Here is a 144,179-nt window from a genome sequence, read left to right as displayed (position 1 = left end):
GTGTGAATTCATTGACCAGATGGATATAAGAAGATTCTTTAGCAGAGGTGACAGCTCCGCCCTAGTCAAAACTAGTATCCGTCTTTCCTTAACAAGCAGGAAAATGATTTCTCTCTATTTGAGAAAAGTTCATATTTGTGTTGTCAAATTTCACAAGGACCCTTAAATTCTGTCTCTTCTGTTATCTTATACTGAATGAATGCAGCCCCAAATGAGCCCAAAAAAAATTAGCGCGCGCGCCACGCGCGCAACCATTCAGCTTCCTTAGGGGCTAAGCCCCCCCTTTCTTTCAATCCTAGAAACGCCCCTGTATAATACAAATCATCTTTAACTTAAACATATCCAGTGTTTGATATGAACAAACACAGAAAGAGGTTTGGTCCACAGAGAAACATGAATCTATAACGCTCCACCGGGCTCTCTCTGTATTTTCTGTCATTGATTATTGAACCAAATCAAAGTTTGGTTTGTTTCTTCTCCGCTTGGACCAAATGTTTCCACCAAATAAAAACCGCTTTGCTCTATCGAACTCCAATAAATAAATAAAGTGCTCCACATACTGCTGGATTCAGATCAGTTCATTCACCTGACTCCCTCTGATTATCTTAAAGATGTGGGTAATCAGTACATTTACAATTGATTGTCTTAATTAGATGGAAATCTCAACAAAACATTTTCAACCATTAGGAAATGTAGTTATTAACAAAAAACAGGCACAATGGGAGGAGATGTGGAGAGTGTGCAGGCTGACAGGGAGGTGGCGCTACAGCAGTTTGAACAGTAACTTTGAACCATGGACTGTAAAATAAAGATGAATGACGTCTCAACTTCCTCCTGTCGATCAAAAATGAAGCCAAAATATCTCTGATCTCAACTACTAACATGGAGGAGGCGAGATTTCTGAATTATACTGCAGCCAGCCAGCAGGGGGCGATCAAGATTATATGGCTTCACTTTTGAGGAGCATCCATGTCGTCCATCTTTAACTACAGATGATGGTAAAATGATACGTAAACAGCTTTAAGTGCATTTTGTACATTTAATTGTTGTAAAAATTGAGTCCTGCAGCGTCAAAACTTTTCTCGGCTAAAATCAAAACTATAAATATAGATGACAAATAAAGTGGTCACGTGTCGACTGCTGCAGATGAAGCTGCAGTTCGACCTCCATGCCAGCAGAGGCACCAGAACATTGTACCCTGTGTGTGTGTGTGTGTGTGTGTGTGTGTGTGTGTTCAGGACCACTGGCAGGAGCAGTCGGTGGGCTCCTGGTTGTGTAGCTGACCCAGGTTGCGTTGCCGCTGCAGTCCCGTCTCCCGGCAGCACTTGCTGAAGCGAGCGTACGTGTTGATGTTGTAGTTGTAGATGCTGGCGGACGGACACTTCCTGTCACATGACACGATGTTCACCTGCAGGACACAGAGCGTCAGTGCAGAAGGTCACACGGCTGGAAGGCGCCCAGATGTGTGGACACATTTCTTTAAATTAAAAGTGTGATTTTCAAGTCTTTGTCCGATTAAATGGAAGATTCTCCACATCCACTAAATATACCTGTCTCCTTGTACTGTGTACCCTGTATGTGTTAATATAAACCATTAGGGATGAGCGAGTACAGCATTATCTGTATCTGTATCTGTTAACCATATGAATTATCCGTATCCGTACTCGGAGTGGGCGGGGCCTAACCCGGAAGTGGGTGTGATTTAACCCGGAAGTGGGCTGGTTCAACATAACTTTATTTTTTAACTTTGAAATTTTTTTATGATTTTTTTATCTTTATTTTTTTATAATTTATTTCCACACCAGGTGTGTGTGTGTGTGTGTGTGTGTGTGAGTGTGTGTGTGAGTGAGATGCGAGGGACGTTCACTGTCTCCCGGAGAAATGAACACTCTGTGTTTTTAGTATATAAAGACGTGAATTATATTCGTTCACAAGTCATACAGACTGGTTTTGTTATTTTCACTTTACATTAACACTTAAAGTTAGTGCAGTGTAATTGTTTGCCGTGATAATTAAATGCCAGTGTGATAATAAATGACAATTTCAAACCATACAAACTGTCATGTTGTACTGTATTTAATAGAGGTTTACTTTACTGTAAAGTAAGTGTAAATGTAAAGTGAAAATAACAAAACCAGTCATTATGACTTGTGAACGAATATAATTCCCGTGTTTCTATACTAAAAACACAGAGTGTTCATTTCTCCGGGAGACAGTGAACGTCCCTCGCATCTCACTCACACACACACACACACACACACACACACACACACACACACACACACACACACACACACACACACACACACACACACACACACACACACACACACACACACACACCCACACACAGTCCCGATGCGCAGTGAACCTGAGTGACTGAGAGACAGAGAGCTGTTCTGTGAGTGAGTGAGCAGAGCCGTGTGTGACGGGAGGAGCGCTGTGACGCTGTGAGAGGATTTTCATTCAGTCCGAGCACAGATAATGACTCCGACTACTCGTATAATAATCGTACTCGGCAAAAGTGCTTTATCCGTACCGGATACTCGTTTCAGCCGAGTATCCGGCTCATCTCTATAAACCATATTGATATTATATATCATTTTATACAATAATATTGACTTTTGCACACTCTGGCTACATATTCTTACACTCATAGTATATTATATTAACTATTGAATAGTAAAATACTTATATTTATACCTCTACTATATATCATATCATATCATATCATACTCTCTGTATATTTTTGTATATACACATATTTATACATGTGTACATGTTATTATTATTATATTTACTATTATTATTATATATACTGTTGCTGCCATTATTACTCTATACTGATATTATATTGGTATAATGACTATCATATATAAATATATATTATGTTATATTATATATATTATTGAGTTTGATAATCACTCGCCTGCAGCTGAGATTCTCTTCATTCCTGGAGTTTGTCTTTATCCTCATTTCCCAAAGAAAACGTCTCAGGAGGAATTGGAGAAGCGGAGGAGGAGGTAGAAAGAGAAGGTTCTGAATCCAGGGCGATAGAGTCTTCTAACCCTATATTAGTATTCAGGCTGCGCTGCAGAAACATCAACCAGACTTAATGAAGTTACTGCTGCTCACAAAGCTTCCAACAGACACACGTCCCCACTTTAATCCCTCTGTCCTCACTCCGTCCTCTTGTAATTGTCCTCGTTCACGTGGCCTCTCGTCTCCTTGGCCCCTCCCTCCTCACTTACCTCGTCTCCTTGGCCCCTCCCTCTTCACTTACCTCGTCTCCTTGGCCCCTCCCTCCTCACTTACCTCGTCTCCTTGGCCCCTCCCTCTTCACTTACCTCGTCTCCTCGGCCCCTCCCTCTTCACTTACCTCGTCTCCTTGGCCCCTCCCTCTTCACTTACCTCGTCTCCTCGGCCCCTCCCTCCTCACTTACCTCGTCTCCTTCTACGTCTTCAACACGTCTCCAAGTCCTCTTTACATCAACACAATACAGCTTTAATGACAGTTTGTCGTGAGTTGTGTTGGGAAATGAGCTCACGTGCTTTTGTCGACTCCAGTTGCAGATGTGTCACATTGACAGAAGTTACCATGGTAACTGGTTTCATTGTTTGACACAGTTAAACTTGTGATTTACATTAATTCAAGGTTTAAAATACAACAGTTATGATCGAATGTCACAACCGTAGGAGGATCAGAGGACGGATGGTTTGAAGTCACAAGAACTTGTGGACGAGGAGAATCTTCGCTCTGGGATCAGTTGCTCTTCCTGTGAGTGAGTCACTCTTCACTTTATCTTCTGAAACAGCAGCTGCTTGATTTAAATACACAAGCGTCTCATTTAAAAGTCATAATGTGACTCATGATGGTTCATTCAGGGGCCACTGAGCTCCCCAGAGAAACCCCCCCCGCTGCCCCCCCGCCCACTCATCTACGACCCGGCGCCTCAGGCCGGGAATCTCTGTTGTGGGTCATCTCAGGACGTCTTATTGCTGAGTCATCGTTATGCTCATGGAACCAGATTTTAATTCACTAGATCCAGATTTTTATTTGCATCGGCACCAAATCACGTAAATATCACTGCTCTCAAGATCCATGAATTATTCTCTGAGAAAACCAGGGAAATGTTGGAAAACTTTTAATTAGAAAAAAGTTGTAATAATACAAATATAGTCTCATAATTTAAAGTTTCATTTCGATTAAAACTGAACTTAAATTATGACTTAACTGTCATAATATTATCTATTGTCTCTCTCTGTCTCTCTCTCTCTCTATCTCCCTCCGTCTCTTTCTCTCTCTCTCCCTCTCTCTCTCTCTCTCTCTATCTCCCTCCGTCTCTCTCTCGCTCTCCCCCGTCTCTCTCTCTCTCTCCCTCCGTCGCTCTCTCTCTATATCTCCCTCTGTCTCTATCTCTCTCTCTCTCTATCTCCCTCTGTCTCTATCTCTCTCCCTCCCCTCCCTCCGTCTCTCTCTCTACCTCCCTTCGTCTCTCTCTCTCTCTCTCTCTCTCTCCCTCCGTCTCTCTCTCTCCCTCCGTCTCTCTCTCCCTCTCTCTCTCGCTCCCTTCGTCTCTCTCTCTCTCTCTCTCTCTCTCTCTCTCTCTCTCTCTCTCTCTCCCTCTCTCCCTCCCTCCGTCTCATCCTTCAGCTTCATCCCTCCATCTCTCTGTCCTGCAGTAATTGAAAATGTTCTTCCCATCACTCGCCGCGGTGGAGAGCGATTGGAAGTCGTTTGTTGTCGCACGGAGCAAAACGTGTATTTGTTCCTTGAGGGTTTGTGTAATAAACTCAGAGAGAACAGCAGCAGGAGAGAGAGAGAGAGAGAGAGAGAGAGAGAGAGAGAGAGAGAGAGAGAGAGAGAACTCCTGGACGCAGCTCGTCTTTCTTTGTGTTTTTTCAGACGAGAGGGAGAAAATGACAAAGCTGTAAAATGGAAAATGTTCAGTGTTTGGATGAAAGCTCGTTCAGGACTCGCACCAGTGATTGTTTCCATTGTGTTGTTTTTTCAGATCTTTCAGGATCAACAACAACAAGTCAAACTTCAGTTGGTTGAACTTTGACCCGATAGTTGTGTTTTTCTCACGTGCAACAGAAGAAAACGTCTCTCTGCTTCTTCGCATCGACTGTTCGTAATCACGTGAAGAAGTCGCTTCACGGTCGATGTGAACGCAGCATTAGTTTCTCCCTGAGGGGGCGGAGCCTGGAGCTGACGAGGGAGTTTCCTTCAACACAAACCTGATCATAATGATAACAATAAATAAATCAGGATTGATGTGATTGGGATGAAGTGCCTTGCTCCAGGGCGAGTCAGCAGCATATGCTTTATGTGAAGAGAGGGAGGACGCTTCTCTCTCTCCTCTGATGCCGGTTCTCTCAGGCGGGGGGGGGGGGGATCCAGGGGAGACAATGAATGACTCGTGTCTTCAACCCGTCTGATGAAATGAGTTTTCAACAGCTGAGCAGTGACTGTAAACAAAGATGGACGACGCCTCTCTTTAGTCCCATCTGCTAACATGGAGGAGGGGTGGGTTACAACCTATCCTGCAGCCAGCCACCAGGGGGAGGGATTTGGCTTCACTTTTTGGAGCCACCATGTCATCCATCTTTATTTTCATTGTCATTGGTTGGACCTGTTTCGTTTCCTGCAGCACGTGAAGCTTCAGTCTCCATCATGATTTAACTGACACACACACACACACACACACACACACACACACACGTACACACACATACACACACACACACACACACACACACAGACACACACTATCTCTCTCGTGTAAATACTGTGATTTCTGAGATTTACAGAAGAAAATCCGTTTACAAACAGTGCAGTGTGTGTTTCAGCAGATGTCTGTTTAGGGACAAAAGGAAACTTGAAGAAAATCATTCTGTCGTGTTTTTAATCGTTTTTAATAAAACACATGAACGCAGCTGAGGTTTGTCTGAGCTGAGCTGGAGGCCGTGTGGTTCCTCCTCTCAGTTTCTGTCTTCATGGCTGTTGTGTGCAGACCTGGGATCAGCTGAGACTCAGTCTTTCCTCCTCCGTCCTTCTCACATCACTTCCTCTGCTCCAGCCATCGAAAACCAGAAGAGGAAGTGAAGAGGCTCTGATGATGAACTCAATGAAGTGGAACTCGAGAGGAGCTGGTCTCTGTGTCTTTGTCCCAGGTCTGTGACCCCCTGCTGGGGTCGGACAACAGTGAGTTGCCTTTGAAGTTAGACTCAGTGATCTGAGGACACCACTCCCAACACAGAGCGACACTTAACAGAGATCATAAGAAATCTAACTTCAGATTTGAGTTTTTAGTCTTTGGCCGGCAGAGGAATCCTGAAGAGACACAGAACCTTTAAATTCAGTTTCCTCCAGAAGTCGGTAACTTTTGTTAAATTTACTGTTTCTGGTTCTGTCTCTGCTGTGTCTCGGGACGTCTCTGTTCTCCCGTCAGGAAACCACAGACTTCTTTTAAAGGTCGACACTCATCCCTCCGTCCACAGTCTCCACATCTCAAGTGACTGGATCCAGGGTTTGATTTGATCTGCAGCAAATCAAACTCAGAGCTGCAGAACACGAACATGTTCAGGTAGAGTTTTATCGCATAAATAAATAAAAAGTCACACCTGAAAACTCATCTTCCATGGTTTATTTTTAAGTGACATTAAAAGTCATATTAGTTTCCAGAGAAGAATCAGTGCAGATCTCTGAAGGTCGTCGCTGTGGGTTTGGAGTCGAGCTTCACGTGACTCAGTCTTCCTTTAACTTGCCTGTTGTTGCCTTTCATTTCTAATGTTCTCTTTTATTAAGAACAATATATACACACACACATATATATATATATATATCTGTAGGTGAATTAAACATATCAGAAGTAGCCTGGGCAGAGTGAAGAAGTTCCACTAAGACCACGTGTAGGGAGGTTTTATCAGAAATAGCTTTAAGAAAGATTCAGTTTGTGTTTCTTATAAAGAAAAAGACCTTTTGTGTAAATACAGTTTGATTTTTTGGGTTTTTTGACTAAATGGGTTGATTATAAAATCAAAATGAAAAAGCTTTGCTCCTCACCACTACCTGATGCACCTGTGGACTTTATTTTAGTTTTATAGACTCATCATGTTTCCAGTCAAACGTCAGCTCATGTAAATATAAAGAAAAGTTGAAAGGTTTTGTATTTATTTCTTATTTCAGATCCTCATCATCTGCACATGAGGCATTTTATGACGATGCTTATACTGAATAGGCAAGTTTGAGTTACTGGTTATTCTGTGATTCAGTTTTATTCATGTAAACAGAAGTGTTTGTTTAATGTTCGGTTCAGTTTGACTGTCCCATCCCAATTATACCAATAACACAACGTTCTGTTAACAATGAAACGTCAATAAAAGTCAAACCTTCATGGACTGTGACTGGTTTCTCATTGAGCTCAGGGATATTATCCAGATCTCATCTGTTTGAATTCAGTTTATTTTGTCTCATACATTAATTAATTATTTATTTATCTTTGCTGTTTTCTGAAAAATGCTGTAAACCTTTTATATTCAATTTATTTTTGACATTTCTGTTCCTTATCATTGCTCGTTGTTCTCATCGTGGGATGAAGCACAAAACTGAAACTGTCTCTGATCGGACTCAAACACCTGATCATCGTTTTTATGATTATCATAACTCTGAGCATTTCATGGTTTCTCCATCGACCTGATTCCAGACGAACGAACAGCTTTGGGGCGTCTGTGAGATTCTGTTCAGGATCAATCCGCCACATGTACAGGACACATCTGCCTGCTGGTGATTTGCTGGAATGTCCCTTTAGAGATGAATATGCATCGTGTGAAACCAGCGTCCAGTGACTCACACCTGCAGCTTCTCATTTCATTCAGTTTGATGTCACTTTCACAGGAAGATTTCCTTTTTCCAGACTGCGGCTAAATACATAATTTGTTCTTTATGTCTGTTTGATGAATTGTTCTGTTGACAACTGGTGTCAGTGCAGAGCGACAAATGTTGTGTGTTGGACCTGCAGCTACACAAGGACACACATGCATACGGGTGGACGAACGTGCACATGTGTGTCTGAAATGATTTGTCCTGAACATCATCAGTGTTCATTGAATCAGTATTTTAAGTAAATAACAAAAGGGCTTTGTTTAGTTTCATTTAATATCCTCGGGGAAATTATCATCAGGTTTTCTTCACTTTCCAAAATTCTGTTTTTGACATAAAGATGCAGGTAAAAAGAAATGTGGATGAATCAGGAACTGGAAACACAAACACACGGACGTGGTTTTATCTGTTCAGAGCTGTTTATAGAATATGTGATTTAATACTCTCTTCTTTGGTCCCAGTAGTTTTACTGAAGAGACACTCGTTCATGAGGCAGAGCTCACATCTGTTACACCTTTGTTTTCAGATAAAGAAACAATAAAAAAGTGGATTCATCTGTTTCATCAGGTGTTCGGACCTGGAGCCGTTAACTCGTCATTAACGCTGCAGGACTTTATTTAAAGAATAACATGACACAGCTTGTACAAGGGCCTTGTTCTTCAGAGGTGGAGCTGCAGCACCAGAACCAGGTCAGTACCAGTTAGTGCAGGAGATCATGAAACACATGTCGTCCACCTTCCTGTTTCCCATCATGCACTGGGGCAGCTCTCCTGTGGAAGAATGCAGCGTTATCGAAACACAGCGTTCATCAGACAGTTCAATACTGAAGTAAAAGTACCAGTAATGTAGAAATACTCCATTACAAGTAAAGGTCCAGTTTACAGCCTATAAGCCAATCACAAAGCTCCACCTCATCTAAGGTGGACAGCGGTAGGAACACGCCCCCTTTTCCAACAGGCCGTCCAGCGAGGACAAAGTGTAAGAAACATTTTAATCTGTGGAACCGAGTTTCTGATCTGAGTTTAATTCAAAGTGAAGATGAGATGTGTCATCGGTTTATAATGAATCTGATTGATTTAGTTCAAATAGTACAAAACATCAGCAGTGAGAGTTAAAGCTTCACTTTAATTATTGATTTTTAAATTATCTTGTGATTTTATGTTGAAACTTTCCATTGGAACCGGACTAATTAATTAAATGTTGTTTTGGAGTTTTAATATGAGGACTGGGAGAGAAAATATTAGAAATAACCAAACTGGGATTAGAAACCAGAAACAAAGCTGTGCTACATTAACATTTCTGAGATGTTTCTGAGATCCTCCGACGTTTCTCACTTGTGTGCGATCGTACGTTTGGGTCCGACTCGTTAACAACAACAGGAAATCGTCGGGTCCATTCCTGTGACGTCTTCATCTCCTACGTGTACGGCTCCTCTTCTTCATCCTGAGATATTTATTATAAATTATATTTATTTCATGTTAGAAACCTCGTCCACACGTCCACTCGCTCACTGGGAAGCTTCCACACATTGTCCTGCTGCTTCCTCACATGGACTCTGACATCTTACACACATGTTACCAGGAGGAGAAGATCCAGAACATCAAGAGACACTGACTCAGACATTTGTTCTCACACACAGAACATGTGAGGAACATGTGAGGAACATGTCAGGAACATGTCAGGAACACGTGAGGAACATGTCAGGATTTCAGTGCATTTCTGAAAGCATCTTTATCTATTATATTTTTACTGTCCTGTCGTTCTGTATGTTTTTTATGTTAAGTCTTGAGGTGAAACGTAGAAGTGGAATAAAAACTAATTCCCCCATAAATGTGCTGGTGAGTAATGGAGAGAACTGAGTAAAAGTACTTAGTTACTCTCTGATGTGAGGACCAACCTTCAGAGGCGTCGACGGACTCGTGATGTTTTCCATCCTCGTCTTCTCTCTCCTCGGTCTCCTCCTCGCCGCTCTGCTCTCCGCCCATCACAGGAAGTCACAGCTGGTGCTGAACACACAGGGACACACACATTGTGTAGTAGTTTAGTTTATGAACCGAAACACAAAGTGAAGCCCAAACTAAACCCACAGCGTTCAGAGAACTCTCCGTCTCTGTTGTGCTGTTGTAACTCTCTCAGAATCTGAAATACTCCATTGATCCAGACGGTTTCACTTTGGGTTCACATTGAAATGAGCGGCAGGAACTCTGAGGTTCACGACCAAGAGCCACAACAAGACGCCATGACGCCAGCATCACCACGGCGACTATGAGCCTCAAAGCTCCACAGGGGGAAAGTCAGAGGAGAAATAAGTCTCATTGACTTGAATCTTAAAAAGACGCAGGAAGCTTTCAGGAGCTGAGATGAGCTGGAGAACGGAGCGAGGGAGCAAAGACAGATCCTGATGGAGAGGAAGAGAGATGGAGATAGAGAGGAAGGGGGGGGGGAGGGAGATCACAGCCTCCCCTGTTATCGGCTCGGACGTCTCTCATCCTGTCCACAATGATCCGTCCAGGCGCCAATCCAATCAAACGCAGCACAATCAGTTTAGCGGACGCCGCTGATGGGATCATCTCGCTCGGCTTCACACTTCACACGATCGCTGGGCGAGCCGCGGAAGCTTTCAGCGCCGGCTGCAATGCATGCTGGGAAATTGCACATGACGGGGACGGATTTCAGACGTCGTCCTACAGGAGACAAATGTAAAGAACAAGATGAAGACGCCCGACGGCCCAGCAGGGCTGCAGCTGAACACTGATCCTAACTGAGGATTCATCTATTGATTATTTATCATCTTGAATTGATTATAAATTATATTCTTGATCTGGAAATCCTGATCCTGATGGCGTCAGCTGATCGAGGACGATGATCACAACAAGATAAACATCATGTCTCCTCACATCTTCTACCATCACTTGTGTCTGCTCCTCCATTAACCTGAGTTTACTAACAACGTCCAAATGGTTGCTCTTCCTCCTCGGACGAGATGTTGACGAAGACGAGTATTTTGGTGATAAAGTTTAAACACTAAATGAGATGACATCATTTAAAGGTGACGATCACGAGTTATTAAAGTGATGAACAGAGCAGCGGCAAAATGACAAAAACGCTCATGAGCACTTTAAATAAATCTGCCATCTTTGATAGTTTTTCTAGAGAACGTGTTTTCTTGTGGATCTGAGCTTCACCTCCTTCATTCATGAACTTCAGAGCCTCTCGATCAGAACTCAGTCGCCTCACTTCCTCTCCACAGCTGCTGGAGAGAGAGAGAGAGAGCTAAATATAGCTGCTTCTGTCAGCTCCTGTTCTGCTGTGACTCCGCCTCCTTATCTCCGTCACTGCTCGCGCTCGTTTCGCCCGGAGACAAAGTGAATCTGTTTCCTCAGCCCCCCCCAATCGCTCCTCACCTCAGCTGTTTCCAGACAGGAACTCCGGACGATGTCCAGAACATCGGGCCTGGACATTATCTGGACTTTGTGTTTCTCATCTGGGACATTGATCGTCAGTGTAAAGAGGCGGAGCCAAAACCTGCGTTTCCGTTATAATCATTGTTATGAAAGGTTCAGCGTGAAGGAGTCGTTCACATGTTCAGGTATCGAACATGTGAACGTAAAAAGTCCACTTGTCTACGAAACCTTAAGATGTCATGCAAGATAATTAGTGACATCTAGTGGTGGAGTCACGAATTACAAACCAAAAATCCACGCGGACGTGAATCTCCAGACCTCAGCGCTGGTCTGAAATCAGCTCTGTTTGTTCTCTGACACTTTCAGGGTCGGTAGTTTGATTCCTGGAGCAACTCTGCTCACGACGGGCTACATGAATTCATGGAAGGAGAATTTTCTATTAAACGTGTTTTGTTTCCTTCTCCTTCAGCGACTGAGACTCATCGACATGAATGGAGTTCACCCACGAGGAGATAATTCAGATAAATCATTTCACACCAGCAGATTAATTACAGCCCAGTTACTGAAGCCAGAGTGGCTCCTCCTCCTCCTCCCCCTTCCTCCTCCTCCTCCTCCTCCTCCTCCTCCTCCTCCTCTTCCTCCTCCTCTTCTTCCTCCTCCTGCGTCTGCCACATCCTTTCATCTGATCAACTAATGACCGATTATCACAGAAATTACCTCATTTGCTGGATTCAGCTTCTTAAATCTGAGAGGAAACAGAACAAAGCATCTGAAGGTTTAGATAAATTATAACGTGAATCTATTCATGTTGTTTTTATCACTATTAGTTTGACCTGATGCAGAGAGAATAAATAATTCACTAATCGAGAAAATAATCCATAATGTAACAATGTAACAAATTCATTATTGTTCATAAATATTACTTTATTCAGCAACACCTATTTTTTCTTGCAATTTAAAAACTGTAATATTTCTTTGCTCTCGTAATAAAACTTCTGTCGTTTCGTAATATGACTTTATTTTTGCAATATTGTGATTAGAATTTTGTTATGACTTTATAATCCTATTACCTCAGCCCCCCCCCTAACACGTTTCTTATACTCATACATCATAAGAGAGTCGGATGAGAAGAAAGTAATATTATGACTGTATTGTTGTTTTAATATTGATTCATTTAATGTGATATCAACTTATTCTCTTAACCTCAGACTCTCTTGGTGAAACGCTCTAGATGTTTCCAGATGTTTTCAGGTCAAACTGCACAAACACAACATGCAACATGTGTGTTAATGTGTGTAAATGTGTGTAAATGTGTGTAAATGTGTGTGTGTGTGTGTGTGTGTGTAGACCTAAACATTTTCATTCAGAGTGTTGGACATGTTTACAGCAGAGAGAGCTCCGCCCACACACACGCACACACACGCACTTTCTCACAGGAACAGAGACACAAACACAAACAATCTCTCTCTCAGACGAACACACGCACAAACACACACACACACACACACACGCTCACACACACAAGCTCACACACACACTCTCTGTCTCTCACCTGATCGAGTCTCCTCTCAACTGTTTTGTTTCCAGGCAGAATGTGAGGGAGAGAGGACCCGTGCACAGATCGTCCACCAGCCACAGGATGTCTCACTCTGACTCTTTCACCAGACACATCGATGAACGTAGAGTTCAACACAACTGGGAGCAGGAGTCATATTCATCTCCTGAATAGATTTGAATTACCAACCATAACATTTTAACCATCTGAGGTAGAAGTCTGATATCACCTGCCTTCAAAGGAAAAGTTGTTTTATTCATGTCACTACCCACAATCCTCGGGTTTAGCAGCGGCCTCCCTGATTGGTGGAGCTTGCTGCTTAAGAAAACGCATTCAAATAGAAAAAACATGTTAAAATTAAGAAAACAACTTCTTAAATTTGATGACACTGCAAAAAGTCACAGCCTCTGCAAACAGAAACGCTCTGTAATAAAGAGAGAACGACACAGGAAATGATTCCAGAGAATTATGAATTATGAACCTGCTGTAGATCAATGTTCTGTGAACATCAGCAGCAGCAATAACACAAGACAGCATTGATATACACTATATACAAACACACATGACACAAACCAAAATGGTTGCAAAACCCAATTAACGACAAGGCTCAATTTACATTAACTGTGTTATGGTTTCAAATCTGTAATATCAGTAATTAGCTGATTCACTGTGAGTGAAACAATTCAACAAAGTGAGTAAAGAATAAAAGGGGGTTCAGAAACACTCAATCTGTATTTCTATCATCATTTCATATTTCTGACTTTATTAAAAAAAAATTTCAATGTAAATGTGCTCTCCATGTTGTGTTCATTAACAGAGATCCTGAGCTGCTCTGAACAGAAGCAGACGAACAGTAAATTCACATTCAAATGAGTTCTTATTTAACCATTAGAGTTTAACTGTTGGTAAATGTGTCTGGAATTATTAGCCCGAGCACTGACAGGTGAGACCCTATTGAAATTGTAAGGATTATTATTATTATTATTATTCAGGCAAATTAATTGGCTTTTTGAGGGCTTTAACATGCTCAAATTCTTACCAAAATTTGGAGAAAGTTAGAAAGTGCTGAAAACTTACGTATTCTGGAGGAATTTTCAATGGGCGTCGCAAAATGGCTCAACGATGCCCCCGAGACTCCTGGAACGTGTTCACATTGACCAATCTTCACAAAAATCGATACACATGTGTATCATAACCAGATAAACAAAAAAGTCTGGAGATGCAATTGGAAAAACGCCACAGGAAACCTGCTATTTTGCATATAGTGGCCATTTTGGCCATAGACCACATTTGTACTTTGAGGTACTTGTCCCAGGGCTTTCATCAGACCGACTTCAAATTGAAATACAAAAATACAAAGTTATTCACAGATCGATTTTTCGTCACAGGGTGTGACCGTGGTGTGGCGTCAAAGTTTGATTACACGCCATTAAAACACGATGTTCTGTAACGCGGACATACATGTACCATGAATCCTTTGATGCTGAGCCGTAAACTCCACTCCTGCAGTGTCAGTCTTCATAATTCAAAGGAATCTTTATGTCTTGCAAAGGTCACGTCTCTTTCTCTCTCAGAATTGGGACATTTTCTCAAATCGTGTCAATGGCGAAGGTTGATCCTTCGCCAAAGGAGACGATGTTGTCATAACTCCACTGTGCATTGTCCTATCACCACCAAACTTCTGTCTCATGATCAAAGTCCAAGCCTGAACAGCTCTATGTGTCAATATTTCCTCAGTCATAATTTATATTTTTCAGACAAAACGCATGCAACGCTTTAAAATGCATGTGCTTGGGCCCGCCCAGTGCTGCTTTGCAGCCCTAGTTTTTTTTTTGTTGTGTTATATACATTTTTTCCTCAAATTACCACGAGTAGTCAAAGTAAAAAGGTATAAATAGCCCCACACGCAGCTCGGACGGATGTTTTGAACTGAAAAGACGAGTTGGATTGACTGATCATTTTAATAAAATGTTTACTCTTGCACATATGTACATGTTAACTGTTGCCCCCTTTAAAAGAAAAATGAATTGTCAATAACGTGTGAATTTATTTATAAATTAATTTATAAGCAAATGACTAATTGTTTTTGATGTCCTGCGAAATGTAAAATGCTGAATACATTTTAATCTGTGTTTTTCTAAGAATGTCACACGTCATGTCTGGTTTTGTTTTTTTTGCCCCGAGGGAATTTCTACATATGCTGCATATACAGTGAGCCTGATTTAAGTTTTTTAGTTCTAGTTTAGTTTAATTCATATATATTTGCCTGCTTCTTCATTAAATTTCATTTCTATATTTCATATACCGAGTATCTCCAAAGCTCTTAGTTCTCATGAAGTTTCTCCCATTCAAACCGTCCTTCCCTTATAATTTAAACCATTTCTCATTTCCTCTCACCTCATTCTTCCTCTCTGAATAAATCAGAAACGTGTTTTCTGATTCAGACGTCTGAGTTCAGTCGTCTCCATCATTCAACTGCAAATTAACTATTTTCATGATATAATAAGAACGTGCCTGAATCCTTTAGAATCCTCGGCTACTGCGGCTAGTTTTAAATGTCACGTTAAATTTACTTTCACCTTGCTGATGTTTGGTATCTTTTTATTTCAGTTAATACATTTTTCAACATATTGGACCAAAAAAACACACAAGACAAATCAGGTAAAGACTCCAGAGGTTTTAAATGATTTCAATACAGAGTTAGAAAAGTGTTGATCTGCAGTCATGTCGTCGTGAACAGAAATAATCTGCTGAGTGTGTTTGTGCTCAGAATATGTGAGTGAATAAAAGAGTGGAGGAGGTGGAGGAGCGTGAGTTTGTGTTAAAGCGTGTTCGTTTATCCTTTAAGAGAAGAAGAGCCGAACTCAGTCTGCTCAATTAAGTATTTATTTAGAAATCAATGAACAGGTTACAGCAAAGCAATGGGCTTCCAGTACACTACTTGTATCAGAGCGCCACGAACATCCGGCGTCTGTCCATTTTATAGCAGAAGATCTTCGTTCCTCCTCCTCAGAAGTGTGCAGGCGTAATCCATCCTCCTGGCATTTGGATTACGGAAGTAGAACAGGGAGACACTCCCAATGACGTTCCTACTACTCTGATAGTTGCTCGGAAACCTGTTTACTTCATTAAAGGCCTTGACTCAGCAGATGCCATGACGGCCAAAACTGTTGTCCAGCGAAGCAAAGAATATTATGTTTCAGCTATATCAAAACAAACCTGACCAGAAGAGACAGGTCCTGGAACTCTGTCTGATGTTGAATGCAGCTAAGGAAAATATGCTTTAAAATCAAAAAAGTTAATTTGAGACAAGTAAAAGATTCATTATTGGCACTAAACAGCAACGGTTATTAAAAACATTTGTATGAAGCATAATATCTAGCTAAAACTACTTTTGTCCCAACCTATCTTTATTTGGTTAAGAGTACAAATATAATTTGAAATGCTTCTATCTTCATTTGTTTAGAATTCTATGTGTCTGCAGACACTGAGTCAAAGGACAGATCCAGTGATGATGCTGTGTCACATCCACAGGGACACACAGGGAGGACGGTGGACTGGACACTGTGTGACAGCTGATCTCAGAGCAGCTCACCTCCTCTGATTCCTCTGGAGCTCTGTCTCCACTCTGCCTCCCAGCAACAAGGCCCAGTCAGAGCCGCTCTACACACAAGCTGCTGCTGCTTCAGCCTCTGGATCCTCAGGACACAGCTCAGCCTCCGTCCACACACACTGTCCTCTTCACACTCTGCTTCAAAAAGACCACCACCTGTTGAGAGAAGAAGACATCAGTGTCACAGAGACTCACTTCATCAGCTGTGAGTCAGTGATGCAGCTCATCCAGTAGAAAGAGCAGCAGGGACTTCAGTCCTGTTCAGAGGTGGAGCAGCTTCTTCTCTGCTTCATGTTCACGTGTTGGAATGAACACGCTAAGAGCTCAGTGTGTGTCCTCTGCATGTCAAAGTGCAGAGTGGACACCTGAGAGGTGGATTTACTGCTGTTACAGGTGAAGACATGTTTCACTGTGTGTTGATGAACATCTGCTTCTGACAAACTGGGACCAGATGAGACAGATGGACCTCAGCAGAGGTTCTGCTCTGTATAAAGAGCTCCTGGTTACCATGGTGATGAGGAGAGGCTTCAGTCCCACTGATCTCAGAGCTGTGACAAAGATCCACCTGATCAGTTCTTCACCGATGAAGTGAGAGGACAAACTGTCTCAGATCAGATGAAGACGACACGTCTCTGTCCCTCGTGTGAGGCTGTCAGCTGTGGTCCAGCTTCACTTCCTGTTCACATGAAAACAACAACAACTGTCGTCTTCACGTCAACTCAATCACATGATCCCAAGCAGCTTGTGGCTCGTCTGATTGGCCGACTGCTGTCTCTCTGTGTCTCTGTCCAATCCTGACGTCTGTCCTCATTGTCCTCTCACAGCTTCACTGAGGAAACACTGAGGCCTGAACTACGAAGACACTTCAACATGTCCAGGAGATCTTTCTGAGATCAGCTCAACTGAACCTGACAGACACAGTCAGGCTAAGTGGTCACATGACGCTGGTTATCAACTCGTTAAGTTAACTCATGTTTTCCTCATCAAGATCTGCGCATGCACATAAAGGGGGCGGGGTCAACTGTGTGTGACCAATCACAGACATGGACAGTTTGACTGACAGCAGAGCCTCATATTTCACAACCAGGATCAAACTGTTCTATAATAAAAATCAGAGGAGAACAAACACATGATCCAGAATAAAAGAAACTCAGTCACAGCTGCTAAATGCAGGAAGAACATCTGGTAAAACATCTGGATCGTGTCAATGTGTGAGTTACAGCGCCCCCTGGTGGCATCTGGTGAAAATATATTACGTGACCACGACATAATAACGTGTGTGAACGAGATAAATAACTCGAGGCCACGAGATCTGAATCTGTTGTTTACTAACAAGACGAGTGGAAGAGAAGAAGACACACACTGTCTCACTGTCTCTGAGGACACACACTGTCTCTGAGGACACACACTGTCTCACTGTCTCTGAGGACACACATTGTCTCACTGTCTCTGAGGACACACACTGTCTCACTGACTCTGAGGAGACACACTGTCTCAGAGGACACACACTGTTTCACTGTCTCTGAGGACACACACTGTTTCACTGTCTCTGAGGACACACACTCTCTCACTGACTCTGAGGACACACACATGGACCTGTCTCCAGGAAGCTGACTGAGTCATCTGGTGTTTTGGGGACAGGATGAGTCTGGAGACATTGAGATGTTCTGGGTGAGTTAGAGATCAACTGAACCAACCAGACGTTGATTTAAACTTCCCTTATCCGTCCCTTTAAGGAGAGTGTGCACCACACAACAGTGTAGAGTCACTGTGGTCAGTGGGCGGAGCTTCTATACGGGTTGATCTCCAACTTAACCTGGATCAGGTTAGCCGTTCATCAGAAGTTACCATGGTGATTTACCTCGTTAAGAAGTGGACGAGCTTCGTAGGACTGAAAAAACTAAACCTGATTTTCACCTGATAACCACAAATCCTGCTTGGTAGCACAGACCCTGGATCTGTGATACTGACTGTGTTTAGTAAAATACTGATGAAAGCAGCGTGGACTGACTCCACCCATCTACTGACCTCAGAGTCTCCAGTCGACAGGTTGGACTCTGCTGTAGATCAAGCAGCTCCTTCACTGCTGAGGCCTGCAGGTTGTTGAAGCTCAGATCCAGTTCTCTCAGATGAGAGGGGTTTGACCTCAGAGCTGAAGCCAGAGAAGAACAGCTGATCTCTGACAGACTGCACCACTTCAACCTGGAAAAAGAAATATGAATATTATAATGTGTCCTCCTGTTGTTGTGGATCGTCATCATGTCAACACAGACTCTCAACATGCTGCTGACCTCAGTCCAGTCTGTGACCTGAAGATAAATATCAGATCAGACATGTTGGACCATTGTTTCATTCATCAGCTTCTTCTCTGTGTGTTGGTCACTGAGCAGGTTTGTGTAATTAAACACTGTTTAAAGTAGGGACGGCTCCTGATGTCACTTCCTGTTTGTTTCTATACTTATCAACTGTCCAACGTGTTTCAATAAGAATGAGTCTTATTTTGAAAACCTGAGGAGGACGAGTGCTCGGCCTCAGTCCACATGTTATTTACTGACACTTTCTCAGTGATCAGGAGCAGGTGAGTGCAGGTGAATGGAGTTGATGAGGTGGACGTGACTGACAGGCTGGGTGAGGGACAGATGACTGAGGGACAGTGAGCAGAACTGAGACAAGTTAAATAAATAATGACCCAATAAGAAAGAAAGTCTGAAAAGTGAAGAAGGATTTAAGGACCTCAGAGTCTCCAGGCGACAGTTTGGACTCTCCAGTCCAGAACACAGCAGCTTCACTCCTGAGTCCTGCAGCACGTTGTTCCTCAGATCCAGTTCTCTCAGATGTGAGGGGTCTGACTTCAGAGCTGAGGCCACGACTTCACAGTGAGTCTCTGAGAGTCGACAGCTACTGAGTCTGTAATTAAAGAAAATATCAAATCTGTGAGAATTTAATCAGAAAACACAACATTCATACAAAACGTGGTCATGTGACCCTCACCCTGGTAAATCCCCTCTTTGTTAAAAACTCCTCAAGAGAATCCTTTCAGATATGGTTCAAGCTTCATTCAGACTAACAGAGGAACTCATTCGATTTCAGTGTTCAAAGGTCAAAGGTCACAGTGACCTCATATTATTGTGAAGTCACCATGTCAGGAACCTGGAGGGATGGACACTGCACTGGTTGGTGGTGGAGGACAAACGCAGGGTGGGAACTCTAGTTTGACTAGAAAGAAGAATAAACCATATTCCCAGTTCTGCTTCTTCAGTTTAAAGGAACAGTCAGTGATTCTCATCCTAAACATATAACAGTCAACTGAGTAAATGGATCTGTAGTCACTCATAAACAGTACTTACCACATTTAGTATCAGTAAATATGAAATCTCGTCACATTTCAATCCTCCGTTCTCAGACTTTTAACTAATGTTACTTTACTATCGTCACATGAGGTTTGTTTGGAGTATCAGGCTAAAAGTACATGATTTAACATATATTCAGGTATTTTTAGTTTATAGCTTTAGTATAATACAAACCCTAAAATTATCATCTTAGTTTTTCTAACCCCTACATTGAGGCAATGGTTACTGCATTAGAAACTGACCAAAAACTTCACTAGACTCTGTTTTATTTGCAGAAACTTAAATTTTTGAAATACAGGTTTTCATCCCATCAACCTCAAGTTATTATTTTGTCTCTCATTTCATGTTAACAAAAATGTAACAAACTGACATATGACGGAAAATGTATGGTTTCATTCTGTAGAGTACTGTTATTTATTTGAGTTCACAGGACTACTTTCATACGAAACAAGAAACCTCAGAAAGGTTGAAGTTATTTGAAAAAATTATGTAAAAAAATCCTCTCAGGTCATGTCTTATGGTTTGTGGAGGAAGCTGGAGAACCCAGAGAAAACCCTGTAGACACCAGGAGAACCTCCTCCTCACAGAAAGGCTGCACTAACAGTGTTGACCACTGCAACACCATGCTGCCCAAAACAATGAGGATCATTTAACACTGAGTGTATTTGAAGAACGACTCATCTCCACTGATTGAACATGTTATTGATCATGTCTGGACTCACCGAGCCTTCCTGCAGTTCCTCACAGCTGGGATCAGGCTCTGTCGACCCTGGTCTGATGTGTTGAACTCCTTCAGGTCAAACTCATCCAGAACCTCCTCTGACATCTGCAGCATGTAGGCCAGAGCAGAGCAGTGGATCAAAGAGAGATTCTTCTTCAATCTGTTCTTTGACGTCAGGAACTGTTTCATCTGCTGATGAACTGAGTGGTCGTTCATCTCAGTCAGACAGTGGAAGATGTTGATGATTCTGTCTGGATAACTGTTATAATGATTCATCTTCTTCAGGTTTTTGATGATCTTTGGATTGTTCTCTTTCCGACCCAGCAGGCCTCCTATGACTCTCTTGATGATATTTGGATTGTTCCCTGTCCGACCCAGCAGGCCTCCTAAGACTCTCTGGTTGGACTCCAGACTGAGGCCATGAAGGAAGCGAACAAACAGGTCCAGATGACCATTTGTACTGGTGAGGGATTTCTCCATGGTTCTCTGCAGGAGATCATCCAGGGAGAAGGTACTGTCTGTGCTCCCATATGTTCCCAAGAAGTTGTTGAGTTCTTCTGTGTTCCTCTCGGTGTAACAGTGGAACATGTAGACTGCAGCCAGAAACTCCTGAACGCTCAGATGAACAAAGCAGTAGACTGATTTCTGGAAGATCACACACTCTCTTCTGAAGATCTCAGTACAAACTCCTGAGTACACCGAGGCCTCTGTGACATTAAGACCACACAGCTCCAGGTCTTCTTGGTAGAACATGATGTTTCCTTCCTCCAGATGTTTAAGTGCCAGACTCCCCAGTTTCAGGAGAACGTCCCTGTCAGTCTCCGTCAGCTGCTGTGGACTCGTCTCATGTCCCTCACCATACTTGTTGTTCTTCCTCTTTGTCTGAACCAGCAGGAAGTGTGAGTACAGGTCAGTCAGGGTCTTGGGCAGCTCTCCTCTCTGGTCTGTGGTCAACATGTGCTCCAGAACTGTAGCACTGATCCAGCAGAAGACTGGGATTTGACACATGATGTGGAGGCTCCTGGACGTCTTGATGTGTGAGATGATTCTGCTGCACAGCTCTTCATCACTGAATCTCCTCCTGAAGTACTCCTCCTTCTGGGCGTCAGTGAAGCCTCGTACTTCTGTGACCCTATCAACACATGCAGGAGGGATCTGATTGGCCGCCGCAGGCCTGGAGGTTATCCAGACGAGAGCCGAGGGAAGCAGATTCCCCCGGATGAGGTTTGTCAGCAGCACGTTTACTGATGACCTCTGTGTGACCTCAGACACAAGCTCCCTGTGGTTGAAGTCCAGAGAAGGTCTGCTTTCATCCAGGCCGTCAAAGATGAACAAAGGTTTACAGACAGCGAGCGTCTCTGCCGTGAGCTTCTGTAACGCTGGATGGAAAACACGGAGCAGCGTGAGGAGACTGTGCTGCTGGTCCTTCACCAGGTTCAGCTCCCTGAACGAAAGCACAGTCAGCAGACCCACATCCTGGTTCTCTAAACCCTCTGCCCAGTCCAGAGTGAACTTCTGCACCGAGAAGGTTTTTCCAACGCCAGCGACGCCGTTGGTCAGGACGACTCTGATGCTGCTCTGCTGGTCAGTGGAGGCTTTAAAGATGTCGTGGCACCTGATGGGAGTGTCGTGGAGGATCTTCTTCTTGGAAGCTGTCTCAAGCTGCCTCACCTCATGTTGAGTATTAACCTCTTCACTCTGTCCCTCTGTGATGTAGAGCTCAGTGTAGATCCTGTTGAGGAGGGCTCTACTTCCTGTTTCATCACTTCCTTCAGTCACATGTTCACATCTCCTCCTCAGACTGAGCTGATGTTCATCTAAAACCTCCTGCAGACCACGATCTGCTGAAAGACAAGAAACAATGTCAGAGACAGAGAATCTGAGAATCTGCTGATTGTTTTCATCAGATACAGAAAAACTACAGAAAATAAAAAAGCTTTTTAACTTTGTGCTTTTCTAACGATGTTAAATGTTGATGCTGTATGAAGGAACAAAATAAAACCACATGTGCTGTTGTCAGAAGTGAAGACATCAGCAGACACATGTACAGTGCTGCTCTGACCGGCTGTCTGAGCTCCAGCTCCTGTTCTGGATCTTTGTCCACACTGGGGACAGGAGGAGTCTCCTGAAGAACCAGACTGGTCCCAGTATGAGGTGATGCACTGTCTGCAGAACCAGTGTCCACAGCTGGTGGAGACTGGATCCTTCAGGACGTCCTGACACGAAGCACAGCAGGACGACTGCTCCTCCTCAGAAACATGACTCCTCTTCCTCTCCCTGTGAAGACATGTCCTGATAACTCACATGTCACAGTCACAGGTTGTCATTACTTCTGTCAAGAGGTTTTGTTTTCACCCAGTATGTTTGTGTGTTGGTTGGTTCTTTAGTGGGATTATAAAAAACGACAGATTACCAGTAAACTTGGTGGAATGTTATGGTCTGTATTACCAGATCGGGGGGGGGGGATCCTCTTTCACAGACATGTTCAGAGGACTGATGTTTACCAGTGTGGGGAATTTGGTGCAGATCCGAATCAAAATGAGTCTCTAGTGGATTTCAAAGTGGTTTCATAAGGAGCGTGTTGGTTCTTGGTGGAGGTCTGAGCTCTTTGAGTGATTCTGAGAGATTAGTCACCAACTTCAATGAAGCTGTGTCCTAATGCAGGGGCCACACTAGAGGAAACTAGATCCTCTTCAGAGCAGGTCACAGTAGAAACAGTCTCTTACTCTGTGTGTGAGGGTCCAGGTTCATTACTGAAGTTTGGAGGTTCACTCTTGGACCAGTCACTCTTCAGAGACAGACAGCTGGACCCTGGAGACTCTGCTCTCAGTCTGTGGTCCTGACCTCTGCAAACACAAACAAAAACAAATGTTTTTATTCAGAACACATCATTCACTGGTTCATTCTCTGAGGATTCAGTTTGGAGCTTCACATGTTTGTAGCAGGTCTCTTACTCTGTGTGTGAGGGTCCAGGTTCATTACTGAAGTCTAGAGGAAGTCCTTTGGACATGTCACTCTTCAGAGACACACAGCTGAACCCTGGAGACTCTGCTCTGTCCTCTTCCTCCTCATAACCACTCATCTTTAGTCTGAGAGGAAAAACACTGTGAGCTCAAAGGAATCAGGACAAACAAGTCCGTCAAGAAACACACCCGAAAATACCAAGCAAGACACACACACACACACACACACACACACACACACACACACACACACACACACACACACACACACACACACACACACACACACACACTCAGGTGACTGTAACGTATAATTGTGAAAACACGTTCTGTTATTAAACACTTGATGAACAGATGAAGATAAAAAGTGAAACTGTGAGTTAACTCTGTTAATTAGTCCTTTGAAGGCTCTTTGATCCAGACCTGCTGTTCACATCTGTCTCTGGGATCCGATCACATGACGTCTGTCACCAGGTGTGAACTGACAAACTTAGAGTCATGTGATCAGCAGACGGATGTTAACAGCAGGTGTGAGAGTGAGACAGTAAAACTTTCAGAAAGTTGTGTTCACACTCACCTGCTCACTTTCCTTCCTTCTGCTCGTCCAGGTGAAAATGGAGTCTGACCGCTCCCTGTTCTCAGGCTCCTCCTCCTCCCTGTTCTCAGGCTCCTCCTCCTCCCTGTGGAACCAGTTCACTCTCGAATCCTCCCTGTTCTCAGGCTCCTCCTCCTCCCTGTGGAACCAGTTCACTCTCGAAACCAGTTCATGAAGATCAACATGTCATGTCAGCAAAGAGCCAGAGTACCTGGCTGCAGACAACATGGTTTTACCATCAAGTCTAAACTGGATTAACTGGAATTCCACATGGTGTGAGTGTAAATTCTATTTCCATGTGATTGTGAAAACACGTTCTGTTATTAAACACTTCATGAACAGTTGTCAATTTTAATCAGAGAGTCACTTCACGCTGACGTACTACGGAAGGTGAATTGCATCACTTCCTGTTTCCCTGCCTCTGGTGGTGGTCGCTCTCTCTGAACCAGTTTCTCTTCTAACACACATATTTCTCGGCTCAATGGTCAAGAGTCTGTAGTTTAACATCCACACACACCAACCTCACTACTCTACACTCTTGAAAACAACCAGTTCAAAGTCAAGTTCATACACATGAAGATGAACTGGTTCATGTTCACTGATCTTTTGTTATTGGGATGGTATTTAGTTAATAATTGATGGAGTCGGATCATTGATCCAGATCTTGATTTTAACACTGAGTCCTGACTGTGAGCGTCTCCTGCTACTGATCCAGGATCAAGACCTGATGTCTGTTCAGCGGATGTTTGGCCGCCAGGGGGCAGCAGAACAACCTGACGATGAGTATATTAATAAATATCCAGTGTTTGATATGAACAAACACAGAAAGAAGTTTGGTCCACAGAGAAACATGAATCTATAACGCTCCACCGGGCTCTCCCTGTATTTTATGTCATCGATAATTGAACCAAATCAAAGTTTGTTTTGTTTCCTCTTCGCTTGGACCAAATGTTTCCACCAAATAAAAACAGCTTTGCTCTATCGAACTCCAATGAATAAATAAAGTGCTCCACATACTGCTGGATTCAGATCGGTTCATTCATTATCTTAAAGATGTGTGTAATCAATACATTTACAATTTCTTATGTCTTAATAAGAGGGAAATCTCAACAAAACATTTTCAACCATTAGGAAATTATGATGTGGAGAGTGTGCAGGCTGACAGGGAGGTGGCGCTACAGCAGTTTGAACAGTAACTTTGAACCATGGACTGTAAAATAAAGATGAATGACGTCTCAACTTCCTCCTGTCGATCAAAAATGAAGCCAAAATATCTCTGATCCCAACTACTAACATGGAGGAGGCGAGATTTCTGAATTATACTGCAACCAGCCAGCAAGGGGCGATCAAGATGATATGGCTTCACTTTTGAGGAGCAGCCATGTCGTCCATTTTTACCTACAGATGATGGTAAAATGATACGTAAACAGCTTTAAGTGCATTTTGTACATTTAATTGTTGTAAAAATTGAGTCCTGCAGCGTCAAAACTTTTCTCGGCTAAAATCAAAACTATAAATATAGATGACAAATAAAGTCGTCACGTGTCGCCTGTTGCAGATGAAGCTGCAGTTCGACCCCCATGCCAGCAGAGGCAGCAGAACAACGTACTCTCTGTGTGTGTGTTTGTGTGTTCCGGACCACTGGCAGGAGCAGTCGGTGGGCTCCTGGTTGTGTAGCTGACCCAGGTTGCGTTGCCGCTGCAGTAGAGCTGCACCGAGCGCCGCTGCAGATATGTGTTAATATAAACCATATTGATATTATATATCATTTTATACAATAATATTGTCTTTTGCACACTGTCTACATATTCTTACACTCATAGTATATTATATTATCTATTGTATAGTCAAATACTTATATTTATACCTCTACTATATATCATATCATATTATATCATACTCTTTGTATATTCTTGTAAATACACATATTTATACATGGTATTGGCATGGCATGGTTTATCCGCCAATTATTTTCTTTTTTCCTGTTCTGCAGCATTATTTTCTTTTTTCCTGTTCTGCAGCAGTCAGCAACAGACTTTCACAAAATAAAAGCCTGACTTTCACAATAAAACAATAAATAATCAAACCTGAGTGAATGCGAGATAAAATAATTAATCGAGTTAACTCGAGTTAACTCCATTGAAACGAGTTAACTTGCCCAGCCCTAATATTTATATATCATATTTTATTGTATTCAAATATACCGGCTGCTATGACGACTTAATTTGAATAAAGTAATCTATCTATCTATCTATCTATCTATCTATCTATCTATCTATCTATCTATCTATCTATCTATCTATCTATCTATCTATCTATCTATCTATCTATCTATCTATCTATCTATCTATCTATCTATCTATCTATCTATCTATCTATCTATCTATCTATCTATCTATCCATCCATCCATCCACCCACCCACCCACCCACCCACCCACCCACCCACCCACCCACCCATCCATCCATCCATCCATCCATCCATCCATCCATCCATCCATCCATCCATCCATCTATCTATCTATCTATCTATCTATCTATCTATCTATCTATCTATCCTTTAAATGATGACGTCCTCAACTGGTCTGTGCTCAACATGCAGTCTGTATATTTCCTAGTTTCTTTATATTCTCTTTTAATTTCTGTTTAAATGCTTCTTTCTGGTATTGTCTAATGTTGCTTTGACAATTCGTTATGATGCCTCTTTGTATGTCATGAAAAGTACTTTGAATTGCCTCGTTGAAATATGATATACAAATAAACTGTGGGTAATTTTAGCTTTGAATTGAAATTGTTTGTATTATTCTTTATTAGTATTATTACTATTATACTTATTATTATTATTATTGATATTATTGATGAAACTTGGCCACTGAATGCAAAGCAGCGAAAAATAAGTCAGAGTGATACATCTGGCTTTAAGCACTACACCCACTCTTTGTCTCCTCCTCTACCCCCCCCCCCCCCCCCCCCCACCAGCGGCAGTGACGTCACACAGGTGGCGAGCTAATGGAGGCGACAACAAACAAGACGTCAAGCCGAGCGGGCGACGTGATTGGCTGAGAGAGCGGAGCTGCACGAGGACAGAGGAGGAAGGAGACAGCTCCTGTTGCTATGCAGGTTTATTACGAGGAGGAGATTCACACACACACTGAGCACACACACACACACATTCATATACACACACACACATTCATTCACACACACACACACACACACACATTCATCCACACACACACTGAGCACAAACACACACACACATTCATTCACACACACACACACACACACATTCACACACATACACACACACACACACTGAGCACAAACACACACACACATTCATTCACACACACACACTCACACACATTCATAGACACACACACACACACACTGAGCACACAAACACACGCACATTCACAAACTCACACACACACTGAGCACAAACACACACACATTCATTCACACACGTACACACACATTCACACACTCACAAACGCACAAACACACACTGAGCACAAACACACACACATTCACACACACACACACACACACTGAGCACAGCAGGGATATCATCAGATCATCAGCTGTTGTTTATATTTTTATTGGGATTCTCTTCTTTTATTTTAACTTCTTGTTTTTATTTTGTCTCTTATTTTCTTCACTTGTCAGAAAACGTTATTATGAGTGAGAAGAGAAGTAAAGAGTTATTTTGATTCAGCACTTTGAAATAAAAACTAGAATATCACTAGATCGTATTCCTCCCACTGTCTTCCTTTAAAAATAATCTAATGTTTTTGGTTCATTCAACTGTTTATGTTTCTATTCTCACGTTATTTAATCATGACAGCTGTAGTTACTACTTTTTCCCACTTTAATTAATAAAGTATTATTTTATTTAGCTGCTTGTGACAGATGTGCAGATCTTTTAATAAAGTTGATGAATGACAGCGAGGACCAGTGTGATCATAGTTTTCTAATGAAGTGTTTTTTACTGGAGAAGATTTCAGTGAATTTAGTGATGATAAAATTATGAAATTTAATTTTTATAAACAATAAATTAAATGACACATAATGCAACGTGTGTAAGAACAATTACAGGTCAGTGATTCACTGATCTAAATTATATTCGTTTTTTTATAGTTAAAGATTAAAAAATAAGCAGAGTTCTAATGAGATATTTTAATAGTATTATATTAAATATAACTTATATAATTGATATTTTAAAAATGTTTTAATAAAAAAAAATCCAAACTCGAATTGTTATAAAAACAGATGATACCGATATAAACGTTTATAGATTAAAACATAATCTGAGTTTTAATGAGATATTTTAATGTGATAAGAATCTGAATCAGAATTATTTTAATTCCCAAGTATATTTACACATACAGGAAATTGCCTTGGTGTTAATCTAGGATATTTTTACTTTAAATACATTAAATACTTCTTTATTTAAATTAAAGATGTATCATATATAGATGAAAACAGATGTGGAGTTTAAAGGGAATGTTTGTAATTAATTTTAAGCTTCAGTAAAATCCCAACGTAAAGTGTTGTCGTTAAATTGTCGCTGTTTTCTGACGCACGTCCCTACGTCATCGCGTCATCCGGAAGCGGAAGTGCACACGTGCGGTAGCAGGGAGACACCACGCTCGAGATCCACTGAACCTTCTCCGGTGAGTTCTACTGTTTCCTTTGAAGCTCCGGAGCCTTTGATCGGTTCCAGGTCGGACAAGTCCTGGTGGAGCGGAACCGGAAGCGGGTCCTCGTGTCTCCGGGTCCCGGTGTCCCCGGGTCCTCGTGTCCCGTTGTCCCGGTGTCCCGGTGTCTCCAGCTCGGGTCTCACGCTGGTTTCCAAACGCTTTGATCTTGTCTGACGCGCTTTGATCTTTGTGTCTCCAGCCTCGCAGCGAAGCCTCGTGTTCATCATGGCCGTCAGAGCCTCGTTCGAGAAGAACAATGAGATCGGCTGCTTCGCCAAACTCACCAACACCTACTGCCTGGTGGCGATAGGAGGCTCCGAGAACTTCTACAGGTGAGAGGGTCTCTGGAGCAGATCACACACATCAGTCAGTCAATCATCTGATCAGTCATCAATCAATCAATCAATCAATCATCTGATCAGTCAGAGGAGGTCAGGAGGTCAGGAGCTCAGGTCTGCGTTTCAAAACCAAAACAGTCCAACACACTTTCAGCTGCATCACTTTTAAAGTTCTACAGCATCACTGTTGGTAAATGTCTCCTAATATATATACATAATATATATATTTGATAATATAACACACTAGACGAGATGACACATGTTCCAGGAACCTCCTCATGTATATGAAATACTTTGACATAGTGTCTGGTTTTGTGCACTTCTTATAAATTGTGACACAAGAGAAATGTCTGAGAACTATATCAAACCTGCATTAAGGTTATGATTACCATGACAACACAGAATATATGATCTTAATGGGATCATATATTCCCCCCGCCGGCAGTTTGCTGTGGAACCATTTGAGAACCACTGCTCCAAACAAGCCTGGTCCTAGAATGTATGATCCCATATAGTTTATACAATACAGTTAATATTGCATTACTTAATCATAAACTCATAATAAATGTGTTAGTAGTCTCTGTCTGTGTATTTACTCTGAGCACTTTACCTTTTAATATATAGAGTATTCACGATATCTACACTGATGAGCCACAACATGAAACCTATGATTGGTTGTGATGTCACATGATGACAGTAAATATATAAATCATAGAAACTGGGACTTCCTGGCATCCAGGCGTGAAACTGAGCAGGAAACAGTGTAGTTTGTGTTTTATGGGAAAATTAATCTCAAATATATTGAAATATAAAAGTTCCAGCTCAGCTGTTTATCTTAAAGAAGTCAGTGAACCTGGTAAACTCCACCTGTGGACGGATAAATCAAAAGTAGCTCAATTCCGTAGTGAGGATAGAGAAACAGAGAGAACGACACAGGAGATGATTCCAGAGAATTATGAACCTGCTGTGGTTCAATGAGGTTCAGCAGCAGCAGTAACACAAGACAGCATTGATATACACTACATACGAACACACATGACACAAACCAAAATGGTTGCAAAACCCTATTAACAACAAGGTTCAATTTACATTAACTGTGTTATGATTTCAAATCTGTAATATCAGTAATTAGCTGCTTCACTGTGAGTGAAACAATTCAACAAAGTGAAGAAAGAATAAAAGGGGGTTCAGAAACACTCAATCTGTATTTCTATCATCATTTCATATTTCTGACTTTTATTAAAAATATCTACACTGATGAGCCACAACACAAAACCTGTGATTGGTTGTGATGTCATGTGATGACGACAGTAAATACATAAATCATAGAAGCAGGGACTTCCTGGGACTAACTGAGCAGGAAACAGTGTAGTTTGTGTTTAATATATAAATATCTCTCAAATATACTGAAATAAAAAAGTTTATCTTGAAGAAGTCAGTGAACCAGATAAACTCCACCTGTGGACGGATAAATCAAAAGTAGCTCAATTCCGTAGTGAGATATCAGACCTGGCAACCCGGAGCCTCTGATGTCATCACTGGGTTCACTCCGCTGAGTCGGCCTCAGTCACATGATTCACCAGGAACAGCACCAGCTGGTGAGGAGTTGCCGTGGCGACGGCGGCTGCGTTCACTTGCAGCTCGGTGAAGAGACGCCAGTTTGACAGTGACGTGGTTTGTGTGTCTGCAGTGTGTTCGAAGGAGAGCTGTCAGAAACCATCCCGGTGGTTCACGCCTCCATCGCAGGTTGTCGCATCATCGGGAGAATGTGTGTGGGTGAGTAATGCTCTGCAGCACACACACACACACACACACAGACACACACACACACACTACCTGTCTTTACTTTTGTTGTTTTGTTGTATCTTTTTTCTTGACCTTGTCTTTTACAACCTCGTCCACATTGTGAAACACTTGTTCGTTGTTTCACTTTTTGTCGTCTTTGTGGTTCCTTTGATCAGGGAACCGTCACGGCCTCCTGGTGCCGAGCAACACCACGGACCAGGAGCTGCAGCACATCAGGAACAGTTTGCCGGACACGGTGAAGATCCAGCGAGTGGAGGAGCGGCTCTCCGCCCTCGGGAACGTCATCGCCTGCAACGACTACGTGGCGCTGGTCCACCCCGACCTCGACCGGGTGAGACACGTGAAACACACACAACATCCTTCTTATTCTTTCGTTTAAGTCTTTATTTCCTGTGTTTTTCAAAGAGCCTCGAGGATAAACTAGGTAAATAAGATGAAGTTGTGAATGTTTGTCCACTAACCACCTGGGTTGCGTCTCCTTGTCCCGCTCAGGAGACGGAGGAGATCCTGGCCGACACCCTGAAGGTGGAGGTGTTCCGTCAGACGGTGGCTGAGCAGGTCCTGGTCGGCTCCTACTGTGCGTTCAGTAACCAGGGAGGCCTGGTGCACCCCAAGACCACGATAGAAGATCAGGACGAGCTGTCCTCTCTGCTCCAAGTCCCCCTGGTGGTGAGTACCTGCTAACCGCTAACTGGCTAGCGACCACATACACACGCTTCCTGCCCCCGTGGTTAACAGCTGACTTCCTGTCCAGGCCGGCACGGTGAACCGGGGCAGCGAGGTGATCGCCGCGGGGATGGTGGTGAACGACTGGTGTGCGTTCTGCGGCCTGGACACCACCAGCACCGAGCTGTCGGTCATCGAGAGCGTGTTCCGACTCAGCGACTCGGCCCAACCCTCGGCCATCGCCACCAGCATGAGGGACTCGCTCATCGACAGGTGAGGCTCACGCTCGCTACACTCGTCTGCTTCTCACTTCCAACACATTCAGAGGTTTCTATTTCTGTCAACATCAAACCTAACAAGTCACATGTTTAATGTGACTTTTATTGTTGACACAGAAATTATTGTAACATTTGAATCCTACAAAAACCTGTGAGACGGACTCAGACATGACAAACACACAAACACTCACACACACTCTCACACCCACTTACTCTTTCACACACACTCTCTCACTCACACACACACTCTCTTACACTGACACACACTCTCTCTCACACACACACACACCCTCTTATTCTCTCACACCAACTCCAACACTCTCTCTCTCTCTTACTCATTCACTCAGTTACTCTCTAACACACACACTCTCTCACAAACACACACACTCTCACTCTCTCTTACTCTCTAACACACAAACACACACACACTCTCTTACTCTGACACACACTCTCGCACACATTCTCACACCGGCTTACTCTCTCACACACACACTCCAACACTCCCAAACTCTCACACTCTCTTACTCTGACAAACACACACTCTCAAACTCTCACTCCCTCTCTCTCACACACACACTCTCTTACTCTTTCACACACACACTCCAACACTATCACTCTCAAACTCTCACCCACACACAATCTCTCTTACTCATTCACTCTCTTACTCTCTAACACACACTCTCTCACACACACTCTCACTAACACACACACACTCTCTTACTCTCTCACACACACTCTCACACACACACTCTCTTACTCTCTAACACACACTCTCTCACACACACTCTCACTAACACACACACACTCTCTTACTCTCTCACACACACACTCCAACACTCTCACTCTCTCATTGACTCACTTACTCTCTAACACACTTACTCTCTAACACACTCTCGCTCTCTCTCTCGCTCTCGCTCTCGCTCTCGCTCTCGCTCTCTCTCTCTCGCTCTCTCTCTCTCTCTCTCTCTCTCTCTCTCTCTCACACACACACACTGTTGTGTTGTCACTGGTTTAAATTGGACGACCCGTCCTGACCTCTGTGTGGAAGCAGCTCTGAAGTCTCCTGTAATAAAACCTTCAGCTTCATGTTTCCACAGAAGAAGAAGCAGAGTTGTTGTATTTTTGTTGATCAGAAATGATCTGAGTTACTGTAACTAAGAGAAGTTAAACCGACCTCCTGTTCTCTCTCCCATCAGCATGGCCTAAGCCATCTGTCGCCGTTTCCTGCCGTGAGGAGCTGGGCTGCGATTGGCCGGGTCCGGGAAGCTCCGCCTGCTGGACTCGTTCAGACGTCACCTGCAGCTCTATGACATCATCTTCAATCTTCACTGAGGCCGCCGCCGTTTAAATATTAATCATCCGATTAGAATAAGTTCCGAGGGAAGTCGGCCGTACTGGCTCCTCTCCGCTGGTCGTTTCCTTCAGCGGCGCCGAGAGGAATCAGAGATTCAGCCTCTATTTTTAACCAGGTTGGAATTACTCCAGAAGTGAAGGTTCAAATAAAATCTAGTAAATTGTCTGTGATGAAATGTGTCAGAGCAGAGTGAGTTTCAGGCTTCAGCTGGTGCAGCGATGGCGCCCCCTGCTGGCTCGTGCCTGCTGTCACCTGAAGCTTTTGTTTTTCGTTTCCTCGCTCTCGACACATTCGCCTTAAAACTGTCGTCGGTGTTTTTTGTCGCTTCTCTCGATGAAACTGTAAGAATAGAAACTAAAGACGTTATTAACCGAGTGAATTATAAGCTTCCTCACAAAATGTATCATCTATCTTTGTCAATAAATAAAGTCACGCTCTTTTAATCTGTTGCTTTTTCTTCGGGGGGGTCAGAATGAGTTAAAACTGAAACTGAAACATTAGACTTTTAGATTTTTCTAAACATATTTGAAGATGTAAAATTGGACAATAGAAGGTTTTATTCAATACTTATATTTCATGGACTAAAACAATTACTGGGGGGGATGACCTGCACATAAATCCATCCCCATCTTCGTTGAGAGAGATGAGAACAGAAGTTTACTTTGACTTAAATGTTGACATTTAACTCTGCTGTTCACTTTGTGTTTTAAAGCTTTTATCTGGTTTATTTTTAGATAAAGATTTTAGATTTTTAAATATCAATTTCCTTGCTTTAATGCTTAAGCAGCATTAAGAGTCGACCTGCGTCCTGGAAACAATCTGAAAATTCATTAAAAGGTAAAAATATTCTCAATAGTCCTGGGCAATCTTTACTGTATTTTATATATATTGTGTCTTTTTATTACAGCTAATCACTGAAAGACAAACATCACACACTGAACGTGACGCATTAATAACCTCATGACTCCTGATGTTCAGAGGAAAGTTCAACACAGCTTCACCTGCACAAAACACCAGGAAAACACGTTAAAGGCAACTTTTTTTATTATTTACTGGCAAATGCTTTGAATAAGGTTGCATCACTGAGTCTATATACACCCCCCCATGTCAGAAAGCCTAAAGGAAACACGGATATATTGATTATATGATCGTTTATACGCACACAGTTTTTTTGTTTGTTTTAAACATACACATTTATTTTCAGTTTTTGGTTCGGGGAAAACATCGAAAAAAGGAGTCCTAAATAAAACAGTACATTTATATTTATAGCATAAAATCAATATACATTATAAAAACTGAACATGCAGTGTGTTTGTAGTGCATCGCAACCTGTGTTTGTCTAACTGAACGAAGGCGACAGACGAACAGATACAGATCTCTACAGAGAAGATACAAAAAAGAAGAATCACTCTCGTACAGCAAATCTGAAAAACAGAAGAACTCTACGACAACTCTTATATTCGGATTAATTTATGTGCAAAAGAAGCTCATTCGTTTTCCTACATTAAATACATTGTATTATGTCTAATGCTCAACTCTATGCTACCATGACACACGCAGCAATCTTACAAGCTCTGTAACACGAGGCCCAGAGGAGCCCCCCCCCCGCCCACCCCAGCAGTGGAGAAACGATGTTGACCCGGCGCCTCGGGTCACCTCAGCCTCACCGGGGTCGGGTTACGTTCTGGCGTTCGGCTCGGGCCGCCGCAGCTTTTCTCGTTATACCACACGGCGTCATGTTATTGATGCTGAAGCAGAAACACGGCGTCAGAACGAAAACGTCACATCCCAGTTCATCCCAGTTCATCTCAGTTCATCTCCCAACTCTCTCACTTGTGTATTTTCACTCGATGTTTCTACTTCTCGAGACAAACCGAGCGTTTCACTGAACGACTGATGAGAGAAGCGTTTCCCTCAAGCTTTCATTTTAAACTCTGGTTATTGATTCTCCATGTTGTGTTCGACTCGGCTTTTCTTCTGGAAGCTAAGAGATCGTGAGTGTCTCCGTCATGTTTTCCTGTGCAGAAGGTCACATACTGCCTCTACACTGCCCCTAGTGTCCATGTGTGTACTGCGTGTTGCAGATGTGTAGTGTTAGCGTCTCAGGACACGTGAGGCAGCCGTGTCCTCGGGCGTATTTGTGCTTGCAGAGCGAAAAGCTTTACAGTGAAGTGAGGCGCTGCTGTCATGTGTTGTTCAAACCCACAGGGGGCGTTATGGGACAAATATTGCACGTGTAAAAATGACTGTGGATATGAACGACGTCGCCAGGATTAAAGTAACGTGTCAGCGTGTCAGCTACTCGGTAGCTAGGAGCGAGTGGATCTGCAGGCTGACGGGAAATCTACGATTCAAACAAACTCGGACATCGTTATGAAAACACAAACTAAACTAACGCTAATATTTCAAACTAAAGACGCTAATTAAAAAAATCTAAGATGTGAGTTAAAGAAGTGAGAAACGAACGAATGGGATTTCAGAACATTAGTGACGTCACTCGGCCGAGCGTTAGATCGGATCCTGAGCGAGTTCTGTTCCTCAGAGTCTCCGACCGGTAGACTCCACTGCTCACGAAGAACTTTAACAATCAATCAATCAATCAATCAATCAATCAATCAATCAATCAATGGAGCTTTAGTGGAACTTTGGTTGTCCCACCCTTTCAAAATAAGAGACCTCAGAGGGAAAATTAAAGACTGGTTTATGACTCTGGCGACGACCTCTGGCTTTTTATAAGTCGTGATGCGTTTACTGACCAAACGATAAAAGGTGCCTCTCCCCCCCCTTTCCTCCCGCCCCCCCCCCTCCCTCCCCTCCGCCTCCCCCTCCCTAGCAGCCGAAGGTCTCCTGCGAGGCGTACACCATGTAGAGGAAGCCGTCCTCGTCCCGCTCCTGCTCGTAGATCTCGGAGATGGGCGTGGACACGGACACCATGCTGTGCTGGTTGACCAGCAGGAAGAAGGCCTGCGTCGGGTTCAGCTGCAGACGACGCCTGGTGGGGGTGCGGGGGGGGGGGGGTGACATAACAGACAGGAACAGTTACAGTGGAATTCATTTTTCAAGTTAGAGCTTTTACTTCATTCACTCTTGAGTCTCATCATGTTATTTATCTTCTGTCTTTTACTGCTTTTTGTCTATTTTTCTACTTCTATTCTCGTGAATCAACTTCTGTTTTGAAATGTGCAAAATAAATAAAGTGACTTTCAGAAAAAGGACACGTCTGGGAGCCAATCAGATCCAAACGACAGCGGCCAATGAGGGAGCGGAGACACAGAGGATCTGACCAATGGAGGAGCAGGAGACAAGTGAAGTGAAGAGTCCAGAGAGACAACGTGTGGAGACGGTTTCTGGACCAAACTGAAGCTGGAGAAGTGGATTCGGTTACAGGACGAGTCTGAGATGGTTCTTTGGATGAAGAGAGAAACTGACGCCACGTTTCTCCTCCACAGCAGGTGAGTGTTGGAGTCTCCACCCACAGGAACTCTGTGAAACATCACCTACCAGACATGTGTCTCCTCTCCAGATGGTTCCAGGAGACTCACAGGAGTTCAGGGCAGGTCTGAGAGAAGCTCCAGCCAGTGACTCAGTTTTTTAAGAACAATGTAAAACAGATGAGTGAGTTCTCTGCTGTGGCTTCACGTTTCACCTCTTCTCTTCTCTTCAGTTCCTCCTCTTTCACCTCCTCAGTCTCCTCCTCCTCACTCTTCACCTCCAGCCTTGTTCAGTCGCTTCTCGTCTGCTCCGATCTGAGTTTGGATCTAAAACCCGTCTCATCTCTGGATTCATTTTGACGGGATCTATTCACATCCCCAAGACAAGCGCCTTCACATTTCTGCCTCGTCAGCACTTTGTCTGATCACCGGCTCCTGAAGCCGACACGTGAATCCAGTGATTCTGCTGCAGGCCACGGGAAACCTTTATTAACTGCTTTGTTCTGAGAGTGAACGTTCGCTCTCAATCTGTCGTCTGTGAGCTTCGAGGGAAACAACTCGTCAGCTGCAGCCTCAGCAAAACACACACACACACACGCACACAGACGCACACACACACACGTATGGTATGGTATGTAAAGCTCCTCCAACACACATGCATTCAAACAGGCAGCTCCAAATATAAACCACATACCAAACATATACCAAAGTGAATTTAACCTACGCTGTGTGTGTGTGTGTGTGTGTGTGTGTGTGTGTGTGTGTGTGTGTGTGTGTGTGTGTGTGTGTGTGTGTGTGTGTGTGTGTGTCTGTGTGTGTGTGTGTGTGTGTGTGTGTTTACCTGATGATCTTGACCAGCTCGCTCATGTTGACGTGGTCGGGCACCAGGAACTTGGTCTTGTCCAGAACAGGTAACTGCTTCTCTCCCTTGTACCTCTCGATGATGACCTGCGGCGAGGACACAACAGGGACTCAGTACACACACTACGTGCAGTTGTGTGTTCAACTAACACAATTTTCGAAGGGATAACAAGTGAACACATCTCGGCCGATAGACTGTAAATCAAGATGGACGACGCATCTCCACCTTGTCCCACTGTCCACAGATGAAGGTAAAATATCTCAGCTACGTCATTCAGAGCCAGTCTGTATTTATATCGTTAAATAACTAATCAATCAAATATTCACACATCATAATCTGTCTCATCGCGCTTCACAGGGTGCGACAAACTTTTATTAAATTGTTTTGTTTGGTCTGTGTCCCGTCTGCGAACGTGGAGGAGGCGGGTCCCATTTGGGAGCATATTGCAATTTGTCACTGTTCACTGTTTTGGATTTTGCATTTCACTTTTTATATCTTTTATATATTTTTATATAGATATGTTTATGTCTAAATAAATGTTACGTTGTATAAATATTAGAAAAAGTGAGTAAATGAGAAGTAAATAGTGAGTAAATATATATTGTTTTTTATTTTATGTGTTTTATGTGTGGTGTATTTATTGTGTTTTAATGTTTCCATGTTCATTGTATGCACCAATAACCAGAGCAAATTCCAGGTAGGTGTAAACCTACTTGGCAATAAATAAATACCTTCTGATTCTGATTCTGATTGTGTTGTTGATCTTTATTTACAGTCTGTGGCTCATTCCTTCGTGAAACTGCTCATTTTTACTTTTGCTCCTCGGTAAATAATGTAGTCTTATCTCAACAAACACATTTAACACAAAACTGTGTGTTTCCAGTCTTTACACGGAGCTGTGTGTGTGTGTGTGTGTGTGTGTGTGTGTGTGTGTGTGTGTGTGTGTGTGTGTGTGTGTGTGTGATCAGCAGCTTACAGGGATCTTGTTGGGGTGCTGCTCACGGATCTGCTGCACCTCTTTGCACCGGTCAGCTGGGGACAGGAAATCAAAAGAGCACATTTTTAAATAACCAGCGACTTTCCACCAACATTCTGTGTTTCACCCGAGATCCGAGTGATGCATGAACTCAGAGAAACACATCAACATGAGGTTTCTCTGTGAGGAGACACCGCTCAGCTCTATAATGTGTGTAACGTCCACGTCTCTCTGAGCTGTTCCTGCCTCCATCACCTTCTGATGATGTGTGTGAATGTGATAAATCACTAACATGTGCGATAAACACGCAGATTAACAAGCGTTTTGATGAGACTTTCCAGTTTGTGTTCTCCGTTTGTTTCCCTTCTTTCTTTTCACATGAACATCTTGATCTTTGTGGTCTGAATTTACCTTTTTCACATCTTTGTATATAATTTGTGTATTTGTTCATGTCTCCTTGAATTCCAGCTGCAGTAATCCTGTGTTTCCTGCACCTGCTTGAGCTGGATGGTTTCACCAGTGAGCTCTGCAGCACACGCTTCCCTGTGTGAGCTGCTACACACACAACTGTGTGAGCTGCTACACACACAGCTGTGTGAGCTGCTACACACACAGCTGTGTGTTCACCAGGAGCTCAGAGCTCACAGTGAATGGTTCTTTGTTGAGGTCCGAGGATGTTTTCTCTCCTCACAGTGGGAATTATACTTAATTATTACTAGAATATTAGGATACCACCACACTACTGAGTTTCTGTTTGAAATCACATTCATTCTGCTACTTTACAGATGGAGTTAGATTCTGTATTTTAACAACGGTGCAACTGTTTACACGAGCAGGAGACGAGATATTAATCATTCACTTGTTTGTGTACACATGCATCCCCAGTGTACGTGAGGCACCAGGGAACTAGTCTAGTTTGTTATTTAGTAAATAACTAGTAAATAAATTCACACAACATAAATATAGAAATGTGAAAATGTGTGAGATGTGGTAAAACCAGAAACGGCTTATTGGAAACACCCAAATCTAAGAGAAGAAATAAAATACTAACCTACAATGACTTAAATCCAGGTTATATATTAGTATACATAGTAAATAAATCAACTTTATTATTATTATTAAAAGAAGGATTTAGAATCTTATAAATCCAGAAAAAAACAGATAAATACTGAGTGTCTGCATTAACTATGGAGGAAACCACAGCTACCAGTTAGAAAGTGGTTGAACCACAGGTCAGGGCCGGTTATGATTTCATATTATCTCTGTCATGTGACAGCAAACAGGTGAACAAGGCTGGTGACTCACAGCTGATCACAGCTCGCTTCATACCAAGGTTATAACCAGATGGTTGAAAAGTCCCATGTGTCTGTCTCATGTGTCCCTGCACAGTCCCATATGTCTCTGTATAGTCCAATGTGTGTCTGCATAGTCATATGTCTCTGTTTGGTCCCATATGTATTTGTATAGTCCCATATGTCTCTGTATAGTCCCATATGTCTTTGTTTGGTCTCATGTGTCCCTGCACAGTCCCATATGTCTCTATATAGTCTCATATGTATTTGTATAGTCCCATATGTCTTTGTTTGGTCTCATGTGTCCCTGCACAGTCCCATATGTCTCTATATAGTCTCATGTGTCTCTGTATAGTCCCATATGTCTTTGTTTGGTCTCATGTGTCCCTGCACAGTCCCATATGTCTCTATGTAGTCTCTGTATAGTCCCATATGTCTCTGCATGGTCTCAAATGTCTCCGTTTGGTCCCATATGTATTTGTATAGTCCCATATGTCTCTGTTTGGTCCCATATGTATTTGTTTAGTCCCATATGTCTCTGTTTGGTCCCATATGTCTCTGCATGGTCCCATATGTCTCTGCATGGTCCCATATGTCTCTGTATAGTCCCATATGTCTCTGTATAGTCCCATATGTCTCTGTATAGTCCCATATGTCTCTGTTTGGTCCCATATGTCTCTGCATGGTCTCAAATGTCTCTGTATAGTCCCATATGTCTCTGCATGATCCCATATGTATTTGTATAGTCCCATGTGTCTCTGTATAGTCCCATTATGCAATGAGCAGTCTAGGCTCCTCCCCCTGACCAGAATAAGGGGCCCTGGCTTGGTGTCATGTTACCACAGACATCACTGACCACGTGTTGAGGGATCATGTGTCAGCACATGTTGTTTTCCTCTGAGGAACTCGAACCTGTGAACTGCTTCGTGGCCAACCCGGCTCCTGAGGCTGTTGTGTCAAAGCAGGCCATGCTAACTGAGCTAGCATCCAGCCTGATGACGCTACCGTGTCAGAATCTACTGGTTAACAACACTGTCCAGGACGTGAAGGACATTCATCTACACTTTATTTAATGTTATTAATGTTAGTTATTGCTCCAGAGCTGCGTCACTTTCTGTCCAAATACATGATAATTCTTTAAATGTCTCCTCCAGAGGCTGGTGAGTGAGGATCTGATTCACTACACTCGGTCCCAGTCGTTGACAGACCGACAACCAGGTGACAGACATGTACACAACATGTACACAACATGTAAACAACATGTAACTGGAGCTAAGCTAGGTGGCTAACAGGCCGACTAGCTGCTCGGCTCCCCGCTCCGCGGCCGCTTCCGGGCGGATCACCCCGCCGCGCGGCCCCGGTGGATCTTACCGAAGGTCCGCCTCTGCTTGAAGGGCCTGTCGGACGGCATCTCTCGGCCGGGGGTCTCGGTGGGGGTCGCTGGATGCTCCGGAGCCGCTGCTGAGGAACTCGCTGAGCAGTGTTCGATTCCCAGATGACTCTGAAGACAAATCTGCTCCCGACAAACAAAGCGAGCCCACCCAGCGGTGACGTCATGCGCTGCAGTTAAAGGGGACGTTCATCGAGTTTGACGGATTTCGCAGTTCTGCAGTTATAAACTCTCATTACCAGTTTACACTCTTATAAACTCTCATTACCAGTTTACACTCTTATAAACTCTCATTACCAGTTTACACTCTTATAAACTCTCATTACCAGTTTACACTCTTATAAACGGTTAATGACAGTTTACACTCTTATAAAACGATTATTAACAGTTTGCACTCTTAAAAACGGTTAATAACAGTTTACGCTCACCCACAGACACAACAGACACGCAATGCACAAGAAAAGACACAATGATCAAATACAGACACAGTTAATGGACAAAGAAATGACCCAAACCAACCAAAAAAACACACATTGCCATAACAGACACTCAACATAGACACAACTAAAAAAAGAGGCAAAATTGACCCAAAAAAGACACACAATGACCAAGAAAAGCACACAATTCAAAAAAAGACCAGATAACGGACCAACAGGAACAGGAATCAACCAACATGACCGACATGACGTACATCGTCCAAAATATAGAGAAAACTGAACAAAATGACAAACTGTTCAAGACTGTTTTTTAGGGCCCGAGCACTGACATCAAAGGTCAGGTGAGACCCTATTGAAATTGTAAGGATTGTTATTATTATTATTATTATTCAGGCAAATGAATTGGCTTTTTGACGGGCTTTACCATGCTCAAATTCTTCCCAAAATTTGCAGAAAGTTAGAAACTGGTGAAAATGTACACATTCTGGAGGAATTTTCAATGGGCCTCGCAAAATGGCTCTACAGTGCCCCCCCCGAGACCCCCGGAACGTGTTCACATTGACCGATCTTCACAAAAATCGATAAACAGGTGTATCATGTCCAGACAAGCAAAAAAGTACTAAGTGCAATTGGAAAAACGCAACAGGAAGCCTGCTGTTTTGCATTTAGTGGCCATTTTGGCCATATTTCCCATTTTTACTTTGAGGTACTTCTACCAGAGCGTTCATCAGGTCAACTTCAAATTGAGATGAGTGTCATCACAAGAAGATGCAAGATGGGGATACAAAGTTATTCAAAGATCGATTTTTCGTCACACGTTGTGACCGTTGCGTGGCGTCAAAGTTTGATTACACGCCATTAAAGCACAAGGTTCTGTATCGCGGACCAGGAATCCTTTGATGCTGAACCGTGAACAACAACTCCACTCCTGCAGTGACAGTGTCAGTGGTCATAGATCAAAGGAATCTTTATGTCTTGTATTAAATATGTTTCTGACAGCCACAATTACTGAATGCCCAAAGTCACACTGTATAATTGTGTCACACCTAAGGTATAATAATCACGACAAAATATACAATCATTTGATGATGTCATACTTTTTACTGCACTCACATTCAAATTAATGAGAAAACTTGAGCTGATTTGAATTTATAAAACCATCTTTTAATTTTCTGACAATGTGTCCATTTGTTTGCACTTTGCTTCTGTTTCTTTAAAAAGACTTCAGCACGTCACAGACTCAACAAACACCTCGACTCAGACAGGAAGTGAACCTCAGAGAAGTTCGTGGAGCTGTGACTGACTGACTGTCTGTTTCCAGCTTCACCTGGAGACTCAATGGCTTCCAGATTAGAAGAAGATCTCTGCTGTCCCGTCTGCCATGATGTCTTCACAGATCCTGTTGTCCTGTTATGTAGCCACAGCTTCTGTAAAGACTGTGTGGAGAGCTGGTGGAAAGAAAAAGAAGTAAAAAAGTGTCCACTTTGTAAGAGAAGATCTTCAAAGGAACAACCACCTGTTAGCCTGGTGTTGAAGAACCTGTGTGAGACCTTCTTACAGGAGAGAGGTCAGAGCTCTTCACCTGCTCTCTGCAGTCTGCACTCAGAGAAACTCAGACTCTTCTGTCTGGACCATCAGCAGCCAGTGTGTGTCATCTGCAGAGATTCAGAAAAACACACCAACCACAGATTCAGACCCATCGATGAAGCTGCACAACAACACAAGAAGCTGCTTCAGGAAACTCTGGAGCTCTTGAAGAAGAAGTTACAGTGTTTTGAACGTGTTAAAGTAGAGTTTGAACAAACAGCAGAACACATTAAGGTCCAGGCCGGACTCACAGAGACAAAGATCAAGGAGCAGTTTAAAAAGCTTCATCAGTTTCTGGAGGAGGAAGAGGAGGCCAGGATGGCTTCACTGAGGGAGGAAGAGGAGCAGAAGAGTCAGAGGATGAAGAAAAAGATTGAGTCTCTGAGCAGAGACATAACGGCTCTTTCAGACACAATCAGAACCACAGAGGACGAGCTGAGAGCTGAAGACGTCTCGTTCCTGCTCAACTACAAGGCTGCAGTGGAACGAGTCCAGCAGCGCCCCCTGCTGGATGATCCACAGCTGGCCTCAGGAGCTCTGATAGACGAGGCCAAACATCTGGGCAACCTGAGCTTCAACATCTGGAACAAGATGAAGGACTTGGTTTCCTACAGTCCTGTGGTTCTGGACCCAAACTCTGCTCATCCAGAACTCATCCTGTCTGAAGATCTGACCAGTTTGAGAGGAGGAGAGAAACAGAAGCTTCCTGACAATCCAGAGAGGTTTGATGATTACTGCGAAGTCCTGGGATGTGAAGGTTTTAACTCAGGGACTCACAGCTGGGACGTCCTGGTTGGAGACAATACTTTGTGGTCACTGGGTGTAAAAGCAGAGCCTGTCCAGAGGAAGGGAAAGGATCTGTCTGCATTTTGGATCATATGGTTCCATGAAGGTAAATACTACACAGAGTCACCTTCAGGATCATCTGTTCTCTCTGTGCAGAAGATCCAGAGGATCAGAGTGAAACTGGACTGGAACAGAGGAGAACTGTCGTTCTCTGATCCTGATACTAACAAACACATTCACACCTTCAAACACACTTTCACTCAGAAGATGTTTCCATTCTTTTGCACTATAGGTCACCCAGTGAAGCTGTTACCAGTGAAAGTCTCTGTGACGCTTGATCAGAGCCGTTAGAGATAAAAATTGTATTCATCATGTTTATTTCTTCAAGAGAAATCTGCTGAATTTAAATATTAAACTCGTTATTTCTAAAGCTTTGTTTATTTCTCCTTTTACTTCTCACTCATTTTTATTTCTCCAGTCGACTTTTCCACGTGTGTAAAAAAAATATTTCATTATTTTCTGATCTTTGTATTTGGTTTGTTTTTTATTTCCATGGAAAATATTTTCTATCATTTAGATTTTGTGTGGATCCATGAAGTCGAGGAAACTGATGAAGATCCACATAAAAACACATTTATCAATCACAGCTGATCATTGTTTACATTCAACAAACTTTATTAAAACTCACACATGAGACATGATTCGTGTTTAATCACATAAAGTCTGTTCAGGGGCGTCGTTAGGCTGAAGCCCCCCTAAAATGTTCTTCAGCCCCCCCCAAATAATTATTGGGATTTTTTTTTTTTTTTTTTTTAAGTAAACTATTGTTTTACACATGGACAAGTTATTTATAACTCTAACATGCTACATATGTGAGTGCGTTTCTGGTTTGTATGTTTTCTCCCCCTTCAAATTACAATCCAACAGCCTCTCATCATACTTAACAATAAAAGACCGGGCACTAGGACCTTGGGGAGTCTGCATCGCTGCTGCGCTGGCTTTCTCACTCTGCCAAGTAACGTCTCTCATCAAGACAGCAGGATTACAGCCAAGGAGTTTAGCTCATAGTAAATGATGCACGGAGGGAAATTGTAAGTACAGGTAGTTACAGAATGTGGCTATCTGTAGTTGTTAACGATTGTTACCTGCTTAAATTTAGGTTTACTTGTTTCACTTATTTCTCTTGTACTTTAACTTCCTCTCGGTCTGTCTACATGACAATAAACCAGATTCTGAAGAGCTCCACAGAAAACAAGACACTGAATCATTTTCTCCATTTTTTAATTTGTAAGAAACAACCAACAGGAAATGGACAAGACGAGAGCGGTCGTGTTTGTCTCAGCGCCGACGTTCTGCCCTTCAGCTTCTTTAAACAACACAACAATAAATTACGTCCAGAGATTTTCATGAAGGTTTAACTGAAACAAAAGATCTTGTACTCTAAAGAGCTGCTGTGGTCTCTCTCTTGTTTATGAACGTGCAATTGAGGTATTTTAGCAGACGTTTATTTTCCCCATGTGCTAAAACACATACATGATCATCACATGTCATAATAAGCATGATGCATAGAGAGGACATTGTAGTGGAATGCTAAAACATGGGGAAATGATCCTGTCGTAAAGGAGACTCAGTTTTAATCCTCCCTCATCTCTTGTCTTTAAGTTTCTTTGTTCCTGCAAGTGAATAATAAAAACTTCTAATAAACAGGTTCTGTTTGTTTTAACGAGACAAAATAAAGATTGTCTGTTTGATATGAACGACAGGCGGAGAGAAATGAGTCGGGCGGCAGCTCCTCCCGGTTCAGTCTGAGGGATTCTGGATGACGATCAAGAAATAATCCTTATCTGTGAAAGGAGGCAGAACAAACAAGATCACAGGTCAGAACAAAAAGCTCAGAAAACGTTTCAAACAGGTGACAACACAGGGGCAGGTCATAGAGAACCGGTCCTGCACTAAACCTGTCTCCTGCACTGTGTACTGTACAACACTCCGCTCCATATACACTTACTTCACATCGTATGTGATATGTGTTCATATGAACCATATTGATATTATATATCATTTTATACAATAATATTGTCTTTTGCACACTCTGTCTACATATTCTTACACTCATAGTATATTATATTATCTATTGTATAGTCAAATATTTATATTTATACCTCTACTATATATCATATATTATATCATACTCTCTGTATATTCTTTGTATACATAAGTCTATATACACATATTTATACATGTGTACATGTTATAATTATTATCATTATATTACTATTACTATTATATTTACTGTTACTGCCATTATTACTATATACTGCTATATATACTCTACTATTTTTATATACTGTCTAACAATAACATTACCATCATATCATCAGTACTATTACCATCATCTTGCCACTGCACCTTATCTACCCATCTTATTTTATTTTATCTTGTGCTTCTGTTTTTGTATTTTTTGTATTCTTTCTACCTCAATATTTTTATTTTATTCTATTCTATTGTATTGTATTTTATTGTATTCAAATATACCGGCTGCTATGACGACTTAATTTCCCTTCGGGGATGAATAAAGTAATCTATCTATCTATCTATCTATCTATCTATCTATCTATCTATCTATCTATCTATCTATCTATCTATCTATCTATCTATCTCTCTAATTCTCTAATTCTCTATCTATCTATCTATCCTGGCACCAGTTCCTCATTGGTCTGTATATAACACTTGCACAGCATGAATACAAGAGTGGATGAGTGGATGGATGGATGAGTGGATGAGTGGATGGATGGATGGATGGATGGATGGATGGATGGATGAGTGGATGGATGGATGGATGGATGGATGAGTGGATGGATGGATGGATGGATGGATGGATGGATACCTGGAGCGATCATGATCTCGTTCTTCTTTGAGCGGATCCGGAGGAAGGTGAGGTCGTTCTGGGGGTCGATGTCCCTGACCGTGCTCCGGGCCTTCATCACCAGCTGGTGGATGAGTCCGGCGTACTGCACCGTGCTGGAGTTGTCCAGCGTCGTCTTCACAGGGATTCCTGACGTGACACAGAGGAATCATTCATTCAAAGGGTTCACATGGAACCAGACAATCCTGGAAATTAGCGTTTTCATCTGGTTGATAGATGAATCAACAGTTTGTTGTGGTCCTTGTTCATTTAAATCAAAATCACATTAAGGTGAAGAGCTTTGTAAATATATTGAATGAGCACATTAGACGACTGCCTCTGTTGTTTTTTTACATGCTTTGTCTCATATGTTGTGTTGTTACTTATTGTTATATATTTTCTGTGTGTATTGCTTGTATGTGTTGACTATAACAAGTCTTTGTATTTTGTGTTTAAGTTGCCACAGATGAAAATTGAGCTAAATCTGTCTCATTTGCAGTCACTTTGCTTTTGATCGATGAGCATTGTCCCCGTTGTCCTCTGAGGAGAATCAGCTGATCAACACACAAACGTGTACGTGACTGTGTGTCGATCAGCTGATCAATGTTGTGTGTCTCTGCGTGTACGTGACTGTGTTGTGCGTCGGAGTTTTACCCTCCGAGTTGACGATGATGATTCCCTGGACTCCTTTCTGACCCTGGATCCTCTTCAGAGTCTCTTCAACTTCAGCCTGAGACAGAGACACAGTGAGAGTTCATCCTGCTGCTGAGACCCAGTGTGTGTCCGCAACACAACACACACACAATACAACACATCACACACAATATAACAAACACGACACAATGGAACAGATCACAATACAATACAACACAACACACACACAATACAACACAACACAACACAACACACACAATATAACAAACACGACACAATGGAACAGATCACAATACAATACAACACAACACAACAAATCACATCACAAAACGACAAAACACAATACAACATACACAACACACATAGTATACAACACAGCAGACACAATAGAAGACAACACGACACAATACAACAATTCACAATATAATACAACACACACAGTACAACACAAGTGCAGCTGCTGTCAGAGCCGAACGGACACACACATCAACACACTGTGTGTTATTAACCATGACAACGCCCGGCTAACCGGTCGTGCTAGCTCCGGTTAGCATCTCCTGGAACTCGCTGATGTTAAACAGTTGAGATGGAACGAGAACGTGTTTGTATGAAAATAGTGAATCTGAGTTCGTTTCTCACCATTTTTAAAAAGGTTGTGAGGAAGACACCGCGTCACAAACTGGTCCCGCTACGCTACACAACTGCTAACAGCTAACAGCTAACTGCTAACTGTCCTGTGTTGTTGATGGGAGAAGACGAGTGACGTCACGTCCGGTTCAGCCGCCTCAACGCTGCGTTCAGGGTTCAGAGAAAAACAGAAGAGTGAGTGGTGCAATCCAAGTGCAACTTCATTAAGACATTACTTAAGCGTTCTTCTTTTAACCCTTTGCTACACAACATGGGTCAAAAGTGACCCGGCACAGCTTTGATTTCCTATAACTTTGCATTAACTTGTGTTTGATCATCACAAATCCTTACTTTAATTTTCCTTTGTTACCTTTTGAATAAAAAACATCAATGACCCGTATTCATTTCTGTATTATTTCATACTTTCCTATATTTTTTAAATAAATTTATAATTTAATATTCTAAGTATTCATTAAATGTCTAGTTTTTGATTGACACAAATCATTATTTTCCTTTTTCTTACTTTATGAACACTTTTAAATACTTGTTCCACAGGATCAAGCTGGAGTTGTGGGTGTGTCTCTTCCACATGAAGAAGGCTCCTTTGATGACACATGCTAGATACAAGATGCTATGACATCACAGGAGAGCTGGATTCAAAGACTCGTCCACAACTCCCGTTTGATCCTGTGGAGTCTAAGACCTAGCATCAGAGATTTCAGACTCAGAATCAAGACCAAAACCAGAAGAGTGACCTATTAAGTATATACTGTTCTATTTCGAGTTTTTATTTTGTTGATCTAGCTAACTAACAGCTCGTTAGAATTGTAGATATTTATCTTCCTACTATTTATGGATGTAAAATAAAATGCATCAGATGTCCAAAAGCAGCTGTGTGGAATGTGTGTCTGTACATTGAATCACACAGACGCGACAACCTTGTGTTTTGATGGCGTGGAATCAAACGCCACCTAGTTTGAATCTCCACGTTGTTGAGATGACGTCATTAAAGTTGATACGATCGAACGTGTAATGTCAAAAATTGGCGACTTCCTGCTGCGTTATTCCATAACGCTCTGCTATTACGACTGTTGTACTGTTCCTAGAAAATGGAAAAAATGGAAAAAAAGATATAAAAAAGATATATATATAAATATCTATTTACATGTATAGTAATTAATTTCCCACTTTCTTCCACAAGGTGGCAGTATTGTACTGCTCAGCTTGAGCTAATGTTGTGATCTGACCAGAATATGATGATGATGTTTATTATGATTATTATTATAACCATAATTACCATTATTTATATATTATATAACACTATCTATCTGTCTATCTGTCTGTCTATCTATCTATTTTCCTATTAATTTTACATTCATATAGATAGATAAATAGATAGATAGATAGATAGATAGATAGACAGACAGACAGACAGACAGACAGACAGACAGATAGATAGATAGATAGATAGATAGATAGATAGATAGATAGATAGATAGATAGATAGATAGATAGATAGATAGATAGATAGATAGATAGATAGATAGATAGATAGATAGATAGATAGATAGATAGAAAGATAGAAAGATAGATAGATAGATAGATACATAGATAGATACATAGATAGATAGATAGATAGATAGATAGATAGATAGATAGATAGATAGATAGATAGATAGATAGATAGATAGATAGATAGATAGATAGATAGATAGATAGATAGATAGATAGATAGATAGATAGATAGATAGATAGATAGATAGATAGATAGATAGATAGATAGATAGATAGATAGATAGATAGATAGATAGATTCCTGTGTTACAGCAGCAAGATATCACATGACACGATATCTAAAAATATTTAAGAACAAAACACATTAACTAATACAATTAAATGAATGTGTTGAAGTTGATGTTAAAAAGCTGGAGTGTAAAATTAAAATAATAAAGTTAAATAAAGTACGCAGCGGGGAACTAGTCGTGAGGTTTTTATTTTGGAAACCCCCACCGGAAGTGTCCGGTTGAGTGTAGTGACGTCCCGCAGCGTCCCGAGCTCAGACCGTGAGGAGCAGCGCAGGAGGAAGAGGAGGAAGAGGAGGAATGGACGAAGATCCCGGTGAGTCTCATTAAAACCCTGTTTGTGTCACCGGGCAGCCGGAAGTGCGAGGAACCAAGTTCACACGGGGTCCGGGGACTGATCCACCGGTGGCACAGGATCGCGGTTCTCACCGATGTATCGTCGGTAAAGTTCGTAAAGTAAAGTTAGAGGAGTTCGCCCCCCCCCCCCCCTCGCTTGGGCTCATCAGTGTCAGTGGAGGAAGTTGTTTTTTTTCACTTCCTCCGTGTTTCGACTCATCGTTTGGATCCAAAGCTGCTGAAACTTATTATCTGGAAACTTGTACTCACATGTGGTTCCACTGTTCTCTGCATAGAGTCAAATCACAACATGCTTATTTATCTCAAGGAACTTTGCATAGCAGGGCAGGGGCCTTAAAGGGACAGTTCACCGGTGGAGGGGGGTGGGGGGGGGGTCTCAGGATTGCAGTGTAAACCTGTTGAGCCCAACAGTTTGGTTCCAGAAAGAAAAATCCCTTTTATTTTCAGAGAACACATTTTGATGATCAGCCCAATATTTTAACCATCCGAGGAAGGGTCTTTGATCTTTTTGTTGTTGTTGTTGCTTTGAATCAAAGTGTTTTGGTCTCGATTCCTCTCGTAGCTCATCGACCTGGTTCCTCGTTCTATTATTCTCAAGGTCTCACTTGTAAAGTAAATATATTTGCTCTCAATGGGACGAACTCGGTTAAATAAGGGCTAACGCGTGAACAACTTGTTTATAAAAAATGCAGAGAAGATGTGCATATTTTACATTTTCTTAATTTTATATATTCGTGTTTTCTTTTTCTTTATATTTATAGTTTCAACATAAATACTAAAGTTTATGTCGAAACTGTAAAATATCAAGCTTCACTCACATTCATTTGTCAGAATGGTTTAATAACGATAACTATTTAATTTTTGATCTTGTATTTATCAGTATTGGAAACGTTTTATTCTTTATTGTGGAAGTGCTGCTCAGAGAGAGAAGTGCTCTCAGGAGTCTTCTGGATTCATTGTCCAGTCAAAGCTTCACAATCAGACCAGCTTTGTTCTCACACTCCCTCCATCTATATTTACTCCCCTCTCTTAATGAGCCTCCCTCTCTCCCTCTCTCTCTCTCCCTCTCTTCCCCACTCCCTCCATCTCAGCCCAGATCTTTTTGGGGAAATACCTTCTCTGATATTTTTATCCCTGGCCCAGAGGTATTGTCTGCAGCTGTATTTATATCCTCCCGGCGTCAGGAGAGAACACGGCTCGTGAACAACACCCGAAGGAGTCGGCCGTTTGTTGGTTTGTTAACAAAGTGTTTGTGTTGAGTCGTGACGCACGTCCAATGGCGGCTCGGTGCCTCGGAAGTGTCTCGATCGAGGAACTATTGTGTGTATTTGTGTCGTATTACGGTGCTGCTAGAAAACATGATGCTCTTCTGAGTTGAGTGAGAACAAGTTCTTTGCAGTTTGGAAAGTCGGAGCTCGGCTCAGTTTAATGTTGGTTACACACAACCGCACAATAACATGATAACAAATACACTGAACTCCACTCACACTATCACCCGTCTGTCACGTGATGGTCAGTTGTAACTCGGTGGACGGTTGGAACATGAACTTTAGAATCTCTCTTTCTTTCACATTTGGTATTTCATTGAGTAATTAATGGATCTGGTTTAAGACATGAACTCGGGAGGATTTCCCTGCAGTTGGGTCCAGACTTTCTCCGGAGTCTGGTCGTTCAGACGAGTGGTGCCACAGGATGTCACGACCTCAGTCTGCTGCGGAGATCACATGGTCACCACGGGCGTCGGCCCTCATCTCCAAAAGCTCCGGGATCTCCTCGTCTTTCCCAGTGGACGTCTTCACCGGAGAAGCTCTGAAGGAATTCTGCAGTCTCTCGCTCATTAGTGTTCTCAGCCCTTCTGGAGAGTTCATGTCTGAAAGCAGCTCTAGAGGAGTGTTGTGTGGGAGTGTGTGATTGTGTGCAGCTGGATGGAATCTCTCACTGTTGGGCCTCGGTGGAGATATGAGCTCATGAGTCACAGTGCAGTTGTGTGGCTGATGTTGTGGATGGATTTTGCGTCAGGAACCTGCTTTGCTGTTAATCCTCCTCGAGCGTGCTCTTTGTACAGAAGTCACATGACTCCATTCACACGACAGCCTTCAACACACAGATTGAGCAGCGCAGGGTGTGGGCAGAAAGGAAATTAGCGGTGCAGTTACTCGTGTTTGTTCTAAACTGAGTAAACGAGCTGGAGGCGTGTTCCTTCGAGCTTTGAGCAGATCTCTGGAGACTAGAAAGTCAAGTTGTCCACTCGTCTGAGACGGAGCGGACAGCAAACTCCTCTTCTTCCCTCTGGACTTTATTGTCCCAAGGTGTCGAACTAATCCACATAGAAAGAGCTCGTCTATTATTGCTATTTATTATGTATTTTAAGTCCTGATTAGTGAAGCCTGGACATGTATTATTTCACTCTTATTGTAGTATTAGTGATGTTTTATTCCACCTACAGGAACAAATAAATTAACCGGAGTAAATAACTGTGAATTAGAAAATGTGGTAAACCCTCCTGGACGTTCTGATCGACAAGGTGTTAAATGTCAAATCAGTATAATTTCTGACTCCAGGAAGGATTCGGTGACAAGTGTCGTGATAAGATAAGAAGCTAAAGTTGGTATCAAAGTCAACTGGTCGAGGGAAATTCAACCTGAGCAGAAGAATAAGACACAATGTGTGGACATGTTTTATTTTCTTAGCCTGTTTCCATTGCATTGTGTTGCATTGTTCTGTCACTAAGACTCAGTTTTTGTAAGATGGCGTAAAAGTGAAGTGAAGAAGAGAACGAGAGAGAAACCGTCTTTCATCCATCGTCTCGTTGTGTTTGATATTAATGAGACTCTTGTTCTTCACCTCATCTTCTCAGGTGCGTTTGATCCGAACATCCCAGAAGAGGGACCTTCAGCGCCCCCTCCTGGCTGGCTGGATGACATACATGGATACCAAGGCCATAAAGGAGGCCGTGAGTCTCTTCTGTTCTGTTTTTTAAAAATTAATATTTCCGAACCTTCACGCCTGTTGTTTTTTGTGTAAACGTTTCCAGCGGATGACCCGTTGTACCCCCCTCCCCCGGCCTACAGCCCCCAGCCTGAACTCAACAGGAACACCCTGGTGCCCAACGTCAGGTAGCTCCACCTCAGAGTCTCACTCGGTCGAGAAAACTCTTTGCTGACGACTCTGTGCTTTATCTCTCATTCTCTCATTCGGTTGACAGACAGAAAGGTGAAAGCATGAGGGGGTAACAGATGTTGTGTGTTTGCTCTCAGGGTCCCGACAATATCCGAGGATGAGGCTCGACGCGCCCTCCTCCAGTTCGTGGAATCCAAATGGACGTACAGCTCCAAACCCGCCAGGAACCTGACGTTCAAGGAGCTGAAACCCATCGTCGTCTACCGGGTACGAGCATCGTCACCTAGCAACTAACCTGTTATGTTCACTGTCTTGTTTTCTGATGGTCTCCTTCCTGCTGCAGTATCGACTGGAGACCTACACTGAGACCAGAACCAGCGCCTGGCACTTTGAACCCTACAACGGTAAAACTTTACTCTGAGTCAAACATTTCACAGAAAGTTATCTTCACGTGTTTCTGTTGTCGGGTGTCTGTCTTACTGATTTGAACACGTGGGAACAGCTCGAGGGAATAGCTTCAAATTTTCAAGCACAAATGTAGAGACAAACTACCGTCAGGTGATAATTCTAGTTTTCATGGGAATCTCTTGAAAAGGAATCAGACAGTAGCTGCACAGATGAATCAGAACTGATCTCAGTTCAACGCACCAAACTTCATTATGTTTTCTTCCAACAGGACAAATGGTGGATGGTCCTCAGTACGGCATGTGTCCTCAGCCGTGGGACGTCCCGGTGACTCTGCCTCAGAGATACACCGACATGGTGGAGAAGGTCCGCGTGCCGCACACCTCCTTCATTAAGGTACAGCTCCTTTTTAAAAATATTCCTGAAAGTTTCTCTTCTGTTGTTACTGCCTGTTCTTTTGAGTTTGAATCTAGCTCTGGCCTTATTGTTATGATATTACACGTACAGTAAGATGTGGCTGTGTGTTTCAGCTCTGTCACAAATGTAACGGCATTGGACGAACTCGCTGTGGCTGCTGCTTTGGTCAAGGAATGGTGAGATGTTTTTTCTTTATACATTTATACATTGAGACATATTTACAGAGGAAGAATAAGAAGCTATCATAAAGTGAATATTTCACATGTTGGCTTTAAAAAGATTTGAATGAATTATTATAGTCGCTGTCTGTTATTTTTCAGTTGATTCTCGATGGGCGGGTCGATTCAGCTCTGAACCTCATTATCAGTGTCCTCAGAAATGTGTACAAAGTTGTGCAGTGAAATGTGTGTGTTGTGTTTACAGTCATAAATCCCAGTGAGATGATATCGTATCTGCAGCAGATCAACCACACTGAGTTAAAACAACATTTTTCTCACAGGGGAACAAGACGCTCAGTGTGTCCGACTGTAGCTTCAGGCAACAATAACATTCTGGGCTCCGAGAAAAAAAACGGCATAGCTTGGTAATAATGTTGAAATTGAAGGACACATAACTCAGAGCCACATGTTGTTTTGCAGAAGCGTTGCTCTTTCTGCCACGGGAACGGCCGGTCCAGGAACAAGCGCTGCACCTCCTGCCACGGCCGAGGGCGCAAGAGGTTCGAGTCCCACTGGTTTCTTTCCTCACTCTGTCTGAGTTTCTCCTCCGTGTTGTCGTCCAGTTGTTCAAACTGTTAAAAGCTCAAAATAAGCTCAGGTGAATTTGAACGTGTCCCGGGAACAGGTGAGAGAGGAGAGGATTTGACTGTGAAGGAGAGACTGACCCTGAAGCTCTGGTCTGTTCCACTGTGCCGTCAGATATCAGATCTGTGTCCTTCCTCTCCGCCCTGCAGGTGCAGCTCCTGTCTGGGTCAAGGCTTCAAGACCTGCTCCATCTGTCACGGCAGCCAGAACCTGCTGCATTTCATCCTGCTCACGATCACATGGTCCGTCACGCACACTCACTCTCCATCTCGCTTCTCCTGTGCAACACGCTGGGGCTGACTTGTTTGTGTTTCTCTGTGCGTGAAGGAAACACAACGTAGACAACTTCATTCCCGATCGTCAGCCGGACTTTCCTGACAAGAAGTTTGAGAAGGTGACCGGAGATCCTTTCTTCATCGACGAGAATGTTCTGGTAAAAACTTTCATTGAATACATTACATTGGTGTCATGAGAAGCATCATCGGGTCAAGATGCAGATGAAGATGTCAGGAGGGTTAGGGTTGATAAGGGTTTGTGTGGATGTGATGGAACCTGCCTCTCCTGCTGCTCCAGCCTCACCCGAGCGCTCTGGAGAAAGTCTGGACCCAGTTGTGAGGATCTTCTCAGGGTTGATGTGTGAAAATGGCCTGAATGCTCTTTTCCTCGCTCTAAACACAAACACACTCAGATTCACTCACTGGTAAAGTCAGTAACGTTCCCATCGGCTACTCTTTGTGAACAGTTTGGAAATATTCACTGTTTTTAGATCATCTCCCATCTCCATCCTTCTCTGTGATGACTGACTTCTGACGTGTGGAGAGCAGACACAAAGACCTGATTTCCAACGTGGCTCTTCTTGTGTTCCTCTCTGTGGCTCAGGTTTATCCCATCCAGGGTTTCCCCGATCAGGAGATCTGCAACATTTCTTCTAAACTGATCAACGAACACCTGAACCGCTTCAGCTCCACCAGCCGCATCCTGCAGCAGGTACAAAACCACACAGAAGGTTCCCTGCTGATTGTTCAGCTTGCTTTTCGCTCCCTGATTAGAAACTGAACGTGTGAGTGATTGTTAACGTTAAAGCTGTATTTGATGTTTCTCTGTAGCGTCAGACCATCGAGCTGGTGCCGCTGACTCACGCCCTCTACTCGTACAAAGGAAAAGACCAGAGCTTCTACGTCTACGGGACAGAGAACAAAGTGTTTACCTCCAAATATCCCTCTGCCTGTTCTATCTCATAAGTGGACACACGTTCAGACAGATGTTGAACACATGTTGAACACATGTTGAGCAGGTGATTCAGGTGCAGTAACAACCTTTAAATTCACTGAAAACACCTTCATTTTTATACATAGATTCATATACTTATATATTTTAGAACATATCTTTTTCATTTATGTACTTAACTGAATTTATCCACTTTACACTACACACAGTTACTTTGACTTTTAGTTATTTTATCAAATACAGTCATAGATTTTAACCATTTCTCACAACTTCAGTTTCAGGTTACAAATGAGTTCGTCCATTTTTTAGGTTCAATATAATCCAGTAAATCCAGTGTGTACTAACGTCTGCTACCTCGTCACTGTCAGTCGGACTGAACGTGTTCTCTTTACTTTAGAATTCACTGTTAGATGAAACCGGTTTTATTTCAAATCGTCCAGTTCAGGTCAACAGATCATATTAGCATATTTAGAGATCCAGTCGCCAAGAGGATAATGGTCATTTCAAACCTTTTGAAAACGTGATGTTGACCAACAAAGATCTTTATGGGTTTAATACGTTAAACATGTCGAGATCTCCGAGCTAGTTTGTCATATAACAAACAAAACCCGAGATCCGCCCCTTAATCTGCTCTCAGGCTCCGCCCCTCCTCCATGTTTGGTGGAAATCAGTTTGGTAATTTTGACAAACAACAAACAAACAAACATGGTGGGAACTTCCCTCTGTAGCCGAGGTTATTATGTGTCTCGATATCATCTGATCATCTTGAGGTGATTTATGTTCTTGAGACAATTCTCACAAACCCTGAACTGTAAACTACTCCGTGTTTGTTATGTGTATTTTTACTTTCTGTGGGATGAACCACTACTTCATGTTGTGTTTTAATACGATATTCAGTTTAATTTCTTCAACCTAAAGACAAAAAACTTGTTGTTGTATTTCATAACGAATCAGTTTACAGTCAGTTCCTCTGCACTGATTCATGTTTGTTGTTCTTTTCACATCATCGGTCTCATGTTCATGAACCTTTTTGGGTTTTAAACACAGAATCATCGTCAACAGGTCATGGATAAAGTTTCAATCAGAAACGTCTTTCTCTATTACAGTTCTCTCATCAGTTGATCAACACATAAATGAGAATTTTCATACAAACAATGTAACACAATTGTGTCTATAAATCAAATAACAACAATAGAAACAACAAGCCAGATGTCATCCTGTCCACACAGTGCAAATGTATTTTTACTCAAAAAGAAGAGACATCAAAGAAGGATAAAATGAAAATAATAAAACAATAAAATAATAAAGTTGAAGTTAAAATGCTAAAGAATAAAAAATTAGGGCATTAAAGAACAATTCAGAGAAATTAAGTTAAATGTAAAAGTAAATACATAAAATAATCATGAAAATTATATTAAATGAATGTCCTGACTATAAATGTAGGTTCTGACATTTTATAGACCAAACAATTCTTCAAGAAAATGATTGTAGGATTATTTCGTATTTAAAACATCTGTTAGTGTAAAAAGATTTTGCTCTGAATGTTGTGAAAACCAAAGATGAGATTTAACTCCAGAAGAGTTGAAATATAAACTGATGAGATCTTTATGATCGAGTTATGTTTTCACATTTCATGGTTATTTTTCATTTACTCAGCCAGAATCACACCAACTGAAATGAGCCAGTTTGAAATGAAATCACAGATAAGTACTGAACATAAATCTCAAACGTTAAATGAAGGAAACAGGGATGTTCGGATACTTCTCTTCCTGATACTAATTCCAATACCTGGAATACTTTGTGCATATGACTGATCTGATACCAGTTCGTTAAAAATAACGTACAGAACTTATTTTACCAGCTTCTCTGATTTCAAGTAATCAATAGTCAAACCAAAGACAGTTTGTTCAGCCTCTGACACTGAGACGACTCTTTATATTTTATATATATATATATATATATATATTATATAATACCTTTCTGTTAGTTTTGTTATACTATGTTATATTTTGTATTCTTTTCAGCTCAGGATACTTTTATACAATACATTTTCTGTGTCCATAAAAAATCTTTTGGAATAACTCACTGATTCCTGTGATGATGTCATCTTGCAGGCTCTTGTTTTTACTTTTTATAGAAAAAAAAGAAAGTGGCCTCATACACCTCAACAACTCTGTGACATGTAATCCTCATCTGTCAATGTCTAATAAACTCCTTAAATTTACAGCTAAAGTGACAGTTTGTTTTTGTTTTATAAAACTATTATTAATAAATATTCAACTAAAGTTGATAAAGATATTTCATGTTTTCATCCTGTTTTTTCGGACTCCGTCTACATTAAGAAATTAATCAATATTTGACAAACATTAAAGAATCATAACGATCATCATTTTGACTCTTTGGATTCATTACTTTGTGTCAGGATCGTTTTATTCGTCTCTGTTATTCTTCTGTAAACTGTGATATTTATATTTTGTACTGACACGACAAAGTGTTCAGGTTTGTCGTCATTTATCAGATTGAATCCAGGAAGATGAAAGATTAACCAGGATGAAATAACAGCTACCGAGTCACCAAACCTCAAACCTGCAGCTTTAACTTCCTGATTTTAATACGTGTTTTTTCTCAGCCTGTTCTTATATCATCCAATAACGAAGACAGTTAATACTAAGGCTTTTATAATGCTGCTCAGAGATGGAATCATTACAGATCAAATGGAATAACATCACAAATCCAAGCATATTGTTCAGGTAAATGGAAACTGAAGGAAATGAGTAGAATCAGCTCAACAGCCTCAGAACTGCAGCTGTTAACACATTGATTCCACTAGAGGGAGCTGTTTCATACACTGAAGAACATGACTTATCTTCAGGTCATTTTCTTTGCCTATGATGACTTCAAGTGGGGCTAGTGGTGATGGAGAATCATACTCAATTAGCAGTCCTATTTTGCAATCTTGAAGTGGTGGCAACATGTCTGCTAGAGGTCGGAGGTGTGGCCACGTTTGAGCCGTTTCTCTTGTTGGGATATACGACTTATCCACCAGAAAATAAAACTACGGGTGTAGGCTTGCATTACATGGATGTGCTTATCAGAATTAAGACCTCAAACTCGTAGAGCACAGATACTCGTACTTGCCAGGATGGTGTCGACAGCTGGTTGAGAGTCCACATCCAGGCCCTGAAGCAGGTCTCCTAAAATGAATGTTGCATCACTCTGTGTGTCAACTAGTGCATAAGTAAGAACTTGTCTTTGTGGCTCTTCTACTGATGACACCAGGACTGGGACTATGCTTGAGGTAGCGAGGGCATGTTGGGTTGATGCACAGGACGTGACCTTGAGAACCTCTTCACTGGGACCATCATCTGCTCGGGCGGAGACATTTCCTGTCACATCCCCTGGTCCTCTCTTTGTCCCTGTGGCTCCGCCTTCGGTCTCTGTCCCTGTCTCGGTCTCCACGTTCTTCCATGTCCTCACCCGGTTCTCCTTCATGTTCCTCTAGCACCCGCTCCTCACCATCAGGGGCAGCGTCTCCCTGGTTGACCTCCTCCTCCCCATCCAGCCCCTTGCCTCTTTGCCTGTCCCTCTTACGATCTCGGCTCCTGCTCCTTCTCTTCCATACTCGACTCTTCTCCCTGCTTCGGCTGTCTCCTACCATTGCCCCCCCATGCTCCCTCTCTCGCTCTCGACGCCGATGACCACTGCCAGGAACCTCTACTCCCATAGTCGGTCTTTCTCTCTCTCTTTCCCGCTCCCGGCTTCGTTCCCGCCGATCTCCACGGTCCTGATCACCCCCAAGGGCGCGATCGTCATTACGTGATGCATCATCTCGGCCAGAGTGCTTCATGTTGACGTCCGCTCCACCTCTCCTGGTGGCTCCCAAACCACCACCTAGTCTGCGAGGTTGCCATCCTTTGACAGTGCGTCCTCGCTCCACGTCCACTAGCACCCTTCTTCCATCAATCTTCTTCCCATCTGCATGTTTGTAGGCGGAGTGCATGTCTCGTTCATGCTCAGACTCAATGAATGCATAGCCGCGAGGTTTCCCTGTCCTCTTGTTGTGGACCATGTAAATCCGTTTGATGGGGCCATACACCTCAAACTCACGTCGAAGCTTGGACTCTGTGGTGTCATAGTTCACTCGTGCAACAAACAGAGTCTTGAAGGCATCTCCTTGTGCATTAGGGTCATTGTGTGGGTCCCAAAGCTTGAGTTCTGTCTCAGCCACTACTTGCCTTCTCTCAAGTTTCTCTCGCCTCTTTCTCTCCAGCCGCTGGTCACGGGTCTCTGCCCTGGTTGGTGGAGGAACATCTCTCGGGTCCTCGAAGTGCCTGATGAATGGAGCAATGCCACGGTAAGGCTGGTTGTGATGTTTCTCGTGAGGCAACTTCTCCAGTTGAGGCAGAAAGGAAATGGGATCCCGAGGCGCAAACAGAGCCAGCAGGTTTGGCGGAAGAAACTGAGTCATCTTTCACCGTCTCTCTCCTCCGATGCTGGACAAATGTCACACCATGGACCTTAGTAAACAAGTATGAACGACTGCTGTTGTCCTGGAGTAAAATGGCGGCTACAAACAAAAGAGGATGCGCTGTAAGTATGCTTAGAAAATTAAACTAGGCAATTTAAACAGTGTTTACGCTCCTCATAGACAACAATAAATAATGTTAGTTGCAACACGACACACAATTACCATTGGTCGTTAGAATCATCATCATCATTATTTAGTGATCAGTTTTGACTTCAAGACAGCAGGAAAGTCCATAACATTTTTGAATTTACATATGTAAACGCTTCATTAAATTTGCTTATTCAAGTCTGTCATGCGCATCAAAGGTGCACGCATCCGCCTTTGATGTATTATCCTCATCAATGGCGGATGCGTGCGCCTTTGATGTGTGCGCCTTGGATGTGTTATCCGGTCTTGCCTGACGTCGGATTTGTAAGTTGTTTCTTCGGATGACGACACGGGTCAGGAAGACGTTTCAGTGTAGCATCGAGTTTTACTGTAACAGCCCCCATTCGTTAAAAAGAACGTACAGAACTTATTTTACCAGCTTGCAGCTACTAACCCTGTCGTTCTCTGATTTCAAATAATCAAACCGACAGTTTGTTCAGCCTCTGACACTGAGACGACTCTTTATATTATATAAATATATATATTATAATACATTTCTGTTTGTTATACTATTTGTTATATTTTGTATTCTTTTCAGCTCAGGATACTTTTATACAATAAATTCTCTGAGTCCATAAAAAATCTTTTGGAATAACTCAATGATTCCTGTGATGATGTCATTTTACAGCCTCTTGTTTTCACTTTTTATAGAAAAAAACAGAAAGTGGACTCATACACCTCAACAACTCTGTGACATGTAATCCTCATCTGTCAATGTCTAATAAACTCTTTAAATTTACGGCTAAAGTGACAGTTTGTTTTTGTTTTATATATAACTATGATTAATAAATATTCAACTAAAGTTGATAATAAAGATATTTCATGTTTTCATCCTGTTTTGTCAGACTCCGTCTACATTAAGAAATTAATCAATATTTGACAAACATTAAAGAATCAAAACAATCATCATTTTGACTCTTTGGATTCATTACTTTGTGTCAGGATCGTTTTATTCGTCTCTGTTATTCTTCTGTAAACTGTGATATTTCTTTTGGTTGAATATTTGCTCGTTTATCATGGACCAAGTTTTGTACTGACACGACAAAGTGTTTAGGTTTGTCGTCATTTATCAGATTGAATCCAGGAAGATGAAAGATTAACCAGGATGAAATAACAGCTACCGAGTCACCAAACCTCAAACCTGCAGCTTTAACTTCCTGATTTTAATACGTGGTTTTTCTCAGCCTGTTCTTATATCATCCAATAACGAAGGCAGTTAATACTAAGGCTTTTATTATGCTGCTCAGAGATGGAATCATTACAGATCAAATGGAATAACATCACAAATCCAGCTTCTAAACGTGGCCTCCAACAATCTAGTGTCTGGTCGTGTTTAATGGATTTGGTGAAACAGCTTGGTGAAGCATATTGTTCAGGTAAATGGAAACTGAAGGAAATGAGTAGAATCAGCTCCACAGCCTCAGAACTGCAGCTGTTAACACACTGATTCCACTAGAGGGAGCTGTTTCATACACTGAAGAACATGACTTATCTTCAGGTGCTGCAGGAAATGTAGGAATTTATTAGAATTCACCCTCATGAACCTAAACACTGTTAAAAAGGTCAAGAAGCAAATCAACACAATGTCATTTAAAATAATAGAGCAAAGTGATATAACCCAAAATGTTAATACAACAGATTAAATGATACAATATCATTTCAAGGTGATGTCAAAAGAAAAGGAAACATTAGTAACAAAGTAAAAGTAATTTGTCAAGAGTAAGTTTCTATATAATTATTATAATGATTATTATTTGATAAAAATAACCTTTAATTAGTAAACATTCGATGCATCATGTGTTTTTTAAACGTGATGAACATTGATCTTTTCTCGTTTATCTGTGTGTAAATATCTGTTTATGTTTATTCCTCCAATTTTTGTGTCTTCAACCAGATATTGGTTGAATTTCTATAAACCCTAGAGACCAAACAATTGGGAAGATTTTGTCTGAGGTAAATAACTGCTCATCATAAGAAGAATGATTCGGTTGGTGAGAAATAAAGTCTGAGATATTATCAGGTCCTCGGAAGTGTTTTTTTCCGAGCAGTTCCTGAACGCAGCAGGGGCGGTGTGTCGGGGTGGGGGCGTGGCTCTTCGCGCCCACATGTTCACAGTGTTTATAAAGAGAGGATCCTGCAGGTGACGCAGCCGACACTCATCCGCGCCCCCGACGCGTCCAGGTGGAGTAAAGCGGATCCGCGGACACGCGCCTCATCCCGAGTCTCTACAGGTTCGGATTCTTCACTTTATTCCAAACATCATCTGTTCTATCACATCTTCACTGAACCTGCTGTTAGATCCACGGAGCTGAAATCTGAAGATGATCACGTGTGTCACAGGATTTGTTCTGATGGTTTAAAGAGAAACTTGATTTGAAGAGTTGGGACTTTTCCAGGAGAATCATGGAAACTCACCAGAGGTGCTCCTCAAAGTTCTGTGGTCAATTAGGAAGTTTCATGAGGGACCTGGGGATGTTTGATGGTCGTTGAGGATGTTCTGGGTTCCAGGGTCTGAACAGAATCCGAGTCCTGCTGTTCCTGTCAGACCTTCCAGGGGCAGTGAGATGGTTTTGAGAGTATTGATGTCATTATCAATGTTCTGTGGAATCTTAGAGGTTTGGTTGTGTTTGACTCTTGAGGAGGATCCGGTCCTCACAGAGGAGGTTTTGTGAGTTCTTGTAGAAATTCTTGTTTCAGGATTTGTGGTCATTGTGAAGTTTCCGGGTGTTTTAAGGGGCGTAGGAAGAGGTTTGAGTCCTCGGGGGTCTTCAAGGTTTCAGGTGGAGGTTCGGGGGCTCGGAGGTTTACAAGCAGTTGTATTGATGGTTATTGAGGAGTTTCCAGAGGAGTTTCCAGAGAGGGGTTAAAGGTGATTCCGTAAAATATCTTTCAATTATTTTTAAATGTCATTTATTCCACAAACAGAATTCAGTCTATAAACATTTCCCCTGTTGGTTAAAGACGGAATATAAACATAAACATCGTCTGATTCGTGTGTTTGTGAAACTGTTTTTATGTCAAAAAAAATACAGTCGTCCCAAAGGACAAAGCGTCCACGTCTCTGTCTCTGTTCACGTCCATGTCTCTGTCCATGTCTCTGTCCATGTCTCTGTTCATGTCTCTGTCTCTGTTTATGTCTCTGTCTCTGTCTCTGTTCATGTTCATGTCTCTGTCCATGTCTCTGTTTATGTCTCTGTTCATGTCTCTGTCTCTGTCCATGTCTCTGTCCATGTCTCTGTTTATGTCTCTGTTCATGTCTCTGTCTCTGTCCATGTCTCTGTTTATGTCTCTGTCCATGTCTCTGTTTATGTCTCTGTTCATGTCTCTGTCTCTGTCCATGTCTCTGTCCATGTCTCTGTTTATGTCTCTGTCCATGTCTCTGTTCATGTTCATGTCTCTGTCCATGTCTCTGTCCATGTCTCTGTTCATGTCTCTGTCTCTGTTTATGTCTCTGTCTCTGTCTCTGTCTCTGTCTCTGTCTCTGTCTCTGTCTCTGTTCATGTTCATGTCTCTGTCCATGTCTCTGTCCATGTCTCTGTCCATGTCTCTGTTCATGTCTCTGTCTCTGTTCATGTTCATGTCTCTGTTCATGTCTCTGTTCATGTCTCTGTTCATGTCTCTGTTCATGTCTCTGTCCACGTCTCTGTCCATGTCTCTGTCCACGTCTCTGTTCATGTCTCTGTCCATGTCTCTGTTCATGTCTCTGTCCATGTCTCTGTCCATGTCTCTGTTCATGTCTCTGTCCACGTCTCTGTCCACGTCTCTGTCCACGTCTCTGTTCATGTCTCTGTTCATGTCTCTGTCCACGTCTCTGTCCATGTCTCTGTTCATGTCTCTGTCCACGTCTCTGTCCATGTCTCTGTTCATGTCTCTGTCCATGTCTCTGTCCACGTCTCTGTCCATGTCTCTGTTCATGTCTCTGTTCATGTCTCTGTCCATGTCTCTGATCATGTCTCTGTCCATGTCTCTGTTCATGTCTCTGTCCACGTCTCTGTTCATGTCTCTGTCCACGTCTCTGTTCTGTGAGTTAACCTCCCCTGATTGTCTCTGCCTTTCCTGTTATAGAGTTCAACCCCCCCGCTGCTGTGGGACTGCTGTTTCCTGCCCTGTGTGGTAGTGTGTGTGTGTTTGTGTGTGTGTTTGTGTGTTGTTTTCCTGGCTGTATTGTGTCATTGTGTCTCCTGTCAAACAGAAGTGGTGATAACACAGTGACGCTGGTACAGCGCCCCCTGCAGGATGTGTGTGTGTTTACCAAGTTTACTGAACGGCTGTTTGTACTTTAATCATTTTTAATGTTTTTACTCTGAAATGTTTCCGTGCTCTAATGTTTAGATCCACATGTCTGTCCTCAGACTGTCCATCGCTGCAGCTCCTCTCTTCAGCCTCTGTCTCAAACACTTGGTTTTGGCTCCTGTCTCTGTAAGACCCCTCCTCCTCAGGACAAAGTCTGCTCTGATTGGTCGTCTCTGCTTTCACTTCACCTCGGGCACGTTGATCTCTGAACATTCAGCTTCCATGTCCAGATGAAACCTCGCGTTTCCTCTCAACGTGTCAACGAGCTACGAGGTTAGTTTCCTCTCGTTTGGTGGGTGTGTCCGAGGTGTCGTCCAATCAGCAGTGACGTGTCTGTAAACTCCGCCTTATTAAAGAGACAGTGACACAGCGGGTCGTAAAGTTCTCTACAGACGCAGCAGCTGCTGTGAGAAGCTGCTGTAAAAACATCGAGAGCATTTTGTTAAACACGTATTTAAACTCGCGTCGACTTTCTCCGAGATTTCTTCAACAAGAACGAACCTTCTCCGCTGGCGTAGCTACAACGATTGTGTTCAAGGTTTATTTTAAATAAATGTTCTTTCCGAGCTCATCAGTGTCGGCCGACTGAGACGGAACCAGAGGCAGCAGGAGAGGGAATAAAGTGAAAGTGACAGGAAGGAGGTTTTGTGTTACACTGGCAGACGGATTCACTGGGAGGGGGGCGTGGTCACATGGCTCCGGGACTAGAATCCACAAAGAGTCCAGAAGAAAGTCTGATCTGATGGGCGGCGGCCAAAGAGACGAGAGGTTGAAAGCTGGTCGGGCTGCAGCCGTTTCTGTGACTCGTCCGTCTGGAACTTTACATTCAGAGTCGGAGTTAAAGACAGTTTACTGGAGTTCTGTTCTAAGTTATCATCTCAATAATCGACCTACTTATTCCTCAATGTCTGTCTGTCTGTGTGTCTCTCTTGAGTCCAGCAGCAGCTCCCTGTGCTGAGTCACTTGCACAGTGTCAGACAGAGAAGCTGGAACCAGCATCAGAGCGAACGGCTCAGATCCTCACGCTTCGTGTCTCCAGACGCCTGAAGCATCGTGTCTCTGAAACCAGAGAACGTAAAGCAGACGCTCAGACAGATGTACGACCTGTGTGAGAGTCCAGGCCTTACACATCCGCGGAAAATGAGAAGCACATTGTAAATGATGCTCGAGGGAAGATCCCAGTACGAGAAAAAACATGTTGCACAATATGATCTGAAGTCTGAAGCTGAGACAGCGTCTGTCCGACCACAGCTCACGTTACAAACCAACACGTCAGATTTACAGGTTCAGAGCTGAGGCTGAACTTCTCTCTCCTGAAGCTCCGACTGAATCCACTTCATCACACGTCACACGAGCAGGAGATGGACAACATGGGAAAACCCTTTCTCTCTAATGCTGATGCTTTAATACATATCAGGTACTCGAGGGACACAAGGACACAACAGAGCAGCAGTCAAAAGGCTCAGAGGACGTGAGAAGTGCAAAGTACTTCATGGAAAGTATCGTGTACCACAGGATGAGGACAAGGAGTAGAAAGAGCTGTACATGTACTTTAATAGAAGCTCAAACACAAATGTTGTTTTTTCTTTGAATGAAATGAGACAAAGAACTAAAGAGGAGATTCTGGTGTGTGTGAGGTTTGGTTCAGTCCGACTGAAGGAAAGGAGTGAGCTCCTCTCATGTTATTGGTGGATTGACTGTAGATCTTATTGTTTTAATAACCGATGATTCATTTTATAAGCAGAAAAACATGAGGAGTCAGTTCAGGTTGTTGTTGGTCACGATGGTGATGTGATGTGGTATCAAAGTTGTGCGGACTAAACAATCAACTTTAAACCGTTAATATTCAGTTAGGAAGTAACTGACATTTATAGATATTTAAAATTCAATCTTTGTTTCGGCAGCAGAGGGTAAATGTGAAGTGAAAAGTAATATCTGTAATTTCATACTTATTTGTGGTTGTGGTTTGTTGGTCGGACATGTGAATCGTCTCTATGGATTCTGGGAAGTTATGATGAGGATTTCTGACTGTTTTCATATATACATAATAACTATATTTCATTGAGTTGTGTGTTAAAGATGGTTGAGTGTGTGTTTGTTCACGTGTGCTGTGATCGTCCCAGGCAGACATTTAACTGTTGGTGGAAACTTATTCTCTTAAAGACGCAATAAATTTGTGTTTTAATACACTGTGGAGTAAATGAACTGTAGTAAACTGTGTGTATGAATATTAATAAGATAACTAATCCTGCGCAAACAAAACTATGACTTATGTTGAGATCCGAGTTGGGAACCTGATGAACCATCAGACCATGTGATCCCGGCCAGGAGAAATTCAATATTTCTATTTTAATTATGAAATGAAAAAACCTCACGAGTGATGTTGCCCTGGGCGTCTCGATCGCCCCCTGGTGGCTGTCTGTGATACAGGTCATAAACTAGCCTCCATGGGACAAACTAAAGAGTAAATGTTTGTCGAAGATGGTTTCTGTCTTTTCAGTTCTTAACTCACTAATGTTTGGTCGAGTTCATGTTTCTGATTAGTTTGGTTGGAATTGGTTATGATATATAAACGGGCTGAGACGTCATGATTGACAGCTGAGACTGACTCCTGATTGGTCGAGAGCGTGTGTGGGCGGGACTTCAGTTCAGACAGTGTTCCTATCTGAGATGTTTTTGCTTCATCTAACGACAGTGGGAGGAAGTGCAGATGCTCTAGTCTACACGGCTCATGATTTATACATTTTTTGCGATTCAAAAGAGCTTGAATATAATCATTGAGAAACAAAAGTAATAGTTTATTAATGTAGCTCAAACACATTCTGAATTTGCCCTGAGGGTCTGATTTGATGTTTTATTCCCATAGATATCTGCACAGAGAGCTGTTATATATGTAATATTTATGTGTGTGTGTAATGTATTTGTGTCATTTGCAAACTTGATTGATGTTAAAACAATATGAAGTCCGGTGTTACGCCCAAATCCAGATGTGCACAAACCACCCGGACGCCTCGTGAAGGAAATCAGACTTCTCCTTCTCTTTCAAAGAAACTCAAAACTTCCCACCTGGTTTATTAAAAACCCAGTTTGACGGTTTGTTGATGTTGCTGAGTTAACGTCTGACTTTCAGTGGATTTGTTCCCAGAAGGAATCACAGTTATTCCAGAAGCTTCCTTGATTGGGTTTTAATTACTGTTACAAGTCCCAGCAGCTGTAACCCTCTGTAGGTTTTCTATTCTTACACGTATGTCATATGTTGAATTGGATCATTTTTTGGAGATGCTTTCAAGAACAAAATTTGTCATCTTGTCTTAAGTTAGACAACCGGAGTTTTCCATCATGTCACAGGACTTTGAGATGTTTAGCTCAGCAGAACCACAACCTGCTGTGAGCCGGTCTGGAAGCCTTCAGTGATTTACAGGAGGTGATGTCATCGGTCTCGAAGCAGATCGACAATCACTCAGCAAACTGACAGCTTCCTTAAAGTCAGGTTAAAACCTCTGGATCGCCCCCTGTTGGCTGGAAGCAGTGGAGGTCATGGAAAGAGAGAGATGGGAGGGGCTTGGTACAGAGGCTTCTCTAGCGGCAGCGTTTGTGTCGGATATATTTGGGCGACACGCGATCGTACATCTTCGTTTGACCAAGCGACAGGAACATGTAAATAGATAACTTGTTTGAACCACACAGAAGTGGGCGGAGTCGACAGGAGACGACTCCGCCCTTCACCTCGTGGTTATGGAAGGTCTGAAAGAAAGAGATGTTTCTTAACGTTGCTCTGAGTTTCATCATCCTGTTGATTTGTCCACTCAGGCTCATCCCCGGGTTAACAAAATACAATAAAACACACAGAGCCATGATTTACAATGTCATGTACACACACACAGACACACAAAATATGTAGACACACCACAGTGATGAAGAGCCCAGAACAACATCCTCTTCATCATTAAACAGATCCTTGTTCCTCCTCCAGCCCACAGGCACTTTGGGAGGATGTTGTGTTTGGAGAGCTGGACACACACAGACACACACACACACACACACACACACACACACACACACACACACACACACACACACACACACACACACACACACACATACAGTGACACACCCGTGAATAAATGAAAGGCAAAACGTGAGATTGAGACGGTGCATTCATGAGCTCATGTGAAAATGTTATGTTATTCCACCAGCCTATATCAACACTTACTGTGTGTGTGTGTGTGTGTGTGTGTGTGTGTGTGTGTGTGTGTGTGTCTGTATGTGTCTGTGTGTGTGTTTCCATCGTGGTTAATACACTCACTGAGGTTTGGGAAAGTTCTCAGCCTCGTACTGTATAACAGGGTTTGTTGAACGAGTTCCAAACTTGGGACGGTCATCACCGTGGAAGTTAGTGTGTGTGTTTGTGTGCGTGTGTGTATTTGTGTGTGTGTGTCTATGGCTGTAGAATGGCACTATTGTAGTCAATAGTCGTTTAGATTCTCTGTGTGTGTTTTGTTGTTGTTCCTTCCTCCACTGCTGTTTCCTGTGTTTGTGTGTGTCTGTGTGTGTGTGTGTGTGTGTGTGTGTGTGTGTCTGTGTGTGTGTGTCTGTGTGTGTCTGTCTGTGTGTGTGTGTGTCTACACACATTTGCCTCCTCTGTGATGCTAAATGGTTTTTTTTGTGATCAAATTTTTATTGGGATTTGAAGGACAACAATCATCATCATTCAACAGCACATAAATAAAGTAATTACCGTATACAAACATAAGCATACCCATGTACTCACACACACAGATACACACATATACACGCCGGATAATAATAAAATGAAAACATAAAAATAAAATAAAAAGATATAACTGAAGGTTACTATTCATGGAGATAGACCAGGATCTTTCTCTGAGCTGAACACAGTGTGTGAGTCAGGAGCAGTTTGATGAAGCTGGAGTTAATATCTCAAAGCAAATTCTTACATTTAAATATATGGTTAATTTTTTTAGAAAAATCCGCTTTCATGTATTTTCTTCTGTTTTTTAATTTAGTCCGATGAGCAGATCGATGATATTCTCACGCACGTGAATCTCCGGCGATCACCAGCTGAAGACTGGAAAACTGAATCCACCCTCCAGCTCCTTTCAAAGCTCGATGACTAACGATGATCTAGTTTGTTAAATCTGGACAAACACATTAAAATGCATAAAAGCAGCGAGTCTGAGAGCGGACCACCCAGACCGGCTGACATCAGGGTCTCTGTCCCAGAGGACAAACCCGAGGTCAGGGCCCAGTGTGGGTCAGGGGCCTGGTTCCAGTGGAGCGGGGGGGGATTCTCTCTGAACTGACACCATCACCACGACACTAACGTCCTGTCACGTGACGTACGACATCATGAATGAGAGCGAATAGTTCAAACAAATGACATTTCTAAACCTGCTGATGGCGCTGGTGAACAATCTGAGTGAGCACTTATTACAGTTCATCCTCTGGGGATCAGGAACTTCTGGCGAACCAACTAATATTAGTTTTAGATGTTTCAAAAACAAGTTCAACAGGAAAAGTCCGGGAATCAATACAGTGATTAGGATTCATCCTCTGGGGACCATGATTGTCTGTTGTTGTATGAATCCATCACAGAGTTGTTGAGGGTATTGATGACCGGCCCCCTGGTGGCTGCTGGCTGCGGTGAAGGTCATTAACCCCGCCTCCTCCTCCATGTTAGCAGATGGGACATGGACAAAAATAACTAGATGTTAAATAAATGTTTTTCCGGTCGTTCTCATCTCACTGATGTTTGTTCAAGTGTTTCTGATCAGTTTGGATTTAATTAGTTATGCAATGATGTGAGAACCCTGCAGATGGCGCTAGTTGAAGAATCCAAGGAATTTGGTCGAGTGGTTTTTCACTCATCGCTCCAGAATGAAACGTCTTTAAAATCTCAAACGTTCAGTCCGATTTCCAAATAACTCCTGTGTTTGCTTATTGTGTTTGAAAAAGAACAAAAGACACACACACGCCCCCCCCCCCCCCCCCTTGCAGAAGCACTAACAGTCTCTATTGTATTATTGTGTGTTTATCTTAACCTCCTAATTAATAAGCTCTTATCAGGACTGAGGCAACAATACAGTTTCTGTGCACAGACGAGCGCTTCCTTCCGCTCTGGAAACATCTGAGCAAACCCCCGACGCCAGGCCCCCCCGACAACCCCCCCGACCCCGACAGTCTGAAGGATTCTAGTGAAGTCTTCATCTCACTCTGATTATCAGGCTGCGATCATCTCGTTAAAAAGTGTTAAACACACGTGTTAAAGTTCCTTCTGCTGCCGGTTTCCAGCTGCAGAACAGATGTGTCTAATCTGTGTTGAGGAGACATTAGTTTCTAGCTTTACTACACGTGTTTGTCTTCCTACACAAGAGGCCAGATACACACACACACAGTTTCACATGCGTGTTTTGACTCATATGTTCATCTGCGTCATGTGACCGTTACTGTCCAGCTGCCACACGCAGGTGAACACTGTGGACGTGTCCTGGATTCTCCTGCTCCACTGTCTGGCTCTGTTTGGTCTGTACAAGTACGGAAATAACAGACTGGGGAAAACACACACACACACACACACACACACACGCGCACACACACACACACACACACACACACACACACACACACACACACACACACTTCACAATGAAAGGCTCTGTTTTACCCATGTCCTCAGGGGTAAAGTTTATTTGACTTTCCGCAGGACAATGTAGTTGACATAAAGGATTTTATTTTAGATTCTATTGTTTCTTCTGCTTACTGCTGTAGTGCTGTTTGTGTGTGTCTGTGTGTGTGTGTGTGTCTGTGTGTGTGTGTGTGTGTGTGTTTATCTCAGTCTAGGATACTAAACTGTAGGGTTCCGTCCTTCTCATATGAAGACGATCTCTGGAACTCGTGATTCTTTTACGTGTTCGGCTCCTGTTTTCTAAAACATAGGCTCACTCATGATCTGAGTTGCAGCTACACACATTTATTAAAACCATAATCGGCACAACAACACAACTACTGTGTCGTGTGTGTCTGATTATTTTCTGGCAGATCCACGATGTTACTGGAAGCTCTTCTGGGTTTTCCCTCCATTACTCTTAAGTATATTCTGAGCTGAAGGTTCACTGTAAACTGCTGAATCTGGAAGGAGGTTATGTTTTCACCTCGGTCCATTTGTTAGTTAGTTTGGAGGGTTAACAAAAAAACAATTTCCACTAAACTTGGTGAATGACATGTGTGTGTGAGAAGAACTCTTTGTTTTCTGGAGCAGATCATTGTTCACTTGCTTTAACACTGGGAGGCGAAAGGTCTCAATTAATATTTTTATGAATTTTTCGGAGAATAATTCATGGATCTGTATTTTAAAAAATCTGACGTATTTGGAGGACTGATATTTCTGAGTGTGTGTGACCTGCTGCAGCTTGATTTGAATTTACAGTTGGTGTGAACTCTACTGAGTCACGTTCCAGTTGTTAATGGGATTTTACAGATGAAATTCAGTCTTCAAATAAATCTACTACACTCTCTAAACACACACACACACACACACACACACACACAATAGAGCTGAAATAAGCCTGAATGTGAAGGATTCTAAACTTGGACGATGTTTGAGAGAAAGCAGCAGCCGAGGGAAACGCTCTTCTAACGACTGTAATAAAATAAAGAGACACTTGCTTCTTACGACACTCGAGTGAGGAAAGTGTCACAACCTGAGACGCTTTGTGTGTTTTATGAGTTTGACATTAAACTTTACCTGGCAGCTCTGATTGTCTCGTGTGATTGGAGGAGCAGGAAGCAAATACAGTTTCTCTGGGAAACAGAAAACATTCTGTATAATTTCCTTAAAAGTACAAGTTCAAGTTGTAAAGGACAGGAAGTGTTTTGTGTCATGTGGACACACACTCACACAGATTGTGTGTTCTTGTGTGTACGTTCTTGAGTTTGTCCACTTGTGAGAAACCAAACTGTCGTTACAAACAGATCAGTGAAAGTCTTTGTGGATCAGGATTCAGGGATCGACAGGATTCTCTCTACGTGTTGAAACTTTATGTATATGACACATTTTGAAATCTGCATCACATGTTATTATCACTGGAGATAGGAATTCACGGAGAAGAAGAAGATAACACAGGAGACTGGCTGTGGCTGGTTGTTTGATTTCATGTTGTCAGTTGGTGTGTGGACGTAATAGAAGCTTTTATCTGAAGAACCAGAAGCTGAAGGTTGTGTTGATTCTCAGTTAGTGGTTAGAACAGCTTCACTGGATTAAACAAGATTATAAAGGAGACACGTGAAACTGAAAGAACACAAAGATCTCAGGATGAAGAAGAGGAGTCGGACACGTAGAAGACGAAGACGTCCACTTGGAAACACGAAGAGATTCCAGATCTTCTGGTGATGAGGAGGAGCTGGAAACAACAACACTGATCTGTCCACAGCAGAGTTTATACAAACACTAACTACACAACACATGTACGCACACTGTTTTACACAGTTCCTATCTCATGTGTATCAATCAGGGTGTGTGTTGATCCAGTTGTGTGTGTGTGTGTGTCTGTGTGTGTAGGAGTGCAGGGTGTAGCTGGTTAAGGTTTGGATCGGTGTCAGAGCGATGGGAGATATGAAGGCAGTGGGAGTGGAGTATCTCTCCTCCTCTGACACCTTATCACTTCAGAGATTCACACACACACACTAACAGACACACACACATTAACAGACACACACACACTCACACACACACACACTGGGGAGGTCTCTGCTGTGTGTCTCTGGTGTCTCACCCTCGTGCATGTGAAGGTTTTATTTGACTCCAGAACCTGAAGCTTCACAGATTCACCGGCTGCATCAGAGATACAGATTGTGATCCGACCACAGTTGGATTAAAACAAACTATTTTCTCTGCATAATTTCATATGGATTGAGATTATTATGTAAGATCTGTGGCGAGTGCAGTGGTTGTTGTGTGATGTGTGTGTGTAGACAGTTTGTGTTTCTCGTTTGAAGAAGCAGCAGCAGTTCGGCTCTTTCACAACAACAGGAAAATGTCCCGAGGATGATTGAAGATTTGTGGCTTTTTGTCCAAATGCGGAATTATAGATATGAATCTGAACTTTCCCCCAATGTTTAAAAGAATGTGTGAATTCTAAATAAAAAGCCTGGTTATTTGGCAAAGGTCACAATTTAAAAACAAACACAAAGAAATATGCTTTCGAAATATGATTCAGCCTCAGAGGAAGAAGGTTTGTTTCCTCACAGTTTCTCTGTGATGTGAAGGTGATGCAACAGGAGCCGGTTGCATCAGAGAGTCGACAGATCCAGAAACAAGAATCGTTAACTTTTTATTAACTTTATAAACTTTATAACTGAAATTAGACTCGTCCCTCCAGCACCTGAAAGGACAATCATCTCGGTACTAAACGTGTTCTGAGCAGAGTCGAGGTGGAATCCTCCTTCGTGCTCTGGTTCAGTTTCTCCTGTTCATTCAGGGTTTGGTGTGAATCTGGTAGTTTGAGGGGGGGGGGGGTGGTTGAGCTGCTGGTGGTCGGTGTGACAGCTGTCAGGAGGAACTCAGGAAGCTTTTCTTTCTCCTCTTTAGAGAAACAGAGGCGGAGGAAGAGGAGGGGGGTGACGATGAGGATGGGAGTCTGGAACTTTGAGCTTCACAGGAATTCACTTTGTCTCTGAGGAGAAGTCGTGAGGCTTCTGTTAGTTTCACCTCCCGACTGGTTGGTTGTTGTTCTGCTCGGCTGGTCCCAGTGTTCCCAGCTCGTCCAGTGAAGAGACGCTCCTTTCACCGCTCGCCAAGACGCCTAATGAGGGGGGACTACTTTCTGTCTCACTCTGTGTGTGTCCGTCTCAGCCTGGGTGTGTGTCTGTGTGTGTGTGTGTGTTCACATAGCAAACTTAAACACAGTGTTTTATTCTCGTTAATCACTTGTGTGTTGAAACATGTCTTCTGTGCAGTGACCAGCAGGGGGCGACTCCTCTGGTAGTTTCTATAGAAAGTGACTCTTCTTCTCACTTTGTAACGTCAGTAAAGATTCAGGAGTTTCTGTCTCAGTCTCTAGTTTCAAGTCTTCTTCAAACAGCTGAAGTTCATTCAGTGAATTATGATCATTTAGAGTCAAACAGACCATAAAGCACCAGATGTTCTCAGGTCACGATCTGAAGTGACGGTGGGTCGATGCTCAGCGGGACGGGTTGTGGTGTAAGTTAGTTTCACAGTCCAGACGACAGCTAGCGCCATCATCAGGTCCAAGCTTGTATTTGTCGGATGTTTCTGTTGCTTTGGTCTGATTAAGGTGTAAGTGACGTCGTCATTGTGTGCATCGTAGCATCGGCTAGCTAATTAGCATGATTCAGATTGTCTTAGATCAGTTTTTTCTTCCTTCTGTTTCTTTTCCCTCCTTCTATTTATCACCAGAGACATTTGAACTTTGTCTGTCGTTGCTCCTTCAAACTGAAATTATCACACCTGTTAAAACCCAGAACCCGCTCAGCACTTAAAGCAAACATGTGAACGATGAAGAACTTTTACTGTTAATCAGTAAATCTGAATCTTTACTGCTCCCTCCAGACTGATTGGAATGTCAGGTTGTTACGAGCCTCAGGTCGACACATGGAGTCAGAACTGACCCGGGGTCAGAGCCTCCTGGTGGAGAGGAGCTGCAGCTCACACTCAGTCACACGGCTCCTTCAGATCCACCATGGGGTCCAGCATTAATTTGGATCTGATTTGAAAATTTGATTTGAAAATTCTTTCAAATCTCTCGTTCCGCACTTTCGTTATTTTATCACTTAAACTGTGAAATGATGGATTTTACCAACTGAACCTTTTTAACAAAACAGTTCTCGCGCTGACAACTTACGACTGAGTGTTAGAGCCACATCGAAGAATAAAAAACTGTAGATGACCAGAAGGAAGTTGTCATATTGTGACTTTTCCTGAAGTGTGAAGAGAGAGACGAGTGTTTGCTGAAATGACCTTTGACCTCTTCATCAAACCCCCGAGACAGAGAGGCAGGTTGATGGAAGCAGCTGTTTACCAGGCAGCGTACAACACACACACACACACACACACACACACACACACACACACACACACACACACACACACACACACACACACACACACACACACACACACTCACACACTCACACTCACACTCACACTCACACTCACACTCACACTAATGATGTTGTTCTCTCGCTCTGAACAATAAGTAAATGTTTCCTCCGCGGCTTCTTCCAGGAACTCACTTGTTCCTGTGTTCGCTGAAGAGAAAGAATGAACAGAAGAGACGGGAACAACGTGTTCAGAGAAACGAGTTCGTTCAAACTGCAGCTTCGACTCTTCAGGTTCAGCCGGAGAGAAACAGATTCAAGGATCCAGATGAGGGAAAAAGAAAAGTAACTGATATCAATGAGTTTGTGTGACAAGTTAAATTTAAGATCCAGATCTGGTTTCTACAAGCTGACAGTAAAATGTGGTTTAAAGAAACATGTGATGGTTGAAATAGTTTTCTCTTAAAAAAAGAAATTTAGAATAATAATAAAAAAAGAAAGTAACAAGGCTTTTACTTGTTAATTCATTTTAATTTTATTACTAAATTTCCGTGTTGAAATCTATTTGAAGGATAAAATAAAAATGATGGGAAAGTTGTTAGTTTGCAGGCGTTTCGTCGTTAAATTGATTAATTTATGGAAATCGAGGATGAATCAAACTCAATGAAAACATTTATAGTAAATCAGTCAAACTAACAAATAAGTGACAATCGTGTAAAACTTGAAGTTTTCAAAAATGAGACAGAATTTTGTCCCGACGTGTGATGATCTTGTTCTTTCAGATCAATCATGGTTGCTCATTATGTCTGATAGTTGTGGACAGATGTCTCTCATCTCGTCTCTGATCAGAACAGACGTCTTCCTCTCACTCACTCGGTGTTCTCCTCCTCTTCCTCAGCCTGAAGCAAACTGTAACCTGGCCGTTAGAAGACTGAAAAAGCTGCAGGTGTGTTTTTAAAAAACCTCTTTGTAAGAATTCAGTCTGTGACTAACTTCAAGGATGTGGGAATTGAGTCGGAGTCCAGGGGCCCGTTTCCTATTCTTCTCTTTCCTCGGATGACGTCGTCTCTCTTCCTCTTCCCAGAATCCCCTGGGGAGGGGGGGGAGGGGGGGGTATTTCCTCGAGGCCTTTGACAGTGCGAGTGGGAGAAGTGGTGATCAGAGATGGTTTCCTCTTCCCAGAATGCCTTGAGCAGCTCGGTTCCCACAGCGCTGCGTGTTGGTCTTGACTCTGGTCTCTGGTCTCTGGTCTCTGGTCTCTGGTCTCTGGTCTCTGGTCCCTGGTCCCTGGTCTCTGGTCTCTTGACTCTTGACTCTTGACTCTTGACTCTTGACTCTTGACTCGGGTCTCTGGTCTCTGGTCTCTGGTCTCTGGTCCCTGGTCCCTGGTCTCTGGTCTCTGGTCTCTGGTCTCTGGTCTCTGGTCCCTTGACTCTGGTCTCGGGTCTCTGGTCTCTGGTCTCTGGTCTCTGGTCTCTGGTCTCTGGTCCCTGGTCCCTGGTCCCTGGTCTCTGGTCTCTGGTCTCTGGTCTCTTGACTCTTGACTCTGGTCTCGGGTCTCTGGTCTCTGGTCTCTGGTCTCTGGTCCCTGGTCCCTGGTCTCTGGTCTCTGGTCTCTTGACTCTTGCTCTTGACTCTGGTCTCTGGTCTCTGGTCCCTGGTCCCTGGTCTCTGGTCTCTGGTCTCTGGTCTCTTGACTCTTGACTCTGGTCTCTGGTCTCTGCTCTTGTCTCTGGTCTCTGGTCTCTGGTCCCTGGTCTCTGGTCTCTTGACTCTGGTCTCGGGTCTCTGGTCTCTGGTCTCTGGTCTCTGGTCTCTGGTCTCTGGTCTCTGGTCTCTGGTCCCTGGTCTCTGGTCTCTGGACCAGGCAGGAGGGCAACTCACTTTTAGGTTTTAGCGCCACCTATGGATCGTGTTGATGATCCAACTCCTCATCTTCGTCCTCAGTGGGAAAGTTTGAGTGATTGTCGATTGTGTGTGTCTATAATTCTAATTACCGTGGAGATCAGATCTATGAACAGATACAGAACAGTCTCAACTCTTTGAAGTTTCTCGTAACCACCTGTTCGTCCGGGAAAGTTCAATTTTGGTCAAATCCTCTCAGAGGAAAAGCTTTGAGAAGATTTCACCATCGCTCACATTGTTGGATTCAAGACTTTATTTGTTCTTTCCTGTGGAGACTCGGAGGTTTGATCTCAGATCCATGAATCTGGCCTCAGGAACCAGTCCTGTAACCCCGGGCAACCCACCAGAACAAAACACATCACAGGAAACTGACGAAGCCAAAACTAGAAGATCAGAGTTGGATGTAAAATCAGAGAAGTCATTTAATCTGTGAGACACTGTGGATTTTTGTGCGTCGCTGGAATCAAACACAGATTTAAATCTCATCATAAACAGATGTTAAATTTAATCAAAATGTATTAAAGGTTTTGTCTTTGAGACGATTGAAGCGCAGCGTTTCTATCCCACATCAAAACAACTCTATGATCAATACATTCTGAGATATTTAATAATAAAAAAAACAAGAATGATATTTAATATTCCGACCTGTATCTGCTGCAGCTCTCGTCTTATCGTGAACAAACCTGCAGAATGAATTTGGAGTAAATTCCTTTCAAATGATCTGTTTTATGTGTTTGAGTCTGAATCAAGAAAAGTACAATGATAATAATAATCATAAAACTTTATTATGAGTTAAGCAGACGTCCCACATGTTCCCTCACACATGTGCATGTGAATATAAAAGCAGAGTTTTTTCTCTGCAGGACATCGAACGTTCATCAAACCAGAAACACAACCGTAGACGTTTCTACTTTTCTCCATTTTGTCCGACATCTGTGTTTCGCTGTGTGAATGTTTTTACCTCAACACGCACGTGAAGTCTGGCAATAAAAAAGTAAATCAGAACATTTGCGTGACACGCCAACCCCCCCCCCCCCCACATCAGAGGAAGACGAGATTTACTGTCCGCTAACGCTCGTCCACCTGAGCACAAGCACATGTGTGTATCACTCCTCCTGAGAAACTAGGACTGATAAAAATGTATCCTCACGTTGTTTAGCAACAAATTGTAATTATCATAATAATTATCATAATAATGTTAATAGTCTCTTCTAATTCTGATGTTTTATTTTTAAGACACGCTGCTTGAGGAGGAACCTTCTGGATCTGTGTCACTCACACGTCTAAATATGCCAAATCTTTATCCTCTGAGAAACACTTTCTATCTTGTATCTTTTGTCTTTCTATTCATAAGGAAACTGGAAGAAGGCTTTGAAAGAAAGCTCACGTTGAAACTTGAGTTTTAAAAATGCAAATCTTTATTCTGAAACTCTTGCAAATGCAAATCTTTAACACACTCCTGCTGGAGTCACTTAATCCAGAGAACAGAAACCTCTGAGAGATTTGTCTGCAGATATCAACGTGTTATAGGATCAGGATTATTTTGAAGAAATAAAGAGATAATAACAGATCTTCTGCAGATTAGTATTTCTCTAAAAGTCTCCGCTCACATTCCACATGAGACCATAAAGCCGAGCTGCTTCAGGTTATAACTGTTCCTGAGGATCTGAGTGGACGTGACCTCCAGCACTCGCTCAGGTCGAAGCGAGAATGTTGTTATGTTCTGCTCACTCAGATAAATAGTGTTTTACGTCGTACGCTGGGGTACCAGGGGCTCGGCTGGGCCCGGGGTCCCAGGGGTCCCAGGGGTCCCAGGGGTCCCAGGGGCCCGGCTGGGCCCGGGGTCCCAGGGGTCCCAGGGGCAGACCCTCTGCCCGAGGTGTGCACCTGTTCTCTGGCAGCATGTTGGAACATTAGCTGAATGATTGAAGATGTTCTGTAGGCGTTTTGAATCTGTTATGAATCTTATCAGGTTTAGGGAGGAAGGACAGTTTGAGAGGTTGAAGCAGTGAGGGATGATGGGAGTTGTAGTCTTCTCCTCGTTAGGATTCCTTCAGCGTTGATGGTTCAGGAGCTGAACTTTCCTCAGAGCCGCGGTTTCAATCCAGTAAAAACACAGAATGAAGCAGCTTTAGGTTAAAACTCCGCTAATGTTTCCTCGATTCTCTGAAAACTTCTGATCTGAGAGTTAAGAGTTAAAAACCACCAAGATCTAACAAGTCACTTTCGATCATTGTGGCAAAACACTGACACAAGCACAAAGAGGAAAGAGAGACCAAATGAAACGTGACCTCGATTCAAACTTCAGATTCATAAATGATGATGAACCCTGTTGAGTTTAAAATCTGTGAAAATGTGGAACGTTGCTTGAGTTCCCCCGACAGACTCAATCCGGTCAGGTTGAGTCGTGAGGGATTGAATATCAGGACATGAGGGATTCTGCAGAGAAAATGAGACCATACATGAAAGAGAGAGAGAGACCTGCAGTGGATCAGAGATTTAAGGAAGCAAAGGAAGATTTAACTCAACTTAATGTTCAAGTAATAAGACGAGCGGAGGGATCTGGAGGGAGGGAGGGAGGGAGAGAGGGAGGGAGGGAGGGAGGGGAGTTATTAAATCATGGAGGGGATTACAGGCCTGGCAGAGAGGTAGGTCGTAAAGCTGTCGCCTCCTCTGGCCGACGGACCAGAGAAACATCTTCTTCTCACAGAGAGAAAGAGATGAATCATATATCAGGAGGATTAAAGAAGGTAAGATCAGCGAGGAGGAGGAGAGGAGAGAAGGATGAGGAAACACATGAAGTCAGAAATAAGAATATCTGGTGCTGCTGGAGTCGATAAATCAGCCGCACCGTTAAAGTGAGATTTCTCCGCTCGCCCCCAAGTGGCCGGTCACATTCTCACCTCCTCCTCCTGTAAACATCATGAAACCAGTTAATCGCCCGAGTGAGAGCGAGGAGCCGCTCGCGCTCTATTCTCCCCGGAGCAGGAGGTCACAGGAAACATCTGAACCCGTCACAGACTCTGAGGTTTACAAGGTGGGGGGGGGGGGGGGGGAAGCTGGTGCCTCCCATCACACAGCGAGCACTGGTCTCCCATCAAGGAGCTGGGAACTGATCTGCACCTGTTTGATTTCCTTATTATTTTGGAACATCACAACAAATACTGTTTGATAAATACTCATTTTTGAAAGGTTAGAAAATGTGACACAAAAAAGATGTTTCACCTGAAAAGTTAATTCAATGCATGAGGAATGTTCAAGTTTTAATATCAATACAAATCGCCCCCTGGTGGCCGGCTGCAGCATAGCTCATGAACCCTGCCTCCTCCATGTTAGCAGACAGGACATAGACTGTAAATAAAGATGAACAACACATCTCCACTTCCTCCTTACCTAGATATTTTGCCTTCATACAAATGATTTTAATAACCGTTGCTGCTTGGTGTAAATCATGAATCTTTTACTTGTTCTCAGACTTAACTTTTGATATTAAAACATAATTTCCTTCGCTGCATTCGATCAGACAGATTTCAAGGAGCTGTCCCATCTGGGGCATAGACATTGTTGACATTGTTTAGATAAAGCAGGAACACAATAATCTTTACTCCAATTACAACATCACTGGCACTCACTCTTTGCAATAAAGAAAGGAGGGTGGGGTAAGGCCTTTATACAAATCATTAATAATAAACTTTTTGATCTTATTGTTTAATATTTGGAATTAGCTAGGAATGTATGTGCGTCAAAAACGCTGGTCAGTCTCACACCTGTCTTGATAAGAGAGCCGAGGGAGCAGGAACATGACATTTTCTACTCAAGGCTTACGCTCAGGAAATGAATATCCCGGACATGGGCGGCGGCCTACACACACGGTCGACCAATCTGGAGTCAGTCTCAGCTGTCAATCATGACGTCTCGTTTTTACATCATCAAATAACTAATAAAAACCAAACTGCCCAGAAACACTTGAACAAACGTAGGGAGATAAGATCCCATGTCCATGTCTCATCTGCTAACATGGAGGAGGAGGGAGCGTCCTGTGTCCACAGACTGTGGACCGGATCAGGATCAGGATCAGGATCAGGATCAGGATCAGGATCAGGATCAGGATCAGGATCAGGATCAGGATCTTCAGACCCTCCTGAGATGTGACAGCTGATCATTTTACTGTAAAGCGCTGAGGACGCTCATTCGATCTTTATTTAAACGACCCAGCGGAGGAAGCTGTGGACAAAGAGCTTTGTGCTTCAGTGTGAAACAGGAAGTGGGTCCGAGGGTCCGAGGGTCCGAGGGACACTTTGTCCTCCCCAGGTTTGTGTCTGTCCTCCATGATCTCCTTCTGTCTCTCACTTCATCTGCAGCAACAACAGTCCAACACATGAGTTGTGTTCAGATGATTTCTGACTGAGTGTAACTGTGTGATGAGTCGAGGCTGAAGCCCGGACGCTTGTTTACTCATTGTTTACCTCCCATGATGCAACAGGAAGAGAAGACAAAGAGCTCGGGCTGATGACCCCTGGAACAGTTCCTCCCCCGATGACCTTCTGTGGTTTTATCAAAATAACCCGAAACTATTTAAAGGTTATAAGAATGGAAACCATAAAGCACCGGATGTGTTGGGGGGGGCTAGTACCGTCTAATGGGTGCAGGTGGCAGGTATTGGTGGGCGTGTTCTCAATCAGGCTCCACCCTCCGCCCCTCCTAGTGGGAGGAGTCTCATCAGCAGGGTTAGAGCTGACGAACGCTTCGACCCGAATCTGAACCGACGCAAACAAACGTTCTGTTTTTAGTCTGGTGTTTGTCCGGCTGCCTTCACCACTGTGTGTGTGTGTGTGTGTGTGTGTGTGTGTGCATGTGTGTGTGTATGTGTGTGTGTGTGTGTGTGTGTGTGTGTGTGTGTGTGTCCGTGTGTCCGTGTGTGTGTGTGTGTGTGTGTGTGTGTGTGTGTGTGTGTGTGTGTGTGTGTGTGTGTGTGTGTGTGTGTGTGTGTGTGTCCGTGTGTCCGTGTGTCCGTGTGTGTGTGTGTGTGTGTGTGTGTGTGTGTGTGTGTGTGTGTGTGTGTGTGTGTGTGTGTGTGTGTGTGTGTGCATGTGTGTGTGTATGTGTGTGTGTGTGTGTGTGTGTGTGTGTGTGTGTGTGTGTGTGTGTGTGTGTGTGTGTGTGTGTCCGTGTGTGTGTGTGACTTTGTGTTTCAACCGACAGAGGATGAGGGATTTATTTAAAAACTCCAGTTAACGCCCCAGATTCCTAGACACACACACACACACACACACACACACACACACACACACACACACACACACACACACACACACACACACACACACACACACACACACACACACACACACACACACACACACACACACACACACACACACACACAGGGGAAGAGACAGTTTGTCGGAGGAGGTTGTTTCCTCGTGTCACAGATGAACGATGGTGACGAGAACCAAACGAACCCGTCAGAGTTTCCCTCTTTGACAGTTTTACTCACAAACACTTTGATTATTGATCCATTTTTACACAAACATTGTTTTACCACAGAAGAAGAAACTCTTCTTCTTTGTCTCCTGGAGTTTGTCTGATTTACGGTTGTTTTCATAGTTCTCCTCCCAGTTCATACGCTATTTACTCTTCACTGCTCATAAACGTTAGAAACAGCTGGTTTACATTCAAGTTCATTTCCATCTCCTCACTGTGGACCAACTCCTTCAGGGGAAGACGAGAGATTCTGAGAATGAAGCTGTAGTTTGAGTCTGTTTGTGAGCGGCTGATTATCAGAGGATCAGAGTGAGTCTTGTGTACAAAGAGGAACATGCAGCTTCTTAACTTCTAGTTCAGTTTGGTTTTTATAGAACTTTCCTCTGGAACAGAATCCTTTGTTTTGTCTCATCAGCTCCATGTGATCTTCAGTATCAGGAATTTGTGTAGGAAATTCTTTATTCTTTTAAAATTGTGGCTTAATTCCGTTAAAATGATTTCCTTCTTGTGACATTTGTAGACTTTTTTCCAGCTAATTTAATCTCATGACATTTTTTTTCTGGGAAATTACGAGGCTATTCTCGTTAAAGATTCAAGATCTCAAAGGGTTTTGGTGGCATGGGTTCTCTTGTTGACATCTTTTTCTCGTTAAATTATGACTTTAATCCTATAATTTAACGTCTATTCTTTTGAATATTGTAACTTATTGTCATTAAATCTCTCTGTCTTCGACATGGGCCTCGTACTCTGTGATAAATCTTCCTCTTCCTTTTCCTGTCTTGTTGTTGCACATTACATCAGATCTGTCATCACCAGGGTAACACAACAAGTAGAAGGCTTTTAATTTGAACAGTTTGTTGTGTGTGATTAGTTTATGAGTCACGGTGGCTTTAAAAGAGAACGGGAGAATGAAAGCATAAATCTGAGAAGCTTTATTTTACCATGTTTTTATGTGGAAGTGACAAAACTCTCCACAATGGATCTGAGCTGAGGATCAACACTGAGCTGAAGCACGTCAATGTTCGTCCCTCAGAGACTCACTAACACAACAGATTTCCCTTAAACCACCAGACTCCTTTGAACAAACAGTCATTTCACGGTGATTAGTTTCATTTGTTTGTGGTAACGTGTGATTTCCTCTGATGTCAGAAGTTTCCAGATCCTCTGCTTTTATAAAAGTGCCACAAGTCACAATTACAGGAGAGAACTTATCCTGTAAATCTGTTGAAGGCAGAGTAATTACAGTCGTCTTCCTCCACAGTGAAGGACACACACACACACACAGACACACCACACACACACACACACACACACACACACACACACACACACACACACACACACTCTGACTGCTGAGGTAGGAAAGTTTGTTGTTTGTGTGAAACCTAAAACAGAAATTAGTTGTGTAAGTCCTGCAGACTTGTGTGAGACGTTAGAACCACAATCACACTCGTCTCTCTTCTGTCAGCGGCGACTCTCCAGCCTGTTGAACTCGTTAGAACCTGCTGACTTGACGCTCGCCAGCACAGATTATGATGAATTATGATGTGGGAGCATGGTCAGTTTCTCCTGCAGCTAAAGGTCCAACTCATTTTTCATCCCACCTGCAATAATTTCACGATTGGAAATAAGTCGCAGTGACCTGAGTCGTCCTCACAAAACGACAAACGCTCATGGAAACGCACAAAAGATGGAAAGTGACATGAGAAGAATGCAAACAGAATTCTCAGATGCTCGTTTGTCGTGATTGTCCGAATCAGGACGACTTTGCCTGCTAGCTAGCATCCTCCAGTTTCATAGCAAACTACTTGAGACGATCTGAAGTACTTCTCCACGGTATATTGTAAATTCAAACCTGTTGTTACAGTTCAGATTTTTTGATTTTGTGGTTTTGTGGTTTTGTGTCATGGCTGTCCAACGGTCGCCCTGCGTCTTCCTGCCTCTTCCTCCACATTCCCTCATTTCCACAGCTCTACATGCAGAGGCACTTCCTGTCTGCTGGGGTTTATTCAGGAGTTTGTTCAGGACGCGTACGAAGTGCAGAGGGATTATGGGAATGCGTCAAAACTGAAAACTATGTTCTTTGGATTGTGTACTTTGTAAATGTGCAGTGATATAATCAGACTTGATATTTTTGGGTTGTTTTGCCCCAACTCCTGAAACTTATTGGTCCCAGTTGGAGTTTTGATTTAATTTTCTGTGAGTTTCAGATTCTTGTTTCGATAAAGAGATTGTGAATTAATGTGATTTATTCTGGTGTCTCATTACCACACAAACAAACTCTCTGTTTTAGAATTGAATACACATGATTCAAATCACAGCTTCCTGTTTGGTGTTGTTTCAAACTGACGGAGTTCTCACGTTGTGTTACATCTCTGACCTGAGCTCTGCTCTCTGGTTCTCTGCATGTTCCCTCTGTGCTCCTCCTGGGGAAGGTTCCATCCTTCAAGATCCATCTGGAGCTTGTGTTCCTGGTTCAGGCCAGATGAACTCCTGCCAGTGTCTTCTCAGATTACGATCCTGGGCAGCGTCTTTGGTTGAACTCCTCAATATTAATGGCAACATCTGAAATTCCAAAATCACTGAAATCTTATCTGCTCTCTCTGTCGATTGGTTAAAGGGGAAAAAGTTTCTCTCTCTGGATGAACTGAATCTGCCTCGGTTCACTGAAATAAACATAAAAAAGCTGGTTTTACAACATATTAATTCATCATGCATGGGACCAAACAGTAGAATAAACCAATTTAGAAAAATTCAACCTCTGGGACATAAATAACTTTACTTATCTTATCTTCTCATCCCTGTTGTTTGACTAATTATCTCAAGTTCGACTGATTCATACAATTATATCGCTTTCGCAGTTATTTAAAGAATTCACGATGCGTAAACAATGTGAAAAATAAAACGTCTCTCTTCATTAAAATTCTATATTTGATTTTTCTTTTTATTTATAGTGATTTAAAATAGAGTTTATTTTTAAAACTGTAAGATATCAAACAATCACATTTCTGACATCTTAGTTAAATTATATTTTTAATCTATTTATTGGCCATTTATCGATATCGAATTTATTTTATTCACAAATATTTCAACTCGCTGACATTTGTACTTTGATCAACAATCAAGTTATTTGGTCCTTCAGGCTGAAAGACATGAAATAAGTGTTGGATGGTTCTCAGAAACATTTGAATCATCCCCAGAGGATACGAAAAAGAGAGAATTATAACTTTTATCATGTTTTATTAATTGGGCCACTGGCAGGTGGACATATTTCATTTTATATTTGATTTATTTAGTAAGGTTGACCTGGCGTCTCTTATTCATCAAGACTCGACGCTAGCACCTCTGTGAAGCCGTGATTTATCTAAACGTTCACATGTTCCTCTCTGACCCTCCTCTTTCTCCTTCTCCGTCCAATCAGCTGCAGCGCTCAGTGTGACCAGTGGGTTCGTCCTATCGCCCGCTCTCCCTCCCATTCGGCGCCGTCACAGATGGCCGCCATGTTGGCGTTGTGTCTCCTGCTGTGTCTACAGCCGGCCGACTCCAGCGCTGCTGCAGGGACGAGACCGAGGAGTCAGACCGGCCCGCGGCTGCAGCTCTCGCACTCAGGTAGGAAACCCTGCGAGTGAGGAGGAGCGCCCCCTACTGCTCAGAAACACACTGACATGCACAGTTTGACACGGGGTTGGTGTCATCGAATCCAGCCAATCACGGGCCGGTATTCAACAAACGCACAACTTACGATGTATCCAGACGTTAAGAACTTTCTCCACCAAGTCCGTCTTTTTCATCCGCAATTGATGCACGTTTTGAAATAAATTAAGACATCAATCACGTTGTTTAGACACCGAGTGAAGACACGAGAACGACATCTTCTCAGGTTCTGCTTCACGTGTAGAAGAAGAACTTGAGTTCTGTTCAGTTCTGTTCTGGTTCTGATTTGGACGAACTGTGAAAGCTCAGCACTTTCTTTAGCTGGTTAAACAAACTAATGACCGACTGAGTCACATCAGACACTTGATGCCTCATTTACATATTTAGCGTCTCATTAAAACAGATTCATGAGTCCGAACCGTCACATTTCCACGAAGCTTTGGAGTAAACACACGACTCTGAGAGATTTACAATCACTTCGGTCGTTGGATTGTTTGTTTGTGTTTGTGGAAGAATCTGTTTTTAATTGAGGCAGTTTATTTCTTTAGTTTGATTTCATTTCATTTGGATAAAGCTGTTTCCCCATGAACGTGTCGACCATGTGTTTCACATTTTAACTTCCTTTTCCAATGCACAAAGAAATGTATATTGTAGTCTAGCGTGTGTAGTGTGTGTGTGTGTGTTGTTCCCCTTTTAGCGGTTGTTAAATCCAAACTTAAAAAGGCTGCAGAGATCCTGTTGTGAGTTAAATTAACCCAGTAACTTAACACTGGAACAAAAGGAAAGTTATCTCTCTACTTGGTGATATTTCCTTCCCTATTAAGTTCAAAACGTTTTACATCGAAACAAGATGAAGCTGCTGAGTGACGTGGTAGATTGTTTGCTTCTGTAATTTTAAGAACGGTTCGTTTTTTCAGCTCTAAAGTCATTTTTCTTGAGATGTTTTTTTTGTCAGAGAGACATTTCTAACCCTTTCATTCAGTGAAGTAACGTCTCATTGTGTTAATGTGGCAGACGTCTGTGTCTGGACAGGAAAAGACTCAGGAGCAGCAGGAAGGAATCAAGTGGGACATTCACACATTAACAGTTTGAGAGTCAATGATGTTGTGTTGACGACCAGGTGCTTATAAAACTGCCTCAATTATCTTAATGGAGCGAAATAATTCAGACGACCTGCAGCAAACTCATCAGGGGTTCGGATTTCAGTCTGAGGTTCTTTCACTGCAGCTTCAGGCTGAGACGTCCTGGAGATGTCCTGTAGACGTCAGATGCCCTCTAGACGTGTGTGGATGAGTCAATTAGAATGCAGTCGACTTACAGTTTGAATAATGTACAACTTTCTGTTAGGCCACAAAATCTCCTTGAGATGATTGTGGTCGTTCAGTATATTGAAAATTCTTGTCCTACCAAAATGTGTGTAACTACAAAACTGGAACGTGTGTATTTGACACGCAGTGTGGTATGAGCTCCCTTAAAGTTATGTCCCAAATCAAATGTGAAGGTGCAGATCCGAAACAAGCATAAAGACCCAGAGACTCGACTGTGTAACTGCTCCATCATAATATTTCTATTATGTTCTGAATATAAATTAAGACCAGACAGTTTGGTTTTTCATATTTTCCCCCCACGTTGAATCTCCAGGGAAGTCGTTCGCCCACTTTCAGTCACTTTCAGTCACTTTCCTTCTTCGTGCTTCCATCTTTGCAGTTTGCTCTGCAGCAGTAGTTGGTTCAGGCTTGTTTCATCGTGTGGTTTGTTAGTGAGATGTTTGCCAAGTGAGAGAATGAATGAATAGAAGTGGAGAAGATCTACTGCATGAAACTGCAGATCTGAGCTTTAGATGCAGGAAATCAACCTTCCATAATTTCCGACTCTGGATTCTTGTGTGAGACAAAATTGTGCGACAGCCTCTGGAAGACTGCCGTTTCCATGGCGACCTGCGTCTGACCATTTATTGATAATAACTGTGACGTGTGGATTAGAGCTCAAATTGGAAATTGTTTGATTTCCAGCCTTAAGTCGCTGATTTTCCAAAGAACAATCCTGGAACAACAAATCCTCACTGTGTGTGTGTGTGTGTGTGTGTGTGTGTGTGTGTGTGTGTGTGTGTGTGTGTGTGTGTGTGTGTTTGTGTGTGTGTGTGTGTGTGTGTGTGTGTGTGTGTGTGTGTGTGTGTGTGTGTGTGTGTGTGTGTGTGTGTTTGTGTGTGTGTGTGGTAGCTGCCAGTAGCAGTAAAATGAAGCAGTGAACTGAGTTAATGAAGTCGGGCGACGGCGTCTCGCTGTGTGTGTGTGTGTGTGTGTGTGTGTGTGTGTTTGTGTGTGTGTGTGTGTTGAAGCTTCAGGATCAACAGAAGTGAGATGATTAACTTTTTATGAGGCAGATACTCAGACATGAGCGATTAACACAGTTACACAAGCACTGAAAGTGATATAAAACTTATCTAATTTTCTTTCTTGCTGTGTTTATTGTCCGTCTCGCTTCACCTCTCCCTCACTAGTACACACACACACACACACACACACACACACACACACAGATGCATCACAGACACACACACAGCGGGAGAGAGTGTGTGCGTCACTGCCGACCCAGTGTGTGACCTGAGCAGGAATCCAGAGAGACCAGCCCTCATCCTGCAGGGAGACACACTCCGTTAGCCTTTAACCTGAGAGTGTGTGTCTGTGTGTGTGTGTGTGTGTGTGTGTCATCATTTCATTGTCAGAAGTAAAGCTGCAAAAACAGTGAACGACTAAAGGTGGAGTGTGTGTGTGTGTGTGTGTGTGTGTGTGTGTGTAGATACTGTTGTTTTTCAGCTCTCTGGTCTGCACTCTATTATCTTCTGGCTTCTGGAAAAGAACACGCACTGCCAAACAGCTCTGTGTTGGTCTCACACACACAGACACACACACACACAGACAAACACAGCTCTGACTGTTCTGTACATCATCTCGTCCATGTGCACGAGATGAAGCGCTGTCATTGGTCAGAAACTCCGTCAGCTCAGGCTGCAGGTTCAGTGTGTGTGTGTCTGTGTGTGTGTGTGTGTGTCTGTGTGTGTCTGTGTGTGTGTGAGTTCACTGTTCACATCACTGAGGCATTTCCTGAATCAGGCCAGTTTAGATAAATATCACCTTTCAAATTCTTTCCAGTAGTTGTGATGTGTCGGGTCAGAGCTCCTCCACATCAGTCATCAGGGCTGAGTGTGTGTGTGTGTGTCTGTGTGTGTGTGTGTGTGTGTGTGTGTGTGTGTGTGTGTGTGTGTCTGTGTGTCTGTGTGTGTGTGTGTGTGTCTGGTTTATTGTGACTGGGACGGACGAGTGTGCAGATTGAACTTCTCTAAACGACCAGCGTTCCTCCAGCTGTGAGTTTACTGAAGGCGAGTTCTGACGCTCGTGTGGAACAAATCCAACGAAAACACGCTGACCTCATGTGGAGCCGTGGGGCGGGAAGCACACACACACACACACACACACACACACACACACACACACACACACACACACACACACACATTAAAACACACAATATGATAGCTGGGGCAGTATAGAACCGAGTGTGTATTTTCTCTCCCACAAACACACACTGTTGTTTTGATAGCTGCTCTCTCAGACAGATATGAACTGGCATAGTCATGAATATACAAACATCCAATTATGATTTTAACAGCTGCCCACATACACACACACACACACACACACACACACACACACACACACACACACACATACTAACACAAACACACACGCCACCCTATTTGTCGTCCTTATTATTCAATAAACTGAGCGAAACGGTTCATGTGTTGCTGCAGGGAATCTGTCAAACTGATTTAAGTCACCACAAACTGTGTGTGTGTGTGTCTGTGTGTGTGTCTGTGTCTGTGTGTGCGTGCATCCTCTTTGGAGGTGTAGCCCGTCACCTTGTGGTGTCATGCTGTGACCTTTGACCTCTGCCACCCCCGCTGTGATCGCAGGATTGAGAGAAGACGAGATTCAAAAAGCAGAAAAGGAAAAGGAGGAGGAGGCCATCAGGGTTCGAAAGGGTCAGTAAAAGAGGAGAGGAAAGAAAAGAAGAGCAAGGAAGGAATGATGGAAGAGAAGGAAAGAAGGAAGGGAGGGAGAGGGAGGAGAGGGAGGGAGGGAGGGAGGGAGGGAGGGAGGGAGGGAGGGAGGGAGGGAGGGAGGGAGGGAGGGAGGGAGGGAGGGAGGGAGGGAGAGAGGGAGGGATGACAGAAGGGTAGAAGGTTTCCTGAGGTTAATGAACCTGTCAAGCACCTGAGAAGAAACAGATCAGTGAGGGAAGAGAGGTCAGTGTGTGTGTGTGTGTGGGATTGTGTGTGTGTGTGTGATTGTGTGTGTGTGTGTGTGTGTGTGTGTGTGTGTGCCTGCTTTTCTTCATCATTTACAGACAAACACATTTCACCAAAAAACAATAACAACATTTTATTGATTAATCCAATCAACTGATCAGTACAACGTGTATCTTTGGTTCATTTTGTTCTGCTGTTGTTACACAACTCATGGAAAGAGAGAACCTGAGGGGGGGGGGGTGCAGACACACACACACACACACACACACACTGATGCTGGTTAGCGTCGCACAGTGGGGAGCTGACAGACGCCCTCGATCTCTAACTCGTTACTAGATAAGACACGGTGGTTACAGATACCAGCTGATTAAAGCTCCTAGTTTACGTACTGATGGCAAGGGTTACACACACACACACACACACACACACACACACACACACACACACACACACACTGCTCTGCTTCACTTACCTTGACACCTCACTCTGTTTCAGTGCTGGTGTTTACCAAACACTCTGTAACACTTCAACCTCCTTCAAAGTCAAGCATGAGTGTGTGTGTCTAAGTGTGTGTGTGTGTGTGTGTGTGTTTGTGTGAGGACCAGGTCTTTGATGATACTGGAAACACAATAACTTGGTGTAGTGTCCACTCTCCATGAAGCTCAGAGACTCATTTACCGACACGATGAAGAAGTATTAATACGTTAGATCTTTATTGAAATACAAACTTAAAACAAGTTTGACGCACAACAGAAAATACCGGAAACCTACTTCGGTCTTTAGAATTTCTTTAGAGAAATCACAGCTGCTGCATTTGAACAAGTTCTGAATCACAACTTGTATCATGGAACAATGTGAACACAAATCACGACAACGGGTCTCATGCCAGAAACACGGGGACATTAAAGGTCCAGTGTGGAGGATTTATCTGATGTTTTCATTTGTGACCAATCGCCTGAAACTCTGAAACCGAATTGTTGTATTTTCACGACCTTATAAAGTTTTAAATATCCAATTTGAAGATGACCTTTCGGACCCGAACCCGACGTTTCCCCTGCTAACAGCCACCAGCGTGGTTCCATCTCCCCCTGGTGGCTGTCTGCAGGACAGGTCAGACATCTCGTTAGTTGCTTGATGATATCTGTCTGGCGGATCTATTCATTTCACTTCTATGTTCGTGTCTATGTGAGCTAAAAACAAAGCAGGTTGGAGGTTATTTCAAGTTCTTCGGTTTAATCCCAGTCTCGTCCACACGGGGGCCAGTACGACCTTTTAAAATAACATGTTATTGAAGCCTTGCTCCTATTGGCCGACTCCCGAAGCCCTGGTATCAACATCGGGACTGAAAGAGTCCGAGCCGTGTGTCCCGGCTACAAACAGAGACAAGAAGAGGAAGAAGAAGAAGGTGGCTGATGTCCTCCTGCAGGATTTATGCGTTTGTGATGAGTCACAGCTTGTTGCTGCTGGAGAGGATTTTTGGATCTAGTTTTTATTCTGGACCCAGAGCGATCGCTTCATGAGAAATGTATGGTTGTGTGTTTATCTCTAAAAGATTTGCTGCTCTATAGATCTATGTTTTACACTCAGATCCACATGAATGAAACCTGTAGTTATTCAATGTTTTTGCTTCGTGTTCATAGACTTTTATTAAAAACTTAGCAAGAAGAAAACAAACCTCTCTGGTGAAGATGTGAAGAGAGTTTGTGGTGATCAGAGCTGACGACGGTTTCAGGTGATGTAAACTTGATCACATGACCTCTGCAGCAGAGGTGTCACTTCCTGTCTGTGCCTGCCCCCCCCCCGGCAGCTCCACCTCTCACCTGAACCATGAGGAGGAGCTGATGCTGTGTTGATCAGCTGTGAAACACAAACTCTGAAACTGAAGCTGGATGCAAACAACCACAGGAGAGTCACTCAGTTCTGTATAAAACAAAAAGTGAATTAAAGTAAAGGAAAGTTTTCACAGTTCATCTCTTTACAAGTTGACTGTAAACAAGCTGAGAATGAGATGGAAGCGAGAGCTCGTCGCTCTGAGGCCTCTCAGCTCTGTCATGAGTCGAGCTGGCAGCTTCAATAAAGGATAAATAAATGTGAAGCGAACTGAGCGCTGGAGTTATTTTAGCAATCCGTCTGCAGCAGTTTGGATCCTGAAAGCTGAAATATGAGATATATATGAGTCTTTGTGTCAGAGTTCAGAGGAAACCTCTCGAGCTGTGATTGAGAGGCTGGAGGCAGAAGAAGTGGACGAGATGTTTGGAGATAAATGAAGATCACGACTGGAAAGTTCAAACCAACAAAAGTCCAAAAGTTCTCAGATGCTCATGATGCAGCGGTGCAGACAAACTGAAGCCAGGCCAAGATTCAATATAAACAATTACAACGATTACAACTGTGTGTGTGTAGTGTGTGTGTGTGTAGTGTATAGTGTGTGTGTCTGTGTGTGTGTAGTGTGTGTGTGTGTGTGTGTGTGTGTGTGTCTGTGTGTGTGTAGTGTGTGTAAAGTCATGCTGTCCGAGCTGGAGACAGTGGAAGGAGAAATGAAGGCAGACGCTGACATTTTAAGAGAAGTCATCTTTCTCTGTCCGTCTCTTTAATCCCTCTCCTCATCCATCTCTCTCTCTCTCTCTCTCTCTCTCTCTCTCTCTCTCTCTCTCTCTCTCTCTCTCTCTCTCTCTCTCTCTCTCTCTCTCTCCCTCTCTCTCTCTCTGTCTCTCTCTCTCTCTCTCTCTCTCGTACATGGATATAATGAACTTTAGCATCGAGCTGGATTCCAGTGCAGGACTGATTCTGTGACGTCTTCATTCCAGCTGCCAACCACTGGATCTGTTATGAAAAACAAACTCCATCACCAGCCTCCAGACCAGGAAGTGTTTAGTCTGAGGCTGAAACTCGAGCCGAACCGCAAAGTGAACCATCGCCTGAATCAGTCAAACTTTATTTACACGCAGCGTTTTACACAGAACAACAGCAACATGAGAACGTTTGGACTGTGTGAGCAACAACTGCAGTTTCACACTGAATAAACAAACTTATTCATTTACTATTTGTTTAAAGATTTCAACACTGAATTACACATGAAGACATAAATCAGGTAGAAACTCTTTATTTTCACAACAGGTTATAATTTTACACTTCTGCTTTGTCTCCTATCAGATTCTATTTAACATAGGTATAAATCCTCCAATACAGAGGTCTTCAACATGGGGTCCGCAAAATCTTTGGTTGATTTATTTTAGAATTTCTTTTTCTATTTTCGAACCAATTTTTTGGCAGTGGCATGGCCACCCTGTACCTTGCACATGTTTAAATTAAAAACATGAATATATTAACCTCGTGTAATATTTGAGTAGCTTAGTATTGAATGCACAATATCAGGGTAGCTATGTTTATACATGGCACTAGGCCCAGTTTAATATAAAACACAATTTTATACAATATATATAGTAGGGGGTTCCTCCTCCATCTCTCCACCAGTTTGAGGGTCCTTGGCCTGAAAAACGTTGAAGACCCCTGCTCTGATATAATACTGTGGCTCTATTGGAAAAGAGTCCACAGTGAAACTCCTCTTCATCACAGATGGTTTGAGGTAAATGTTGATGTGGAACCGATTTTCTTTGGCCGGATGTGTCGTGGAAGCTCTGTCAAATAAAGTGAGAGAAGAAGAAGAGAAGAAGGGAGACGCTGCTACCTGAAGTCACCAGAGCAACAAACAGAGGAGTCGAGTTTCAGAGCTCAGCAGGAAGTGTGTGTCACTCTCAAGGTCGCTGGTGTCAACAGGGAAACAGCTCGGAGGTGACGGAGCACAGACGCCGTTCTGAACACGTGACCTGTTCAACTCTCACTCTATTACAGCCCAGGAACATTCAACACTACATCAATCGTAATCATTAGTTAAAATATTTCTATCACAGGAATTTACTTCTGATTGGTTGTTGCCGTTCTGCAGGACGACGAGTGAGAAAACTTTATTTGAATGTTTTTTAAAAAAGAGATGAGAAGAGAGGTGGGACCAATCATATCTCTGCACTGGCGACACCCGGTGGCCAGATGCATTATGTGTTCGACTCGTCCGACTGTACGTAACCATGGGAACACGATATAACAAGAACGCGTTGAGGGAATTAGCTTAAATTTGGTAGAAGATTTTACTTTATTAGATCTTGGTGGTCAGACCTCGAGGTCACTGTGACCTTCTGGCCGTGTCTTCTTAAGAACACCTTAGATTCATGAGTTAAATGATCCGATTCGGGGGGTCAAAGGTCAAAGTTCAAGGTCCCAGTGGCCTAATTAAACAATGGTTTTGGCCTCTTGAACATGATATAGGAAAGCAAAGAGGAACTGCTTTCAATGGTTAAAAGGTCAAAGGTCACGGTGACCATATTACTGTCAGTGCATCATGAAAACCTGGAGCAGCTGAACCTGCTTGATGGAGGCAAACCATCACAGGGTCTGAACTGGAGTTAGACAAACCTGAAACTGAGGGAAGAGGAAAGGATCGGACTTTCCACCAGAGACCAGAACCTCACAGAGAACAAAGAGTTTGAGGAGTTTCCTCAGATAAAAGTTAAAGACTCTAATGAACACGACCTTGGTTGAATGACCTTGACCGTCCTCCTGGTTTCCTCTGTGTCTGAGAGGACGAGCTCAGGAACCACTTCTCTTCTCTGAATGAGCTTTCTGCTCTATGAGAAGCAGCCGACCCAAACACAGAAACATTATATTCAACCTGTGATGTGTGTGGTTCCTCCTGGGGCCGGAGGATGTGAGACATGTGTGAGCCAGAGAAGAAAACACATCTAAGAATCCTCCTCATCCACTGGGAGTTTTGTGCAACCTTCTTCCCCGACGAGGTTTGGTTTCTCTCACTCGAGTCCAACACATGAGCTGTCAGATGCTACGCCCCCCCCCCCCGTCCTCTGTAAGTGTTAGCATGTGCTAGCTGACGCTGCAGCATGAGACAGTTTGTTGCATGTGTTCGAACGTGTTAAAGAGTAACATGTGAGTTTGTTGTACCGAGACAAAAACTCCTTCCCTGGTGAATCTAGTTTTATCTGCTTGTGGTGTCCAGAGAACACACGGACGTGAGCAGCTCCAGGAGATGATGCTGAGGTCTGAAGAACATGGATCAGCCTAAAGCTGCCTGAACATCCGAAAGCAACATGTGGTTTCATCTGGATCTGAACATAAATGTGGTAAATGGTGAACAGTTAGTTGACAAAACCCCTCAGGGACAGTTGAAGTCCTAATGTCCCACTAGAGTTATGAGTCAGTGCACTATATATATATATGAATGTATCGTATATATTGAAATACGAGTTGTGCTGTCGTCAACTGACAAATCAAAGAAATGTAATAATCCTTTGAGAAATTGTTTTCAAACTGAAGTGGAGGGATGATGAAGAAGTACTGTAAAAACAAATGTTTTCCTTATGTCGAGTAAAAGATAAATGACATAACAGAAAAGCTTTTGAAAAATCTGTTAATATAACAATTTTTCAATTTTTGAAAACTAAATGAAAAGTGTAAATTCAATTTCCCCTTTTCCTCTTCTCACGTTAATATTCTCGTCCAACTTTCAACTCATCACGACAACTAAACAACTTTAACAGCTGCTCCTTTCTCTTCCTCTAAAATCAGTACATGTGAGTTTGAGATCCTCTTGTAAAAACACACACACACACACACACACTAACTCATTCAAACGCATGCAAAACATTCTAATGAAGCAAATCCAGGTTTAATCACCTCCCTGATTGCAGAAGATCAGGGTTAATCACGGGGAACAATCAATCACACACACACACACATACACACACACACACACACACACACACACACACACACACACACACACACACTGTGCTGTACAGGTGTTGGGCAGTGACCCAGAGTTCTCTCACTGCCGTCACTTGTTCTGAAATCTTTAACAAATGTCTGCAATTATCCCAATTATTACTCTCTCTCTCTCTCTCTCTCTCTCTCTCTCTCTCTCTCTCTCTCTCTCTCTCTCTCTCTCTCTCTCTGATGAGGAGACTCAGGATTTAACAGCAGTGATTCAAACAAGAGAAATAATAAACAAATGAAAAGAAGATAAAGAAGGGAACAAAGACACAACATCTTAGAAAAAGACACAACGTCTTTGATTTCCTAGAGACTCACACTAACCTTAACCCTAGTTACAACACACCTAACCCCCTTAACTTAAACCTAGCCAACCCTTACTTTAACTTTAACCTTAAAACATGTCTCTAGCTGCGGCTATGTAAACAGGTTTAGGTCTCCACAACATTGGGTAATTCCTGGCCCACACACACACACACACACACACACCTAAATCAAGACGTGTCGAGGTCACGACCTCCTCAAATTGACCAATCAGCACTAATCCATATCACGACTGACCAATCAGAGGCGATCACCGTCAGCTTTGCTCTTGATTGACAGGAAAAGACCAATTTAACCATAAAACAGAGTGAAACTCCGACTGAGTGTTGAGGAGTCTCATCCTCAGATCTGCACTCGGGCTGTGATACATTCTGCCCCCCCCCCACTTATTCATGTATTTCCAGGAGGAACATTCTTGTGGAAAATGTGGGAGGCGGAGGTTTTGGTTTCCCCCCCCCCAGAGCACTGTGAGATATCTCCTGCTTTCATCACCTGCTCCGTGTCCCGGCGCTGCCTCTGGTGATCGATGGGATGTGAAGGAGTCGCTGAGGCAGAGCCGAGAGCAGCAGGTGATCAAATCAAACGCCGCTCGCGTTCATCGTCTCCAGCTCTCAGACCCTCCGGACACCTCCGAGCTGAACGTCCAACACAAGGCATTCTGGGATATCAGAGATTTCAGCTTTTCTTAATAGAAAATATTATTTTTATTATATTTCAACACTTAGGTTTAGAAGCTGCTTTACAGCCATCAGTATCCCATGATCCTTTGAGTCAGGCAGATGTTTAATGTGCTGCAGCAAACGTGTGATCTCAGCTGATGTCATTTATCAAATCATTAAAGAGTGTGGTGTGTGTGTGTGTGTGTGTGTGTGTGTGTGTGTGTGTGTGATTGATTGTCCCCCGTGTAAATCATAAACATAGATTTCAGACTAAAACACTTTAACTGGAGACGTCTCATCTGTTTTCAGGTCAGTGTGAGTTTCCCTTTCAGAAGAATCACTTTCATTCATCACGTCATTTGTTATCTTTCCAGCGTGTGAGTGTGTGAAACTACTGAAGGTCTGAAGTGTGATCAGTACAGTTCAGTTGTGTGGTTGTGTCTCTCCTGTTGCTCACGTGTGCGTCCTCCTCGGCCTTTCATGAGTCCATGAAACTGATTTCCTTTTAAACGGCGGTGACGTGCAGTAAATGTGGCGTGATGCATTCAAAGACACGCCCTGTGGTCCCGTCCTCCAGCCAGGCCGAGGCCACAGGGGTGGGGGGGGGGGGGGGGGGGGGGTCCTGCTCCGCTCAGCAGCTTCATGCTTCGTTTCACTCGCTCGTCAGGTGATTATTCGCGGCTCAGGAGGTCGTCGCAGCTGATTCACAGGGAAGGTTCCAGACCGAGTCTCAGGTTTGATTTACAGCAGCTGCTCCGAGATTTAAACGGAAAGGAAATTAAATCCTGTAGATGTATCACAGGTGTAGAAGCTGTTATGGAAACTAATAGAAAGAGTCAAGCTATGTCAATAGCACAAGCTGTCTGATCACTGTGAGCTAAGTACTGCCTTGCTGTTTTCTTCTTTAACTGTTTTATTTATTTTCTTAATTTTTTTTTTTTTTATTGATCGTATGTATCTATTTATTTATTCATTAATTTATTTTTAGTATTACTATTATATTGTTATTATTATTATTATTATTATTATTATTATTATTATTATTATTATTATGATTTATGTCATCTATTCTTTTATTAATGTATTTACTTGCTTATTTATTTATCCTTTCTCTCTCTTCCTCTATCAACCCATTTTTTTTTTTTTTTCTTTTGTTCGTTTTTCTTTATTTTTCAACTCTATGTGCTCATCTGTTGGGGCTAGGTGCTGGAGGGAGGGGGTGGGGGGCTGGTATCTGTTTTGTGGTATTCTGAAATTACATCTGTAATTTTTACCGTATGGAACACTATTGTTTGTTTGTTAATTAGGTAAAATTCAATAAACAGATTGTTAAAAAAAAAAAAAAAGAGTCAAGCCCGGAGTTTAAATCAAATTGGACCAAACTACCAAAGTAATAACAAAATAATAATACCAATAATTCTACTACTAATAATAATAATAATAAATCCAAACTGTGACTGAAACTGAAAATTATTAGACTCATTAAAGTGATGACCATTGATCAGTGTGTGGATTATTTTCCCTGTTAATGATTTAGCCTGTCAAATATTTGTAACATATAAAAATTAAAAATTAAAATGTCCTGAAGCTCAAGATAAATTAAATTAAAACAGATTTTATCTACGTATAAGACAACAAATCTGGTTTTAATCTTTTGTTTTACTTTGTTTAAAGAAATTGGAGCAAAAAAAGTTGTGTGTGTGTGTGTTTGTGTGTGTGTGTGTGTGTGTGTGTGTGTGTGTGTGTTTTTGTATGAGTTAAAATAATGTGAAAACAGCAGAATAGATAAATATCTACACCATTACAAGTCCAAACTCTGCAGTGAATGAAGCATGAAGCCCCCCCCCCCCGTCTGTTTCTTCTTCTCTGTCAGAGTTGAGCAGCAGCCCGGGGGTCTTCTGGCCGGGTGGCGTGGGCGGCGGCTACGAGACGATGCTGCTGGACGAGGACCGCGGCTGGCTGCTGGTCGGAGGCAGAGACCACATCTACCTGCTGAGGCCCGAGCGCCTGGACCTGCCCCCCCGCTCGGTGAGATGTGGACACACGTTCACAGACGTAGCTTCTCAGCATCGGAACAATGAACCCAGTCTGTGTTTGAAGGCGAGTCTTGTAGCTGAAGCTGCTCGTGTGGTTTCCCTCAGGTTCACTGGCCGGCCGCCACGGAACACGTGGAGCACTGCAGGCTGGCGGGGAAAAGTCTGGAGGTAAGAAGTGTGGAGTGATTATTTATTTATATTGATATTAGGGCTGGGCAACGATTAAAAGTTTTAATCGCGATTAATCGCATGATTTCCCTGATTAATCACGATTAATCGCTGTTTCGTTGAGTGATTTGCTGACATCAACTGTGTGTTTTGCATTCAGGTGATATTTTAGACTGGAAGTTCTCCGGTGATAAGAAAATTCACCTTGGCAGTGGCTACAAATAACTTTGGTTCTGTCGACTCCGCCGTCTGGAAGGACTTTAAAATGAAAATGGCCATGTAAAAGCTCCGTAGCCTTATCAGTGGTTGTTTATCCGCCAATTATTTTCTTTTTTCCGGTTCCGTAGCAGTCAGCAACAGACTTTCACAAAATAAAAGCCTGACTTTCACAATAAAACAATAAATAATCAAACCTGAGTTAATGCGAGATAAAATAATTAATCGAGTTAACTCATCACTTGAGTTAACTCGATTAAAACGAGTTAACTTGCCCAGCCCTAATTGATATATTTATGTCTCATATTGTGACTGAGCTCAGCATTAAAACCCTTTAAAACCACAGACTCAGGAGATGTTTTCTCTTTGACTTTCAGACGGATTGTGCCAACTTTGTCCGTCTGCTGCAGACGTTCAACAGGACTCATGTCTACGCCTGTGGCACCGGAGCCTTCCACCCACAGTGCACCTACCTGCACGTAGGACACAGCACTGAGGTAAAACACACACTGAGTTCCTCACAGCCCGGGAGAAACAAAGCTGCTGGAAAAGCTTGATTCGTTTTTTTATATAACCCCCAAGCAAAAGGTGCACAACTGGCCTGCTGGAGAGAATGCGGAGAGGTCTTTGCTGATCATGCCCATATTTTTTGGTCTTGCCCCTCCGTCCAGTCTTTCTGGAGAGAAGTGGCAAAAATTGTTTCAAAGGTCCTATGCTTTAATATGAATGTATTGTTCACAACTCTCTATCTTGGGAATGTGCCAGATGGGTTGAGTAAAGCTGATATCTACCTACTTAGGGTCTTGCTGGCTGCAAGTAAAAAGGCCATCACAAAATGTTGGCTCCAGAAAAACGCTCCCACTACAAACTCTTTTGTTAATATTGTAAAACAACTACATGTACTAGAGCAAGTTACTTATTCAGTCAGACTCCTAAAAGACTTACGTGAAAAACGATGGGAGAATGAATGAGACTGTATGCACCTACTGGGTTTGTATTTATTGATCACCCCTGGACCTTGAATTTGGGTAATTGTTCAATGTTTTGTACTAAAAGATGAAAATTATCTATAAATAAAGAGTTTAAAAAAAAAAAAAAATAAATAAAGCTGCAGGGTCATGTAGTCCTGACTGGATCAGAGCCGTCACACGTCTGCGTCTGAGGCTTCAACAGGAAACTGCTCCTTCACTTTGAAGGATCAGATATCTTCACCTCCTACAGTCACATCTTGTACTGGTGACATCATTCACTGTCAGAGTCTGTGCAGCTGTGGTGGCGGAGTGGAGGCGTGGCTTCGAGGTCCCTCTGATACACAGGCTCGACCAATCAGGAGTTAGCCTCAGCTGTCAATCATCACGTGTCAGCCAGTTTTCATATCATCAAACAACTGATTCAAACCAAACTGATCAGAAACTTAAACAATCATCAGAGAGAAGGTTCATGACCTTTACTGTCATGTCGTCCATCTTTATTTTCTGTCTTCTGTGTTTTATCTGGTTGTGAACGTTTGTCTCCCTCTCTCTCTCTCTCTCTCTCTCTCTCTCTCTCTCTCTCTCTCTCTCTCTCTCTCTCTCTCTCTCTCTCTCAGGAGCCGTTGTTCATGTTGTCTCACGAGGTCGAGTCAGGACGAGGAAAATGTCCCTTCAGTCCCAGAGAGCCGTTCACAGCCAGACTGACTGGTAGGTCTGACCAGCAGCACACACACACACACACTCACACACACACACACACACACACACACACACACACACACACACACACACACACACACACAGTGCATATCTTAAATCACTATCTGTCGTTCTCTAACAGCAGAATTCTCTAATGTTCTGGGTCGTACAGTCTGACTCCGACAGTTCGGACCGGTCGACCTTCACGGCACAAAACACAATCAACCACTTTAGGAAACTGAAAGAAAGAAACACCATAAAATGTCTCGTGTTGACAGCAGCAGATTTTGACCTTTCACAGTAACTTTGTTATAACAGATGATTCTTAGAAGGATGGCACCACAGTTTCCATAATCCATGGATTCCATAAACCGCTTATATTCATACAAGCGGCAAAATGCTGAATATTGGCTTGTAGATGTGTTGAGTCCGGGACTCATATCTAACATGTGACTTTTGGTGCAGATTAATGTTCACTGAAGTTACAACAACTTCCTGTTTCACGAAGAGATTCACGTTTCCTCATCAATGTGTTTACGTTGCACCGACCACATTTGAAGACGATCTGTTCGTTAAAGTACGATTTGTGTGAAAAGCTAATATGCGTTATGCCAAGAAACCTTTTTTGTACGTCTGGGTCTGATACACATGCACACAGATTTTCAGGAATTTTTAAAAATGTCTGCAGGGGCTGCACTTCAGGGGGCGCTATCGGGTCAGTCGGACACGGCAAAGCACAAAAAACAAATGTCACGAGGGAGAAGTTGTTGTTGACTTTGATATAAACTTGCTCATTCCACTCTGTGTGGTTTGTGGTGGTTCGTCCTGAAGATGGTGAACTGTACGCTGGGACCTCGGTCGACTTCATGGGAGCAAACGCTGCGATCTTCCGCACGACGATCCAGGGCAGCAGTCAACACTACATCCGCACCGAAGCCTACGACCACAACTGGCTGAACGGTGAGACGCACCAGTCGGAGCCTTGGTTCAGGATTCCAGCAGCTGAGTCGATCTGCTTCTTCCCTCCATCTGAAATCCAGATTCTTATTTCTGTCTTCCAGTTAGGATCTGTTTTCCTCGTCCCTAACGTTGCTCTCCTTCCTCAGAGCCGGAGTTCGTGGGCTCCTTCTCCATCCCGGACACTCGCAGTCCCGACGACGACAAGGTTTACTTCTTCTTCAAGGAGAAGGCGGTGGAGGCCGGGCAGTGGGACAAGAGGGTTTATAGTCGTGTGGCTCGAGTCTGCAAGGTAGAAAGATGTTCAACACAAGGATCTGTTCTGCTCTAACATCCCACAGGCTCACAGAAGAACTGCTCAAGGTCACGGGAGGTTCTCTCTAGTTTGTTATGAAGGTTTTTTGTGAATATAAAAAGCTGAAGCAGCTCGTCCGACTCACCGCTACCGAAGCCAGGGCGCTTTCAACGGAGTGAAACCTTTATTTAAACATAAACGATGATCCGTTGAATTCTTGTCGTTCTTGTTGAAGAAAATCTCGGAGGTAGACGACAAGAGTTTAAATACGTGTTTAATAAAATACACATGAAGTTCCAGCTTCTAATATTTGATGTGAAACAGCAGCTGCTGAACTTAACAATCCACTGAGTCACTGTCTCTTTAATAAGGCGGAGTTTATAAACACGTCACTGCTGATTGGACGATACCTCTGACACACCCACCAAACAGGAAGAAACGAACCTCGAAGCCTGTTGACGCAGTTTTAGTCTTTATCGGGAGGGGGGGGGTTCTTAAAGAGACAGGAGCTAGACATGTTTGAGACAGAGGCTGAAAAGAGGAGCTGCAGCAGTGGACAGTCTGAGGAAAGTGTTTTCTGAACCTGAAGATGAGCAGAATGTTTTCCTCTTCATCTGGATCCAGAACGACGTCGGAGGGAGGAGGAGTCTGATCAACCGCTGGACGACCTTCCTGAAAGCCCGACTCGTCTGTTCGATCCCCGGGCCGTCCGGGGTGGACACGCACTTCGATGAGCTGGGTAACGTCCGTCCCTCCTTTTCCTTCCTTCTCTTCCTTCTCCACCTCTTCTTTGACCTCTGGAACAAACCTCCGTCTCCTCCTTTATCTTCTTGTCTCTGAACTGAAGAGGACACAGTGTGAATCTGTCTCCTCCTTTTCCTTCCCTGTCCTCACATGTATTTTATCACCTCAGCGTTTTGAAAGAGGCTGTGAACTCTCTCTGAATCTCATCTTTGTTATCTTTGTTGCCTTTTTATATTTATTTAAATGTAAATGAACTGTATTTTTGACCTCCTCAGTTAACAGTGTTGAATACAAACTGTCTCATTCATGATGTTGAAGTTCAATGCTGTGACTGTGTGTTGCGTTTTTTTTCCAGAGGACATTTTTGTTCTGGAAACCAAAGACCCTCAGAATCCCACCATCTACGGCGTCTTCAGCACGTCCAGGTGAGAACTCGCCCGTAGCTCGGCAGCTCCAGGAAACTTAGAGATAGATGTTTAGTCGTGATACATGTGTAATGATGACGTGACTCAAAGTTCCAGAAGTGTCTTTGGAGACTTGACGTCCTTAATGAAGGCTACAACCTCGAGAAACACACAAACGTTCATGACAAATCCTTTCTATTGGGTTTTTTGTGTCACTCAATTACCACCACTCACTATAAAGTCACATTTTATTGAGCTGTGTGATTATGTAGAGATCATTTTTTATGCCCTACATCGTGCACTCATTGTGTAAAGTAGCACAACCCAAGAGATACACATGTTGAGCATCACGCCTTGTGTTCAGCTGATTGAACGACAAATGGCCGACAGACGAGAGGAGAGAGAGAGAGAGAGAATCGTGTGAATAACTGGGACTGGATGGAAGCAGCAAAGGACTTGGAAGTTGCATTAGACACTAAATATATTTATAGATACAAATATATATATATTATATATTTGCTCAGTTTATTATGAGCCCGGCCTCGTGCACGCCCAGCGGTTTGGCAGATCACAGCTGTGGGTGTGTGTCGGGGTCAAAGGTGAAGAGGCCCGGCTGGTTGTGTTACTTTAACCCTGACGTATAAAAGCTCTCCCACTTCCTATTTCCTCTTCCTGTCCTGTTCTCTCTGTTCCTTCTCTCTCTTCACTCTTTCATCCCTTTCTTTCTGTACTGTAGCGTTTCCTGTTCAATACAAAACATTCCCTGACTGTCTCCCTCCTCCTCCTCTCTTCAAACTCTTTGTCGTTCACCACCTCCACCTCCACCCACACCCTTTTCTTTGTCGTCCACAGTTCTGTATTTCGCGGTTCGGCCGTGTGTGTCTACTCCATGGCGTCGATCCGTGCAGCTTTCAACGGACCGTTTGCCCATAAAGAAGGTCCTGACTACCGCTGGGTGGAGTTCAAAGGCCGAATCCCTTATCCCAGACCTGGAGCTGTGAGTACACAGACATCACAAGAATCAACTAAATCATAAACTTATAAATATCAGACTCCTAAATGAGCCTGTTCTTTTTGTTTTCATCAAGATCCATGAATTATTTTGTGAGGAATCTGTGAAAATGTCAAGAACAAAAAACTCTCCCGATGTTGAAGAAAGTGATGAAACATTCCAGAATCTCCCAGAATTCTTCTCTGCAGGCGAGAAGTGACAAAGTAAACTCGGGTGAACCGACCCCTTAGAGAAAGGGTCGGGGGGGATTTCTTTTCTCTGAAGCTCTGAGCTCGTAACTCTTTGTAAACATAGTGATGAGCGGATGGTTTTGTGTTTGTGGGACGAAGTGAGAATCTCCTGAGAGCACGGACTCTGAACACTCACGTGAGAACAAGATGAGGAAGTCGTGATTTAATTCCTCTGGGAAACGTCCACACGTCCGTGCTGCACGGTGTTAATGCTGGAGTGGCTCAGGTGCACCCCCCTGAGAATTCACCTCTCAGTCTGTCACACTGTTGATTGACACACACACACAAACACACACACACACACACAGACACACCCACAGCCTCTCCCCTCTCACCATGTCTCTCGTCCTCCAGTGTCCCAGTGAGACCTACGACGCTCTCCACAAGTCCACCAAGGACTTCCCAGACGAGGTGGTGAGCTTCATGCGGCAGCACCAGCTGATGTGGGAGCCGGTCCCGCCCCTCGGAGGCAGACCAATCGTAACCCGGGTCAACGCGCCCTCCATGTTCAGGAGAGTGGTGGTGGACAGGGTGGAGGCCGAGGACGGACCTTACGACGTCTTACACCTCGGAACAGGTGAGGAGCAGAGAGAGAGTTTGGGAAAGAGGAGCAGCTGATGGAGTGAGAGTGAGGCCGGACATGTACTTATTGTGTACTATGTGTAATGTGTGTACTGTGTGCACGGAAGAGCTCAGACCGTATAGAACTTTAGAATTTCTGTCAATAGAAAATAAAAGTCCTGGTGACTGGAGGAGTTTGCTTGTGACATCACACTGCCTTTCCTGCTCAAGGGCATCTTGCATCTTGCAGACATGTGGCGTTCATTTCTGAGGACGTGCACAAGCCACTCATCAGCGGACGCAGGATCGATGAGGAAGCCATGATGTGCACGTGTCTCCGGCCTCGAAAGGAAGAGTTCAGGGAGGAAGAGAATTTACTTTGAGGCCTGAAAGCAGCTGAAGTGATAGAAACTGAGAGAGGAGAGAGGAGATGTCTCTTTGGTCTTTTGGCCGAGGACCAGATCTATGTTTACTTGTGAAGTTCCCAGCGCGGTGAACCTTGACCTCCACGAACCGCAGGTCCTAAAAATAAACCACAGAGTCATAACTGTTCTGTAATTAGACGTAAACACTTTAATGGACATCACGTGTGCCGCTGCAGCCCGGAGCTTCATAAACTCAGGTGTTGTTCTAACTAAAGAATGAAGTATTGAACCCATGTGATGTTAGAGGTCATCAGCAGAGACCTGGTTGGACTGAGGAGCTGCAGGTTGTGAACCAGCAGGGGGGGCTAGAGGGAGGCCGTGTCTTGTCTACTCAAGCCTACGAGTGTGGGTGTTTCCTTATAATGTCCAGTTGGTGTCGCAGGTTATTACTTTATTTTATTTTATTCTCTTCGGCCGAGCTGAGAAAACCTTGTGATCACTGTAACAGACTTGACAAAGCTCCTCCAGACCTGCAGAGGGCGCTACACAGCTGACGCAGACTCCGAGTCCTTCAGAAAGTGAAGCCGATGCAGAAGCACCTGAATCCTGTCTTCTGTGTAGTGACCAGCAGGGGGCGACTCCTCTTGTAATTTCTATAGAAAGTGACTCTTCTTCTCACTTTATAACATCCGTAAACATTAAGGATTTTATGTCTCAGTCTCTGGGGGGGGTATACCACAGTGTGATTGACAGCTGGTAGTGTCCAATGGGTACAAGTGGGCGTGACCTCGAGCTCTCAGTCAGGCTCCACCCCCCGTGTCACTCAGGGATGTGTCCTGTGTTACCGTGGCGACAGTTGAAGAATGTTCCATGACCTTTCTCTCACTTCTCGTTTGTGAGAATTGAAGTTTATCTGATGTTCTATTGATTCGTTTTTCTCGTGTTGTTATTCTGATGATCGTGAATGTGAGTGAAATGTGCGTTGACCTGAACTCTCTCCTGTTGCTGCAGATGATGGGAAGGTGGTGAAGGCGGTGTCGGTCGTCACAGACACCTGGGACCCGGAGGAGATCATTCTGGAGGAGCTGAGCGTCTTCAAGGTGAAGCTCGTCTGTGAACGAAGTTTTAATCCTGCTTCTGATCCAGGGACAGAAACACAGGAGGTGGTTGAAGAATGTGAAGTACAGTGATTTGAGCTGGTTCTGTTATATGTGCACACGTCTCTTTGTGTCCTGAGAGGCTACGCTGCAGATTGACCTAAAGCCAACTACACCGTCACTGTCTGGACAAACTCCCCAAAAGAGAAACGCAGCTATCAAGACGCACATTTCCCAAGATCCTCTGTGTCTACAAACACACCAGGAAGACGAGCAGGGACATGGCAGAAACAGGAAAAGCGCGTTTTTGTGTTTTTGTTTTTAAACACATGAAGAAGATGAGGAGGAGGAGGAAAAACAAGGAGAGGATGTAAGAGAAGGGAGAGAGAATGAGAACCCTGCGCAGGTGAAGTGAAGGGAGAACGACCACAAACAATCAGGAAACCAGACGCTCATTGTTTCCTTCTCACTGAGACAGGAACTGAAACCTTTCTGCTCGTAACGAGCTGGAAGTGACGGCTGCAGGAGGAAGTGGTGCTTTGCTTCCTGACTGGGTTCCAGGTGGGAGGCCGTGGTCGGTGGGTTTGATTTATCCCTCTGATGAAGAGAGAGGCTCATTCGATTTCTGACCTCAGAGCGCAGAGGTCGCAGCATGTAACGTTGACCTCGACCTCGGCTGAAATATCACTTCAGTTAAAGACCAGTAACGAGTTCTGAGTCGGTCACATGAGGCCGACTCCTTCTTCTCCAGGTTCGTCTGCAGACAGTGTGGTTTGTTGCTCCGAGGCCGAGTTAGAAAACTGAAACACACACACATTAAACACCCGGCTGTGAGGAAGAGGAGGAGGGAGACGAGTGGTTTTCATGTTCAGTGGATTAACGACTCAAAAGGACTCGATCATCACCAAACCAAAATAACATTTCTAACAAAGACTTCAGGAGAAATGAACCAGATGTGAAAAGCTTTATTGCTTGTTCATGAATTTCTAAAATGAAATGCAACACAATCTGTCATCAAATGCATAGAAATGTGATTGTAATTAAACTCCCATGTATTCGTCTGGTTCTTTATTAACAGTCCTTTTTTTCTTGTTATTCCTCAGAGTCCGACTCCCGTCCTGAGCATGGAGCTGTCCACCAAGAGGGTTCGTCCTCGGACTGTTATTCACATGCACAGAAACCATCTGATGCAAACATTTCTTGTACATCTGAGTTTTGTGCAAAGCTTCATGCGCCAAATCTGAGAAGAAAGAAGATTCAAGATTCAAGATTTTTATTGTCAAAAGCACAGAGATAACATGAAGTAGTGGCTGGCAATGAAATACTTGAGTCACAGGCTCTCTTTAAGCAATGCTCAAGTGATTATCAATTAAAAAGTATGAAATAGAATACAATAGAATATCAAAAATTTCAAATAGAAAATAAATATATATATCTATATATATGTCTTTACTGATGAAGAGAAAAATAAAACAACAATAGTGCAATTTGTGCAGTAGTGCAAATATTGAAATATGCAAGGAGAAGAAGTGCGATAGGATCCTTGCTGCAGTCGCTGCTCAGGCTCTAATTAACCATGAACACATTAGAGCCAGAAGACAGTCCAGTTAATATCTGTCTCTGTCTCTGTCGTCCGTCTCGACCACAGCAGCAGCTGTTCGTGTCCAGCGAGCTCGGCGTGGCCCAGCTGGGGCTCCAGAGGTGCGAGCTGTACGGGACGGACTGTGCTGAGTGCTGTCTGGCCCGGGACCCCTACTGCTCCTGGGATGGACAGACCTGCTCCAGGTTCTTCCCCAGCAGCAAGAGGTAGAGAGGGACGGAGGGGTAGTGAGGACACAACTCGTTCAGAACAGTTACCACATGTACGTCAAACTTTCCCTTGGTTTGGTGTTAGGCGGGCACGGAGACAGGATGTGAAGTACGGAGACCCCTGGAGTCAGTGCCCAGTCACCGAGGACGGTGAGTCTCCTCCGTCCGATGTGAAGTCTCTTTAATATCAGATGATCTCAGGAGGGTTTCAGAGCCATGGTGGTTTCAGCTGTTCGGCCACTGGCTCCATCAGAAATCTGCATAAATCCACATCTGTGTTTGATTCTCCAGTCTGGATCCATCCTGAAGCTCCAGTTCATGGTTCAGTCGGAGCAGGTTCTTCAGTACGTTGTGTGTTTATAGTGGAGATTCACTTTAAGCTCATTAGAAGGTCCCTCAGTCGAGCTCACACCTTCACCAAGGCCCAACTGGATTGAATCAAACATATAATATAAATATCAGTCTGGATTGATTTCATCAGGATCCAAACTGATCTCCCACAACCCGATGCCCAGAGGGAGAGAAGGACCTGCTGAAGTGTTGACATGTTGTAATCACAACCTTGATGAGGCTTCTTCACGTCTGTTGTGAAGTTTAATGTTTGGCTCTAAAGTCAGAATCAGAATCAGAATCAGAATTCTTTTATTTGCCAGGTATGTTTGCACATATAGGAAATTGACTTGGTTTGATTAACATAATTACTGTAATAAGAAAATAATGTTCAAATATTTTCCCTTTTTTAATTAACTTCAAAAATTATATCGCAAATACTAAATTGTATTTCCTGTTGAATTCAACAGGGAAACACTGAATATTTAAACTGTTTGAGGTTAATTTTGTACAATAGTTAATTTTACAAGAACATTTTCCGAATGTGTATTCTTATCTCTCCAAAACTAAAGTTTGAATTGTCGCACAACAGAATAAAACAAACATACACTTGCTACAGATTTAAAATTCCTTCTTGAATATTCTCTGCTACAGGTAGAAACGAGGCGCCCTCTAGGGGCTGTTCTGTGTAACTGCAGCTTCCTCAGCTTCAACACAGCGGCAGTAAAGATTATTGAAGTTAAAGAAATGATCAAGTTTTTCACATCTTTTATTCCTGATCTCAGAAATGTTCCCATGAGGTGTTGATGTGTCTTCTCCTCTTTATTCTCTCTTCCTGTTTACAACTTGTTTACAAGAAAACCTGATTCTTATGGTTTTTCAGATTCACACGAATCACATCCTGAATATTTCCGATGATTTGCAGCAGAAACTCTCAATGCACTAAATGTTTCTCCCCCGTCAGCCTCTGCCTCTGTGGAGGAGAAGTCTCTGTACGGCGTCGAAGGAAACTCCTCCTTCCTGGAGTGCGTTCCTCGGTCGCCTCAGGCCGAGCTCAGGTGGACCAGCAGCTCGCAGACAGCTGAGGACAGAGTGAGTCTGAACCAGGAAACCTTCTGTCCCCAGGACACCTTCTGTCCCCAGGAAACCTTCTGTCCCCAGGAAACCTTCTGTCCCCAGGACACCTTCTGTCCCCAGGAAACCTGCTGCTGGTGTCTCTGGTTCAGGGAGAAGAACGTCCCAACTTTAACCTGATGTTAAATCACTTCTCCTTGAAGCGTAAAGACTTAATCACTATTAGACTGTGACCATCTTCTAATTCAAAGACAGGAAGATGCTTTCAGGAGGAATGTGGCTGTAAAAACACAAACATGATGCAACATGGATCATTTTCCAAATTATTCCACAGGTTTCTAGAACCCTGAACATTGTTCAAATGTGTAATCCCTCAGTTTCATGTTACATTTGCAACTTTTCCAAATCAAAATGTCTACAGACAATTAGATCGGTGTTGTATAAGTTGTTGACTTCTCACATGATATTTTCAAACCTCTAGTTTTAAGAAACTTAAAATAAGCATTATTAATATTGCACAGGCTACACAAAGTGCTTCCCAAACACAACAACAGAAAACACACAGTGTCAATACAGATTTCAACACAGTGACGATGGATGAAATGAATCCACAACACAAACATCTCGGTAGAAACAATATAAACAATAAAATCAACAGAATAAAAAGAAGACAAACAGCATTAAGACAAACAAATGGTGATGAATAAAGAGCTGCAGTAATTTGGACGGCTAAACAAACAGTGAGTTAAAGCTAACAAATGCATGGAAGAGAATCTGTGCCTCTCTGAATGAAATGTGTGATCTGACCTGCGATACTCATATTATATTAATATTTATATAATAATATAAAACTGATTTGGAGATATTACTAAAGGAGTCTGTTGGGGAAGTCATGTCCCCAAACAAACTCTGTCTGTTGGTGTTGTTCTGATTGAGACGCCCCCTATTGGCAGCAAATGACAAATTGTGTGTTTAAAACATGAAAAAGACTTAAACTTAAACCTGATCTTTATAGTTTAACACGATAATATTACAACTGAAGACTAATGCTGCATAATTGGAGGAAGAGAATCAGACTCTCAGTAAAGGGACTATTTCTTTGGTAGAAGTCTCCTAATTGACACGTGAATCCAACTGTCTCTCCATGAACAGATCAGTGAAGAAGCTCCGTCCTCTGCTCTAAACATCCTCTCTCTCTCCATCAGCTTCCTCTCAGCGATAACGAGCGCTCGCTCCACATGAAGCGTGGGTTGCTGGTTCAACGCCTCGAGCTGGCTGACGCAGGCCTCTACACCTGCACCAGCCACGAGCACTCCTACAGCCAGGTCCTGGCCCGATACCGCCTTCACATCATCCCCAACCACAGCCTCCACCCAGCTGCCCGACACCAGCAGAGCCACGGCCCCGACCACGGGAAGACTGGCCCGGCGGGGGGGGCTCTACCCGTGATCCCGGGCCCTCGCCCGCCGGCGTCTCTGCCGGGACTCAGGAACTCGTGGCTGCCGCAGCACCGGAGCTACAAGGACCTGCACATGGTGGGGACCAACAGTCTGAGCGTGGACGAGTACTGTGAGCAGCTGTGGTACCGAGAGAAGCGCCGGCAGCAGAAGCTCCGCACGCTGAAGCTGAAACAGGAGAGCAGGAAAGCTCGGGTGAGGAGGAACAACCCCCCCGAGCGTCCTCTCTAGTCGGCTGCAGGACAGAGACTCAGGACGACAGCTCCTGTGAACTCAGAGGACATCAACGCTGTGTTTTGGAGCAAAATGCATTAAAGACTGAGTGTAATATAAAAAGAGAGAGTAGTATATACTTAACCAGAATATTAGGCACCATGGAAATAGCAGTGTAGGAAACGTGACTTGTCTCTGAACTCGTGTTACCAGCAGCGTTCACTGTGGTTTGGAACCAACAGCAGCTGGAACCTGTGGTTCTCTAGGTTCAGAGCAGCAGGACGTCCTCAGGCGTCTGAATCACAGACTGGAAATAAAGTAAAGTAAGCAAAGCATCTCCACTTTCTCCCTCGATCCAGAAATCAAGTCCAAACATCTCACGTACGAACACTTCCACCTCACGATGATAACGTCATTAAGAGTTCTAGTCTGACCCGTGGTATCCAGGTCGAACCCGTACACTGGCTCGACCAATCAGGAGTCAGTGTCAGCTGTCAATCATCACGTCTCAGCCTGTTTTTATATCATCAAATAACTGATTCAAACCAAACTGATCAGAAACACTTGAACAAACATCAGAGAGAGAAGAACGACCTGAAATGACAGAAACATCTTTGACAAACTTTTATTTAACGTCTACTTGATTTTCTGAGTTGAGCAATTCTGCAGTTCTGCAGCCAGCCACCAGGGGGCAGTTGAGACGATTTGGCTTCACTTTCGGGATCTGCCATGTCGTCCATCTTTATTTACAGTCTACGCTCTGAATTACAAACCATCTCATCGCAAAGGCTCCAAGATTCTTTGGCGTGTGACTTGTTTCATCATGGATCCTTGTTGTTGACACTTTAAAAGACAAATTCTGTGTCAGATATGATATTTATACTATATTAAAATCAACATGATCTACATGTATTTATGTATTGCTGATCTACACTGATAAGATCTAGACCTCATACTTATTACAGTGGGTGGATTAAAGGCCTGAGTGGAGACGCACACATGAAATGGACCTTGCTTGAAAATACCTGGTATGTGGATCTTATCAGTTCTGCCATGTAACTAATAAATATTATTCACGATGATGTATATTAAAGAACTCTATTTCCTATGGTTTTCTTCCTTCATGTGTTAGAGTTTAGTATTTTGTGTTTATACTTAAACAAACGTGTGTTTATCTTTGAAGCAAATAAAAACAGTTTTTTCGACGTCACGATTCTCCAATAACCTTTGAGATCAATTTGTTTTATACTGTATGTGAATAAAACACTAAATGAAAACTTACATGTCAAATAAATCCAATGAAAAGATGATCAAGGCTTTGGTCAAGTTTTCTGTGAAATAGAATTTACACTCACATCAGTTTTATTTCTTGTTTTCATAGAAAGTAGTTTCTATGTTGGAATTCCAGTTAATCCAGTTTAGACTTGATGGGAAAACCATGTTGTCTGCAGCCAGGTACTCTGGCTCTTTGCTGACACCTTGTGGTCAAACACTGTTACTGTTTCTACCTGGATCATTTTATACATCAAACACTCGTCTAATGAGAGAAAAGAAGAAAATGCAAATCTCAGCAGTTATTGAAATACACAACGGTCAAATGATGCATCACAATGCAGCTGTATTTCTCTAGATCTATAAACCAACCCTGTGACTGGACTGTATAAATGTGACCTGACGTGGCAGAGTTCTGCAGATGGAGTCACACATTCAGCTCCAACACCAAATATAACAACCTTCAGATCACAGGAGGAAACATGGGTTTGAGCTCAGGCTTCATTTGATGCAGTTGGGCCGTTTGGGAGTTTTCCACACACACACACACACACACACACACACACACACACACACACACACACACACACACACACACACACACACACACACACACACACTCACACACTCACACACTCACACACACACACACTCTCTCATACACACACAAAAACACCCAGAGTCATGTGATTTCCAGTAACTGCAGAGAGGAAGTGAAAGTGTTCAGACTTGTTCTAACTTCAAGCAGCAGACAGAGGAGACGTGAAGTCTGAGGCTGGTGAGTGTTCAGCAACATTTATATTATTCTTTCATATTATTTTACTGTCACAGACAGTCCAACACAATAAACCTACAACTGTCTCCGGTTACCGTGACAACAGGGAAACAGTGTAGGAGGGTTGACTCTGTTATATTTGAAGAATCACAGAGTTTACGTACCTGGATTCATTGTGTGTGTTTGAGCTCACAGTGTTTTTCCTCTCAGACTGAAGATGAGTGGTTATGAGGAGGAAGAGGACAGAGCAGAGTCTCCAGGGTTCAGCTGTCTGTCTCTGAAGAGTGACTGGTCCATGGGAGATCCTCCACTCTTCAGTAATGAACCTGGACCCTCACACACAAAGTAAGAGACCTGCTATAAACATGTGAAGCTCCAAACTGAATCCTCAGAGAATGAACCAGTGAATGATGTGTTCTGAATAAAAACATGTTTGTGTTTGCAGAGGTCAGGACCACAGACTGAGAGCAGAGTCTCCAAGGTCCAGCTGTCTGTCTCTGAAGAGTGACTGGTCCATGAATGATCCTCCATGCTTCAGTAATGAACCTGGACCCTCACACACAGAGTAAGAGACCTGCTACAAACATGTGAAGCTCCAAACTGAATCCTCAGAGAATGAACCAGTGAATGATGTGTTCTGAATAAAAACATGTTTGTGTTTGCAGAGGTCAGGACCAGAGACTGAGAGCAGAGTCTCCAGGGTCCAGCTGTCTGTCTCTGAAGAGTGACTGGTCCAAAGAACCTCCTCCATTCTTCAGTAATGAACCTGGACCCTCACACACAGAGTAAGATACTGTTTCTACTGGGACCTACTCTGAAGAGGATCTAGTTTCCTCTAGTGTGGCCCCTGCATTAGGACACAGCTTCATTGAAGTTGGTGACTAATCTCTCAGAATCACTCAAAGAGCTCAGACCTCCACCAAGAACCAACACGCTCCTTATGAAACCACTTTGAAATCCACTAGAGACTCATTTTGATTTGGATCTGCATCAAATTCCACACGCTGGTAAACATCAGTCCTCTGAACATGTCTGTGAAAGAGGACCCCCCCCCCCCCGATCTGGTTCACAGACCATAAACTTCCACCAAGTTTACTGGTACTCTGTTGTTTTTTATAATCCCACTAAACGAACCAACCAACACACAAACATACTGGGTGAAAACAAAACCTCCTTGACAGAAGTGATGACAACCTATGACTGAGACATGTGAGTTATCAGGACATGTCTTCACAGGGAGAGGAAGAGGAGTCATGTTTCTGAGGAGGAGCAGTCGTCCTGCTGTGCTTCGTGTCAGGACGTCCTGAAGGATCCAGTCTCCACCAGCTGTGGACACTGGTTCTGCAGACAGTGCATCACCTCATACTTGGACCAGTCTGGTTCTTCAGGAGACTCCTCCTGTCCCCAGTGTGGACAAAGATCCAGAACAGGAGCTGGAGGTCAGACAGCCGGTCAGAGCAGCACTGTACATGTGTCTGCTGATGTCTTCACTTCTGACAACAGCACATGTGGTTTTATTTTGTTCCTTCATACAGCATCAACATTTAACATCGTTATAAAAGCACAAAGTTTAAAAGCTTTTATTTTCTGTAGTTTTTCTGTATCTGATGAAAACAATCAGCAGATTCTCAGATTCTCTGTCTCTGACATTGTTTCTTGTCTTTCAGCAGATCGTGGTCTGCAGGAGGTTTTAGATGAACATAAGCTCAGTGTGAGGAGGATATGTGAACATGTGACTGAAGGAACTGATGAAACAGGAAGTAGAACCCTCCTCAACAGGATCTACACTGAGCTCTACATCACAGAGGGACAGAGTGAAGAGGCTAATTCTCAACATGAGGTGAGGCAGCTTGAGACGGCTTCCAAGAAGAAGATCCTCCACGACACTCCCATCAAGTGCCACGACATCTTTAAAGCCTCCACTGACCAGCAGAGCAGCATCAGAGTCGTCCTGACCAACGGCGTCGCTGGCGTTGGAAAAACCTTCTCGGTGCAGAAGTTCACTCTGGACTGGGCAGAGGGTTTAGAGAACCAGGATGTGGGTCTGCTGACTGTGCTTTCGTTCAGGGAGCTGAACCTGGTGAAGGACCAGCAGCACAGTCTCGTCACGCTGCTCCGTGTTTTCCATCCAGCGTTACAGAAGCTCACGGCAGAGACGCTCGCTGTCTGTAAACCTTTGTTCATCTTTGACGGCCTGGATGAAAGCAGACCTTCTCTGGACTTCAACCACAGGGAGATTGTGTCTGAGGTCACACAGAGGTCATCAGTCAACGTGCTGCTGACAAACCTCATCCGGGGGAATCTGCTTCCCTCGGCTCTCGTCTGGATAACCTCCAGACCTGCGGCGGCCAATCAGATCCCTCCTGCATGTGTTGACAGGGTCACAGAAGTACGAGGCTTCACTGACGCCCAGAAGGAGGAGTACTTCAGGAGGAGATTCATTGATGAAGAGCTGTGCAGCAGAATCATCTCACACATCAAGACGTCCAGGAGCCTCCACATCATGTGTCAAATCCCAGTCTTCTGCTGGATCAGTGCTACAGTTCTGGAGCACATGTTGACCACAGACCAGAGAGGAGAGCTGCCCAAGACCCTGACTGACCTGTACTCACACTTCCTGCTGGTTCAGACAAAGAGGAAGAACAACAAGTACGGTGAGGAACATGAGACGAGTCCACAGCAGCTGACGGAGGCTGACAGGGACGTTCTCCTGAAGCTGGGGAGGCTGGCGCTTAAACATCTGGAGGAAGGAAACATAATGTTCTACCAAGAAGACCTGGAGCAGTGTGGTCTTAATGTCACAGAGGCCTCGGTGTACTCAGGAGTTTGTACTGAGATCTTCAGAAGAGAGTGTGTGATCTTCCAGAAATCAGTCTACTGCTTTGTTCATCTGAGCGTTCAGGAGTTTCTGGCTGCAGTCTACATGTTCCACTGTCACAACGAGAGGAACACAGAAGAACTCGATATCTTCTTGGGAAAAATTAGGAACACAAATAGTACCTTTTCCCTAGATGATCTCCTGAAGAGAACCATGGAGAAATCCCTCACCAGTACAAATGGTCATCTGGACCTGTTTGTTCGCTTCCTTCACGGCCTCAGTCTGGAGTCCAACCAGAGAGTCTTAGGAGGCCTGCTGGGTCGGACAAAGAACAATCCAAAGATCATCCAGAGAGTCATCAACAACCTGAAGGAGATGGAGAGTGATGACATTTCTCCTGACAGAAGCATCAACATCTTCCACTGTCTGACTGAGATGAACGACCACTCAGTTCATCAGCAGATGCAACAGTTCCTGACGTCAAAGAACAAATCAAAGGAGGAACTCTCTTTGATCCACTGCTCAGCTCTGGCCTACATGCTGCAGATGTCAGAGGAGGTTCTGGATGAGTTGGACCTGAAGAAGTTCAACACATCAGACCAGGGTCGACGGAGACTGATCCCAGCTGTGAGGAACTGCAGGAAGGCTCTGTGAGTCCAGACATGATCAATAACATGTTCAATAAGTGGAGATGAGTCATTCTTCAAATACAATCAGTGTGTGTGTGTGTGTGTGTGTGTGTTTGTGTATGTTTGTGTGTACAGTGTGTGTGTGTGTGTGGGGGGGGGGGTTATGTCCTAAAGACAGACTTGAGATATCATGTTCAAGAGGCCATGAACATGTTCTGTGACCTTGACCTTTGACCTTTGACCACCTGAATCTAATGAGTTCCTCTGTTAGTCTGAATGAAGCTTGAACCAAATCTGAAAGGATTCTCTTGAGGTGTTTTTAACAAAGAGGGGATTTACCAGGGTGAGGGTCACATGATCACGTTTTGTATGAATGTTGTGTTTTCTGATTTAATTCTCACAGATTTGATATTTTCTTTAATTACAGACTCTGGTTTTGTGAACTCTCAGAGACTCACTGTGAAGTCGTGGCCTCAGCTCTGAAGTCAGACCCCTCACATCTGAGAGAACTGAATCTGAGTCACAACGAGCTGCAGGACTCAGCAGTGAAGCTGCTGTGTTCTGGACTGGAGAGTCCAAACTGTCGACTGGAGACTCTGAGGTCCTTAAATCCTTCTTCACTTTTCCGACTTTCTTTCTTATTGGGTCATTATTTATTTAACTTGTCTCAGTTCTGCTCTGCTCACTGTCCCTCAGTCATCTGTCCCTCACCCAGCCTGTCAGTCACGTCCACCTCATCAACTCCATTCACCTGCACTCACCTGCTCCTGATCACTGAGAAAGTGTCAGTAAATAACATGTGGACTGAGGCCGAGCACTCGTCCTCCTCAGGTTTTCAAAATAAGACACATTCTTATTGAAACAGGTTGGACAGTTGATAAGTATAGAAACAAACAGGAAGTGACATCAGGAGCCGTCCCTACTTTAAACAGTGTTTAATTACACAAACCTGCTCAGTGACCAACACACAGAGAAGAAGCTGATGAATGAAACAATGGTCCAACATGTCTGATCTGATATTTATCTTCAGGTCACAGACTGGACTGAGGTCAGCAGCATGTTGAGAGTCTGTGTTGACATGATGACGATCCACAACAACAGGAGGACACATTCTATTATTCATATTTCTTCAACCAGGTTGATTGGCTGCAGACTGTCAGAGATCAGCTGTTCTTCTCTGGCTTCAGCTCTGAGGTCAAACCCCTCTCATCTGAGAGAACTGGATCTGAGCTTCAACCACCTACAGGACTCAGGAGTGAAGGAGCTGTGTGGTTTTCTACAGAGTCCAACCTGTCGACTGGAGACTCTGAGGTCGGTTCAGTTTTTAAATATTCAGCTACTTGTTAAAACACTGAGTTTAGTTCTGGATTTCCTAAACTGATCTGCAGGACAGAGACCGGGTCCAAATAATCTATTTGTACTGAATCAGGACTTGTTTTTAGTCCAACATGTCTGATTTCATATTTATCTTCCATGTTATGAGTCTGTGCTCACATGAATATGTGTCTGTTATTTTCACACATGAACTCAGTTTAATTCACAGTTAAGTTTTATTCTTTATCCAGGCTGGAGGACTGCAGTCTGTCAGAGATCAGCTGTTCTTCTCTGGCTTCAGCTCTGAGGTCAAACCCCTCTCATCTGAGAGAACTGGATCTGAGCTACAACTACCTGCAGGACTCAGCAGTGAAGGAGCTGCTTGATCTACAGCAGAGTCCAACCTGTCGACTGGAGACTCTGAGGTCAGTAGATGGGTGGAGTCAGTCCACGCTGCTTTCATCAGTATTTTACTAAACACAGTCAGTATCACAGATCCAGGGTCTGTGCTACCAAGCAGGATTTGTGGTTATCAGGTTAACTTCAGGTTTAGTTATTTCAGTCCTACGAAGCTCGTCCACTTCTTAATGAGGTAAATCACCATGGTAACTTCTGATGAACGGCTAACCTGCTCCAGGTTAAGTTGGAGATCAATCCGTATAAAAGCTCCACCCCCTGACCACAGTGACTCTACACTGTTGTGTGGTGCACACTCTCCTTAACCCTTAGATGCATAAGTGGGTCAAAAATGACCCGGTGAGGTTGTTTTCTTGAAATATCTTCGTAATGAAATTTTTTTATCATTTCATATTCCAAGTATTCCTCAAAAAACATGTTTTTGATATAATGCCATTTACATTTTTAACTTACCTTTTATACATTTGAAGAAATTGTAGTTTTTGTATTACTACCCCAAGATTCCATAAGTGGGTCAAAAATGACCCGCATGCATTTTCAATGGAATCCAATGGGAACCTTTGATTCTTTTCAACTGTGGCTGTCAGGAATAAATTAACTGTGGACCACACAGACTACATCAGAAGTTTCACCCCTCAAGAAGATTATTTTACACAGCAAGAACTGATACGTGTAAATATTTTCTTCATATGGACGGAGAGTAGCAACGGAGAGTAACAACACCTGGAGGAAAAGAATGGAAAAATGTCACCAAAGATGAATTCATGGCCTTCATTGGATTGACCCTGCTTACAGGAAGTGAGAAGAACTGGGATGTATCAGTCCGTGATCTGTTTGGGAGTCCTCTACCTAATCCCATGTACAAGGCCACTATGGCTGTTGGAAGATTTGAAGACATTCGCCGTACCTTGTGCTTTGATGATAAGAGGACTAGAGCCTTCCGACTGGAAACAGACCATATGGCAGCCTTCCGCTATGTATGGGACCTGTTCCTGGTCAACAGCAGACAGCGATTCATGTGTCATGACAGTGATTGTGTCACTCTGGACGAACAGCTTGTGCCATTCAGGTGCACGTTTCTACAGTACATGCCAAGCAAGCCCGCCAAGTACGGCCTAAAGATCTTCTGGGTTTGTGATGCACGCATCCCCTATGCAATAGATGGTATAGTTTACACGGGGGGACAACCAGGGGAAGAAGTTCAGAAGAATCTGGGGGAAAACATTGTCCAGCAGTTGTGTAGTAGATTTAGAAACACAGGTCGCAACATCACCATGGATAACTTTTTCACCAGTGTGCCTCTTGCGCAGCATCTCCTGGAGAAGGATCTCACTATTGTGGGGACTCTACGTCAGAACAAGCCAGACATCCCTCCTCTGATGAAGCCTTCCAAGTCGTGAACGGCTCAGCACCCAGAATTCAAGAGCGCCATCACCAATGCACGATGGCTCTTCCTCAAAGAGCTGTCAACGGAGCTTGTCACACCACACATGAGGAGTCGACTGGAAGACTGCCCCCAACTGAAAACCCCGATTATTGAAGCAATGGAAAGGCGTGGGGTGACAAAAGCCACAACCCAGACACAGGAATAAACAGACAGGGCCAACCAAAGAGAAAGAGGTGTCAGATCTGCCCAAGTAACAAAGATCGCAAAGTCAACAATAGGTGTGAGAAATGCAATGTACCTGTGTGCAATGATCACAGCCAGAAACAGGTAGTTTGTCTGAACTGCATACAGTGATGAGACAAGAAGGCAAAACAGGGAAAAGAGAGAGGAACTGTCAATGACTGGACAGTTACACACACACACACACACACACACACACACACACATACACACACACACACACACACACACACACACACACACACACACACACACACACACACACAATGGATGTTCACATTTTGCTATTGCTGTTCTGGGTAATTTTATTTTTCAAAAATGTTAAAAAGTGAAAAATAAAGATATTTCAATCATGAAATCATTCTTGTGTGGTCTTAAATATATTACTAAATATTATACAAGTAATTTTTCTTAACCAAAATGACGAAAATGGCATAAAAACCCATTGATTCGAATACGGGTCATTTTTGACCCACTTATGGAAGAGTGTAGGGTCCAGTCACTCATGCATCTAAGGGTTAAAGTGACGGATAAGGGAAGTTTAAATCAACGTCTGGTTGGTTCAGTTGATCTCTAACTCACCCAGAACATCTTAACCTCTCCAGACTCATCCTGTCCCCAAAACTACAGATGACCTCAGTCAGCTTCCTGGAGACAGGTCCATGTGTGTGTCCTCAGAGACAGTGAGACAGTGTTTGCGTCATGTGACCACTTAGCCTGACTGTGTCTGTCAGGTTCAGTTGAGCTGATCTCAGAAAGATCTCCTGGACATGTTGAAGTGTCTTCGTTGTTCAGGCCTCAGTGTTTCCTCAGTGAAGCTGTGAGAGGACAATGAGGACAGACGTCAGGATTGGACAGAGACACAGAGAGACACCTGTAGGCCAATCAGACGAGCCACAAGCTGCTTGGGATCATGTGATTGACTTGACGTGAAGATGACAGTTGTTGTTGTTTTCATGTGAACAGGAAGTGAAGCTGGACCACAGCTGACAGCCTCACACGAGGGACAGAGACGTCTTCATCTGATCTGAGACAGTTTGTCCTCTCACTTCATCAGTATAGAACTGATCAGGTGGATCTTTGTCACAGCTCTGAGATCAGTGGGACTGAAGCCTCTCCTCATCACCATGGTAACCAGGAGCTCTTTCTACAGAGCAGAACCTCTGCTGAGGTCCATCTGTCTCATCTGGTCCCAGTTTGTCAGAAGCAGATGTTCATCAACACACAGTGAAACATGTCTTCACCTGTAACAGCAGTAAATCCACCTCTCAGGTGTCCACTCTGCACTTTGACATGCAGAGGACACACACTGAGCTCTTAGCGTGTTCATTCCAACACGTGAACATGAAGCAGAGAAGAAGCTGCTCCACCTCTGAACAGGACTGAAGTCCCTGCTGCTCTTTCTACTGGATGAGCTGCATCACTGACTCACAGCTGATGAAGTGAGTCTTTGGAACACTTTTGTCTTCTTCTCTCAACAGGTGGGAGTCTTAGTGGAGCAGAGTGTGAAGAGGACAGTGTGTGTGGACGGAGGCTGAGCTGTGTCCTGAGGATCCAGAGGCTGAAGCAGCAGCAGCTTGTGTGTAGTCTCCAAATTACACAACCCCTAATCTGCATGTGTTTGTGAGATGAAGCCGGAGCACCTGGAGAAAACACGTGGAGAACATGCAGACTCCACACAGGAAGACCCATCTGAACCGGATTCAAACCAGCAACCTTCCTGCCCCGATTGTGTTTATTCACATGAAGAATGTGTTTATTGAAATGACACAACACAAGCAGAATATATAAACCCTCTATAAAGAGTCACATACAGTGTGTTTAAGTTTGTCTTTATTATTGTCCACCTTTGTCCCTCAGTATGTCTCCATGTGTGTAGAACCACATTCTGTGTATATGTTTGTTTATGATCTTAAAGTTCCTGGATTCACGTCACAAATTGATTTAGTTCAACACAAAGTTAAACACATTGAAATCACTTTGAGTTTAAAATCAGAGTTTTGTCTTTGACACAAAAGATCAAAACTCTGGACTTAAAAATGTGACGTTTTCACTTCTGCATCAGGTGCAGAGCGGTGGTGGCTTTTCTACTTTTGACCCACAGGTGGCGCTGCAGTATAACAGCAGCACATCCCAGTCAAAGCCTTTATATTCAGTCTATGAGTCAAACACATGGATCATTTCCTCTGTGACAAACCAGATGTAACGAGAAGAAAAACATCTCAGAGAGAAAAGTTCTGTTTCTACTTGTCTCTGCTTTAATGCTCAATAAACATCCTTCCACCGACTTCACTGGAATCATGACTCAGCGTTTCTTTCCTCTTCAAACAAACAGGTGGAAACATCTCGTCCTTGGTGCAGGTAAAAGAACAAAATCACCGGTTTGACAGAATGGAAACAAGCAGAAGAAAAGTGAATGAGACATTTACAGAATGAAGAAGAGTCGATGAAGAGCAGAGCATCTTTAAGTCTCTGAGGAAACTGTTTCATAAACATTTTACCATATTTAATAGAAAACTGACCCGAGGACGTTTCATACAAACCCTAACCCACTTATAAGGAAAAGTTTGTGATCATAATGAAATTCTACATCTGATCAATATGTCTCAATATAAACATCCTGACAGCAGATCAATACATTTATTTATGATTATTTATCAGTGGATTTAATTCAGAGAGAGAGTTGATTGGATTGTGTTGTATTTACACGATGGATGAACAAGTGTGTGTGTGTGTGTGTGTGTGTGTGTGTTTGTTTGTGTGTGAATGTGTGTGTGTGTGTGTCTGTGCGTGTGTGTATACGTGTGTGTGTGTCTGTGTGTGTGTGTGTGTGTGTGTGTGTGTGTGTGTGTGTGTGTGTGTATCTGTGTGTCTGTGTGTGTGTGTGTGTGTGTCTGTGTGTGTGTGCGTGTGCGTGTGTCTGTGCGTATGTGTGTGTCTGTGTTTGTGTGTCTGTGTGTGTGTGTGTGTGTGTGTCTGTGTGTGTGTGTGTGTGTGTGTGTGTGTTTGTGTGTGTGTGTGTGTGTATCTGTGTGTCTGTGTGTGTGTGTGTGTGTCTGTGTGTGTGTGTGTCTGTGTGTGTCCGCTGTGTGTGTGTGTGTCTGTGTGTGTGTGTGTCTGTGTCTCTGTGTGTGTGTGTGTGTGTTTGTGCGTGTGTGTGTGTGTGTGTCTGTGTGTCTGTTTGTGTGTGTGTGTGTGTTTGTGTGTGTGTGTGTATCTGTGTGTCTGTGTGTGTGTGTGTGTGTGTGTGTCTGTGTGTGTGTGTCTGTGTGTGTCCGCTGTGTGTGTGTGTGTGTGTCTGTGTGTGTGTCTGTGTGTGTGTGTGTCTGTGTCTCTGTGTGTGTGTGTGTGTGTGTGTGTGTGTGTGTGTGTGTGTGTGTGTGTGTGTGTGTGTGTGTGTGTCTCTGTTAGTGTGTGTGTGTCTGTGTGTTTGTGTGTGTGTGTTTGTGTGTGTGTGTGTGTGTTTGTTTGTGTGTGTATGTGTGTGTGTGTGTGTGTGTGTGTGTACCAGGCAGAACTCCAGCAGCTGATTGGCTGATGGGGGCGTGGCCAGCTGCTGGAGTTTCACCAACTGAGAAACAAGACGGACGTGATTTAAGGACTAAATAATAACTCCTCATATGGTTGAGAATGTGAAACAGTAGAAAGGTCCCTGCAGTGTGTCCTCACCTCAGAGTGTGGGACGCCGTAGTGTCTCTGCACCGCGTCCGTCTGGAACAGAGAGAGACACAAGTCCAACCAGCGTGAGGATCCATGACGCTCTGTCCCGAGGGTCCACAGAGTCTGAAGAGAGGACACTGTCTCCTCCGGCTCTGGACTCTGATCCTGAACTGTGGTTGGACTGGACTGAAGGACTCGTGTCCCTCCACGTCTCCGGAGCTCACAACACAAACACCACAGAGACAAGACGTTTGAAAGCCTGTCGCTGAGAGACGAGTCCAACAGGAAGTAAAGATCTGTCTGTGTTGGTCTCCGAGCGCAGAGGGACGACTCGTCAGCACGTGTGGCAGCAGATGATGAATCATGGCAATGAGGTGATATTAATAACTACATAATAAACCACAGGAGCCTCTCTGAAGGTTCAGAGTTCTGTGAGTTCTGAACGTTTGGTTCTCTGGACGTCGAGGTTCCTTCAGGAACGTCTGTTCTTCAGTGTGAACGTCTGTGCAGCTCCACATCAAACACCAGAACCAGCCTTTCAAAACTCACAGGTCATTAATACGGATATTAATGAACAATGCAGAGCTTCATAAACATTCCTCAGCTTCTGAATGCGGATCAGAGAACATGTGAATGTCTTTGACTGCATTTGAATCTGTTGACTTTCTTCACTGAGTTCAGATTCACTCTCACTCTGGATTCATGTGTTTAAATCCGTCTGAGAGAATCTGAAGCACTTTGGCTCAATGTGCAGATCAATGACTGTGAGGGGCCGACACTATGAGACCACCTGCTGCTCTGAGATCAGCTCGGCAGCTCCTGCTTCTCAGCTGGAGCCACATCACAAGTGTCAAGATAGAACATCAGTCCAACTTGAATCTGCAAGAAGCACCTGATGTGATGAAGGTGAGGAAGCTGCTGAGGATGAAGAGTGAAGCTGTGGACGGCTCAGTGAACTCCCTTTGTGTTGGTGGAGCTTCCTGTTCACACATGAATCACCTGGATCAGAGGACACGTGTGGATCTGAGGAGCTGAAGCTGTGAGGAGCAGAACGGCTCCTGAGGCTTCGTGACTCCTTCAATACATCAGGGGGGGGGGCGGTCCCATTATGAAGAATCATAAACTCAGATTGTTTTCACCTCCCTGATATTCAGCTCAAAGTTAACTTAGTAAGAAGATCAAACTTCCACGTGGTGGTCTACAAACCAACGTTGACTTAGCGCTCAGCTGACATCTCACTCACAAGATGAAGCTCTGATCACTCACATGGAATCTGAAAGATTCAAGAGGAACATTAAATCACAGAGGGGATTTCACCCCAGAGACAACAGAGGAAGCTTTGAGATATTAGTTTTCTCTTTGTTATATTTCTTATCTCCAGCGGATCTCCTGCTGTGCGCTCAGATCAGAGGAGCAGCTGGAGAAGGTCTCACACCTGCTCCAGAGTTCAGGGACTTCTTCTCCATGTTCCTCCTTCCTGAGGAACGTCCTCGCAGTGGGAATCAAAGTCTCAGGAACTAACCAAGCTGCTTTGGGACAAACGCTTTATTCAACTGTCTGATATGAGTTGTTCTGATCCAGCTGTTAGAGCTGAGGCTTCCAGATGTGGAGTTCAGACTCTTCACTTCCTCTTCCTCCCTCAGTCTCTCCTCCTCTTCTTCACTCTCCACCTGTCACAGCTCCTCTGTTCTACACGTCTGTCTGTTTCTGTTCTTTCACTCTGGTCCGTCAGTCTGTCCTCTATTTAAAACACAACAGATCGTCCAACTCACACTACCACTGACGCTGGGTGTTATGCTTGTTACCTTTATCTGTGTTTCCTCATGGAGCTGAATCCAGCAGCTTGTTTCTTTCTCTCCGACACACGTGGGACGAAGAGGTTTTCTACAAAGTGATTGTACTGTGAACTCGCAGGTTCCAGCTGTCGTCAGGTGTTTGTGTTTTGATTCTGTGGTCAAAGCTCCAGTAGAGACACACGGACATTTCCTGACCCGTCCCTGGGACTGTTTACTCTTCACAGTGTTTTCATCACTTCAACCATTCCACTTCTACAGTGCGAGTGTGTGTTGCATGCAGGAAAAGAAAAGAACAAGTTTTATATTAAAATGTATGCTTCCTTTTCAATATGCTGTGGGATGTTTCTGTAATCTACTGGTACGAGGTGGGATGACATCACCGGCTCGGGTTTTATATGGTCGCTCGACTTTTATTCAGTTTTAAAACATCGATTCCTCATTTTTGACCCATTCTCTGTTTTTCTTCTCATCTGCTGCCTCAGCTTCACACGTTTAGTCTCTTAAAGCAAAACCTCGTCCTCAGGCGCTTTGAGTTTGAATAAAACCACAAAGTGTCTTTGAGGAGATGAATTCACACAAACATACCAACGACATGCGTGTGGTCATTGAGTTGAATTCACCTCTGGAAGAGTTCAAGTCTTTAACACTAATTCTAACTCTTGTGTTCACTTGATTTGTCTAACATCAGCATTTAGTACCAATACACTATTTTTAAATACAACTGGTTCAAACAAAGTTTTTCCACCAAGATGTTATTGAATGAAGAATTTGACACTAAAGATTTAAAGAATAAAAGATGGAGACGATTGTTGTTGATGTGAAATGTTGGAAAGGTAAATGTTGTGCAGTTGTGTTAAGCGAGCAACAGGTTTGTTGTGAGAGGATAATGAGGACGTGTGTAGTGGAGAGGTTCTTTAAACCTGAAGCTGGTTTCCAGCAGCAGGAAACGCTGCGTTCACTGACACCAGGAGTCCAGGACTCAACACCAGCAGCTGCATGTGGGAAGGTGGAGGAGAAAGATTCACCTGGAGGTTTGGTTCTAACATATAAACTCAGTGTGGTTGAACATCTGCAGGTAGAAAGGAGAAGGCAGGTTCATTCATCTGAACATGGTTTCATCAATTAGTCTTTTCATTATTTCATTGATAAAAAATAAACACTTTCACAACTTGATTTGATATTTTAGGATTCACAGGAAGAGTCTGAGTCTTCACTCCAGAAGTTTGAGTTTTGGGCCTGAACGCTGTGAACGCCACGTTGGAGAAATCTGTGTGTTCATCAGATCCGCTGCAGAACGTCTTCTTCCTCGGATCCTCACGCGCTCACACATCAATTCACAAGTTTATCTGTAAATCTGCTGAAGATCAAACCGCAATGAAAACATATGGAAACAAACACTGAACTCACTGTGATGTTATAACTGCAGTTACTGGGTTGTTCCAGCAAGGGGCGCTGTTGCACCTCAATTGAACTTCTTTAACCCTCCTCCACTACATTTACTTTATTCAACAGATGTTTGTTTCATTTGCAGATGTTATTTAAAAAAACGAAAATTCTTCTAAATCATGACGTCATTTCCTTCTTTGATTTGTTTAAGTGTTTCTCAAAAGTAAAAGAAAAATACTTTTTAAAGAAGTTGATTTGAAATAATATTTTCACTCCACTTAAAAAAATACAAAATTGTTTTCAGGATCAACGTTAAACAATCGAAACTTTACAAGATTCAGATTTTTGCACATTTAACAGCTCAGAACTTATGGACTGAGTGAAAACACACAGCTCCCACACCAAGGCTGATTCTCTTATAACACACAGTGTCAGAGGAGGAGGACTTTCTATTCTGCTTCATGTTCATGTTGCTCTCACTTCAGGAAAGTTTTAAACAAGTGTTTTTATGTTTGTTAAGGATCAGTTTTTTCCACCACTGGTAACGAAACTTGAACATGATGGTTTTATTGACTCTGTTGTTTTACCACAGCTGCTCTTCACTCTTCATCTCGTCGGTCGTTCTCATGTTCGTAGCTACGACGTAACATCAGCGGCATTTTAAGTCTTAATATTGTGAGATTAAAGTCGTGATTGAGAAGAAAGTCTGAATTTATCCTCACGATATTCCAACGTTATTCTGATATTACGACTTTATTCTTGTCAAATTATTTCTGTGTCACTCCGACTTTATTCTTCTGATTTTAGGACTTAAACTTGATTGAATTTCTGACTTCTTTATTCTCTTGGTATTACAACGTAGCTCTTGAAGTTTCTCAGATTGTTTTTGGCCCGAACACGTTGTCGTACGCAGCCGAGTCATTGGTCCGAAAGTTGTTTGTTGTTTTACTATAATAAAATTTAATTTAAATGACATTTGATAAGAAGTAGAAAGTTAAAATAGAACAAGTTCAGTTGCTATAATTAAGCAACTAAAAATGTAAAACATCTACATCAATAAAATCAATAAAACAGACGAAAAAACAAGAATTAGAAACAGATTTTAGTTTTAACTCTGATATTTAAACTCTGTTGCTGTCACTGCAGAATACGTGTGAACAGCAGGGGGCAGCACAGGTCAATTAAACATTAGGTCACATGGTCTATTTGGTCAAACTGTGAGGAGACTTCACTAATATATCTGACCGCCAGGGGGCGCTCACGCTCTGTTCTTTATCTGAACTGTTTCATGTTTTATTTACAGATTTTAAACTCCTCTTCTACTTTGTTAACAACCTGAGAAGTGAGAGTTTAACATAAACATTTAAAAATTTTCTGATTTGGATTCACACTCAGATTCAGGGACTTCTTCAGTTTGTAAACAAATCAACAAACAAACAGAGGAAAACATAACCTCCTTAAAGGGTTAGGGTAAGTTATAGAGTTAGAGTTCTCTCTCTCTCTCTCTCTCTCTCTCTCTCTCTCTCTCTCTCTCTCTCTCTCTCTCTCTCTCTCTCTCTCTGTCTCTCCCTCTCTCTCGCTCTCTCTCTCCGCAGAAGAAAATAAAAACTGTATTCTCCAATAAGCTTTCAACTTGTTTTTTACTGTATGTGAATGAAACACTAAATCACAACTTACATGTCAAATAAATCCAATGAAAATATGATCAAGGCTTTGGTCAAGTTTTCTGTGAAATAGAATTTACACTCACATCAGTTTTATTTCTTGTTTTCATAGAAAGTAGTTTCTATGGTGGAATTCCAGTTAATCCAGTTTAGACTTGATGGGAAAACCATGTTGTCTGCAGCCAGGTACTCTGGCTCTTTGCTGACACCTTGTGGTCAAACACTGTTACTGTTTCTACTTGGATCCTTTTATACAGCGAACACTCGTCTAGTCAGAGAAAAGAAGGGGATGCAAATCTCAGTTATTGAAATACACAACGGTCAAATGATGCATCACAATGCAGCTGTATTTCTCTAGATCTATAAACCAACCCTGTGACTGGACTGTATAAATGTGACCTGACGTGTCAGAGTTCTGCAGATGGAGTCACACATTCAGCTCCAACACCAAATATAACAACCTTCAGATCACAGGAGGAAACATGGGTTTGAGCTCAGGCTTCATTTGATGCAGTTGGGCCGTTTGGGAGTTTTCCACATTTTAACAAACTATTGACGGATCAGACCGATCGCAAGGAAACACGTCTTCATCGTGTTCACATGATGTAACAGTTAATAACGAATGTTGTATGTTATAAAAATAATGAATGTTATCTATTTCTGTAAAAAATATTTCATGAGTTAAGTTACAAACAGCAGTTTTAATTTTATAACACGCACACTCACACTCACACTCACACTCACACTCACACTCACACTCACACTCACACTCACACTCACACTCACACTCACACACACACACACACACACACACACACACACACACACACACACACACACACACACACACACACACACACACACACACACACACACACACACACACACACACACACACACACACACACACACAGAGCCATGTGATTTCCTGTAACTGCCCAGCGGAAGTGAAAGCAAAGTGTTCAGACTCGTTCTAACTTCAAGCAGCAGACGGAGGAGACGTGAAGTCTGAGGCTGGTGAGTGTTCAGCAACATTTATATTATTCATTCATATTATTTTACTGTCACAGACTCTGAGTCAGTTTTCGTGTAATTGTGTTTGAGCTCCAAGTGTTTTTCACTGGATCCCAGAGACAGATATAAAACAATTCAATAAAACATTGTTGTGCAATAGGAGTAGACTTGACGTTGGCTTATTATTAATAATCATGAAATATGATTATTAGAATAATAAAAGATTATTTATTAAAAATAATAAAAAATGATAAGGCCATAACTTATCGTAGAGGGGCACCACCCTGGTTTCCAGGGACCAACGATATCAAGCTATAATTATCAGTCTCATAATGATAAATGTCAAATTAATAATGTCAATATTTTAATATTAACGATTACTTAACAGTGAAGGCTTCTAAGTTCGAGCACAGGCAATTATAATCCAGCTGTATTCACACACTTATGCACAAATAATCACAGACTACAGATACTTTAATTACAAAAGTATTTATTAAAAAGGGGAAATAAAGTTATAATGTTATTCAATGATTCATCATTTTAACAAGCTCCAATATTTCAAAGATAAACACAGCAGCAGCACTTATCACAATTCAGAAAATACATGTAAAACCTGCGGTCTACCTATGTATGTCTGTCTCTGTGTGTGTGTGTCTGTGTCAAAGTGTCTCTCTGTGTATGTGTGTCTATGTGTGTGTATGTGAAATAAAGTTAGTGTTATTTAATGATTTATCATTTTAACAAACTCCCATATTTCAAAGATAACAACAGCAGCTTATCACAATTTAGAACATGCATGTAACCTCTGGTCCATCTATGTGTCTCTGTGTGTGTGTATCTGTCTGTGTCTATCAATGTGTGTGTGTGTGTGTGTGTGCGAGAGAGAGAGAAAAAGAAGGGGCGTGGCGATGACGCAGTCACGTAGTGACATCACATCTAAGATGGAGGCCGATCATGATTCGTGGAATCAAGGCCTAAAAACTACAAAACAAAATTGCGGGTTTGTTATGAATTTAGAGCCAGAATTGAGGGCGGGTCTAGAGATGAATAACCTCCAATGGCCGCCGGACCACGTGTGAGGCACAAAGGAGGAGGTGGAACAAAGGATTCTTTGTTCTGGTTTAGCTTTGGCTTCAAAATGGCGGCCAGATGCGTTCAGGCCCTTTAAATATAGATTTAACTATGTTACATGAACTGTATTCTAAATACAGATCGGAACGGGTGTATAGGTCGGTTCAGAAGGAGAGAGAGGGAGAGAAACATGCGAGGAGAGAACGAACTCTTATACGCCTGAGATGAGTTAACAGTGGTTCACCCCTCAGCCCTCAAGCGAACGTTGTGGGCCGAGGTCCTGATCGGTGAAATCACTGCAGACTCACACAGACGTTAACAGTGCGGGCGGAGGCGCTTCTCGCGGCCCTATTCACTGTAACACAAAACATTGCCATCAAACCGGAAACCGGAAGTAGCGGCTCGGAGTAGCCGGCTAAAACAATGGAACACGGAGGTTCCACCAACAAAAATACACTCAAGTATTAAATCAATACGCTACGTATTAAACTAACATCTGCCCAGACAATAAAGCCTCTTACTGTGACCGTGATTTCGTGGGTTGCGTGCGCGTTCGGCGCGAATAGCCCGGAAGTCCAGTGAATAGCTCATAGTCTCTTAGGCGGCGGGTGTTGCGCAGGGCTGAAGAAGAGCGGATTTTCTCCTGCTGTCTCGACGGGATGACGTCGTCCTTCTTCTTCAGGGATGTGCAGCTGCTTGTAGCCGTTGCAGCTCGTGTGGAAAAAGAAGAATAGTAAAGTCCGTGTCTCACTCGTCTCGCGAGTGAGATTCCTGTTTGGTCTTTTCAAATTAAAACAGCAAAAGTCTTTTCAAAATAAAACTTTGACTGAGATAAAAGAAGAAATCAAATCAAATCAAATAAATTGAATTAAACAAACGTCTAATCGCCTCCTTAGTTACTGAGTCGTGTGTTTAGGCCCCTGGAGGGTCTGGATACGACCTGAGCATCTGAGGACAAAGAGAGTGTTAGTCGTCTCCTTTAGCGACTGGAACCTTGGGCCAGACCGGAGGAGGCCTAACTGGAACGTCAGTGCTGGAGTGAAAAAGTGAAAAAGAGAGTCTCTTAAAAATACCGAGTTAACTAGTAGGACCCCTAGGGGTCTTGTTGTCGCTTGGGCATCTGAGTGAAAGAGAGAGATTTCTGGGAGCACAGTTCTTTTGTAGCACCTGGGAGGTACCAGCCCCCTGGAGGAGGGGTCAGGGGTCAGTGTGGCCCTCCGGCCAATAGAAAGGTCAGAAGTCAAGTCTCAGGGAGCGGTTTACAGTGGGGGACCCAGGAAGTGATCTGTTGCCACATGGAGATAAGAGCTCCATGCTGGATTTTTCATGTGAGGGGTCTCCCTAGGCAAGTCTCACGCTTTATGACTCATTGTTCTAAGTCAGATCACTGGGCCTTCCCCAACAACATGAACTGTGAACCAGTTCATCTTCATGGTAATGAACTGGACTTTGAACTGGTTGTTTTCAAGAGTGTAGAGTAGTGAGGTTGGTGTGTGTGGATGTTAAACTACAGACTCTTGACCATTGAGCCGAGAAATATGTGTGTTAGTAGAGAAACTGGTTCAGAGAGAGCGACCACCACCAGAGGCAGGGAAACAGGAAGTGATGCAATTCGCCTTCCGTAGTACGTCAGTGTGAAGTGACTCTCTGATTAAAAGTGACATTTGTTCATGAAGTGTTTAATAACAGAACGTGTTTTCACAATCATATGGAAATAGAATTTACACTCACATCAGTTTTATTTCTTGTTTTCATAGAAAGTAGTTTCTATGGTGGAATTTCAGTTAATCCAGTTTAGACTTGATGGGAAAACCATGTTGTCTGCAGCCAGGTACTCTGGCTCTTTGCTGACATGACATGTTCATCTTCATGAACTTGTTGTTTTCAAGAGTGAACTGGTTCCACAGGGAGGAGGAGGAGCCTGAGAACAGGGAGGAGGAGCCTGAGAGCAGGGAGCGGTCAGACTCCATTTTCACCTGGACGAGCAGAAGGAAGGAAAGTGAGCAGGTGAGTGTGAACACAAGTTTCTGAAAGTTTTACCGTCTCACTCTCACACCTGCTGTTAACATCCGTCTGCTGATCACATGACTCTAAGTTTGTCAGTTCACACCTGGTGACAGACGTCATGTGATCGGATCCCAGAGACAGATGTGAACAGCAGGTCTGGATCAAAGAGCCTTCAAAGGACTAATTAACAGAGTTAACTCACAGTTTCACTTTTTATCTTCATCTGTTCATCAAGTGTTTAATAACACAACGTGTTTTCACCATCATACGTTACAGCAGTGGTCACCAACCAGTGGAGAGTCTTCACTGTGGATCCCAGTAAAGCTCTCCTATATATATGTTCCTTTTTATTTTTGTTATTATTATTGTCTGCAAAACATATTTCATGAGTTAAGTTACAAAAAGTAGTTTTAATTTTAACACACACTTGTGTTCAGCAACATTTATATTATTCATTTATATTATTTCACTGTCACTGACTCTGGGTCAGTTTTCTTCTCATGGACTTTAGAGAGAAGAAGATTCAGGATGAACTTCTGTCAGTAAATCAACAGTTTGACTCAACGCTGTGATTGGCTGAGTCCAACACATTAAACCTACAACTGTCTCAGGTTACCGTGACAACAGGGAAACAGTGTAGGAGGGTTGACTGTTAAATTTGAAGAAACACTGAGTTTACATACCTGGCTTCACTGTGTGTGTTTGAGCTCACAGTATTTTTTATCTCAGGCTGAAGATGAGTGGTTATGAGGAGGAAGAGGAGAGAGCAGAGTCTCCAGGGTTCAGCTGTCTGTCTCTGAAGAGTGACTGGTCCATGGGAGATCCTCCACTCTTCAGTAATGAACCTGGACCCTCACACACAAAGTAAGAGACCTGCTATAAACATGTGAAGCTCCAAACTGAATCCTCAGATAATGAACCAGTGAATGATGTGTTCTGAATAAAAACATGTTTGTGTTTGCAGAGGTCAGGACCACAGACTGAGAGCAGAGTCTCCAAGGTCCAGCTGTCTGTCTCTGAAGAGTGACTGGTCCATGAATGATCCTCCAGACTTCAGTAATGAACCTGGACCCTCACACACAGAGTAAGAGACTGTTTCTACTGTGACCTGCTCTGAAGAGGATCTAGTTTCCTCTAGTGTGGCCCCTGCATTAGGACACAGCTTCATTGAAGTTGGTGACTAATCTCTCAGAATCACTCAAAGAGCTCAGACCTCCACCAAGAACCAACACGCTCCTTATGAAACCACTTTGAAATCCACTAGAGACTCATTTTGATTTGGATCTGCACCAAATTCCACACACTGGTAAACATCAGTCCTCTGAACAAGTCTGTGAAAGAGGACCCCCCCCTCCCCATCCCCCCAATGTAGTTCACAGACCTCAACGTTCCACAAAGTTTACTGGTAATCTGTCGTTTTTTATAATCCCACTAACGAACCAACCAACACAAAAACATACTGGGTGAAAACAAAACCTCCTTGACAGAAGTAATGACAACCTGTGACTGTGACATGTGAGTTATCAGGAAATGTCTTCACAGGGAGAGGAAGAGGAGTCATGTTTCTGAGGAGGAGCAGTCGTCCTGCTGTGCTTCGTGTCAGGACGTCCTGAAGGATCCAGTCTCCACCAGCTGTGGACACTGGTTTTGCAGACAGTGCATCACCTCATACTGGGACCAGTCTGGTTCTTCAGGAGACTCCTCCTGTCCCCAGTGTGGACAAAGATCCAGAACAGGAGCTGGAGGTCAGACAGCCGGTCAGAGCAGCACTGTACATGTGTCTGCTGATGTCTTCACTTCTGACAACAGCACATGTGGTTTTATTTTGTTCCTTCATACAGCATCAACATTTAACATCGTTATAAAAGCACAAAGTTAAAAAGCTTTTATTTTCTTTAGTTTTTCTATATCTGATGAAAACAATCAGCAGATTCTCAGATTCTCTGTCTATGACATTGTTTCTTGTCTTTCAGCAGATCGTGGTCTGCAGGAGGTTTTAGATGAACTTAAGCTCCGTGTGAAGAGGACATGTGAACATGTGACTGAAGGAAGTGATGAAACAGGAAGTAGAACCCTCCTCAACAGGATCTACACTGAGCTCTACATCACAGAGGGACAGAGTGAAGAGGTTAATAGTCAACATGAGGTGAGGCAGCTTGAGACGGCTTCCAAGAAGAAGATCCTCCACGACACTCCCATCAGGTGCCACGACATCTTTAAAGCCTCCACTGACCAGCAGAGCAGCATCAGAGTCGTCCTGACCAACGGCGTCGCTGGCGTTGGAAAAACCTTCTCGGTGCAGAAGTTCACTCTGGACTGGGCAGAGGGTTTAGAGAACCAGGATGTGGGTCTGCTGACTGTGCTTTCGTTCAGGGAGCTGAACCTGGTGAAGGACCAGCAGCACAGTCTCCTCACGCTGCTCCGTGTTTTCCATCCAGCGTTACAGAAGCTCACGGCAGAGACGCTTGCTGTCTGTAAACCTTTGTTCATCTTTGACGGCCTGGATGAAAGCAGACCTTCTCTGGACTTCAACCACAGGGAGCCTGTGTCTGAGGTCACGCAGAGGTCATCAGTCAACGTGCTGCTGACAAACCTCATCCGGGGGAATCTGCTTCCCTCGGCTCTCGTCTGGATAACCTCCAGACCTGCGGCCGCCAATCAGATCCCTCCTGCATGTGTTGACAGGGTCACAGAAGTACGAGGCTTCACTGAGGCCCAGAAGGACGAGTACTTCAGGAGGAGATTCAGTGATGAAGAGCTGTGCAGCAGAATCATCTCACACATCAAGACGTCCAGGAGCCTCCACATCATGTGTCAAATCCCAGTCTTCTGCTGGATCAGTGCTACAGTTCTGGAGCTCATGTTGACCACAGATCAGAGAGGAGAGCTGCCCACGACCCTGACTGAGCTGTACTCACACTTCCTGCTGGTTCAGACAAAGAGGAAGAAAATCAAGTACGGTGAGGGACATGAGACGAGTCCACAGCAGCTGACGGAGGCTGACAGGGACGTTCTCCTGAAGCTGGGGAGGCTGGCACTTAAACATCTGGAGGAAGGAAAAATCATGTTCTACCAAGAAGACCTGGAGCGGTGTGGTCTTAATGTCACAGAGGCCTCGGTGTACTCAGGAGTTTGTACTGAGATCTTCAGAAGAGAGTGTGAGATGTTCAAGAAATCAGTCTACTGCTTTGTTCATCTGAGCGTTCAGGAGTTCCTGGCTGCAGTCTACATGTTCCACTGTTACACCAAGAGGAACACAGAAGAACTCAACATCTTCTTGGGAATATATGAGGACACAGAAGAACTCAGCAACTTCTCGGGAACAGATGAGGACACAGAAGAACTCAACAACTTCTCGGGAACAGATGAGGACACAGACAGTACCTTCTCCCTGGATGACCTCCTGAAGAGAATCATGAAGAAATCCCTCACCAGTACAAATGGTCATCTGGACCTGTTTGTTCGCTTCCTTCACGGCCTCAGTCTGGAGTCCAACCAGAGAGTCTTAGGAGGCCTGCTGGGTCGGACACGGAACAATCCAGAGATCTTCCAGAGAGTCTTAGGAGGCCTGCTGTGTCGGACACGGAACAATCCAGAGATCATCCAGAGAGTCATCAACAACCTAAAGGAGATGAAGAGTGATGACATTTCTCCTGACAGAAGCATCAACATCTTCCACTGTCTGACTGAGATGAACGACCACTCAGTTCATCAGCAGATGAAACAGTTCCTGACGTCAGAGAACAGATCAGAGGAGGAACTCTCTGAGATCCACTGCTCAGCTCTGGCCTACATGCTGCAGATATCAGAGGAGGTTCTGGATGAGTTGGACCTGAAGAAGTTCAACACATCAGTCCAGGGTCGACTGAGACTGATCCCAGCTGTGAGGAACTGCAGGAAGGCTCGGTGAGTCCAGACATGATCAATAACATGTTCAAAAGTGGAGATGAGTCTTTCTTCAAATACACTCAGTGTTAAATTATCCTAATTGTTTTGGGCAGCGTGGTGTTGCAGTGGTCAACACTGTTAGTGCAGCCTTTCTGTTAGGAGGAGGTTCTCCTGGTGTCTGCAGGGTTTTCTTCGGGTTCCCCAGCTTCCTCCACAAACCATAAGACATGGAGATCGAGATCTAATCAGTTTATCTTTGAGTCCAACTGATGAAAATATGAAGAAATCCCATTAAGACAGACTTGAGTCTTCAAAAGGCCATGAACATGTTGTGTGACCTTGACCTTTGACCCTTGACCACCTGATTCGAATGAGTTCCTCTGTCAGTCTGAATGAAGCTTGAACCAAACCTGAAAGGATTCTCTTGAGGAGTTTTTAACAAAGAGGGGATTTACCAGGGTGAGGGTCACATGATCACGTTTTGTAGAATGTTGTATTTTCTGATTTAATTCTAACAGATATTTTCTTAAATTCCAGACTCCGTGCTTGTCGACTCTCAGAGACTCACTGTGAAGTCGTGGCCTCAGCTCTGAAGTCAGACCCCTCACATCTGAGAGAACTGGATCTGAGTAACAACGACCTGCAGGATTCAGAAGTGAAGCTGCTGAGTTCTGGACTGGAGAGTCCAAACTGTCGACTGGAGACTCTGAGGTCCTTAAATCCTTCTTCACCTTCAGACTTTATTTCTTATTGGGTCATTATTTATTCAAATTGTCTCAGTTCTGCTCTGCTCACTGTCCCTCAGTCATCTGTCCCTCACCCAGCCTGTCAGTCACGTCCACCTCATCAACTCCATTCACCTGCACTCACCTGCTCCTGATCACTAACAAAGTGTGTTGACATGATGACGATCCACAACTACAAGAGGACACATTCTAATATTCATATTTCTTTATCCAGGTTGTATCTCTGCAGTCTGTCAGAGATCAGCTGTTCTTCTCTAGCTTCAGGTCTGAGGTCAAACCCCTCTCATCTGAGAAAACTGGATCTGAGTAACAACGACCTGCAGGACTCAGGAGTGAAGGAGCTGTGTGGTTTTCTACAGAGTCCAACCTGTCGACTGGAGACTCTGAGGTCAGTTCACTGACTGACTTCTGTAGATCTCATATCTATAAAACAGCATTTGTACACAATTTATCTTAATTAATTCTAATTAAACATAATTCCTCTTCACAGATAACTTCAATTAATTCATTAATTAAAATGTGACATTTTAAATATTCAGCTACTTGTTAAAACACTAAGTTTAGTTCTGGATTTCCTAAACTGATCTGCAGGACAAAGACCGGGTCCAAATAATCTATTTGTATTGAATCAGGACTCGTTTTTAGTCCAACATGTCAGATTTCATATTTATCTTCCATGTTGTGAGTCTGTGCCGACATGAATATGTGTCTGTTATTTTCACACATGAACTCAGTTTCATTTACAGTTAAGTTTTATTCTTTATTCAGGTTTAGCAGCTGCAGACTGTCAGAGATCAGCTGTTCTTCTCTGGCTTCAGCTCTGAGGTCAAACCCCTCTCATCTGAGAGAACTGGATCTGAGTCTAAACAACCTGCAGGACTCAGGACTGAAGGAGCTGCTTGATCTACAGCAGAGTCCAACCTGTCGACTGGAGACTCTGAGGTCAGTAGATGGGTGGAGTCAGTCCACGCTGCTTTCATCAGTATTTTACTAAACACAGTCAGTATCACAGATCCAGGGTCTGTGCTACCAAGCAGGATTTGTGGTTATCAGGTTAACTTCAGGTTTAGTTTTTTCAGTCCTACGAAGCTCGTCCACTTCTTAACGAGGTAAATCACCATGGTAATTTCTGATGAACGGCTAACCTGCTCCAGGTTAAGTTGGAGATCAACCCGTATCAAAGCTCCGCCCACTGACCACAGTGACTCGACACTGTTGTGTGGTGCACACTCTCCATAAAGGGATGGATAAGGGAAGTTTAAATCAATGTCTGGTTGGTTCAGTTGATCTCTAACTCACCCAGAACATCTCAATGTCTCCAGACTCGTCCTGTCCCCAAAACACCAGATGACCTCAGTCAGCTTCCTGGAGACAGGTCCATGTGTGTGTCCTCAGAGACAGTGAGACAGTGTGTGTCCTCAGAGACAGTGAGACAGTGTGTGTCCTCAGAGTCAGTGATACAGTGTGTGTCCTCAGAGTGTCATTGAGACAGTGTGTGTCCTCAGAGACAGTGAGACAGTGTGTGTCCTCAGAGACAGTGAGACAGTGTGTGTCCTCAGAGTCAGTGAGACAGTGTGTGTCCTCAGAGTGTCATTGAGACAGTGTGTGTCCTCAGAGACAGTGAGACAGTGTGTGTCCTCAGAGACAGTGTGTGTCCTCAGAGACAGTGAGACAGTGTGTGTCCTCAGAGTCAGTGAGTCAGTGTTTGTCCTCAGAGACAGTGAGACAGTGTGTGTCCTCACAGACAGTGAGACAGTGTGTGTCCTCAGAGACAGTGAGACAGTGTGCGTCCTCAGAGACAGTGAGACAGTGTGTGTCCTCAGAGACAGTGAGACAGTGTGTGTCCTCAGAGACAGTGAGACAGTGTGCGTCCTCAGAGACAGTGAGACAGTGTGTGTCCTCAGAGACAGTGAGTCAGTGTGTGTCCTCAGAGACAGTGAGACAGTGTGTGTCCTCAGAGTCAGTGAGTCAGTGTTTGTCCTCAGAGACAGTGTGGGTCCTCAGGGACAGTAAGACAGTGTGTTTACTCAGAGACAGTGAGACAGTGTGTGTCCCCAGAGTCAGTGAGACAGTGTTTGTCCTCAGAAACAGTGAGACAATGTGGGTCCTCAGAGACAGTGTGGGTCCTCAGAGACAGTAAGACAGTGTGTTTCCTCAGAGACAGTGAGACAGTGTGTGTCCCCAGAGTCAGTGAGACAGTATTTGTCTTCAGAGACAGTGAGACAGTGTGTGTCCTCAGAGACAGTGAGACAGTGTGTGTCCAGAGTCAGTGAGACAGTGTGTGTCCTCAGAGACAGTGAGTCAGTGTGTGTCCTCTGTGACAGTGAGACAGTGTGTGTCCTCAGGGTCATAGAGACAGTGTGTGTCCTCTGTGACAGTGAGACAGTGTGTGTCCTCAGAGACAGTGAGACAGTGTGTGTCCTCAGGGTCATAGAGACAGTGTGTGTCCTCAGAGTCAGTGAGACGGTGTGTGTCCTCAGAGACAGTGAGACAGTGTGTGTCCTCAGAGACAGTGAGACAGTGTGTGTCCTCAGAGACAGTGAGACAGTGTGTGTCCTCAGAGTCAGTGAGTCAGTGTTTGTCCTCAGAGACAGTGAGACAGTTTGTGTCCTCAGAGACAGTGAGACAGTGTGTGTCCTCAGAGTCAGTGAGTCAGTGTGTGTCCTCAAAGACAGTGAGACAGTGTGTGTCCTCAGAGACAGTGTGGGTCCTCAGAGACAGTAAGACAGTGTGTTTCCTCAGAGACAGTGAGACAGTGTGTGTCCCCAGAGTCAGTGAGACAGTGTTTGTCCTCAGAGACAGTGAGACAATGTGGGTCCTCAGAGACAGTGTGGGTCCTCAGAGACAGTGAGACAGTGTGTGTCCTCAGAGACAGTGTGGGTCCTCAGAGACAGTAAGACAGTGTGTTTCCTCAGAGACAGTGAGACAGTGTGTGTCCCCAGAGTCAGTGAGACAGTGTGTGTCCTCAGAGACAGTGTGTGTCCTCAGAGAGAGTGAGACAGTATGTGTCCTCAGAGACAGTGAGACAGTGTGTGTCCTCAGAGACAGTGAGACAGTGTGTGTCCTCAGAGACAGTGAGACAGTGTGTGTCCTCAGAGTCAGCGAAACAGTGTGTGTCCTCAGAGACAATGTGTGTCCTCAGAGACAGTATGTGTCCTCAGAGAGAGTGAGACAGTATGTGTCCTCAGAGAGAGTGAGACAGTGTGTGTCCTCAGAGACAGTGTGTGTCCTCAGAGACAGTGAGACAGTGTGTGTCCTCAGAGACAGTGAGACAGTGTGTGTCCTCAGAGACAGTGTGTGTCCTCAGAGACAGTGAGACAGTGTGTGTCTTCAGAGACAGTGAGTCAGTGTGTGTCCTCAGAGACAGTGAGACAGTGTGTGTCCTCAGAGACAGTGAGTCAGTGTCGGTCCTCAGAGTCAGTGAGACAGTGTGTGTCAAACTTAAGCTAGTAGTTCAGGCCTCAGTGAAGCTGTGAGAGGACAATGAGGACAGACGTCAGGATTGGACAGAGACACAGAGAGACAACAGTCGGCCAATCAGACGAGCCACAAGCTGCTTGGGATCATGTGATTGAGTTGACGTGAAGACGACAGTTGTTGTTGTTTTCATGTGAACAGGAAGTGAAGCTGGACCACAGCTGACAGCCTCACACGAGGGACAGAGACGTCTTCATCTGATCTGAGACAGTTTGTCCTCTCACTTCATCAGTGAAGAACTGATCAGGTGGATCTTTGTCACAGCTCTGAGATCAGTGGGACTGAAGCCTCTCCTCATCACCATGGTAACCAGGAGCTCTTTCTACAGAGCAGAACCTCTGCTGAGGTCCATCTGTCTCATCTGGTCCCAGTTTGTCAGAAGCAGATGTTCATCAACACACAGTGAAACATGTCTTCACCTGTAACAGCAGTAAATCCACCTCTCAGGTGTCCACTCTGCACTTTGACATGCAGAGGACACACACTGAGCTCTTAGCGTGTTCATTCCAACACGTGAACATGAAGCAGAGAGGAAGCTGCTCCACCTCTGAACAGGACTGAAGTCCCTGCTGCTCTTTCTACTGGATGAGCTGCATCACTGACTCACAGCTGATGAAGTGAGTCTCTGGGACACTGATGTCTTCTTCTCTCAACAGGTGGGAGTCTCCGTGGATCTGAGTGTGAAGAGGACAGTGTGTGTGAAGAGGACAGTGTGTGTGGACGGAGGCTGAGCTGTGTCCTGAGGATCCAGAGGCTGAAGCAGCAGCAGTTTGTGTGTAGTCTCCAATCTACACAACCCCTAATCTGCATGTGTTTGTGAGATGAAGCCGGAGCACCTGGAGAAAACACGTGGAGAACATGCAGACTCCACACAGGAAGACCCATCTGAACCGGATTCAAACCAGCAACCTTCCTGCCCCGATTGTGTTTATTCACATGAAGAATGTGTTTATTGAAATGACACAACACAAGCAGAATATATAAACCCTCTATAAAGAGTCACATACAGTGTGTTTAAGTTTGTCTTTATTATTTTCCACCTTTGTCCCTCAGTCTGTCTCCATGTGTGTAGAACCACATTCTGTGTAGATGTTTGTTTATGATCTTAAAGTTCCTGGATTCACGTCACAAATTGATTTAGTTCAACACAAAGTTAAACACATTGAAATCACTTTGAGTTTAAAATCAGAGTTTTGTCTTTGATACAAAAGATCAAAACTCTGGACTTAAAAATGGGACGTTTTCATTTATGCATCATGTGCAGAGCGGTGGTGGCTTTTCTACTTTTGACCCGCAGGTGGCGCTGCAGTATAACAGCAGCACATCCCAGTCAAAGCCTTTATATTCAGTCTATGAGTCAAACACATGGATCATTTCCTCTGTGACAAACCAGATGTAACGAGAAGAAAAACATCTCAGAGAGAAAAGTTCTGTTTCTACTTGTCTTGCTTTAA

At 43.4% G+C, this 144,179-nt stretch overlaps 7 protein-coding genes and 1 long non-coding RNA gene across 10 annotated transcripts; 4 read left to right on the top strand and 4 right to left on the bottom strand.

Moving 5' to 3' along the window:
• Window positions 1-8,439: 8,439 nt before the first annotated feature.
• LOC133000546 (uncharacterized) lies at window positions 8,440-12,909 on the bottom strand. The gene is made up of 3 exons (XR_009678203.1): window positions 12,842-12,909; window positions 9,783-9,891; window positions 8,440-8,655 (listed from the first exon to the last, which is right to left on the bottom strand). It is a non-coding gene; the product is annotated as an uncharacterized LOC133000546 (long non-coding RNA).
• Window positions 12,910-28,702: 15,793 nt separating this feature from the next.
• eif6 (eukaryotic translation initiation factor 6) lies at window positions 28,703-33,672 on the top strand. The gene is made up of 7 exons (XM_061069468.1): window positions 28,703-28,760; window positions 28,987-29,119; window positions 30,816-30,901; window positions 31,087-31,262; window positions 31,424-31,600; window positions 31,686-31,870; window positions 33,072-33,672. Exons 2-7 carry the CDS (start codon window positions 29,013-29,015, stop codon window positions 33,079-33,081), a joined length of 741 nt encoding a protein of 246 aa, XP_060925451.1. The 5' UTR covers window positions 28,703-28,760; window positions 28,987-29,012; the 3' UTR covers window positions 33,082-33,672.
• Window positions 33,673-36,045: 2,373 nt separating this feature from the next.
• On the bottom strand, window positions 36,046-41,322 carry map1lc3a (microtubule-associated protein 1 light chain 3 alpha). Its single transcript, XM_061069655.1, has 4 exons — window positions 41,162-41,322; window positions 38,499-38,554; window positions 37,502-37,608; window positions 36,046-36,221 (listed from the first exon to the last, which is right to left on the bottom strand). Exons 1-4 carry the CDS (start codon window positions 41,199-41,201, stop codon window positions 36,059-36,061), a joined length of 366 nt encoding a protein of 121 aa, XP_060925638.1. The 5' UTR covers window positions 41,202-41,322; the 3' UTR covers window positions 36,046-36,058.
• Window positions 41,323-42,955: 1,633 nt separating this feature from the next.
• LOC133000185 (nuclear factor 7, brain-like) lies at window positions 42,956-44,341 on the top strand. Its single transcript, XM_061070049.1, has one exon. It carries the CDS (start codon window positions 42,956-42,958, stop codon window positions 44,339-44,341), a length of 1,386 nt encoding a protein of 461 aa, XP_060926032.1.
• Window positions 44,342-45,254: 913 nt separating this feature from the next.
• On the bottom strand, window positions 45,255-48,317 carry dynlrb1 (dynein, light chain, roadblock-type 1). The gene is made up of 4 exons (XM_061069649.1): window positions 48,189-48,317; window positions 47,550-47,625; window positions 46,878-47,045; window positions 45,255-45,834 (listed from the first exon to the last, which is right to left on the bottom strand). Exons 1-4 carry the CDS (start codon window positions 48,189-48,191, stop codon window positions 45,791-45,793), a joined length of 291 nt encoding a protein of 96 aa, XP_060925632.1. The 5' UTR covers window positions 48,192-48,317; the 3' UTR covers window positions 45,255-45,790.
• Window positions 48,318-50,238: 1,921 nt separating this feature from the next.
• ssuh2.1 (ssu-2 homolog, tandem duplicate 1) lies at window positions 50,239-58,532 on the top strand. 2 transcript variants are annotated; one of them, XM_061069521.1, is made up of 12 exons: window positions 50,239-50,293; window positions 53,192-53,287; window positions 53,369-53,450; window positions 53,592-53,721; window positions 53,798-53,858; window positions 54,131-54,255; window positions 54,390-54,452; window positions 54,915-54,994; window positions 55,229-55,321; window positions 55,407-55,512; window positions 55,959-56,066; window positions 56,186-58,532. In XM_061069521.1, the coding sequence occupies exons 1-12, from the start codon at window positions 50,278-50,280 to the stop codon at window positions 56,318-56,320; spliced, it is 1,095 nt and encodes a 364-aa protein (XP_060925504.1). In that variant the 5' UTR covers window positions 50,239-50,277; the 3' UTR covers window positions 56,321-58,532. The 2 variants fall into 2 exon arrangements, with proteins under 2 accessions (XP_060925504.1, XP_060925505.1); XM_061069522.1 differs by lacking the exons at window positions 55,959-56,066; window positions 56,186-58,532 and adding an exon at window positions 55,846-55,935.
• A 1,135-nt stretch (window positions 58,533-59,667) lies between these two features.
• LOC133000183 (U1 small nuclear ribonucleoprotein 70 kDa-like) lies at window positions 59,668-60,774 on the bottom strand. Its single transcript, XM_061070048.1, has one exon. The coding sequence runs from the start codon at window positions 60,772-60,774 to the stop codon at window positions 59,668-59,670; it is 1,107 nt and encodes a 368-aa protein (XP_060926031.1).
• Window positions 60,775-63,142: 2,368 nt separating this feature from the next.
• On the top strand, window positions 63,143-114,460 carry si:dkey-49n23.1 (semaphorin-3D). 2 transcript variants are annotated; one of them, XM_061069505.1, is made up of 18 exons: window positions 63,143-63,212; window positions 87,161-87,348; window positions 100,400-100,554; window positions 100,668-100,730; window positions 101,324-101,443; window positions 102,535-102,625; window positions 103,448-103,576; window positions 103,723-103,865; window positions 104,493-104,607; window positions 104,968-105,037; window positions 105,869-106,013; window positions 106,613-106,835; window positions 108,196-108,284; window positions 109,385-109,426; window positions 109,933-110,087; window positions 110,176-110,240; window positions 111,385-111,512; window positions 112,700-114,460. In XM_061069505.1, exons 2-18 carry the CDS (start codon window positions 87,231-87,233, stop codon window positions 113,180-113,182), a joined length of 2,334 nt encoding a protein of 777 aa, XP_060925488.1. In that variant the 5' UTR covers window positions 63,143-63,212; window positions 87,161-87,230; the 3' UTR covers window positions 113,183-114,460. The 2 variants fall into 2 exon arrangements, with proteins under 2 accessions (XP_060925488.1, XP_060925486.1); XM_061069503.1 differs by having other exon boundaries at window positions 109,930-110,087.
• The last annotated feature ends 29,719 nt before the right edge of the window (window positions 114,461-144,179 follow it).

The sequence above is a fragment of the Limanda limanda genome, chromosome 4 (assembly GCF_963576545.1).
Source record: "Limanda limanda chromosome 4, fLimLim1.1, whole genome shotgun sequence".
NCBI classification, from domain to species: domain Eukaryota; kingdom Metazoa; phylum Chordata; class Actinopteri; order Pleuronectiformes; family Pleuronectidae; genus Limanda; species Limanda limanda.
This window is presented reverse-complemented; position numbering and strand designations above follow the sequence as displayed.

What these genes read in the sequence shown, in the direction of transcription:
- eif6 (XM_061069468.1), top strand. Translation starts at nt 29,013, where the DNA reads ATGGCCGTCAGAGCCTCGTTCGAGAAGAACAATGAGATCGGCTGCTTC. An exon ending in CATCGGGAGAATGTGTGTGG is followed by an intron (nt 30,902 to 31,086) that starts GTGAGTAATGCT and finishes TCCTTTGATCAG; the next exon opens with GGAACCGTCACGGCCTCCTG. An exon ending in TGCTCCAAGTCCCCCTGGTG is followed by an intron (nt 31,601 to 31,685) that starts GTGAGTACCTGC and finishes CTTCCTGTCCAG; the next exon opens with GCCGGCACGGTGAACCGGGG.
- map1lc3a (XM_061069655.1), bottom strand. Translation starts at nt 41,201, where the DNA reads ATGCCGTCCGACAGGCCCTTCAAGCAGAGGCGGACCTTCG. An exon ending in AGCACCCCAACAAGATCCCT is followed by an intron (nt 37,609 to 38,498) that starts GTAAGCTGCTGA and finishes TCCTCGCCGCAG; the next exon opens with GTCATCATCGAGAGGTACAA. An exon ending in GAGCTGGTCAAGATCATCAG is followed by an intron (nt 36,222 to 37,501) that starts GTAAACACACAC and finishes CACCCCCACCAG; the next exon opens with GCGTCGTCTGCAGCTGAACC.
- LOC133000185 (XM_061070049.1), top strand. Translation starts at nt 42,956, where the DNA reads ATGGCTTCCAGATTAGAAGAAGATCTCTGCTGTCCCGTCTGCCATGAT.
- dynlrb1 (XM_061069649.1), bottom strand. An exon ending in CATCATCGTCAACTCGGAGG is followed by an intron (nt 47,046 to 47,549) that starts GTAAAACTCCGA and finishes GTGTCACGTCAG; the next exon opens with GAATCCCTGTGAAGACGACG. An exon ending in CGAGATCATGATCGCTCCAG is followed by an intron (nt 45,835 to 46,877) that starts GTATCCATCCAT and finishes CTCCTTTCACAG; the next exon opens with ATAAGGATTATTTCTTGATC.
- ssuh2.1 (XM_061069521.1), top strand. An exon ending in CCAAGGCCATAAAGGAGGCC is followed by an intron (nt 53,288 to 53,368) that starts GTGAGTCTCTTC and finishes AAACGTTTCCAG; the next exon opens with CGGATGACCCGTTGTACCCC. An exon ending in GCTGCTTTGGTCAAGGAATG is followed by an intron (nt 54,453 to 54,914) that starts GTGAGATGTTTT and finishes GTTGTTTTGCAG; the next exon opens with AAGCGTTGCTCTTTCTGCCA.
- LOC133000183 (XM_061070048.1), bottom strand. Translation starts at nt 60,774, where the DNA reads ATGACTCAGTTTCTTCCGCCAAACCTGCTGGCTCTGTTTGCGCCTCGG.
- si:dkey-49n23.1 (XM_061069503.1), top strand. Translation starts at nt 87,231, where the DNA reads ATGGCCGCCATGTTGGCGTTGTGTCTCCTGCTGTGTCTACAGCCGGCC. An exon ending in TGGCGGGGAAAAGTCTGGAG is followed by an intron (nt 100,731 to 101,323) that starts GTAAGAAGTGTG and finishes TTTGACTTTCAG; the next exon opens with ACGGATTGTGCCAACTTTGT. An exon ending in GTGCCCAGTCACCGAGGACG is followed by an intron (nt 110,241 to 111,384) that starts GTGAGTCTCCTC and finishes CTCCCCCGTCAG; the next exon opens with CCTCTGCCTCTGTGGAGGAG.